Here is a 126,375-nt window from a genome sequence, read left to right as displayed (position 1 = left end):
AAAACCTGGTTCAGTCTGCTTTTCACCAGACACTTGGAGATGAATTCACCTTTCAGCAGGACCATAACCTTAAAGACAAGGCCAAATCTACACTGGAGTTGCTTACCAAGATGACATTGAAGTTACTTGAGTGGCCTAGATACAGTTTAGACTTAAATTGGCTTGAAAATCTACGGAAAGACTTGAAGATGGCTGTCTAACAATGATCAACAACTAACTTGACAGAGCTTGAAGAACTTTTAAATTAATAATGTGCGAATATTGTACAATTCAGGTGTGAACAGCTCTTAGAGACTTACCCAGTGTCACGCCTGCTCCCGCTCTTCCCCCCTGGCTCTCGAGGGCACCAGGCTCCCCAGCATTACGCACTCCTGCCACCATCGTTACACACACCTGCCTTCCCCCCGTCATGCACATCAGCGATTATTGGACTCACCTGGACTCAATCACCTCTGTCATTACCTTCCCTATATCTGTCTGGTTCCCCGCTCTGTTCCCTGCTTCTGCATTAATTGTCATTTGTCGTTGTATACCCGTATGCTGACGCTGTTCCTGTTTTGTTCCATGTCTGTTCTGTATTAAATGTTGAGTCCCCGTACCTGCTTCTCATCTCCGGCGTCAGTCCTTATAGAATGCAAAAGCCATCATACGTTCCATCAGGGAGTGCTGACATTCCGGTTGGTGGTGACGTCGGGACCGGGGCCCGACACCGATGGAACCGGGGGTGCCTGAGCCAGCTCATCGGGCTGTTACGCCCTAGCTTGCTCGAAAGCTTTCTTGCCCTGGTTGGCTCGGAAGGCGCCCATCCCACGTCAGGCCTCAGCTGGATTGCCAGGTTTTTACGCAAAGCCGGCTCGTCAGGCTGCTACGTCTCCGCCGGATTATTGGGCTCCCACGCCTCAGCGAGATCAACATGCCTTCATGCCTCAGCTGGCTCGCCAGGCTCTCACTCCTCTACCGGTTCATCGGGGTTTCACGCCCAGCTGGCTTGTCCAGCACCCATGCCTCTGCCGGCCAGTCAGGCCTGCCCAGGTGGGATGCCGGGTGGCGCCCCTAGAGGGGGGTACTGTCATGCCTGCTCCCGCTCTTCCCCCTGACGCTCGAGGGCGCCAGAATCCCCAGCATTGCGTACTCCTGCCATCATCATTACACACACCTGCCTTCCCCCTGTCACGCGCATCAGCGATTATTGGACTCACCTGGACTCAATCACCTCTGTCATTACCTTCTGTCTGGTTCCCTACTACTGCATGATCAATCAAATCAAATCAAGTTTATTTTATATAGCCCTTCGTACATCAGCTAATATCTCGAAGTGCTGTACAGAAACCCAGCCTAAAACCCCAAACAGCAAGCAATGCAGGTGTAGAAGCACGGTGGCTAGGAAAAACTCCCTAGAAAGGCCAAAACCTAGGAAGAAACCTAGAGAGGAACCAGGCTATGAGAGGTGGCCAGTACTCTTCTGGCTGTGCCGGGTGGAGATTATAACAGAACTATGCCAAGATGTTCAAAATGTTCATAAGTGACAAGCATGGTCAAATAATAATCATGAATAATTTTCAGTTGGCTTTTCATAGCCGATCATTAAGAGTTGAAAACCGCAGGCAGAACAGTTGAAACTGGAATAGCAGCAAGGCCAGGTGGACTGGGGACAGCAATGAGTCATCATGCCCGGTAGTCCTGACGTATGGTCCTAGGGCTCAGGTCCTCCGAGAGAGAGAAAGAAAAAGAGAAGGAGAGAATTAGAGAGAGCCAAGATTTTCAAAATGTTCATAAATGACAAGCATGGTCAAATAATAATCAGGAATAAATGTCAGTTGGCTTTTCATAGCCGATCATTAAGAGTTGAAAACAGCAGGTCTGGGACAGGTAGGGGTTCCATAACCGCAGGCAGAGCAGTTGAAACTGTAACAGCAGCAAGGCTAGGTGGACTGGGGACAGCAAGGAGTCATCATGCCCGGTTTGCCATGACGTATGGTCCTAGGGCTCAGGTTCTCAGAGAGAGAGAAAGAAAGAGAGAGAATTAGAGAGAGCATACTTAAATTCACACAGGACACTGGATAAGACAGGAGAAGTACTCCAGGTATAACCAACTGACCCTAGCCCCCCGACACATAAACTACTGCAGCATAAATACTGGAGGCTGAGACAGGAGGGGTCAGGAGACACTGTGGCCCCATCCGATGATACCCCCGGACAGGGCCAAACAGGAAGGATATAACCCCACCCACTTTGCCAAAGCACAGCCCCCGCACCACTAGAGGGATATCTTCAACCACCAACTTACAATCCTGAGACAAGGCCGAGTATAGCCCACAAAGATCTCCACCACAGCACAAACCAAGAGGCATTAATTGTCGTTTGTCGTTATATACCCGTGAGCTGAAACTGTTCCTGTCTTGTACCATATTAAATGTTGACTCCCCGTACCTGCTTCTCATCCCCAGCGTTGGTCCTTACACCAAGAAAGACTCACAACTGTAATTACTGCCAAAGGGGTGGCAGGTAGCCTAGTGGTTAGAGCGTTGGGCCAGTACCCAAAAGGTTGCTGGATCAAATCCCTGAGCTGACAAGGTAAACATCTGTTGCTTTGCTCTAAACAAGGCAGTTAACCTAATGTTCCCTGGTAGGCTGTCATTGTAACTAAGAATTTATTCTTAACTGACTTAGTTTATTAAATAAAACATGTATTTAACTAAGGGGATTCTAACATGTTCTGAATACTTATGTAAATGATACATTTCTGTGTTTCATTTTCAATAAGTCATCAAACATATCTAAAAACATGTTTTCACTTTGTCATTATGGGGTATTGTGTGTAGATGGGTGAGAATTATATATTTTTTCATTTAAAAAAAAAAAATTCAGGCTGTAAGTCAAGGGGTATGAATACTTTCTGAAGTCACTGTATGTGACATGTAATGGAAGTGGTTCAGAACTTATGAAGGGCAACCAGTGAGCAAAATATGTTTAAAGGCAAATACATTTTTCAACTAAAAAGACGTACAGCTAGCTCAGAAGGAGAAACGTAGACGGTAACCTTGTCTGAAACCTGAAGACTCGCATTGGCTCTCCAAGCTAATGCCGGAGCTTTAACTCGGATAGCTAACACAGTATTGTGGCAAGCAGGAGATTTGAACCCCGGTCAGTCACAAACAGCAGATAAACTCAGCAAAAAAAGAAACGTCACTTTTTCAGGACCCTGTCTTTCAAAGATACTTGTAAAAATCCAAATAACTTCACAGATCTTCATTGTAAAGGGTTTAAACACTGGTTCCCATGCTTGTTCAATGAACCATAACATTTTTTATGAACATTCACCTGTGGAACGGTCGTTAAGACACTAACAGCTTACAGACAGTAGGCAATTAAGCTCACAGTTATTAAAAATTAGGACACTAAAGAGGCCTTTCTACTGACTCTGAAAAACCCCAAAAAAAGATACCCACGGTCCCTGCTCATCTGTGTGAACGTGCCTTAGGCACGCTGCAAGGGGACATGAGGACTGCAGATGTGGCTAGGGCAATAAATTGCAACGTCAGTACTGTGAGATGCCTAAGACAGCGCTACAGGGAGACAGGACGGACAACTGATCGTCTTCGCAGTGGCAGACCACGTGTAACAACACCTGCACAAGATCGGGACATCTGAACATCACACCTGCAGGACAGGTACAGTATGGCAACAACAACTGCCCGAGTTACACCAGGAACGCACAATCCCTCCATCAGTGCTCAGACAGTCCAGCCTCTCAGCCTCTTTCGGACAGAGTTGTAAAGCCTGTTGTAAAGCAGGTCCTCACCAGACATCACCGGCAACAACGTTGCCTATGGGCACAAACCCACCGTCGCTGGACCAGACAGGACTGGCAAAAAGTGCTCTTCACTGACGTGTCACGGTTTTGTCTCACCAGGGGTAATGGTCAGATTCACATTTATTTCATCGAAGGAATGAGCGTTACACCAAGGCCTGTACTTTGGAGCATGATCGATTTGGAGGTGGAGGGTCCATCATGGTCTGGGGCGGTGTGTCACAGCATCATCGGACTGAGTTTGTTATCATTGCAGGCAATCTCAACGCTGTGCGTTACAGGGAAGACAGACTCCCCCTCATGTGGTCTGCCATGGCCAGTGAAGAGCCCGGATCTCAATCCCATTGAGCACATCTGGGACCAGTTAGATCAGAGGGTGAGGGCTAGGGCCAATCACCCCAGAAATATCCGGGAACTTGAAGGTGCCTTGGTGGAAGAGTGGGGTAACATCTCACAGCAAGAACTGGCAAATCTGGTGCAGTCCATGAGGAGTAGATGCAGTGCAGTACTTAATGCAGCTGGTGGCCACACCAGATACTGACTGTTACTTTTGATTTTGACTCCCCCTTTGTTCAGGGACACATTATTCAATTTATGTTAGTCACATGTCTGTGGAACCAGTTCAGTTTATGTCTCAGTTGTTGAATCTTGTTATGTTCATACAAATATTTACACATGTTAAGTTTGCTGAAAATAAACGGAGTTGACAGTGAGAGGACGTTTCTTTTTTTGCTGAGCTTGTGACGTAGTCAGTACATTCTCTTTCTCTATGTCTGTCTTTCAAACCAAAGATAAAAGATAATTCTCCAAACTGACATCATTCCTTCCTTTCACTTACCTTCCCTGTACCGTTTGTGAGTGCGTGCATGCGTGTGACCTCACAAGCAGTACCCATAAACACGGGAGAAGATAAGCTTTCAAAGGAAGTCTTTCACCTGTGTAGTTGTGAAGTTTTGTTTACTATAATACTGTCCCTTTTCTGCTCACCTCCTTCAGCGGGTATGGCGTAAGATTGTAAGTAACCCGAGCGCCCCTCTTACCCTTTTCAACACGCTCAATTCTAACAATGACAAACTTCCCCTCGTCTCAGGAAGAGAGGCAAGCACTAATCCTTTCTTTCTTCTGAGAGAAATGTACGTCTGAAATTAATACTGTGTGCCATAAAAATGACGTGCTGAAAAATAATAGTTGAAGTCAACACAAAACAATACCACTCTAAATTCCTCGTGCCCAGAGTGGTGTAAGATGCTTTCAGCAACATTTAGGTCATATCATTATCCAACATGCCTGTGTATTTCACCTATATCGAATTATTCTCAGTCGGGTATATCTCATTCGCACCAATGAGATCAGGAATCACTCAAATTGAGGCTAAAATGAGACAAACATACACAGATGATGACAACACACTTTACACTTCCTGCAATTTGCACACCAGTCATGGCGGGTCCTTTTCCTTGGGCACTGTAATAAGGACAGTGAAGACAGACACTATTAGTCTGTCCTGAAAAAATAACACCTGAATGGAGGGAAAACGGCAGGAAAGTGTGGTATTTCTTTGGTCTCTTCTGTAAAAGAACCAGCAAGGTTCTGCTTTTCTTTTCTTAGTCAACCTTGTGTTTTCTTTGTGTTCCTGAACGTAGCCCTGTTTCTTTGTGTTCTGGAACGTAGCCCTGTCTTTCGTTTTTGTTCATGGATTTCACCTGTTTCGGTTTCTCACCTGGTCTGATCAGCTCCCTATTTAGTTCAGTTCTTTCTTTTTGCATGGTTGTGAGGTATTGTTTGTTTTTGACTGCCTGTGTTTGACCATTGCCTGCCTGTGATCACGATTCCTGCCTTCTGCGAAGGCTTAATAAACATCTGCCGCACTCTGGGCGTGAATCTGTACCTTTTTCTCCCTGACTATTCATTGCAGCACTGTTGTTATTGTTTGTCAGCTTGAGATCCCTCAAAACAACTACTTTTAGAAGCAGCAGGATGATGACACTGGTTCTGCCATTTAATGGTTCCGCAAGGCGCTACAGAGGGTGGTGCGTACGGCCCAGTACGTCACTGGCACCCAAGCTTCCTGCCATCCAGGACCTATATACCAGGCGGTGTCAGAGGAAAGCCCTACAAATTGTCAAAGACTCCAGAGGCCCTAGTCATAGACTGTTCTCTCTGCTACCGCATGGAAAGCAGTACCAGAGCGCAAAGTCTAGGTTCAAAAGGCTCCTTAACAGCTTCTACCGTGAAGCCATTAGACTGATAAACAATTAATCAAATTGCTACCCAGACTATTTGCAGTGACCCGTTTTTTAACGTTGCTGCTACTCGCTGTTTATTATCTATGCAGTCACTTTACCCCTACCTACATGTACATTTTACCTCGATAACTTGTACCCCCGCACACTGACTCGGTACCGGTACCACCTGTATATAGCATCCTTATTGTTATGTTATTGTGTTTTTTGTCTTACAATAGTTTATTTGATTTTTTATTAATTTTTTAGCAAATATTCTAGTACTTTTTGAAAAATTCTGCATCGTTGGTTATGGGCTTGCAAGTAAGCATTTCTCGGTAAGGTCTAAACCTGTTGTATTCGGTGCGTGTGACAAATACAATGTTATTTTATTTGCTATACAATTATTATTTGAGTTTTACAATGAACTTTTGGTCAACCTACATTATTTTGTGATCCGTTGCCATTAATCTCATAAGAATAATTGTATTGTCCATCCGAGGACGGAAATGTGCCTTTTGCCTCACCAGTATTAGTATACAAGCATGTATGGTATAAGGTCAAGTTTAACTGGTAAGAATCTAAGAGCCATGCACAATATTGTGGTTGCAGCTAAAAGGAAAGAGGACACCAATGAATAAAAAAACACCATTCTGACACAAGTTGGTGACTTAACCTGTTAACTCACCCACCACAATGGACCAGAGATTTATGTTCGAGCTGACCCACTGACCTTCTGCAGGGAAGAAGGCAGGTGGTCATCCCTCATCCAGCCACACAACAGACAGACATGTGCTTCCTGCGAGGGTGTGTACAGGTCACTCTGTTGGTCTGGACAATGGAGAATGTGGCTACTCATTCAGAGTGATAGACACACCCACACACACACACACACACATGCATGCATGTATACACATACACACTCTTTCTCTGACTAGCATACACACACAAATCATATACTCTCTGTTGTGCAAAGACACACACCTACTCACACGGTTTCTTACACAAGCGCACTCTCTCTCTCACACACACACACACACACACGCACACACACATCAGTCTGCTTCGGATACAGACTCAGGGAACAACAATAGCTCTGTGACTGACTATCTAGAGTTGACATAAGCAAACAGGAAAAGATCCCCCTTTTGTGGAGGAGGGTATTCCTGACATGAGGTCATTTAGGGAAAGAGAGATAGGGGGTAGGGTGGAAGAGAGTAGGATATAGGGGTTGTAACATCCCCTAGGGGGTAATAACCAGCAAAACACTGCTTAGTAGGGGAAGAAACTCGCAACGACCCAAAACGACCAAACACAAACAACTCGGACACCTCCTGTCCATCGCTGGCCAATCAGGAAGGACCAGAAAGCCAGCCCCCATAGCAGAGGAACAGAAATGTTGCGACCCGAGACAATAAACAAAAACACCTGTGACACCTAGGCCATTACCTGCAGGTCAAACGTTTCTTGTTTTTTAACAACACCTTGCTTTCACCTCATCTCTCCACTTTCACTGTGCATTTTACCATAAGTGGGTGTCATAAGGTAAGTTGTATATTGTTCTCCTTGTCAACTTTGAAAAGTGCGTCTTGGTCCATCATGACAGTTCTGATATTAGGGAACTCTGTGACAGGATTAAAATGAAGGCTTTCAATTGGAGGTTTAGCATTTGAAGTTTATGCTTCTTTTTCTTTTCTTTTTTTTTTTTTTTTTACTTCTAAATGGCTATTCTGCTAAAAATATATAATTCCTTGAGCAAAACTCCAGTATGCAATTAAATCTGTATCTGTGTCTTATTACCATCTCTGAAGAATGAATCAAAGTCACATTCTTACAGGTGTCGCAGTTAAATAACAAGAAAATCTAAGTTGTATAAAGCAAATCATTTGCATGATACAACTACTATTATTCAAACACAGACACACACGCACACACACGCACACACACAAACACCAACACACCACACCGGTGGATGGGTGAGGAGGAAGGGGAGGAAGAGGAAGGGGAAATAAGGCTGGAGCAGGAAAGAAGGGAGGATGAGGGATGGACAGATATGTATGTGTGTGTGTGTGTGTGTGTGTGTGTGTGTGTGTGTGTGTGTGTGTGTGTGTGTGTGTGTGTGTGTGTGTGTGTGTGTGTGTGTGTGTGTGTGTGTGTGTGTGTGTGTGTGTGTGTGTCAGGGCCATGCACAGACCTTTCAGGGGCAGGTGCTCAAAACGAACAAAAGCTAACCCCCCCCTTTTGTTTTTGCATAGGTCTATTTATTTCTGCAACAACAAACACTCATCACAAAATGTAAGCAAGTTAGTTACAGTGCCTCCTAAAGATGATGTAGATGATTCATGTAAATCCGCTAGTTAGCTAGCTCAATTTTTTTTTTTTATTGATTGTGATTTATCTTCAATGCTCTTAAATAATAGCTCATAATATAGCCTAATATTCATCATCTTTTAACTCTTAATATATGTTTGGCTGGCTAATGGCTTGTGTGGATATTTTAGTATATATATGGTGGTTAGGTAAAGTCTGTGCTGCCTGTGCTTGGTGCTTAATTTGTAAATCGGGAGGGGCAGGGATAAAAAGTGATCGTTAGATGGGGGGGAGACCTTGGGAGCTCTGAGGTACCGGAACGCATGATATATAAAATAAACATTATAATAAAGCATTGCATGCATATCATTGTATTTGCATAGTGGCATAGAGCAGAAGTTACACACAAGAGTACAATTTTCTGTAGCCTAATGTCTAGGAGAAATGTGGCCTTTTATAAACGCCTTTCATGCAATTCTATGTCATTTTACATGACTGGAGACTGCCAGAATCTTTAGTGAATACCACACAAACGATCGAAATGAGAGGCTACTTTGACACCGACAAACTGAGAATCTGAGATCAATAAAAAACGACCTTCTCTTGAACCCATCAATATTATAGGCCTGTACTGTACAATATGAGGAGGAAATTATAGTCCTAAAAAAGCTTTCCAGTTTCATTGACTCACCCGTTGATGCGGTAGCCAATGTGCTTGTGCCAAAAGCCTACCTCTCATAAAACGATGTTTGCTCAAAAGGCCTATTTAGGGTTAGTTCGTTGGCGGCCGTTGGAGCAAACAAAGGCAGGACAAAGAAGCTATGAAGAGCAGGAAAAAACGTGATTGTGGGCTCTGTTCCAAGCGGAATATCGTGCGGATAGACAAACATTTCAAGTCCGCCCATGCTCTTAAGTATGGGACTATCAAATGGAAGCAAGCTATGCAAGCTAGCCAGCATTCTACCGCCAGACAGCAAGCCAAATCAGGGCAGCCTAGGGAACCACGTTTGGAACCGATGGAGCAAGTCTGCGTCGGGGAGACTTCAACAAACAGCGAGAGTGATGAATTCGCCTCTGAATCGTCCAGATTTGACGGTTGAGGAATGCAATTTTGACTGAATATGAACACTTTATTGAAAGGAATTGACAATACTCGCACCAGTCTATCCCGAGTACAGGAACTACTCCGTGTTATGTCAGAGGGCAAGGCCGATGAAGGACTGTGTTCCCTGGATAATTACAGACGTGTTACTGGGTGGTATAGCCAAGTTGAAGACCGTGGTTTGGCCCCATCCACATTAAAAATCTACCGGGCCGATGTTTGAAGTTTCCTGAAATATCTTATTCAGTTTAAGCCGAACAGTCTGCGGGCTAAAGCCAGTGGAATTAGATCGGTGTTACTCTACTTGGCAAAGATGGATCGTGATTCCCGGCAGACCCAGGCAAAGTACAGGGCGAAATTTCGCAGGCGCTGCAGAGACAAGCCTCTGCAGAGTTAAGCCGGTTTGTCGAGCTAAGTGCTCAAACTATTCCTTCGGTTCTCAGCAGACTGGAGGTCCGAGCAACTTGCTCTCACAGACGTAGGTTTGCGGCTCTCATGACCAGCAGGTTGGCCGTATTTAATGGCACTAGACGATACCCCGTGATGTTCAGTGAGAAGGATTTTCTGGAAGTAACCCAGGAAAGTGGGGGTTTTCAGCTCTGTGTTGCAAGTCACAAAACGAACTATAGCTTCGGGGAGTGCAGAATTGTGATATCGGAGGAGGAATACACTTGGCTTAAACGATTCCATCAGATCAGGCCTCATCTGAGTGGAATCTGCTCAGACACAGAAGCATTCTTAATTCACGTCCTGCGGCAAAACGTACAATAATCTCGGTCAGGGTGTGGGCCAGATATTTGCCGAGTTTGGCATTGGAAGTAAAATTACTTTCGGTACACTTCGACGAAGCGTTGCTACAATTAACTTAAATCAAGATTCAGTTACAGACCGTGGATCCGTGGCCAGCCATATGTGCCATTCCCTTGAAACACAGGCAAGGCACTGCTGGTACCATAATTTGCAACATAACGCCAGCCGGGTGCTCCCATAGCGGGCAGGGAGGTCTGGAACCCCCCTAAATGCATTTATAACCATTTTGAAAATATGGGCTTGGTATTCTAAAAATAATACCAGGTGCCCGAAAAACATAGTGCAATGAACAGAGATGTCTGGACTTAGTCGTTTTTTTAAAGATTTTTTAAAAACCTCCCTAAATCAATAGGGGCAGCCCCCATTGATTTGGACCCGTAGTGGGGTGCTCCTATAGCGTGCATGGAGGTCTGGGTCCCCCCTAAATGGATTAAAAAGCATTTTTTAAATATGGTACTAGTAACCCATTCAATCACCAGGCCCACAGCTAGACTTAGTCTCTGGAGCGAAAGGACTTTTTCGATCAATTTCTGAATTTAAAAAAAAATTAATAAAAATACTTCCCGGGGCTCGAGGTCCCAAATGTTGCCTATAACCCTCTCTCGTGATGGGTAACAATTACCCTAGGGTAAAAAAGTTTGCATCCATAGGAAGCTATAGGCCCCGCCACCTACGCATTTTTTCACCAACTTAAAACACGATTTAATTTCATACATTTTTATTGAAAAACGGTTTTGATTCAATGGAAATGCTCATCTATGTGTGCCCTTTCGTGCAAAAAAAACAGAGTTGGAGTTGTACTTTTTGAGTTATTAAAGATGAAAGTTTATTTCGGTGTGCCGGGATTTGACCACTGACGGTGGAACAAAACTGCAACTCTGTTCATATCGATAACGCGGCCTGTCCGGGCTGTACACACTCAGGTCGGGTGGACCAGACATGTACCGGCGCGATATCAGTAACCTGGTTTTCGACAACAAGAGATCCATGTCCTAGAGAGACGGGGGTGGTGGAAAACTGCTCGGCCCATGCAGATATTGAGAAACTGACACTTTTGAGGGTTGTGTGCCCCTCAGAACCATGGTACTTTGGATCATATCCCTTCGGCGACCGATTTGGTGGTTGTACAGCCCCAAGGAGGTCCTGACTTTTGATCCCAGTTTCCCAGCTTGGTGGTGGACGGATATTGAGCTCTGTCCTGGGCAGATGCTCTATCCCAGCTATCACCTTGTGGGTTTTGGGTCCTCTATGACCATGGTTCTAGTGTAACAGTACAGTACGTCCCCTCGCCCGACACGGGCGCGAACCAGGGACCCTTTGCACACATCAACAACAGTCACCCACGAAGCATCGTTAGCCATCGCTCCACAAAAGCCGCGGCCCTTGCAGAGCAAGGGTCAACACTACTAATAGGTTTCAGAGCAAGTGACGTAACTGATTGAAACGCTACTAGCGCGTACCCGCTAACTAGCTAGCCATTTCACATCCGTTACACTCACCCCCCTTTCAACCTCCTCCTTTTCCGCAGCAACCAGTGATCCAGGTCAACAGCATCAATGTAACAGTATAACTTTAAACCGTCCCCTCGCCCCGACACGGGCGCGAACCAGGGACCCTCTGCACGCATCAACAACGGTCGCCCACGAAGCATCGTTACCCATCGCTCCACAAAGGCCACGGCTCTTCCAGAGCAAGGGGCAACACTACTTATAGGTTTCAGAGCAAGTGACGTAACTGATTGAAACGCTACTAGCGCGTACCCGCTAACTAGCTAGCCATTTCACATCCGTTACACTAGTCCTATGAAGTAGGGGCCGATTTCAAGTTTTCATAACAATCGGAAATCGGTATTTTGGGGCGCCGATTTGGCGATTTGGCCTCGTTCAGGGGCAGAACGACAGATTTTTAACCTTGTCAGCTCGGGGAATCCAAACTTGCAACCTTACAGTTAACTAGTCCAATGCTCTAACACCTGATTACATTGCACTCCACGAGGAGCCTGCCTGTTAGCGAATGCAGTAAGCGAAGGTAAATTGCTAGCTTGCATTAAACTTATCTTATAAAAAACAATCAATCAATGACTGTCATTGCTCCTAAGTGTACTTAACCATAAACATTAATGCCTTTCTTAAAATCAATACACAAGTATATATTTTTAAACCTGCATATTTAGCTAAAGGAAATCCAGGTTAGCAGGCAATATTAACCAGGTGAAATTGTGTCATTTCTCTTGCGTTCATTGCACGCAGAGTCAGGGTATATGCAACAGTTTGCGCCGCCTGGCTCTTTGCGAACTAATTTGCCAGAATTTTACGTAATTATGGCAACATTGAAGGTTGTGCAATGTAACAGGAATATTTAGACTCATGGATGCCACCCGTTAGATAAAATACGGAACGGAATAAACGTTTTGTTTTCGAGGTGATAGTTTCCGGATTAGTCAAAGGTATATGGTTTAGAGAGAAATAGTCGACGCGTTATAATTACTGTAATAACTTGCGGCTGAATTTGAAAGGGGTTCCTTCGTTATTTTACCGTTCATGTCTTCCATAGAGAATGTCTTGATCTACTTCAAATAAGGTCTGTGTTTCGTGCAGGCTTAAACCGCCTCAACGTTTTGATACCCGTGTAAATCTCACTAGGATAAGGTAACGTTTGTCAACATATTTTCATAAATCCACTCTACAATTTTTTTTATCTTCGCTTATATTTAGTCAATATTGAGTTACCTTGTCCTATGGATATCTACACAGTTATAAAATTGGCACGGTGATGTAAGCCTACACAAAACACAGACCTTATTTTAAGTGAATCTAAAAATATCCTATGGAATAAATGAAGGAACCGCCTTTCAGATTTTGCTAGAAGGTGTCATGGGAATTATGACTCGCACTTTGGTTGTCAATTCTTACCATGCCCATTATTAAAATAGGATTTCCTGCATATAGAAATTAAAGTTTTTGTTTTCAACATTCATCACAGGTAACTTAAACTCTATTTTTATTCAAACAGTTGAGAGGATTTGTCTCCTAAGCAGACTCTTCAGTATCATTGTCACTTCAGAGCTGTGTGCGTGTGTGTTTATTTATGTATTATATTAAGTTAAAATAAAAGTGTTCATTGTTCATTCAGTATTGTTGCAGTATTGTTTTTTTATTTTTATAAATCGGCCGATTGATTGGTATCGGCTTTTTAGTCCTCCTATAATCGGTATCGGTATCGGCATTGAAAAATCATAATCGGTTGACCTCCACTATGAGGTGACCATCCCTTCAGCGACCGAATAGGGCATAGGTGTCAAACTCATTCCACGGGGGGCCGAGTGTCTGCGGGTTTTCGCTCCTCCCTTGTACTTGATTGATGAATTAACATCACTAATTAGTTAGGAACTCCCCACACCTGGTTGTCTAGGGCTTTATTGAAAGGAAAAACCAAAAACCTGCAGACACTAGGCCCTCCGTGGAATGAGTTTGACACCCCTGGAATAGGGGTTGTTTAGCCCCGGTGAGGGCTGGCTCTCCAGTCCAGTCCCCAGCTTGGTTCATCTTGCGTCTCCATGGTTTCCCTCTGTTGTCCAGCCGGTTGAATATCTTCTGACCGATTTGCATTTGTTTTCCACCTGGGAGCGCCCCTGCCAAAGGCCGGCCGGTGTTCAGACTGACGGTTCCTCCCGCCCCATGTGGAATTGCCTCTATCGGGGGAGGCCCTGTCGGAGATGGTTATCCCCAATTCAATGATAAGCTCTAGCCGCGCCCCGTCCGTGCGAGACCCAGGCGACCCGTCTGACCCAGTGGTCGATTCTGGTATGCACAACCATGAATATCTCGGAAACAGAACCAGATAGAGACAGCCCATCTTTTTCCGTCCGACCCAGTGGCCCTACAGTGGGAGTGGTTCACCCAAGCCGTGACCCAGCGGCCAGTTCTGGTCGGTTCTGGTATACAGATCCTTAAATATCTCGGAAACGGAATTAGATAGAGACATCCCGTCTTTTTCCGTCTGACCCAGTAACCCTACATGGGGAGTAGTGCACCCAGGCAGCGACCCAGTGGTCGGTTCTGGTCGGTTCTGGTGTACAGAACCACAAATATCTCGAAAACAGAATCAGATAGAGACATCCCGTCTTTTTCCGTCTGACCCAGTAACCCTACATGGGGAGTAGTGCACCCAGGCAGCGACCCAGTGGTCGGTTCTGGTCGGTTCTGGTGTACAGAACCACAAATATCTCGAAAACAGAATCAGATAGAGACATCCCGTCTTTTTCCGTCTGACCCAGTAACCCTACATGGGGAGTGGTGCACCCAGGTAGCGACCCAGTGGCCAGTTCTGGCTGGTTCTGGTGTACAGAACCACAAATATCTCAAACGGAATCAGATAGAGACATCCCGTCTTTACGTCCGACCCAGTGGCCCTACATGGGGAGTGGTGCACCCAGGCAGCGACCCAGTGGCCGTTTTTTTGCTGGTTCATGAATATCTCGGAAATTCAACCAGATAGAGACTTCGCTTCTCTTCCCCATGTGGGGGGGGGGGGGGGGGGGGGTTGATGGGGGGCAGCCACCCTAGAGTTAATGTGGTAGGCAACTCCTGGTTCCCATCCCGGTTTGGGCCACAACCCTCCGGTTACCGGTTCTGAGGGTTAGCTTGAAGCTGTGCCTTTAAGAGAAAGAGAAAAAAATCTGTGGTTAATCCCAGGTGGCACTCGAGCCCAATTAGCCCCGCCTTGGCCCACACCCAGGGCTCATTAAGCCCTTATTAGGGCTCCTTTTTTCTCCACTTCCTGTCTGAATGACGTGCCCAAAGTAAACTGCCTGTAGCTCAGGCCCTGAAGCCACGACATGCATATAATTGGTACGATTGGAAAGAAAACACTTAATTTGGAAAAAAATAATAATAATGTAGGAGAATATAACACATTAGATATGGTAGGAGAAAATCTAAAGAAAAAACAACCATTTTTTTTTTGAGAGAGACCATCCTCTTAGAAATGCAAAAGAAAGGTCATATTGAAAATTTGCTCCCGGGATGCAATTCCTATGACTTCCACAGTGTGTCAGCAGTCAATGTTCAAGGCTTCAGGCTTGTAACTTCAAAAACGAATAAGAAATATCAGTTTTAGTAGAAGGACACAGTCTCGAAAATGTGTGTTTGCACGCCATGAATACGTTACGCACCTGCTAAAATCGGTTTCCTATTGAACATACTTCTTTCCAAAATAAATATTATAGTTTGATTACATTTTAGGGTATCTGAGGAGTAAATAGAAACGTATTTTGACTTGTTGAAACAAAGTTTAGGGGTAGATTCCTTTCTCTGCATGTTGAACGAGTGGATTACTCAAATCGATGGCGCCAACTAAACTGACTTTTTGGGATATGAGGAATGGTTTTATCTAACAAAAGGACACTACATGTTATAGCTGGAACCCTTGGGGGGACTACTGTATGTACAAAAAATGTTTTCACTTCTAAACGGGTCACCTGACATGTATTTAATACCCTGAAATTAAAATTAAGTCTGCACTTTAACCTCATAGTCATTTCATCATTTAAAATCCAAAGTGCTGGAACACAGAGCCAAAACACTTTTGAAGCTCACTGTAAGTAATTGCTATGACATTAATGCTTTCAGAGTGAGTTAGGATCTTGTGTTTACTTTCAACTCTTGTGTGTAAATATATCGGCTCAAATCATTATCGATTTGAAATTTAGCCTGCCAAAACCCACTCTTCCATCCAGATATCGACCAATAGACAGTGCTCTCAAGACTCTGGAGGTTGTCTTGGAAGTGATTGTGTCCAGCTAAACAAGGCTGGAGCTTAGACCCATAACACAGAGTTTCTTTGCCCGTACAGTCAGTGGCTTCAAAATTCAAGTTGATGTTTGGGAGGGCATGAGACAAAGTATTGTGTAGTACCCTATCGGTAGAAAGAGGTGTGTGTGTTAACGGTAGCCATGGTGCTGGAGATTAGGAGTGTCTGAGAAAGGCAGGTTGAGGTTGCCAGGATCACAGCAGTACAGAAGGTGTCGTATGCTGAGGCAGTGAAGAGAGTAGTAGAAGAAAATAGGTCCAATGCGAGGGATCCTGAGAAGCTCCCTGTGAGTAGCCCGAGGCCAATAGAGAGTGATAGGAGTAACATGTGTTTCAGTAAAGTTGGTTTATTAGCTATCACAGCCACGGTTATCAACTGTACTGCTGAAATGGAATGTAAATCACAGAAAACAGATGTTCTGGTGACAGCTGCAGAGAAGCACTTGGGTGTACACGATTTTACGGCAAAAGAGTTACAAGGTGTGTTGAATGATATCGTCCCGTCCTCCCAGGACTTCAGCCTGGTGTAGGATCAGATAGGGCCAAGTAGTGGTATAGTAGTGAGGTTTTTTAATTGGTGTACGGTTAGTTGGTAGGGCCTTTTCCCTGTCCTTTTCTATTCCCTTTTCGTGTCACAAAATGTAATGAATTCATACTCCAGTGGAGAATGTGGAAAAACACAGGGCTAAATAAGAGAAATTGATTAGCAGGGAGGCTTCATGCTCCAGTACAGTAGGCGGTGGTGTATGCACCTTTCAGTTGTTTGCGATGGGCCAATAGATATTTTAAGAAGGTGGGCGCTTCAACAATTCGATCGGGAGTGCAATGACGAAAGCAGAGGCAATGCTTGATTCTGTTGGTGCGAGTGAAGGTAGACGAAATGAGTGGAATACTGTAACATCTAAGAATGGAGCTAAGAGGGCTAAAGTTTTAAATCAAGATAAGCCTCGGTACAATAATAACTCCAATCCTTGTTGGAGTGCGATTCATGAGCAAGGATGTTTTGCGGTCACAAAGATGGCGAAACAATGCATTGGGATAAGTGGAGTCAGAGTGACCAGGAGTGCTATGATGTAACTAACAAAACAAATTAAGAAACTGGACATCATTGTGAAAGTGGCTAAAAGGTTCTTGTATCTCCAGGATTTCACAGCTGAAACATTGCAGGCAATACAAAGATGGCGTCGAAGAACATGGCTGACATTTTTCATTCTCCCAACCAATTGTGCAATTTTGTTATTTTTTGGCGTTTTGTTTATCTTATTTTTGTTCTTTTTGTGTACATAATGTTGCTGCTACCGTCTTTTATGACCGAAAATAATTTCTGGACATCAGAAAAGCGATTACTCACCGCGGACTGGAAGAAACTTTTCCTTTAACGAGTCCTACGAGAAGGATATCCTGCGTTCACTGGAATAGGCCCAGATCCACGCCTTTTGCGTGAAGAAAAGACGCCGGAAAAGGGGACGCAGATCGGTGATCCTTCTGAGAATCCGGAGGCGAGCGAGTAAACTCCCAATGCATTCCATTTTCCTTGCTAACGTGCAATCGTTAGAAAATAAAATTGATGACCTACTATTAAGATTATCCAACCAACGAGACATTAAAAACTGTAACATCTTATGTTTCATCGAGACGTGGCTGAACGAAGAAACGGACAATATAGAACTGGCGGGATTTTCTATGCACTGGCAAAACAGAGACGCTACCGCTGGTAAGACGAGGGGTGGGTGTGTGTGTCTTTTTGTCAAATACAGCTGGTGCGTGATGTCTAATATTAAAGAAGTCTCGAGGTATTGCTCGCCTAAGGTAGAGTACCTTATGATAAGCTGTCGGCCAAACTGTCTACTAGAGGTCGACCGATTAATCAGCATGGCCGATTTTCATGACAATCGGTAATTGGCATTTTTGGACGCCGATTACAATGTATTCCACGAGGAAAATGCATGGCAGGCTGACCACCTGTTACGCGAGTGCAGCAAGGAGCCAAGGTAAGTTGCTAGCTAGCATTAAACGTATCTTATAAAAAACAATCAATCTTCACACAATCACTACTTAACTACACATGGTTGATGATATTACTAGGTTAACTAGCTTGTCCTGCATTGCATTTAATCAATGCGGTGTCTGTAAATGTATAATTTCATCACAGCCTACTTCGCCAAACGGGGGATGATTTAATCAATGAATTTCTTATAAATCAATACACAGAAGTATATATTTTTAAACTAGCATAATTAGTTAAAAGAAATTCATGTTAGCAGGCAATATCAACTAGGGAAATTGTGTCACATCTCTTGCGTTCATTGCACGCAGAGTCAGGGTATATGCAACAGTTTGGGCCACCTGGCTCGTTGCGAACTAATTTGCCAGAATTTTACATAATTATGACATAACATTGAAGGTTGTGCAATGTAACAGCAATATTTAGATTTAGGGTTGCCACCCGTTCAATAAAATACGAAACGGTTCCATATTTCACTGAAAGAATAAACGTTTTGTTTTCGAAATGATAGTTTCCAGATTTGGCCATATTAATAACCAAAGGCTCGTATTTCTGTGTTTAATATATTATAATTAAGTCGATTATTTGATATTTGATAGAGCAGTCTGACTGAGCGGTGGTAGGCAGCAGCAGGCTCGTAAGTATTCATTCAAACTTTACTGCGTTTGTCAGCAGCTCTTAGCAATGCTTGATCACAGCGCTGTTTATGACTTCAAGCCTGTCAACTCCTGAGATTAGGCTGGCAATACTAAAGTGCCAATTAGAACATCAGTAGTCAAAGGTATATGAAATACAAATAGTATAGAGAGAAATAGTCGACGCGTCATAATTCCTATAATAACTACAACCTAAAACTTCTTAACTGGGAATATTGAAGAACTGGGAATATTGAACCACCAGCTTTCATATGTTCTGAGCAAGGAACTTAAACATTAGCTTTTTTACATGGCACATATTGCACTTTTACTTTCTTCTCCAACACTGTGTTTTTGCATTATTTAAACCAAATTGAGAATGTTTAATTTTTTATTTGTGACTAAACAGATTTTATATATGTATTATATTAAGTTAAAATAAAAGTGTTCATTGTTCATTCAGTATTGTTGTAATTGTCATTATTATAAATATTCTATATATATATATAAAAATCGGCCGATTAATCGATATCGGCTTTTTTGGTCCTCCAATAATCGGTATCGGCATTGAAAAATCATAACAGGTTGACCTCTACTATCTACCAAGAGAGTTCTCATCTGTATTATTCGTAGCCGTCTATTTACCACCACAAAGCAAAGCTGGCACTAAGACCGCTCTAAACCAACTCTATAAGGCCATAAGCAAAGACGAAAATGCTCACCCAGAAGCGGCGCTCCTAGTGGCTGGGGACTTTAATGCAGGCAAACTTAAATCAGTTTACCTAATTTTTACCAGCATGTCACATGTGCAACCAGGGAAAAAAACATCCTAGACAACCTTTACTCCACACACAGATATGCATACAAAGCTCTCCTCCGCCCTCCATTTGGCAAATCTGACCACAATTCTATCCTCCTGATTCCTGCCTACAAGCAAAAACTAAAGCAGGAAGTACCAGTGACTCGCTCAATACAAAAGTGGTCAGATGAAGCGGATGCTACACTACAGGACTGTTTTGCTAGCACAGACTGGAATATGTTCTGGGATTCATTCAATGGCATTGAGGAATACACCACCTCAATCATCGGCTTCATCAATAAGTGCATCGATGACGTCGTCCCCACAGTGACTGTACATACATATCCCAACCAGAAGCCATGGATTACAGGCAACATCTGCATCGAGCTAAAGGCAAGAGCTGCCACTTTCAAGGAGCGGGAGACTAATCTGGACGCTTATAAGAAATCCCGCTAAGCCCTCAGAGGAACCACCAAACAAGCAAAGCGTCAACACGGGATTAAGATTGAATCCTACTAAACTGGCTCTAACGCTCTTCGGATGTGGCAGAGCTTGAAAACTATTATGGACTACAAATGGAAACCCAAACGCGAGCTGCCCAGTGACGAGAGCCAACCAGACGAGCTAAAAGCCTTTTATGCTCGCTTCGAGGCAAGCAACACTGAAGCATGCACGAGAGCACCAACTGTTCCGGATGACAGTGTGATAACGCTCTCGGTAGCCTATGTGAACAAAACCTTTAAACAGGTCAACATTCACAAAGCTGCTGGGCCAGACAGATTACCATTACCAGGTCTTCACTGACATTTTCAACCTCTCCCTGACCGAGTCTATAATACCTACATGTTTCAAGCAGACTACCATAGTCCCTGTGCCCAAGGAAGCAAAGGTAACCTGCCTAAATGATTACTGCCCCGTGACACTCACATCAGTAGCCATGAAGTGCTTTGAAAGGCTGGTCATGGCTCACATAAACAGCATCCTCCCGGACACCCTAGACCCATTCCAATTCGCATACCGCCCCAACAGATCCACAGATGACGCAATCTCAATCGCACTCCACACTGCCCTTTCTCACCTGGACAAAAGGAACACCTATGTGAGAATGCTGTTCATCGACTACAGCTCAGTGTTCAACACCATAGTGCCCACGAAGCTCATCACTAAACTAAGGACTCTGGGACGAAACACCTCCCTCTGTAACTGGATCCTGGACTTCCTGACGGGCCGCCCCCAGGTGGTAAGATTAGGAAACAACACGTCTGCCAAACTGATCCTTAACACAGGGGCCCCTCAGGGGTGTGTACTTAGTCCCCTCCTGTATTCCCTGTTCACCCACGACTGCATGGCCAAACACGATTCCAACACCATCATTAAGTTTGCTGACGACATACCAGTGGTAGGCCTGATCACCGACAACAATGAGACGGCCTATAGGGAGGTCAGAGACCTGGCACTGTGTTGCCAGGACAACAACCTCTCCCTCAATATGAGCAAGACAAAGGAGCTGATCGCGGACTACAGGAAAAGGCGGGCCGAACAGTCCCCCATTAACATCGATGGAGCTGTAGTGGAGCGAGTCGAGAACTTCAAGTTTCTTGGTGTCCACATCACCAGCGAACTAACATGGTCCAAACATACCAAGACAGTCGTGAAGAGGGCACAACAACCTTTTCCCTCAAAAGAGACTGAAAATATTTGGCATGGGCCCCCAGATCCTAAAAAGGTTCTACAGCTGCACCATCGAGAGCATCCTGACCGATTGCATCACCTCCTGGTATGGCAACTCCTCGCCAGGTAAGGTGCTACAGAGGGTAGTGCAAACGGCCCAGTATATTACTGGGGCCAAGCTTCCTGCCATCTTGGAACTATATAATAGACGGTGTCAGAGGAAAGCCCATAAAATTGTCAGACTCCAGTCACCCAAGTTATAGACAGTTTTCTCTGCTACCGCACGGCAAGCGGTACGGGAGCGCCAAGTCTTGGACCAAAAGGCTCAACAGCTTCTACCCCCAAGCCATCAGACTGCTGAACAATTCATAAAAATTGCCCCCTACCTATGCATAGTCACTTCACCCCCACCTACATGTACAGATTACCTCAACTAGCATGTACCCCTGCACACTGACTCGGTACCGGTGCCCCCTGGATAAAGCCTCGTTATTGTTATTCTTATTGTGTTACTTTTTATTATACATTTTTATTGTAGCCTACTTGGTAAATATTTTCTTCTTCTTGAACTGCTCTGTTGGTTAAGGGCTTGTAAGTAAGCATTTCACGGTAAAGTCTACACTTGTTGTATTCGGCGTATGAGGCAAATAAAGATTGATTTAATTTGATTTGAAGATGCTTCCCCCTCTCAGGCCCCAGAGCCTGTGTAGGGATCTGAGTACATTTGACTAAGTGAAGGAGTACATTGACCTTTGTTTAGTTTTTTGAGGATAATATGTGGAAATTATTATAATTTTTTGTTGTTGTTATATTATTATTATTTTGTATATATTTTTGTTAAAGTAGTTACATTTTTACCCCACCCAATAGGTGGCGGCAATACACATTTTGGGATGTAGTCTGTCAATAAATCCTTGAAGAAGAGTAAGACATTTTAAGAAGAAGTTGATGTTTGGACGGATGCAGAAAGTCATATCCAAACAGTTATTTAAGTCTTTGACACAACTTTTCTTATTACGGAATTCAAGAACAGTCACTTCTAAAATGTCTTTCCAGTACCCAAATGCTTACCGTGACGAGGCAGTTGTAAGTAACAGGCTAGCTTGTCATGTCGCTTCCAAGTGAATGGGGAGGAGCTAGCCACTTGCTAGCTTGCCATGTACCTGTACTTGCTAACTATCTAGCGCTCTTTGTTTATTTGGATAGTTTGAGGCTACTAAAATAAGTTGGCATTTGAACACATGCACATTGCTAGCTATGAACCGAGTTCGCGAGCTAACAAATGAACATTAGCTAGCTAGCTGTTAGCTTGTAGCCTAATGTCACCGGCATGGATAACCAAACCTCGAATGAATGAGTCAGCCAGCCAGCTAGCTAGGCTTCGATCGCCTTTTGTTGGCTTTGTCTCATGTTAGCTAGCTGCTAGCAAAGCTTTTGCATAGGCTGGCTAGCTAGCAAGCTAACCTTAGCGCTGTCATGTTATCGCATAACATCCAGCAGCAAATGATCAAAGTTGTTGGGTGACTGCTGCCCCACATTATGGATTTCACCTGCTTGTTATTTATCACAGATGGATGACTACCATGGCAATAAGATTCCAGACCCGTACAGTTGGCTGGAAGACCCAGACAGCGAAAAGACGCAGGTAAACGCCCATTTGCTATTCATTCAACACTGGTTGAAGGAATGTTATCGCAACGTTACCAGTTGATTTCGGTCAGGGAGTCCTTACGGGGTCAATATTTTCAATTCTGATGAAATTCACATTAATTTGTATGTTATTACTTTTATCAAGGTTTAATAAAGTTAGCTGAGTTGGTCACTGTAGAATGTGCCACTGCCAACTCCTCCCCACAATCAAAGGGGAAAAAAACAAATTAAATTTGAGTCACCAACTTAGCACATCTACCTAAAATGTCCAACCAGTATTGACAAAGGCTACTGACACAGTAGGTACAGTTGCAACCAGCACCACCACCTGTGAATTAGTGGTCGATGCAGTGATGTTTATATGTCTTGTTTCTTCCCAGGCTTTTGTCAATGCTCAGAACCAGCTGACACTGCCCTACTTGGAGCGCTGTGAGGTGCGGGACCTGTTCAAGGAGCGCATGACGGAGCTCTACGACTACCCCAAATACAGCTGCCCCTTCAAGAGGGGGAGCAGGTGAGAGGAGTAGGGCTGGGGTTGGGTCAAGGTTAGCGAGCACATCCGACCCGCTTGCTTACAGCTATACTAGGGTCAGACAGCCATCTTTTGTAAATTAAGAAACTGCGGATATGGCTCGGAAAATGGCCCTCATTCCAGGGATGAGAAAGGTGTCCCATTATCCCAACTGTTACACTGAGAATAATGAATGACTGTTAAGTGTTCTGGAAAAATGTCCACAGCAGTCATTCCGACCCTAGTGCAGCTGTAAGCAAGCAGGTCGGATCTGCTGGCTAGGTCAATTTGTGGGAGTTTTGCTGCACCCAAAAACACAGGGTCATGTTCATTAGGGCATGTAACAGAAAATGTCTTAAATGTTCTGCTACAGAAAAATTAAAATTAGCATTTCTTATTGGACAGCTCCAGAGGTGTATTCACTAGAAACCCAACAAACAAACTATCAAATGGCGGAGGGACCTAGCTGTATTTGTCAAATAGAAAAATGATTCTGCTTCAGAACGTTTTTTCGTTAAGAAAAGTAATGACTACACCCCAAGTAGGCCCTCCCGGTTTGGTTTCTTGTGAACACGATCTAGCTGCTCCTTGAAGGGGGCAAACCAATTTCCATCAAATTGGTTTGGTGCATTTTTTCCCCAGAGCTCTTACCCCCTTATTTTGCTTTGTTTGGACTGGTGTGAACACTGCACTCAGGAACGCACTAAACAATCCACCATGGTTCGCTCAAAAAGGGTAGTAGTGGTCCGATTTCAATTCGAACCCTGGTGCAGTTCGCTGCAGGCGAGAAAGAAAAATAACCAGTCGAGCACCATTATTGGTTGTTTGACTGCGAGCATTTGATCAAATGCACACAGCATCATAACTTGAGATCTCTGAAAGATTCTGTGAGTAGCAGCGCATTTATGAGAGCATCCTATGCAGATTAGGGGAGACGAGGGCTACACCGGGGGTTATAGGCTTTTGAATATAGCTTATTCACGTCGGAGTTCGAGCATCTATTTCCCTGTTTCCTGCTGCATGTTGGAAGATCAAAGTGAAAGTAATATGAAGATTGGGACACACAAGTGATCCTTCATGATAATCATAAATGGATTTAACAAAAGACATGCATGGACACGTGGTTTTGTTTAGACATTTTAGTTTGTTTGACCTTTTTTAGCAATGTGAAACCTACCAGACTAAAATGTAAATAATACAAAATAACAAGTAGGCGATCTCTGATTCGAACTGTAGCTCAAAACTGTGTGAAAGTGCCCTGAGAGGCTCAGGGGGACTTGTCTCTTGGGAATACTGGGTAGTGCGGTTCCGTTGATGTCTGGCTTACATTCCTGGCCCCCTCTGCAGGTATTTCCACTTCTACAACACGGGTCTCCAGAACCAGAGTGTGATGTATGTTCAGGAGAGCCTGGAGGCAAAGCCCACTGTCTTTCTGGACCCAAACACTTTCTCTGAGGACGGGACTGTTGCTTTACAAGGTGGGGGACTGAAATGTGTACAAACAATATTAATATTTAAAACCCATTTGTGTAGAATATTTTCTTTATTGACAATACTACACAGGTGGCCATTGTCTTCATGATACATTCTCTATTAACAATCAATGTGTGTCGCTGACTGTATTAGAGGTTGACCGATTATGATTTTAACGCCGATACCGATTATTGGAGGGCAAAAAAGCCGATACCGATTAATCGGCCGATTTTATATAATAATATAAAAAACAACGTTTTATATATATATATATATATATCATACACACACACACATTTTTCTAATAATGACAACTGCAACAATACTCAATGAACACTTTTATTTTAACTTAATATAATACATAAATACACACACACACACACACACACACACACACACACAGCTCTGAATTGACAATGATACTGAAGAGTCTGCTTCGGAGACAAATACTCTCAACTTTAACTTTAAGTTACCTGTGATGAATGTTTAAAACAAAAACTGTCATTTCTATATGCAGGAAATCCTATTTTAATAATGGGCATGGTTAGAATTGACAACCAAAGTGCGAGTCATAATTCCCATGACACCTTCTAGCAAAATCTGAAAAGCGGTTCCTTCATTTATTCCATAGGATATTTTTAGATTCACTTAAAATAAGGTCTATGTTTCGTGTAGGCTTACACCACCTTGCCAATTTTATAACTGTGTAGATATCCATAGGACAAGGTTACTCTGATCAATATTAGCTAAATACAAGTGAAGATACATTTTTTTGTAGAGTGGATTTATGAAAATATGTTGACAAACATTACCTTATCCTAGTGAGATTTACACAGGTATCAAAACGTCGAGGCAGTTTAAGCCTGCACGAAACACAGACCTTATTTGAAGTAGATCAAGACATTCTCTATAGAAGACATGAATGGTAAAATAACGAAGGAACCCCTTTCAAATTCAGCCGCAAGTTATTACAGTAATTATAACGCGTCGACTATTTCTCTCTAAACCATATACCTTTGACTAATCCGGAAACGATCACCTCGAAAACAAAACGTTTATTCCGTTCCGTATTTTATCTAACGGGTGGCATCCATGAGTCTAAATATTCCTGTTACATTGCACAACCTTCAATGTTGTCATAATTATGTAAAATTCTGGCAAATTAGTTCGCAAAGAGCCAGGCGGCCCAAACTGTTGCATATACCCTGACTCTGCGTGCAATGAACGCAAGAGAAATGACACAATTTCACCTGGTTAATATTGCCTGCTAACCTGGATTTCTTTTAGCTAAATATGCAGGTTTAAAAATATATACTTGTGTATTGATTTTAAGAAAGGCATTGATGTTTATGGTTAAGTACATATTGGAGCAATGACAGTCATTGATTTATTGTTTTTTATAAGATAAGTTTAATGCTAGCTAGCAATTTACCTTCGCTTACTGCATTCGCGGCACAGGCAGGCTCCTCGTGGAGTGCAATGTAATCAGTTTTAGAGCATTGGACTAGTTAACTTTAAGGTTGCAAGATTGGATCCCCCGAGCTGACAAGGTTAGAAATCTGTATAGTCAAAGATCCTCAGCAGTCCAATCCATGTCCCTTTTGCAGAATATCAGTCTGTCCCTGATGTTTTTCCTGGAGAGAAGTGGCTTCTTTGCTGCCCTTCATGACACCAGGCCATCCTCCAAGTCTTCGCCTCACTGTGCGTGCAGATACACTCACACCTGCCTGCTGCCATTCCTGAGCAAGCTCTGTACTGGTGGTGCCCCGATCCCGCAGCTGAATCAACTTTATTAGACGGTCCTGGCGCTTGCTGGACTTTCTTGGGCACCCTAAAGCCTTCTTCACAACAATTGACCTGCTCTCCTTGAAGTTCTTGATGAACCGATAAATGGTTGATTTAGGTGCAATCTTACTGGCAGCAATATCCTTGCCTATGAAGCCCTTTTTGTGCAAAGCAATGATGACGGCACGTCACTTTGCAATTCATCTGATCACTCTTCATAACATTCTGGGTTATATGCAAATTGCCGTCATACAAACTGAGGCAGCAGACTTTGTGAAAATTAATATTTGTGTCTTTCTCAAAACTTTTGGCCACGACAGTACTTTGCTCCGTTCATCTTTCCCTCGATCCTCCCTTGTCTCCCAGTCCCTGCCGCTGAAAAACATCCCCACAGCATGAGGCTGCCACCCATGCTTAATCGCAGGGATGGTGCCAGGTTTCCTCCAGATGTGATGCTTGGCATTCAGGCCAAAGAGTTCAATCTTGGTTTCATCAGACCAGAGAATCTTGTTTCTCATGGTCAGATGCCTTTTGGCAATCCCCAAGCGGGCTGTTGTGGCTTTTACTGAGGAGTGGCTTCCGTCTGGCCACTCTACCATAAAGGCCTGATTTGGTGGAGTGCTGCAGAGATGGTTGTCCTTCTGGAAGGTTCTCCCATCTCCACATCGGGTTCTTGGTCATCTCCCTGACCAAGGCCCTTCTATCCCGATTGCTCAGTTTGGCCGGGCAGCAAGCTCTAGGTAGAGTCTTGGTGGTTCCAAACTTCTTAAATTTAAGAATGATGCTGGCCACTGTGTTCTTGGGGACCTTCAATGCTGCAGAATACTTTTTTTGTACCTTTCCCCAGATCTGTGGTTCAACACAATCCTGTCTCTGAGCTTTACGGACAATTCTGTCGACCTCATGGCTTGGTTTTTGCTCTGAGATGCACTGTCAATTTTGAGACCTTTTTATATAGACAGGTGTATGCCTTTCCAAATCATGTCCTATCAATTGAATTCACCACAGGTGGACTCCAAGTTGTAGTAACATCTCAAGGATGATCAATGGAAACAGGATGCACCTGAGCTCAATTTTGAGGCTCATAGCAAAGGGTTTGAATACTTATGTAAATAAGTTATTTCTGGTTTTTATTTTTAATACATTTGGAATAATATCTAAACCTGTGCACTTTGTCATTATGGGGTATTGTGTCTAGTGTGACGAGAAAAACATTTAATTCATTTTAGAATAAGGCTATAATGTAACAAAATGTAGAAAAAGCCAAAGGTCTAAATACTTTCCGAATGCACTGTGTGTGTGTGATCTAGTACCAGTCAAAAGTTTGGACACGTACTCATTCCAGGTTTTTTATTTTATTTTTTACATTGTAGAATAACAGTGAAGACATCAACTATCAAATAACACACGGAATCATGTAGTAACCAAAAAAACTGTTAAACAAATAAATATTTAACATCTAAGTTTCTTCAATGTAGCCACCCTTTGCCTTGATGACAGCTTAGCACACTCTTGGCATTTTCTCAACCAGCTTCACCTGGAATGCTTTTCCAACTGTTTGCTGCTTTTCCTTCACTCTGCGGTCCAACTCATCCCAAACCATCTCAATTGGGTTGAGTTCGGGTGATTGTGAAGGCCAGGTCATCTGATGCAGCACTTCATCACTCTCCTTCTTGGTCAAATAGCCCTTACACAGCCTGGAGGTGTGTTGGGTCATTGTCCTGTTGAAAAACAAATGATAAGCGCAAACCAGATGGGATGATGTATCGATGCAGAATGCTGTGGTAGCAATGCTGGTTAAGTGTGCCTTGAATTCTAAATAAATAACTGACAGTTCCACCAGCAAAGCATCCACACGCCATCACACCACCACCTCCATGCTTCACGGTGGAACCACACATGCGGAGATCATCCGTTCACCTACTCTGCGTCTCAGAAAGACATGGCGGTTGGAACCTAAAATCAAATTTGGACTCATCAGACCAAAGGACAGATTTCCACCAGTCGAATGTCCATTGCTCGTGTTTCTTGGCCCAAGCAACTCTCTTCTTATTATTGGTGTCCTTTAGTAGTGGTTTCTTTGCAGCAATTCGACCATGAAGGCCTGATTTCATGCAGTCTCCTCTGAACAGTTGTTGTTGTGTCTGTTCGTTGAACTCTGTGACGCAATTATTTGGGCTGCGATTTCTGAGGCTTGCAACTCTAATGAGAGGTAACTGTGTCTTCCTTTCTTGTGGCAGTCCTCATGAGAGCCAGTTTCATCATAGCGCTTGATGGTTTTTGCGACTGCACTTGAAGAAACTTTCAAAGTTCTTAATTTTCCAGATTGATTGACCTTTAATGTCTTAAAGTAATGATTGACTGTCATTTCTCTTTGCTTATTTGAGCTGTTCTTGCCTAAATTTGGACTTGGTCTTTTACCAAATAGGGCTATCTTCTGTATACTACCCTACCTTGTCACAACACAACTGATTTGGCACAAACACAAACCTGTCTAGGATCAGCGTGGCGCTAGCGGCACACCCCCCCCCCCCACTGAAAAACCAGTGCCGCGAAATTCAAAAAAAATATTTTTTTAAAATATTTAACTTTCACACATTAAAGTCCAATACAGCTAATGAAAGACACAGATCTTGTGAATCCAGTCAACATTTCCGATTTTTAAAATGTTTTACAGGGAAGACACAATATGTAAAGATGTACATCTATTACCTAAAAACACATTAGCATAATCCACCATCTTTTATTTGTCCACCAACACCAGTAGCCATCACCAATTCGGCTAAACTAAGATATTTATAGCCCCTAACCAACAAAAAAACTCATTAGATGACAGTCTGATAACATATTTATGGTATGGGATAGGTTTTGTTAGAAAAAAGTGCATATTTCAGGTATATGGCATAGTTTACAATTGCACCCACCGTCACAAATGGACTAGAATAATTACAATGAGCAACGTGTTTACCTAACTACTAATCATCAAACATTTCGTAAAAATACACAGCATACACGAATCGAAAGACACAGATCCTGTGAATACAGACAATATTTCAGATTTTCTAAGTGTCTTACAGCGAAAACACAATAAATCGTTATATTAGCTTAGCACATAGCAATTAGCAGCCCAGCATTGATTCTAGCCAAAGTGAGCGATAGAAGTCAACATCGCCAAAAGATATTAATTTTTTCACTAACCTTCTCAGAATTCTTCCGATGACACTCCTGTAACATCACATTACAACATGCATATACAGTTTGATCGAAAATGTTTATATTTAGCCACCAAAATCATGGTTAGACAATGTGAAATGTAGACAAGCTGGTAAAGAAAAAGTCCTTGCGCCACTTAGACAGTGATCTACTCTTATACATAAATACTCATAAACGTGACTAAAAAATATAGGGTGGACAGGGATTGATAGACAATTTAATTCTTAATACAATTGCGTTATTACATTTTTTAATTTATCCTTACTTTTCAATACAGTTTGCGCCAAGCGAAGCTACGTCAAAAAACATGGCGTCCTAAGCCACTAAAATGTTTCGACAGAAACACGATTTATCATAATAAAAATGTCCTACCTTGAGCTGTTCTTCCATCAGTATCTTGGGCAAAGGATCCTTTCTTGGGAGAAATCGTCTTTTGGTGGAAAGCTGTCCTCTTGCCATGTGGAAATGTCAACTGCGTTCGGGATGAACTGAAAAGCATGCCCAACTTTTCACATCGTTGCAAAAATAAATGTCCCAAAATCGCACTAAACGGATATAAATTGCTATAAAACGCTTTAAATTAACTACCTTATGATGTTTTTAACTCCTATAACGAGTGAAAAGATGACCGGAGAAATATAACAGGCTAAACTAACGCTTGGAACAGGTGCGCGCCGATGTCCTCTAGGCGCATGACGCAGCTCCAAAAGAATGACTAGCTTCAGGGTTTTTTCATTTGTAGGGCCTGTGAACGCGCAATCGACCCCATTGGAATCGTCATCACGTAAAGGCATCCAGGGGAAGACGTAAGAAGTGTCCGTATAGTCATAGCAACGACAGTGCCCTTTTAACTGACTTCAGAAGAGTGGCCAACATTTCTCAAATCTGACTCCATGTCAGGGAAATTGCTGTAGAATGGGCTCTGTTCCACTTAGAGACAAAATTTCAACTCCTATAGAAACTATAGACTGTTTTCTATCCAATAATAATAATAATATGCATATTGTACGATCAAGGATTTTGTGGGAAGCCGTTTCAAAAATTAGCCAAATTAGCATAAATAGTCTAAACAGCGCCCCCATCCCCAACAGGTTAAGAAGGAAAGAAATTCCACAAATGTATTTTTAACAAGGCACACTGTTAATTGAAATGCGTTCCAGGTGACTACCTCGTGAAGCTGGTTGAGAGAGTGCCAAGAGTGTGTAAAGCTGACATCAAGGCGAAGGGTGGCTACTTTGAAGAATCAAAATATATATATATATTTTTTTTTAAACACTCTTTGTTTACTATATGATTCCATATGTTGTTTCATAGTGTTAATATCTTCACTATTATTCTACATTGTAGAAGTAAAGAAACCCTGTAATGAGTAGGTGTGTCCAAACTTCTGACTGGTACTGTATGTCGAGAGAACTTCACCTGTCGGCCAAATTGTCTGTGGACCATAAGTCGGGGAATCTTGGCATAGCTTAACTCATTGTGCGCTCCAGTGTCTCCTGTTATGTCTTCACTATAAAAGTCTTACTTGGTTAAATAAAGGCTTTAAATCAGCTTCTGTCAATCCTCAGGCTATGCGTTCTCAGAGGATGGCGAATACCTGGCGTATGGTACCAGCGCCAGCGGCTCGGACTGGGTGGAGATGCACTTCCTGCAGGTGGAGGGGGCTGTGGCCCTCAAGGACAAATTAGAGAGGGTTAAGTTCAGCTGCATGTCCTGGACCCACGACGGCAAGGGCCTCTTCTACAACTCCTACCCCATGCAGGAGGGCAAGAGCGATGGTGAGCATCCTGGCTACGTAGACACACACTGAACAAAAATATAAACGCAACATGTAAAGTGTGGGTCCCATGTATCTTGACTTGAAATAAAAGATCCCAGAAATGTTCAATACTCACAAAGCTAATTTCTCTCAAATTTTATGCACAAATTATTTTGCATCCCAGTTAGTGAGCATTTATCCTTTTCCAAGGTTATCCATCTACTTGAGAGGCGTGGCATATCAAGAAGCTGATTAAACTGCATAATCATTGCACAGGTGCACCTTGTGTTGGGACAATAAAATGCCACTAAAATGTGGGAGCATGCAATTGGTATGCTGACTGCAGGAATGTCCACCCAAGCTGTTGCCAGAGACTTGAATGTTAATTTCTCTACAATAAGCCGCCTCCCAAGTTTTTTTTTGTTTGGCAGTACATCCAACTGGCCTTACAATCGCAGACCACTTGTATGGCCTCGTGTGTGCGAGCGATTTGCTGATGTCAACGTTGTGAACAGTGCCCCGTGGTGGGGGTATGGGCAGGCATAAGCTACAGACAATGAACACAATTGCATTTTATTGATGACAATTTGAATGCACAGAGATACCGCAACGAAATCCTAAGGCTCATTGTCTTACCATTCGTTTGCAGTCATCACCTCCATGTTTCAGCATGATAATGCACGGCCCCATGTCGCAAGGATCTGTAGACAACTCCTGGAAGCTGAAAATGTCCCATTTCTTCCTTTTGGCTGCATACTCACCAGATTGAGTATGTTTGGGATTCTCTGGATCGACGTGTACGACAGGGTGTTCCAGTTCCCGCCAATATCCAGCAACTTTGCACAGCCATTGAAGAGGATTGTGCTGGCTGCATACTCACCAGATTGAGTATGTTTGGGATTCTCTGGATCGACGTGTACGACAGGGTGTTCCAGTTCCCGCCAATATCCAGCAACTTTGCACAGCCATTGAAGAGGATTGTGCTGGCTGCATACTCACCAGATTGAGTATGTTTGGGATTCTCTGGATCGACGTGTACGACAGGGTGTTCCAGTTCCCGCCAATATCCAGCAACTTTGCACAGCCATTGAAGAGGATTGTGCTGGCTGCATACTCACCAGATTGAGTATGTTTGGGATTCTCTGGATCGACGTGCACGACAGCGTGTTCCATTTCCCGCCAATATCCAGCAACTTTGGACAGCCATTGAAGAGGATTGGGCGACAATCAACAGCCTGATCAACTCTATGGGAAGGAGATGTCACGCTGCATAAAGTAAATGGTCACACTAGATACTGACTGGTTTTCTGATCCAAGCCTCAACTTTAAAAAAAAAAAGAAGGTAATCTGTGAACAACAGATGCTAATTCCCAGTTGTGATTAGGGCCTAATTTATTAATTTCAATTGCCTGATTTGCTTACAAGGACTGTAACTCAGTAAAATTGTTGCGTGTTTATAATATGTTAGGGTCCTCCCATTGCCACAATGCGGCAGACATGGTACATTGACGTCTCTCTCTCCTCTAGGCACGGAGACGTCCACCAACCTACACCAGAAGCTCTACTTTCACGTGCTGGGGACCCCCCAGTCCCAGGACTGCCTATGTGCTGAGTTCTCCGACCACCCCAAGTGGATGAGCGGTGTCGAGGTAGGATGGAGTCACTATTACTTAAACGCTCCTCAACAGACAGGTGAGTGCTTGACTTAGTTCTAAGCTTAAATAGGCACCGAAGCAGAAATGACATTATTTGAGTAATGTTATCTTTAATGTAAGTAATATTTTCTGTTCATTTCGCATCTATGCCAATCCTGTTCCCCTCTACACACAGTTTTGCTGTTAGCAATTTCTCTGGTATTTTATTTGGGTTAGGGTTAGCCGAAGAGTTTTGTGGTCAGAGTGCTTGACCAGTGTCGCTCTCTCCAGGTGTCCGATGACGGGCGCTATGTGCTGCTGTCCATCAGGGAGGGCTGTGACCCGGTCAACCGGTTGTGGTACTGCGACCTCCAAACCACTCCTCAGGGCATCACAGGTACCCCTTGCCTTCATAATATATTATAATAATCACAAGTACCCTCGCCCAAAACTATGGTTCTACTGAAGCTTTCTGTAGCTTCCTGAATTTATGACGACCCCCCCCGCCATATTTGTTTTAGAGAATGGCTTTTCAGTTCAAATATTGTCAAATTGTATTTGTCACATGCGCCGAAAGACAACAGGTGTAGACCTTACCGTGAAATGCTTACTTACAAGCCCTTAACCAACAATGCAGTTCAAGAAATAGTTATGAAAATATTTACTAAATAAACTAAAGTACATTTTTATAAATAAAAAGTAACAATAAAATAACAACGAGGCTATATACAGGGGGTACTGGTACAGAGTCGTGCGGGGGTACAGGTACAAATTACCTCAACTAACATGTAGGTAGGGGTAAAGTGACTGCATAGATAATAAACAGCGAGTAGCAGCAGCGTAAAAAAATGGGTCAATGCAAATAGTCTGGGTAGAAATTTGATTAATTGTTTATCAGTCTGATGGTTTCACGGTAGAAGCTGTTAAGGAGCCTTTTGAACCTAGACTTTGCGATCTGGTACTGCTTTCCATGCGGTAGCAGAGAGAACAGTCTATGACTAGGGCCTCTGGAGTCTTTGACAATTTTTTTGTGCCTTCCGCTGACACGCCTAGTATATAGGTCCTGGATGGCAGGAAGCTTGGCCCCAGTGACGTACTGGGCCAAACGCACTACCCTCTGTAGCACCTTGTAGTCAGATGCCGAGCAGTGTCACCATACCATACTGCTCTCTGGTGCAGCTGTAGAACTTTTTTAGGATCTGGGGACACATGCCAAATCTTTTCAGTCTCCTGAGGGGGAAAATGTGTTGTGCCCTCTTCACAACTGTCTGGGTGTGTTTGGACCATTATAGTTTGTTGGTGATGTGGACACCAAGGAACTTAACTCTCAACCCGCTCCACTACCTCCACGTTGATGTGAATGGGGGTGTGTTCGGCTCTCCTTTTCCTGTAGTCCACCATCAGCTCCTTCGTCTTACTCACGTTGAGGGAGAGGTTGTTGTCCTGACACCAGGTCTCTGACCTCCCTATAGGCTGTCTCATCGTTGTCGGTGATTAGGTCTACCACTTGTCATCAGTAAATGTAATGATGGTGTTGAAGTCGTGCTTGGCCACGCAGTCGTGGGTGAATAGGGAGGACAGGAGAGAACTAAGCACGCACCCCTGAGGGTCTCCAGTGTTGAGGATCAACGTGGCAGATGTGTTCTTGCCTACCCTTACCACCTGGGGGCGGCCCGTCACAGGGAAGTGTTTAGTCCTAGGATCCTTAGCTTAGCGATGAGCTTTGTGGGCACTATGGTGTTGAACACTGAGCTGTAGTCAATGAACCGCACACTTACATAGGTGTTTCTTTTGTCCAGGTGGGAAAGAGCAGTGTGGAGTGCGATTGGCCCTGCGACCTTGTGAATGTTGACCTGTTTTAAAGGTCTTGCTCACATCAGCTACGAAGAACATGATCATGCAGTCATCCAGAACAGCTGGGGCTCTCATGCATGGTTCAGTGTTGTTTACCTCGAAGCTAGCATAAAAGGCATTTAGCTCGTCTGATAGGCTTACGGCACTGGGCAGCTCGCGGCTGTGCTTCTCTTCATAGTCTGTAATATTTTCTAAGCCCAGCCACATCCGACGAGCGTCAGAGCCGATGTAGTAGGAATGATGCTTTGCCTGTTTGATGGTTTGTCTGAGGTCATAGCGGGTTTTCTTAAGTGTCCAGATTAGGGTCCTGCTCCTTGAAAGCAGCAGCTCTAGCCTTTAGCTCGGTGCGGATCTTGCCTGTAATCCATGGCTTCTGGTTGGGATATGTACGTATGATCACTGTGGGGACAACGTCGTTGATCCGCCTAATGATGAAGCCGGTGACTGAGGTGATATACTCCTCAATGTAATTGGATGAATCCTGGAACATACCCCAGTATGTGGTAGCAAAACAGTCCATAGAATTATGGTCAGATTTGCCAAATGGAGGGCGCGGGAGAGCTTTGTACACGTCTCTAATTAGCAGCCTCTCTGTGTTAGTGATGGCTGTTTAATAGTCTGATGGCCTTGAGATAGAAGCTGTTTTTCAGGGTCCCAGGGTCTCCAGCTTAATGATGAGCTTGGAGGGTGCTATGGTGTTGAATGCTGAGCTATAGTCAATCTTACATAGGTATTGCTCTTGTCCAGATGGGATAGGACAGTGCAATGACACAGATGTCACGTTTTGAGGAAGTGTGCAATTGGAATGCTCACTGCAGGAATGTCCACCCAAGCTGTTACCAGAGAATTGAATGTTCATTTCTCTTCAATAAGCTGCCTCCAACACCGTTTTAGAGAATTTGGCGATACGTCCAACCGGCCTCACAACCTCAGACCTCGTGTAATCACGCCAGCCCAGGACCTTCACATCTGGCTTCTTTACCTGCGGGATTGTGTTATACCAGCCACCTGGACATTTGATGAAACTGGGGAGTATTTCTGTCTGTAATAAAGCCCTTTTGTAGTGAAAAATGTATTCTGATTGGAGGGGCCTGGCTCCGCGGTGGGTGGGCCTTGCTCCCAAGTGGGTGGACCTATTCTCTCCCTGGCCCACCCATGGTTGTACCCCTGCCCAGTCATGTGAAAGCTGGGCCCGCAAGCAGATCTGTTTTATATCATGTGCTTTCTCATTTGCTGCATACCGACACAGCTTGGCTAAATTGTAACCATGAAGCGGCCATGGTGTGCTCGCATAGCCTGTGGGGCTCAGCCAGGACTGTTGCTTTTGTAACTGAATGAAAACATTTTAACTATGCGATTTAACCTGTTTGAAGTTTGGAAAATAGATGGCAAAAATTGCTTGTAAACTGCTTACAAGCTACTCATTGACCGCTGGCAAGCTACCCGACATGCAGGTTTCTGCTAAGGTGCAACCTTTGGTAGGTTGATGACAGCGTCGGTCTGCTATACAGCGACGCCTAATCAGACTTGCTCGTGGTTCACGCAGCTCAAATTATACTGTATGTAACAATTCCATTGGACTTGAAACAGCGATACAAATGTAACAGTACAACAAAATAGATTTAAAATGTTCATTTTAAACTTCAGTGGTGCAGCTAGTGCTATGAACCAAAACATTTATCTTGAGGCGACGGGTGGAGGGGGTGTAAAATGCAATCTGTTATTATATCATATATAAAATGCACATGCTGTGTTTATTTTAATACACACTACCGGTACCTCAAAACATTACTTATCATTGAAAGTGACAAATTACCCAATGGATCATGATCATTTTCTGGTTAAAAAGAGCAATAGGCTAAAGCGTAGGCTGCTGATGTGAATAATTGTCAGCAAACATTTTAATTTGAAGTCAATCTACATGGTTGGGAGTTTATTTTGGACTAATTGGTTAATTACGTTAGATTCAGGCCTGGACAATTCTATTCCTCTGGGGCCTGATTTGATATCACACTTTCCCCCCATCACTAGCAAACACACCTGATTTTAAACTAATTGCATTTTTAACTGAATCTGTTTAGTTGATTATTGGAGTCAGGTGTGTTAGCTGGGGCAAAAGTGTGACACCAATCAGGCCCCCAGAGGACTGGAGTTGCCCAGGCCTGCATCATGGTATGCACACGTGACAATTAATTCACAGATGGTGCCATCTTGGCTATAGAAATAAAATAACTTGGCCAAATCTCCCTAGATTTCTTTCTTCATTTGAGCTCAATGGGAAAACCTGGTTAAATGGGCAAAATCCATCCATAAGCAGATCTTTTGATTGGCCCTCTGTGTGCATCGCATTAGAGCACTCATTGTATCCCCTTGTATCTCTTTCTTCTCCAGGCCTGTTGCCGTGGGTGAAGCTGATAGACAACTTTGATGCGGAGTACGAGTACGTGACCAATGAGGGCACGGTGTTCACCTTCAAGACCAACCTGGAGGCCCCGCGATACCGCCTCATCAACATAAACTTTGCCCAGCCTGCCCAGGCCAACTGGAAGGAGCTTATCCCCCAGCACGACAAGGACGTCATCGGTAGGTCACAGACAATGAAAAGAGAGGGTTTTACGCAAATAAAATACTTTATACAGAAGCTAGACAAAAATATATACTAAAGAGGAAAGCATTATTTCCATCCAGTGCTTGCTACTACCAACAAGTGATCTTTAAAAGGCAGCCTAATAAAGATATTTTGATTAGGTCGAAGGAATTGTCCGTAGAGCTCCGAGACAGGATTGTGTCGAGGCACAGATCTGGTGACGGGTACCAAAACATTTCTGCAGCATTGAAGGTCCCCTAGGTCACAGTGGCCTCCATCATTCTTAAAAGGAAGAAGTTTGGAACCACCAAGACTCATCCTAGACCTGGCTACCCGGTCAAACTGAGCAATCGGGGGAGAAGGGACTTGGTCAGGGAGGTGACCAAGAACACTGATGGTCACTCTGACAGAGCTCTAGATTTCCAATGTGGAGATGGGAGAACCTTCCAGAAGAACAATTATCTCTGCAGCGCTCTACCAATCATGTGTTGATGGTAGTTAAAGGCACATGACAGTCCGCTTGGAGTTTGCCAAAAGGCAACTAAAGAGAAACAATATTCTCTGGTCTGATGAAACTAATATTGAACTCTTTGGCCCGAATGCCAAGCATCACGTCTGGAGGAACCTGGCACCATCCCCACAGTGAAGCATGGTGGTGGCAGCATAATGCTGTGGGGATGTTTTTCAACTGCAGGGACTGGGAGACTAGTCAGGGTCGAGGGAATTGTTAACGGAGCAAAGTAAAGAGCCTTAATGAAAACCTGCTACAGAGTGCTCAGGACCTCAGACTAGGGCGAAGGTTCGTCTTCCAACTGGACAACGACCCTAACCACACTGCCAAGACAATGCAGGAGTGGCTTCGGGATACGTCTGAATGTCCTTGAGTGGCCCAGCCAGAGCCTGGAATTGAACCCAATCGAACACCTCTGGAGAGACCTGAAAATAACTGCAGCAACGTTCCCCATACAACCTGACAGCGCTTGAGAGGATCTGAGAAGACGAATGGGAGAAACTCCCCGAATACAGATGTGCCAAGCTTGTAGCGTCATGACCAAGAAGACACTGTAATCGCTGCCAAAGGTGCTTCAACAAAGTACTGAGGAAAGGGTCTGAATACTTTTGTAAATATCCGTTTTTTTTAATTTGTAATACATTTGCAACTTTTTCTGAACCTGTTTTTGCTTTGTCATTATGGGGTATTGTGTATTGATCGATTGGGGTGGGGGGAATTTAATACAATGTAGAATAAAACTTTAACTAAGGGGTCTGAATACTTATCGAATGCACTGTAGGTTTTTATCAAAATGACACTTTTTGGCTGCAGTCAACAGTGATGACAACTTTTTTTTAAATAATAATAAATAATTGTATAGCGCTTTTCAATACAAGTAAAAAAGTGCTTTACATCATAAAATAAAAGTACTAACAAAGACAGGATGAAGGAGAATTTAAAATAATACAATTAAAACATCTTTAAGTGTGTCTTCAGCAGGGTTTTAAGAGGCACTGAATCTACAAGTCTGATCTCCTCTGGCAGATCATTCCAAAGACTAGGGGTCCTAGTGGTAAATGCCCAGTCTCCTTTTAGTTTTCAACCTAGACTTTGGAGTGGTCTACAGAGCCCTGTCAGAGGATCTCAGGCTGCGTTCTGGCTCGTGGATATTCAAGATCAGAGATATAGAATGATTTAATAAAACATTTCAATCTATTCTCAAAGTGTGAAGAGCCAGTGTAGAGAAGCTAAAATAGGTGTGATATGGGTACATTTTTCTTTTGCCTGTTAAAAGCTGAGCTGCAGCATTTTGAACAAACTAGACCAGGGATGTCAAACAAATTTTGCCCCGTGGGCCGCATTCTATCGTTAACGAGGTCCGAGCTGAAAGTTGGTTATATTTCCTTGCTGTCAAAATTTGCAAAAAGTGGTCCTCACAGTTAAAAATATATAATGTTTACTCCAACCAACTACGGGCTGGATTGAACCCCTTTTTGGGCCTAATGTTTGACACCCCTTAACTAAACATTGCAGTGATTTCTGGCAGACATTTATACAGAGTTAATTTTATTCCCTCATGCCTAGATTACTGTATGTATAACTTTCTCCAGATCAGTGACTAAAATAAATACTTGACTTTAGCTGTCTCTTAGATGATAAAAGCAGGACTGGACAAACTTCTTTACATGCAGCTCGAGGTTTAGGTCAGGTTTAAAGAAGACACCAAGGTTTCTGGCCGCAGGCTTTACATTGGTTGACTAATGACCAAGGTTACTTACAATATGGGTCCTAGCAAGGTGTGGGACAAATATCATGGAGCTTGAGAAAAATGGTAAGACATACAACGTTTGATGTCAGCAAGACACTTAAGGGTAGCTACGCTAGATTGGTCAATGGCTCTGATTGACCACAGCTGTATTTACCAATCATAACTAAATGTTATGATTTGCGAATGATAAGGGGAAGCATGTACAGAGAAAAATGGATGGGGCTCAGAATTGACACCTGAGGGATACCGTAGTGATTGGGGACAATACTGAACCACCCATGCTCACTGAGAAACGTCTACCACATAGATATGACCTGAACCACTGGTGGGCAACGTGAGAGATTTCTACCCAGCTGGTCAACAAAGATGTTATGATCAATAGTATTGAACGCGTGACTGAGATCCAAAATAACTACAATAGAGCTGACGTGACTATCATTAATGTGATCACTGCTATTCAAGGATTTAATTACCTACTATGTTTAATTATTACTCGATTGAATTAATCATGTAACAATGAACTCATTAGGAATTTGGGGCACCACGGGAGGAGTTTGTTTAATGAGTCACCATTTCCCGAATTAACTCAAGAATATAGATATACTAGTCATCAATTGATATGAGGAAATTATTAGTCTCATTCTGAACATCGAAGACTCTGCACAAATCTGGGTCTCACTAATCATTCCATACCACACATATTGATTTGATTATTTACTAACAAGATAAATGAATGAATATATATATATATATATATATATATATATATATATAATATCACACACACAAGGTATAGGTTATTGATTATAACTTAATACAATGACAACAGGTCCCTAGCGGACCAACACAACATGACATGTGTTACACAAGATGGAGATTTAGAGAGGGAGAGAGAGGTAGAGAGAGCAAGAGAGAAAGCAACACTTGGATACATTTGGAAACTATACTTATAATAGCCCTAATACCTTGCCCCGATCTGCCGCTCTTATGGGTAAGAAGTGTAATGCGTGTATTTATGTGTTGAAGGTCTTCGTTGGTTATCTTTGTTGGGCCCAGGCCTTCGCGGGCTGAGTTTCGCTTAGTGAGAAAGGTTCGACGGAGGCCTTGTTCTTTGGCTGACCGTCTCCTTCGTTCTCGGGTGTAAGTATCTGATTGTCAAAGTATCTGATTGATCAAAGTATCTGATGTCACAATGTCCTTTCTCTTAGTTGTCTGTTTACTTGTACTCGTTCTGGAAGAGTGGTCTTCTGAGGATGGCTAATCAGCGTAGATGTTCCCAGCGTGGGGATGAAAGCAGTGTAGACAAACAATGACTTGAATAGACAAACGATGACTTGAAGAGAATAACCAGATGGTCCTGCTTGAATTCACCTTCTTAGATACAGTACTCAACCGTAGCATTGATTGTTAAAAGGTTCCTTTGTCTTCAACCTCGTGTTGCGTTTTCAGGGTCGTGACTAATCGTAGACCTCGGCTGCAGCTCGTGGTCATCCTAGTCTGATATATTAATTATTAACTCAAATGCTTTATACCCTCGAGTAAAAAGGGGGCGTTTCCATCTTGCTGACACCTTCTCCAGGTTCCCTGGGGGCGTAGCTAGTTACAAGGCAAGGTATCAGAATTTACTATGATCTCGTTTAGAGAACTAAAATCACAATTTTATCATCACAAAAATATTCTCTTTATCCTGGCTATTTCACGTTGTGTGGAAAATATGTAATTATGATATAGACCGTATGAAAACTCTTCAAGTTACAATGTTTTTGTTATAACATCTTCATTTAATGTTTAATGACATGACAAAATAGACATTAATCTTCCACATTCCATCTCTCATCATTACCAAAATTCGGAGGATGAAATATATTGTCTTCCTGGTGTTGAGGGAGAAGTTTTTACTCCTGCACCACACTGTCAGGTCATTGACCTCCCTGTAGGCTGACTGATCTTCACCGGTGATCAGGGCAACCACCATCGTGTCATCAGCGACCTTGATAATGGTGTTGGAGTCGTGCTTGGTCACACAGTCATGGGTGAACAGGGAGTACAGGAGGGGACTAAGCACACATCACCTCCACCACGCTGACCCTTAACACAGGGATGTTGCCTACCCTCACCACCTGGGGTCAGCCTGTCAAAGTCCAGGATCCAGTTGCATAGGGAGGTGTTCAGACCCAGAGTCCTAAGCTTGGAGGGGATAATGGTGTTGAACGCTGAGCTGTAGTCAATGAACAGCATTCTCACATAGGTATTCCTCTTATCTAGGTGGGTGAGGGCAGTGTGGAGAGCAATTGAGATTGATTGTGGTCATCTTAAAACACCCAGTACTCTGGGTCAGTGACGGCCCTCACACCCGGTTCGATGTTGTTGTCAAAGCGTGCATAAAATGCGTTGAATTCGTCTGGTAGGGAGGCGTCGTTGGGCAGATCATGTTTGGGTCTTCCTTTGTACTCCGTGATAGACTGTAGCCCATGCCACATGCGTCAGAGCCTGTGTAATCTGATTCCACCTTATTCCTGTATTGTCCTTTTGCTCTTTTGATGACTCCTTCGTGTACTTATTGCTGTCTTTGGCTGTAGCATCCTCATTTTCTGCTATAGCTCTGTGTGATGATTTATATATATATATATATATATATATATACATATACATATACATATACATATACATATACATATACACACACACCTACTCATTCCAGGGTTTTTCTTATTTTTTTCTATTTTCTACATTATAGAATAATAGTGAAGACATAAACTATTAAATAACACATGGAATCCTGTAGTAACCAAAAAAGTGTTCAATCAAAGAACTGTTGTAAGAAATAATAGCAGATACATTGCATGTAAGTAGACTAAAAATAAACAAAATATTTTTCACAAAATAGCGAAGTTGGGTCAGAGCTTGCAAAACGGTGGCCATCCAATACGGCGCCATGCTGAAATAGGCTGGTAAGGAGCCAGAGGTCAGGAAGCTATTTACAATAAACAGAATGTTGGTGCCAACAGTAGGCATAACCTCTTTTAGTGGTCTAGTAGGGCTCACGTACATGGAGTTGCCGCAAGTGATTCCTGACCAGAAATGCTGGTATGGTGTCTGCTACTGTCAATCGGGGTTCAAATATTTTCTGTAAAGAATCGTAAAAAGTTTGCAGAGATCAGGTGATGCGAGCATGTCACTGTTAAGGCAGCCGCATGCTTCCCACCCGAAACAGTTCGGTACAGTTGGTTCATATTATTAACGTTTTGGATTTTGGTTCGGGTTTTTTCGGCTGTTCGGGCGCACATTTTTTTTCTCTACGCCTCTTTGTCCGTGATTGAGCAACTGCAGGGGTGCTTCTTGTCGATTCAGCCCAAAACTCGGTGTGGATACAGCATGGCGAACGACAACGTCATGCATCGATTGACTGAGACGATTCTAGCCATGCATTTCTATAAACACCACCATGTAAATACCAATTCATGGAGGGAGATTGCGGAGACGCTGGGGTCCGACCCAACCACTTTTTCAAAAAAGTGTTCGCAACCAGTTCGTCAAGGCAAAGAAAAGAAACAAGGGCCGCATTGGAGATGCTGGTGGAAAGGCTTCTCCAGGAATGTTGCCGCTGGCTTTTACGGCAGGCGAAGAAACACGCCATCTTCACCAAAGGATGGGGTATGTTGTATTTTTCTATTGTACTTAACGAAAAGGGTAGCCATGTTTTGCCAACAATAGCGAGCCAGCTAGTGCTAGCTACTTGGCTGGCTAATGGCTAGCTAGCCTAGCAGAATAGTCGTGCAGGGGAAGCAAGCAAGCCAACCAACTAAACTAAAAGATCTTTTCAACTTTTGATTAAACAATTTTGCCATTGAAGGAAAAGCATAAGCTTCCCAAAGTCAATGTTCGGTAGCAAGGTCCAGCTAGTCAAAATGTTGCAAACGTTTGAGCAGAGTTGAGTAGCTAGGCCAGGCCTGCTCAAACGTTTGCAACATTATATAGTCTATTGTGGTCTCGTTTAGTGATATTTGATGTTCATTAATGTTTTGGAAATGTGTACTAAATAGCCCTTTTTTATTTTCAAGGCACAAACACCAGTGAATGGAGACCGCACCTGGTTTTGTTCTCTACGCCCCAGCACTTCCTGTTCACCAAGCACGACCTCTGTCCCCAGTACTGACTGGTGATCGGCCCCCAGCCCATCTCCCGCACTGAGTTGCAGTGCAGAATTAGGAACAATCTCCATGCGGGACTTGGGCAACTCTATCCTGGGCCCACTGCTCCTCACCGACGCTTGCTCCTCACCGACGCCACAGAGCAGCAGTAGTAGCAGGGGTGTGAGAAGTAGGGAGAAAAGGGCTGCAGAGTTCGTCTGGACATCAAGCCACCAGCTTGTCCCAGAGGTAATAAATACAAATGTCAGACTTTACTCTGATCCCCTTTCCTCTCATCTGTATTATTTTTTCCTCTTCACTGTGCACACTCTCCAGACACTCCTAATTTCCCTGCTCTTCTCATCCTCCCCACAGAGTCCTGGCACCTATGGATGAACTCTCGCCAAAACTCTGGGAGGAATTCGATCACCAGCTGCATGAGTTCGTGCATGACGAATATGGACCACAGTGAAATTAACAACTTGTTCTGTTGTTCAGATATCTCAGAAGTCAGACACTAGACCCTTTCATTTTATTCCATACACACTTGTTATTTACATGTCTGTTTTACTATTGTTCTGAAATGTTTATATTTCTCTTAAATATATATATCTACACTCTTGACACTATATTTGACCCTTTTGTTGTTTACATGTCTGTTCATAGCAGACACTGTTGAACTATTGTTCAGAAATATTTGTAACTACACTTTGACACGTTTTATTCCATAGACACTTGTTTTACATGTCTGTTCTCAGCAGACACTTTAGTATTGTGATATATTTTCAGAAGCAAGAATAAAGGTTTATTTGTGTGCTGAAAAAGCACTGACATTTCTTCATTTCAATACAAGTTGTTTCAATGGTTTATATTTGAACATCAATTGCTGACAATGACTTTACAGGCTTGTGGTGTAGTTCGGTCTAATCTAAATTACTGCACACTGAGGCGTCCCAGAATCAGGTTGAATTTTATTAACAAGATTTAAAACTACTGGTTCACAGTGCACACAAAGAACTAAGTGCACTAACACGAATCTCATCCTGGCAGCGATGATGCCGAATGCATACTCTTAACTCTCCGACAACGAGAAGGGGTAGTTCCAGGTTTATTGAGATGTTACCTGTCATTCAGGAGGTGTCCAAGAGAATGTCATATTAGGTAAACAAAAACAAAATACCATTTTCCAGGAACCAAAAGCCTTGATAAAATTGCACTTGTCATAAAGAGATGTATGCAATAACAAAGGAAATTAGAAACAGAAAAGTGAAATTTATTCCAACATTCTATTATCAACATACCTGGATAAGGGTTCTCGAGTGAAGTTCTCATGTAGGGGAAAAGCTTAATCTCTGAGGAAAATATGAGGACTTGGCGTTGTGGTACCTAGCAGGACAGCTGGCGGTGGTAAATAAAGGGTCTTCTGCAACAGTTTGGACTCAAAATAACTCTTAACACTCCCATAGCTCTCTCGGCTGTATGCACCTACATACACCATTGTCAACCTGTAGCGGGCATCTTCTCTGTCTGTGTTTTGCCTATTATACAGTGCATTCGGGAAAGTATTCAGAACCTTTGACTTTTTCTACATTTTTTGTTACATTGCAGCCTTATTCTAAAATGGATTAAATAAAAAAAAATGTCCCTCATCAATCTTAACACAATATCCCATAATGACAAAGCAAAAACAGTTTTTTTTAGAAACATTGGTAGAGTGGCCAGACGGAAGCCACTCCTCAGTAAAAGGCAGTAAAATTACAGCCCGCTTGGAGTTTGCCAAAAAACACCTAAAGGGGGCATCCCGAGTCAGCGCTCAAGCAGCGCTTGAGGCGTCACTACAGACCCGGGTTGGATCCCAGGCTGTGTTGCAGCCGGCCGCGGAGCACAATTGGCCCAGAGTCGTCGAGGGTTTGGCCGGCCAGGATGTCCTTGTCCCATCGCGCTCTAGCGACTCCTTGTGGCGGGCCGGGTGCATGCATGCTGACTTCGGTCGCCAGTTGTACGGTGTTTCCTCCAACACATTGGTGCTTCTTGGTTAAGCGGGCAGTGTATCAAGAAGCAGTGTGGCTTGGCAGGGTCGTGTTTCGGAGGACGCGTGGCTCTCAAACTTCACCTCTCCCAAGTCCCATCGCTGCAACTCCTGTATGGACAAGACTGTAACTACCTATTTGGTTATCACAACATTGGGGGGAAAAGGGGTACGTGTCTTATTTCATCAAACAGGAAGCTTAAATCATCAGACAAGTTCAATGCATGTAGTTGATTTTATTAAAACACCTTAGGTGTGTATATATGGAAAAATACATGTTTAAACATTTCCACCAACCGACTTTCGGTTGACCAAGATTTCATTTAGTCGGGGACAGCCCTAAAAGGATGTATATTTGGCAACGATTGGGCGCTTGTATCGCTGTCCTCTAGAGTTTGAGTTTAAATTGATAGACCGTGTCGCCTGGGATCTCCTTTAACCATGAATTCTTTCCCCACTCTCTCTGGGTCTTCACCTTCATCCTCTTTATTTCTGTTAAGCACCAGATTTTCGTGCATTGATCTAGTCTGTATATCAAGTAGGGATCTGCTCAACAACTTGTTCTCTCTCTTCAGTTAATTCATGTCAGCTTCGTTAACTTTGACTGTACCCTTCAGCTTTTGAGTTTCTCTTTCCAGTGTTACGTAGTTCTCATCACTCATTTCAAGGCATTCGTCTCATGTACACTACCGTTAAAAAGTTTGGGGTCACTTAGAAATTCCCTTGTTTTCCATGAAAACATACACTGCTCAAAAAAAAAAAGGGAACACTTAAACAACACAATGTAACTCCAAGTCAATCACACTTCTGTGAAATCAAACTGTCCACTTAGGAAGCAACACTGATTGACAATACATTTCACATGCTGTTGTGCAAATGGAATAGACAAAAGGTGGAAATTATAGGCAATTAGCAAGACACCCCCCAAAACAGGAGTGATTCTGCAGGTGGTGACCACAGACCACTTCTCTGTTCCTATGCTTCCTGGCTGATGTTTTGGTCACTTTTGAATGCTGGCGGTGCTCTCACTCTAGTGGTAGCATGAGACGGAGTCTACAACCCACACAAGTGGCTCAGGTAGTGCAGTTCATCCAGGATGGCACATCAATGCGAGCTGTGGCAAAAGGGTTTGCTGTGTCTGTCAGCGTAGTGTCCAGAGCATGGAGGCGCTACCAGGAGACAGGCCAGTACATCAGGAGACGTGGAGGAGGCCGTAGGAGGGCAACAACCCAGCAGCAGGACCGCTACCTCCGCCTTTGTGCAAGGAGGTGCACTGCCAGAGCCCTGCAAAATGACCTCCAGCAGGCCACAAATGTGCATGCGTCAGCACATGGTCTCACAAGGGGTCTGAGGATCTCATCTCGGTACCTATTGGCAGTCAGGCTACCTCTGGCGAGCACATGGAGGGCTGTGCGGCCCCACAAAGAAATGCCACCCCACACCATGACTGACCCATCGCCAAACCGGTCATGCTGGAGGATGTTGCAGGCAGCAGAACGTTCTCCACAGCGTCTCCAGACTCTGTCACGTCTGTCACATGTGCTCATGTGCTCAGTGTGAACCTGCTTTCATCTGTGAAGAGCACAGGGCGCCAGTGGTGAATTTGCCAATCTTGGTGTTCTCCGGCAAATGCCAAACGTCCTGCACGGTGTTGGGCTGTAAGCACAACCCCCACCTGTGGACGTCGGGCCCTCATACCACCCAAATGGAGTCTGTTTCTGACCGTTTGAGCAGACACATGCACATCTGTGGCCTGCTGGAGGTCATTTTGCAGGGCGCTGGCAGTGCACCTCCTTGCACAAAGGCGGAGGTAGCGGTCCTGCTGCTGGGTTGTTGCCCTCCTACGGCCTCCTCCACGTCTCCTGATGTACTGGCCTGTCTCCTGGTAGCGCCTCCATGCTCTGGACACTACGCTGACAGACACAGCAAACCTTTTTGCCACAGCTCGCATTGATGTGCCATCCTGGATGAACTGCACTACCTGAGCCACTTGTGTGGGTTGTAGACTTCGTCTCATGCTACCACTAGAGTGAGAGCACCGCCAGCATTCAAAAGTGACCAAAACATCAGCCAGGAAGCATAGGAACTAAGAAGTGGTCTGTGATCACCACCTGCAGAATCACTCCTTTTTTGGGGGTGTCTTGCTAATTGCCTATAATTTCCACCTTTTGTCTATTCCATTTGCACAACAGCATGCGAAATTTATTGTCAATCAGTGTTGCTTCCTAAGTGGACAGTTTGATTTCACAGAAGTGTGATTGACTTGGAGTTACATTGTGTTGTTTAAGTGTTCCCTTTATTTTTTTGAGCAGTGTACATGAAATGAGTTGCAAAATGAATAGGAAATATAGTTAAGATGTTGACAAGGTTATAAATACGGGTTTTTATTTGAAATAATAAATGTGGCCTTCAAACTTTGCTTTCGTCAAAGAATCCTCAATTTTCAGCAATTACAGCCCTGCAGACCTTTGGCATTCTAGTTGTCAATTTGTTGAAGTAATCTGAAGAGATTTCACCTCATGCTTCCTGAAGCACTTCCCACAAGTTTGGCTTGATGGGCACTTCTTACATACAATACGGTCAAGCTGCTCCCACAACAGCTCAATAGGGTTGAGATCCGGTGACTGTGCTGGCCACTCCATTATAGACAGAATACCAGCTGACTGCTTCTTCCCTAAATAGTTATTGCATAGTTTGGATCTGTGCTTTAGGTCATTGTCCTATTCTAGGAGAAATTGGCTCCAATTAAGGCGCGCCCACAGAGTATGGCATGGCGTTGCAAAATGGATTGAGTCTTCCTTCTTCAAGATCCCTTTTACCCTGTACAAATCCGAGAAGCTGTTTTTCAGTCTCTATCTCAAGGCCATCAGACTGTTAAACAGCCATCACTAACATTGAGTGGCTGCGGCCAACATACTGACTCAAATTTCTAGCCACTTTAATAATTACAAATTGGATGTAATAAATGTATCACTAGTCACTTTAAACAATGCCACTTTATATGTTTACAAACTATACATTACTCATCTCATATGTATATACTGTACTCTATGCCATCTACTGCATCTTGCCTATGCCGCACGGCCTATGTTTCTCAAACTATACACTCTAATGTACTTGTCCTCTTGCTCAGTTGTGCACCAGGGCCTCCTACTCCTCTTTCTATTCTGGTTAAAGCCAGTTTGCGCTGTTCTATAAAGGGAGTATTACACAGTGTTGTACGAGATCTTCAGTTTCTTGGCTATTTCTTGCATGGAATAGCCTTAATTTCTCAGAACAAGAATAGACTGAGTTTCAGAAGAAAGTGCTTTGCTTCTGGCCATTTTGAGGCTGTAATCGAACCCAGAAATGCTGATGCTCCAGATACTCAACTAGCCTATAGAAGGCCGGTTTTATTGCTTCTTTGATCGGAACAGCAGTTTTCAGCTGTACTAACATAATTGCAAAAGGGTTTTCTAATGATCGATTAGCTAACACAATGTGCCATTGGAACACAGGAGTGATGGTTGCTGATAATGGGCCTATGTAGATATTCCATTAAAAATCTGCCGTTTCCAGCTACAATAGTCATTTACAACATTAACAATGTCTACACTGTATTTCTGATCAATTTGATGTTATTTTAATGGACAAAAAACGTGTTTTTCTTTCAAAAACAAGGACATTTCTAAGTGACTCCAAACTTTTGAATGGTAGATTTAGGTGTATCCGAAGATAGCAGGTCAGATAATTCTGCAATGAAAAAACTATTAGGTTTAGGAGGGTAGTACATTAAAATATACAAGGTGGGCTGTTTCTTGTTCAAGCAAAAGATAACGCTTTCAAATGACGAAAGTTCGCCAAGACGCAGAGCTACATCTATACTTGTCCCTATGAATGACTGCTACCCTATCGCCATGGCCAGACGGCCTTGGTTTCTGTAGATAAGAAAAGGCTGGAGTGGTAGTTTCATTTGGAGAATGAAAATCATTGGGTTTAAGCCAGGCTTCAGTTTCATATGAAAATATGAATACAGTGTTTTTCACTTGCGCTGGCTGTCGGTTATACAGCTATTTAGACTCATTTTTAGCTGGATTAACTAGGCTACTTTTCAATTCGCTGGTCAGAAAAGTTTGCCGAGCCCTCCCCTTTAGAATGAACGATATGCATCTTCTAGCGACCTATTGATAGGACAGGCACCTGACTGTCACAAAGTGAGCGATGACAAGGAACACTGCTGGTTTAACAGTCTGCCATATGTCCCGCCTCTTGGTACCTGGGTGTGTGTGTTGTGGTCATGGTCAAATTTCTTTACACGGGGGGAGAGAGCATACATTTGCAAGTCCTATATAATGTGAGTGAATTTGCACGTCCGATATAATATAACTATGATTCGAAATCCACTTTCCTGGCACATTTATTTTCTTTTGCGTGCAGTGTCCTACATTAACGATGGCCCGCTGGCCGAGAAGGGTGCAATTGTGGCCTGCAATTCGGGGCGTTCCTGTATGTGGGCATTCCTGCGGGGGAACCCCCCCGAGCAAAAATAAGCGCATGTCATCTTTATTTTAGGGAAAGTTATTTCCAAAAGTAAACCTTCGATAGTGAATATGCTGGCTACTGTTGATGGCCTGCAGAAAGAAGGCCACAAAAAGACCTAACATTTGTCTTGGCTAGCCTACTTTAGCCATGTAGATATCTCTTGGAACAGTTGTCTTAAAGGAGCAGCGTCCCATTTGAAAATGTTCTCAAAATGACATGGTTTAGAAAGAAAAATGAATGCAATTAATAGAATGCAGTTCTTAAGAATGGAGTAATGACTTGCATTGCTAAATTATATTACACAGCTTTTTAATACATATCATTATAACCAAATGTAGCCTATTAATTGCTGAATATAGAGAGAAGATAGGCAACCCTGTTCCGGGAGTGCAGCAGGGTTTTGTCCCAGCTAGGAACCACATTGAGCTACTTAGTTAATGCGTCAGTTCAGTGATTGCCTAAATTCAACACACCTGGTCTTCCAGGGTTGCCTACCTCTGCTATAGGTCCTGCATTTAAGAACCACACCTTGTCCAGGCCAGTAGAAATTCTGTTCGGGCCAGTCGAGTTTTGACCGACTGGGCCAGTGAGAATAGTTAATGTTGGACTCTGGCGTGTTTCATATGCAGCCAGGTATCGAACTGACTGAATAAAGTTGATCTCATATAGCCTTTCCATTCATAAATCATACAACGTAGTTATATATTCATGGTATCGCATATAAAGCAAAGATCTCGTTTTTATTTTCGATATGAAGTCCATCAGGACTTGCCAGACAGTGGTATTAAAGTGAGTGACTCGTCAGTAGCTTACTGAATTGCATCGGTAACAGCTGTTCATTTGGCTCCCTAATTTGCATCCTGGTAGGCTTTTTGCCAATTAATCTGCAGATAAATTATGAAAACATTAGATGACGATGGTGATTCCTCCTCACTGCAGGAACAATATGTAGGCTGGTGGAGAGAGAGCCTCACTCTGGTCCAAAATATAAAATAAGAAAACAGATTGAATTTTTTTTAAAGCTAATGATACTTATATGATATTTTCAAAGATATTGATCTGGGTCTAGTGATTTAATGAAAAGTTTGACAATACGAGTAGTCCACTGCTGCTTTCTGTGTAGTAAAAGCCATGATTAACACCTGCTTCATGTTTCAATCAGTCCTGTATGGCAGGTAGCTGAGAAAATGCCTCTTAAAAAGGAAGAGTGAAGACCCACCGCAGTCCAAATACAAATGTCCCTGTGTTTTATATCATATTGTACAACAGCTGATGAAACTAACACTGTCAAAGTGAAAATGTGTCATCAGTGTTATTTCCTGATAGTTGCTGGTGGAAAATACAAGCTAGCATTTGAATGTACCAGAGGCCACCAAAATAGTGCCTGTTCTGCAACGACAACAAAATGCCCAGGGGAGCCAGGCTGGCTACTTTTTCTATTTGGCTGGCTACTCCATGTGCTTGTGGAAAACACTGTCAATCATTGCATATGATACTTACTATTTAGATATCTTAAATTCAATAAACCAATCTTGACACGGATAGCTGCCAGATTGACAGAGGTATTCAGGGGAGTTAAAGGAACATGAATTAAGTGATTTACATTAACCACACTACGGGACATAATATGCTTTCCATGTCCTCTGTTGCTAATCATGACAGGGAGGACTGGAGCACTACCAGACTGACAGTCAGTCTCTATTGGTTTTGATCAGGTCCTCAGTAAATAACAAATGCCATAAACTCTCTAGGAGTATTCTGTTAACCACATGATCACGTTTTTTTAAACATTTAGATTTTTTGACGAACCCTTCTTGCACTCTTTCCCATTCACTCTCTCTCCCAGTGTTTGCCACCTGTACCTACTCCAGCCTCCTGTTCGTGTGTTTCCTGCACGATGTAAAGAACGTCCTGAAGATGTACCGTCTGAGCTCGGGGGAGGAGCTCAGGACCTTCCCCCTGGACGTGGGCTCTGTGGTGGGCTTCACCGGACGCAAGAGGGACTCTGAGATCTTCTACTACTTCACCTCCTTCCTCTCGCCAGGTAGGCTATCAAAGACCAGGGCTCAATACTGTGACCCATGCACTCACATTTGTGCAACATCTATTCTTAATTGGTCGCTAGGGTGCCAGTGGGGGGGGTTGATTTTGTTCATGTTAGTTTTTGGTTCAATGTGATTTTCTTACCTACATGTATTAAAACACAATGGATATGCAGAACAGGTAGCCTATTTTAAACGTTTTTTCTGAAGTCTTGGTTGAATCTTTGCGATGCGCTATTGTCGTCATGCACTGTTTGAATATACATTTCTAAAAACATCCCAAAAAACCATCTCAGTTAAATGTTGACTAAAGAGTAGGCCTACCTGGCAGAATGATATCATGATGATTTGTTTCAATGACAGGGCATTTGTTTAGGAAACCCTGCCATCACATGTAGCCTAGCCTACACTGTACAGTACAAAAACACTGCTAGCCAAACACAACGTGTTCTTGGACGCTCCGGCCCAAAAATCTTTTGATTGTTCCCAGACCTCAAATGTGCTTTAACCTGGGCTGCGTCTCAATGGGCTGCGTCTCAATCCACCACATCCGCCGATATCGTCCTTCCGCATCTGTGGTGCACGGTGGCAGAGCTAGAGCAGTGTTTATCAGACCATAAGACATCCTGAAAATCGGTCTTCTCTCAAAAACGTCAGGAGCGTCCGAAAGGTTTGGCCGACAAACTATTATGATCACTATTGAAAGGTGACTCTCACGAACACGATGGTTTTCCATTTTGCCCGCAAGACTTCCCTGGCCAGTTAAAAAAAATGAATGGAATGACAGTGCATTCAGACAGTATTCAGACCCCTTGTCTTTTCCACATTTTGTTACGTTACAGCCTTATTCTAAAATGTATTACATCGTTTTTCCCCCCTCATCAATCTACACACAATACCCCATAATGCAAAGCAAAAACAGGTTTTTAGAATAGTTTTAATTAAAAAAAATTTTTTTTAAATTGAAATCACATTTATACAAGTATTCAGACTCTTTACTCAGTACTTTGTTGAAGGACCTTTGGCAGCGCGACTACAGTCTTGAGTCTTCTTGGGTATGATGCTACAAGCTTGGCACACCTGTATTTGGGGAGTTTCTCCCATTCTTCTCTGCAGATCCTCTCAAGCTCTGTCAGGTTTGATGGGGAGTGTCGCTGCACAGCTATTGTCCGTGCTCTGGCTGGGCCACTCAAAGACATTCAGAGACTTGTCCCGAAGCCACTCCTGCGTTGTGTTGACTGTGTGCTTCGGGTCGTGTTTCTGTTGGAAGGTGAACCGTCGCCCCGGTCTGAGGTCATGAGTGCTCTGGAGCAGGTTTTCATCATCTTTCCCTCGATCCTGACTAGTGTCCCACTCCCTGCCGCTGAAAAACATTCCCACAGCACGATGCTGCCACCACCATGTTTCCCCGTAAGGATGGTGCCAGGTTTATTCCACACGTGACGCTTGGCATTCAGGCCAAATAGTTCAATATTAGTTTCATCAGACCAGAGAATCTTGTTTCTCATGTTCTGATAGTCCTTTAGGTGCCTTTTGGCAAACTCCAAGCAGGCTGTTATGTGCCATAAACTGAGGAGTGGCTTCCGTCTGACCACTCCACCATGAAGGCCTGATTTGGTGGAGTGCTGCAGAGATGGTTGTCCTTCTGGATGGTTCTCCCATCTCTACAGAGGAACTCTGGAGCTCTGTCAGAGGGACTATCCGTTTCTTGGTCACCTCCCTGACCAAGGCTCTTCTACCCTGATTGCTCAGTTTGGACAGGCGGCCAGCTCTAAGAAGAGTCTTGGTGTTTCCAAACTTCTCCCATTTAAGAATGATGGAGGCCACTGTATTCTTTGGAACCTTCAATGCAGCAGAAATGTCGTGGTACCCTTCCCCAGATCTTTTCCTCGACACAATCCCGTCTCGGAGCTCTGCGTACAATTCCTTCAACATCATGGTTTGGTTTTTGCTCTGACGTGCACTGTCAACTGTGGGACCTTATATAGACAGGTGTTTGCCTTTCCAAATCATGTCCAATCAAATGAATTTACCCCATCTCAAGGATGATCAATGGAAACAGGATCCACCTGAGCTTAATTTAGAGTCTCATAGCAAAAGGTCTGAATACTATTTCTGTTTTTTACATTTAATAAATTAGCAAACATTTCTAAAAACCTGTTTTCAGTTTGTCATTATGGCGAATTTCATGTAGATTGATGTGGGGGAAAAGTAGATGGATCCATTTTAAAATAAGGCTGTGACTTAACAAAATGTGGAAAAAGTAAAGGGGTCTGAATGCACTATATATATGGAGATAGTTTAGTAGCTAAAATATGGGGATAAATGCATGTAAAAAATGTAAAATTAAATGTACATTTTTCCTGATCTTTCTTATACTGTATCTCTCAGATATAGGACAGACACTTCAGGACAAACTTCCATTCGATTTTTGGGAGGACTGTATGTTGTTCCATGTAGTGAAACTGTTATTCAATGCATTTCTATTGGCTAATACCAGTAATGCCAAATTCAATATTTCCATTCCATATTTCTTGTATCTATTCTTTTGATCCCTTAAGAGTTCTTAAAAATCAAAATCAAATATCTAAATGATGCTTGGTATGACCATCTTAAAACAATTCCATATGTTAGCTTATACCCCCCCCCCCCCCGGCTAAAAACTCTGAAACCTAGAAAAACAAAACCAGGAAACCGTAATTTAGCAAAAGATAAAACTGCTTTCATAGTGTACTACAACTGTAGAGTCACTTCAAAATCGCCCTTTATATCAAATTTTAAAAAATGGTTTGTCATTTTTAGCCTGGTTCGGAAGGAATCCAGGCACATTATGGGACACAGGTCAGGACATTATCGCTGCGCAACGGCACAAAATTGGTGCGACCAAATCATGTGCTGGTGCCGTCAACTGAAAGAGTTGGTGCCACCAGTGAATCAGACACAGACAGACAAAAAAAACCACACACACACACACACACACACCCTGTGGTGGGCTTCAGCGGATGCAAGAAGGACTCCGAGATCTTCTACTACAGAGTGACGGAGCGGTCTAAGGCACTGCATCTCAGTGCTAGAGGCGTCACTACAGACCCTGGTTCGATACCAGGCTGTATCACAACCGGCTGTGATTGGGAGTCCCATAGGGCGGCGCACAATTGGCCCAGCGTTGTTTGGCCGAGGTAGGCCGCCATTGTAAATAAGAATTTGTTCTTAACTGACTTGCCTAGCTAAATAAAGGTCAAATAAAATGAATAAATAAAATGCTGCTTCACCTCCTTCCTTGCGCCACGTAGGCTATCATATTGCACACATTCTGAGTTAGAGACCGATACACATGCATACACGCGCACAGATGTTCTACTACTTCACCTCTTTCCTCTTGCCAGATACCCCCCCCCCCCCCACCACACACACACACACACACTTTCTACTATTTCACCCCCTTCCTCTCTCTTGTCTCTTGTTATGTACAAATGTCATTCAGATGTGATTTTTTTCTACAAATAAATAGAATCTGAAAAATATAACATGACCTGTCCCTCCACTCTGTTCCGTCCAGCCGTTATCTATCACTGTGACCTGACCAAGGAGCCCCTGCATCCCCACGTGTTCCGGGAAGTCACTGTCAAAGGCTTTGACCCCTCTGACTACCAGACCACTCAGGTGAGATACCTACCGTATTACATGTACATGATGACCCTTCAAAGGATGGTATCCTTTTACACACTGTACCAATGAAAAAGAAAGTGGATTTAATTGACCAACATTTCGGCTAAAGATTAAATGTTGGTCAAATATATCCACCCGAAGGAGAGATGAGTGTGAAGCTTTTTCCTTTGTGTAGTGTATCTTCTGTTAGTCAGCACCTCACCTAAAGGGTGTGTTCTTTATTTTATTTACTTTGTGCTTTTCTTTACTAACACAAATCACCAGAATTGACTGATTGGATGTGTGTGGTTTGTCACTTCAACAAACCTCTGTGTATACACGGAGTGTGCAAAACATTAGGAACACCTAATATTGCATTGCACCCCGTTTTGCCCTCAGAACAGCCTCAATTCGTCGAGGCATGGACTACAAGGTGTTGAAAGCGTTCAAGTTAGCTGGATGTCCTTTGGGTGGTTGACCATTCTTGATACGCACGGGAAACTCTTGAGTGTGAAAAACCCAGCAGCGTTGCAGTTCTTGACACACTCAAACCGGTGCGCCTGGCACCTACTACCATACCCCATTCAAAGGCACTTAAATATTTTGTCTTACCCATTCACCCTCTGAATAGCACACATACACAATCCATGTCTCAATTGTTTCATAGCTTAAAATCCTTCTTTAACCTTTCTCCTACCCTTCTACACTGATTGAAGTGGATTCATGGGATCCAATAAGGGATCATAGCGTTCTCCTGGATTTACCTGGTCAATCTGTCATGGAAAGAGGATGTTTTCTGCACTCAGTGTGTATCTGTCTACAGGTATTCTACCCCAGTAAGGATGGCACAGAGATCCCCATGTTTATTGTCCATAAGAAGGGCCTGAAGCTGGACGGCTCTCACCCAGCCTTCCTCTACGGCTACGGAGGGTTCAACATCTCCATCACTCCCAGCTACAGGTACAACCACAAGTCACACTGCTAGCTACAGGTGAAACCAGAAGTCATACTGTTAGCCACAGGTCAAACCACAAGTCACACTGATATCTACAGGTACAACCACAAGTAATAGCTGTGTTTCCCATAAGCGCCGTTCGTCGGCTAAATTGACGATAACAGACTCATTGCTCTGCTGGCTACTTTTCCCACTTCATTAAGATGGTCATACCGAAATATGTAAAAAATGATTTGATACCTTTTTGAATATGGGCTTTATTACTATAGCACCTAGAAATGCGTTGAATAACACATTCATAAATGTAAAAGGTTTTAAAGTGTCTGTCCTATATCTAGGAGGAATATGTGACCCATTGTAAATTGATGGGTCATGTGAAAGAAATGCTATAAACACCCCTTAGCCACATCTGGCTAAGTAGATGGGTCTCTATTGTTTAGACCTGTTCGCATGTTCATGAAATACAATAGATGGCCGTCATCACCCCCAGACACACCTGGCTAACTTGATGGGTCATGTAGTCATCTGCTGAAGTGGAGTCTTTTGTTTAGACATGTAAGCTAGCAAGCTAGCTAAACAATGAATCATAAATCCCAACCCATACGGTACTAGCAATACAAACTGATTGTCATAGCCAGCCACCATGCATGAAATGCTGTATGAATCTGCAGGTAGCTAACGCTAACCAACTATGTTTCGATGTTAGCTAGCTAATATTAGGCTATAAATAGCAATGCAAAGGGATTTCTGCAATACGAATAATATTACTACACAGGTCATACACATAATATTAGCTAGCTAGCTAACGTTAGCCAGCTAGCTAACAGTGCGCCATAACTTTGCAATGAAAAAGAGTTTCTGACGAAAGTAGGAAATTCCACAGATTTCAAAACAGTCTAATTCTTCCATGAGAACAACACTGTTGATCATTGTTTATTCCCCATTACTGTCATCAGAAGACTACAATGTCTGGTTCAAGTATATCTTTTTTTACCTAAATCGGGGATTTCCTCATTGTCTCATAAATTTTTTCTTTTTAGAGAGTGTCAGCATGGCACGGTCGTCCTCCAGAAAGTAGTCCATCACAACTTTTTCCCACTGATCTTTGTCGATAGCGTCTGCTAAATTCAGGGCAGCAATGTTGTTGAGAGCAGTAGCAAGACTTGCAGTTCTCCATATCTTTCAAAACAGCCACGATAGCAAGGATTATCTACACATATGAGAAGCTCATGTTAAAGACAGAAGATGCTACATGGCAGACCAATCTGAACTCATCTCTCGGCATGTCCAGCCCATCCATTCTCTCAGCCAATCATGGCTAGCGGGAAGGTTCCTGACTTTTTCGTTGGCTAAACCAACTAGGTATGTAATTTAACAATTGTATTAGCACATGTTCCAGAAGGCATTTCTGACCAAAAGCACATTTTGATAAAAAAAATGTTTAAGTTAAAATGCCTCTCCTGTGAGGTAGTAACGTGCGACATACACCTATGTTCTTGAAACGGGTCACGTATAATAAAGCTCAGGAACTATTTTTGTTGGCAGAAAACTACTTCCATTCATTTTTAAAACCAGTACCGGGTTACCTTCAGACGAGTTCTGTGACTGTTGTGAGGGTTGTAAGAGCAAAAGAGAGTACACCATTTTGTTTGTGAGAGTCTCATCTTTCCTTAGTGGCCAAACCGCTCTTCATTACAGACGTTTTTGTGAGAAGACCGATTTTTGGGATTCCTGCTGGTCTGGCAAACAGAGCCACTTTCCACGGCAGATGCGGAAGGCCGATATAGGCGGATGCGGTGGATTGAGTCGCAGCCCATGCAAAAAAAAAAAAACTGACCGATTTTGTTCATTAGATTGTCGCATGGGTGCTTCAATAGACTCTTAATGAAAATATATTGATATAGGCCTACTGATTTGATTAGTATTGACAATGGAGTAGTTAAAAGCTGCTGTATGTGTATCAAAGCACATGATTAGCACCTGCTTCATTCTTCAATCATACCTGTAGGTCTATTCATGGGCCGCCTGACTTTGTATATAATTGGAGGTGCACAATCTGGCAGGGGTCTGGGGGTCCTCCCCTGAAAATGCTAGCATTTTTAAAACCATTTTCCTACAATTCTATATTAGTTCTCAACAGGGAATCTATGTTTACTTGACAGAACACAACCTTTTTTCTTAGGTTTTACCACAACAAACTAAATTGAAAGAGCAGGCTAGAGTTCATATTTGCCATAATAAATGTAGTAAAAGGGTAGACTAGACTACTTTTTCTGACTAGATTAGTAGTCTACCACCTTCCCTCAAAGTCCTACCCACAGTGATTTATTGACAGGTCTGAAACCCTACCAAATCTGTGACTCACAAATGTCCTGCCCCCACCCACAGCAATTGATTGACAGGCCAAACTGTTAAAAGGTTGGTTGACCCAAATTACAAAATTACACAATGGTTTCCTTACCCTAAAAGGCGGCTGCGTGGTCAATCCGACGTCTGCATTGGCCGTGCAGCATTTACGTCGATATGGCCTTCAGAGAGCAGCGCAGAGCTGATTTGAAGGAAATTGTCAAGGAAGTTAGTTTGTGTTTATACTGGACATTCCGCCCCCATCTACCGTCAACCAATCATGTCAATGCGGAGCTATATGGAGCCCTCCGCATTGTTATAACATTTGGGAGGTGTACGGCGATGCGCTACGGAGCTCAATTTGGCCTCTGCATGCCTCTGGAGACTCCGCAATTGCGTCACACCCTCCATACGGAGCCTCCGACCACATTTTCAGATCAAGCATAAACCGGCGAACACATAAATGTTCAGTCATTTGAATTGGAAAGTCACGTTTTTCTGTTCTATACCTCAACTCATTTTACCAATCTGGCAGCTAAAGTTGTGAAAGTATTCCATTTAGCTGTGTATTTTCGGATGGAATCAAGGCATTAGAATGAACCAGAGGCCACCAAATTAGAGCTTGTTCTGCAATCTTTTCCCCCTAGAACTCACTGGTTGGCTACTTTGTCTATTTGGCTGGCATACTGGGAGCTACGGGTACAACCACAAGTCACACTGCTGGGCCACACATTTCATGAAGCTCCCGACGAACAGTTCTTGTGCTGACGTTGCTCCCAGAGGCAGTTTGAAACTCGGTAGTGAGTGCTGCAACTGATGACAGATGATTGTGTCTGCGCTACGCACTTCGTCACTCGGTGGTCCCTTTCTGTGGCCTACCAGAAATAGCTGAATCCACATACAACATTTTGGTTAATCGTTCAGCACTACCTTGACTACTACAGATGTATTGTTGACATTTAAGGCTGTTTAAGGTAGCATTATTTGCAAGCAATGTTTACATTTAGCGTCTTTTTGAAGGAGTATCATATCTTGGCCCTTCTACACAGTGCTTTCTATCTACCTTGACTTGTTTAGACAGAGTCAATTAAGTAACAGGATGTTAAATGTTGTTTTTTCCAGTGTGTCGCGGCTGATCTTCGTCCGACACATGGGAGGAGTCCTGGCGGTAGCCAACATCAGAGGAGGAGGGGAGTATGGAGAGACCTGGCACAAAGGTAACACAGACACAGGTTGCCAGTCACTTGAGAGAAGAGGACTCCGGTTATAAATTCCAAACCTGCCAACATGCACTCATTTTGCCTACCAACTACGCAATTCTCTGTCCGCGTACGCAGGTACGAGTTAAAAGTACGCAGAAATTAATAGGACCTGATTTTTCATTTAATTTTTTAAATTTTAATAAAAAGTAAATCCACTGAGTAAATCTAACATCCCAATTCTCGAGCTGCAACACACAGACATGTACGGAGTTTGTGTCAACGGACATGGAGATTAATACATCATTATTCGACGTAGCTATCCCGTCTGCCCCGCCTCCTGTTTGATGTGATGCTGAGTTTGCCGACTGTCAGCTGTACGTAAACACATGGTCAAATCCCTTTTTGACTTTGTGTGTTGTGGAAAGGTTGTTGTTTAATTGTTTCAAGCTAACGCTAGCGAACATAAGATGGACATTCAGTGGGCTCTAAAGTGCCAGCAGTTCACTCGCATTTGCTAGTGAAAGAAATGAAATGCAAATACGAAAAGTAACTGGTCGCATTTGTGTGAGTGTGATATACATTTAATTCTGCGTCCCGTTAGTTGTATTTTCCACGTAACATTACGAGGATCACGCAACCTGATAGACTGTAACTGTAATTATGAGCCACATCACAAAAAGCATTACAAAAGTATAATACAAAATAAGTTGGGAGTTTAGAAGACTGCGCGATGAAGAATGAATGAGTGTCTGGTATTAGCTATAGAAGCAATGCTTCTAATATGCCTTTGCACTAGATTTGAGATTTTATCAATTAAAAAATCTGAAATGATGTATGTGCTGCAAAGAAATCCAATAGGCACCTTTACCTAGGCTGAAACACCAGACTCTTCCAGCAAACAGTGTTCAGATTCCCTTTGCGGTAGTCTACTGAACAGTGTTCAGATTCTCTTTGTGGTAGTCTACTGAACAGTGGTCAGATTCCCTTTGCGGTAGTCTACTGAACAGTGTTCAGATTCTCTTTGTGGTAGTCTACTGAACAGTGGTCAGATTCCCTTTGCGGTAGTCTACTGAACAGTATTCAGATTCCCTTTGCGGTAGTCTACTGAACAGTGGTCAGATTCCCTTTGTGGTAGTCTACTGAACAGCGTTCAGATTCCCTTTGCGGTAGTCTACTGAACAGTGTTCAGATTCCCTTTGCGGTAGTCTACTGAATAGTGGTCAGATTCCCTTTGTGGTAGTCTACTGAACAGCGTTCAGATTCCCTTTGCGGTAGTCTACTGAACAGCGTTCAGATTCCCTTTGCGGTAGTCTACTGAACAGCGTTCAGATTCCCTTTGCGCTAGCCTACTGATGTAACGGCAGTCTAAGTCGTCGTCCTCCTCAGACGAGGAGAGGCGAGAAGGATCTGAGGACCAATGTGCAGCGTGGTAATTTTCCATGATTTAATTAACACAAAACAAGACACTATACAAAATGACAAAACAAACTAACCGTCACAGTCCTAGCTGGTGCAGACAAAACACAAAGACAGGAAACAACCACCCACAATCCCCAACACAAAACAAGAAACCTATATATGATTCTCAATCAGGGACAACGATTGACAGCTGTCTCTGATTGAGAACCATATTAGGCTGAACACAGAAACAGACGAACTAGACACACAACATATTATTCCCACCCAGCTCACGTCCTGACCAACACTAAACAAGCAAAACACATAAGAACTCTGGTCAGGACGTTACAACTGAACAGCGTTCAGATTCCCTTTGCGTTAGCCTGCTTAAGCTCTGTGTAGCCAGTTTGCTGTCTGTGTCGATGCAATCATTTGTTTTTGTTTTTTCAAAATGATTTTGTTTTTGTGTTGATTAGGAACCGTGTCTAAAAAGACAACACTTGTGAGCTGGCCCTAGTGATTGGCCCTGTTTGAGAGGTGACAAGCTTTCCTCTACTATAGAGACTTGGGGGCATGTGCTAAGAAAAACGTTATAGATAATTATCTCCATTCTACACTGTACACGTAATAGAATAAACATACAGGCAAATCTGTGCTAATTCCACAAAACATATATTTATTTGATATGTTCTGTAGTCTTTTTATTAATGTTTTGTAAATACCTTTGCAGAGAACTGAACCAGGTGTGATTCATAATGTTTGTCTAAGCACATGTGCTGATGAAAAACAAGTAAGCGTAGGTCCCATGCAATAACAAAATGAGCAGCTAATTTAGCAAATCATTGTTACTGCAGCCAGTCAGTAAAACTATGTCAGACGATGAGAGTGAGGGAACTGAGAGAGACAGAGCAGCAGCAGCAGTAACCCCGAACCCAACAAAGTAGATTGCATGTGCCTCAAAGTTCCTTCCTCGATACCAGGAGAAGTGGTCATGATTGATGCGATCCAAGCTACCATATCATGCATTTTGTACTTTGTGCAAGTATGATGTTGACATCAGTCATCAAGGAAGCTCAGGTAAGTGCTTTCATATAAGGATGCTAAATGATTTGATCCTAAGATATACAGTTGAAGTCGGAAGTTTACATACACTTAGGTTGGAGTCATTAAAACTCGTTTTTCAACCACTCCACACATTTCTTGTTGACAAACTATACAGTCGTGGCCAAAAGTTTTGAGAATGACACAAATATTAGTTTTCACAAAGTCTGCTGTCAGTTTGTATGACGGCAATTTGCATATACTCCAGAATGTTATGAAGAGTGATCAGATGAATTGCAATGTCCCTCTTTGCCATGCAAATGAACTGAATCCCCCAAAAACATTTCCACTGCATTTCAGCCCTGCCACAAAAAGGACCAGCTGACATCATGTCAGTGATTCTCTCGTTAACACAGGTGTGAGTGTTGACGAGGACAAGGCTGGAGATCACTCTGTCATGCTGATTGAGTTCGAATAACAGACTGCAAGCTTCAAAAGAAGGGTGGTGCTTGGAATCATTGTTCTTCCTCTGTCAACCATGGTAAACACTTGCTGTCAATATTGCTTTGCACAAAAAGGGCTTCACAGGCAAGGATATTGGTGCCAGTAAGATTGCACCTAAATCAACCATTTAACAGATCATCAAGAACCTCAAAGAGAGCAGTTCAATTGTTGTGAAGAAGGCTTCAGGACGCCCAAGAAAGTCCAGCAAGCGCCAGGACCATCTCCTAAAGTTGATTCAGCTGCAGGATCGGGGCACCACCAGTACAGAGCTTGCTCAGGAATGGCAGCAGGCAGGTGTGAGTGCATCTGCACACAAAGTGAGGCAAAGACTTTTGGAGGATGGCCTGGTGTCAAGAAGGGCAGCAAAGAAGCCACTTCTCTCCAGGAAAAACATCAGGGACAGACTGATATTCTGCAAAAGGTACAGGGATTGGACTGCTGAGGACTGGGGTAAAGTCATTTTCTCTGATGAATCCCCTTTCCGATTGTTTGGGGCATCCGGAAAAAAGCTTGTCCGGAGAAGACAAGGTGAGTGCTACCATCAGTCCTGTATCATGCCAACAGTAATGCATCCTGAGACCATTCATGTGTGGAGTTGCTTCTCAGCCAAGGGAGTGGGCTCACTCACAATTTTGCCTAAAAACACAGCCATGAATAAAGAATGGTACCAACACATTCTCCGAGAGTAACTTCTCCCAACCATCCAGGAACAGTTTGGTGACAAACAATGCCTTTTCCAGCATGATGGAGCACCTTGCCATAAAGAAAAAGTGATAACTAAGTGGCTCGGGAACAAAACATCGATATTTTGGGTCCATGGCCAGAACTCCCCAGACCTTAATCCCATTGACAACTTGTGGTCAATCCTCAAGAGGCGGGCGGACAAACAAAAACCCACAAATTCTGACAAACTCCAAGCATTGATTATGCAGGAATGGGCTGTCATCAGTCAGGATGTGGCCCAGAAGTTAATTAACAGCATGCCAGGGCGGATTGCAGAGGTCTTGAAAAAGAAGGGTCAACACTGCAAATATTGACTCTTTGCATCAACTTCATGTAATTGTCAATAAAAACCTTTGACACATGAAATGCTTGTAATTATACTTCAGTATTCCATAGTAACATCTGACCAAAATATCTAAAGACACTGAAGCAGCAAACTTTGTGGAAATTAATATTTGTGTCATTCTCAAAACTTTTGGCCACGACTGTAGTTTTGGAAAGTCTGTTAGGACATCTACTTTGTGCATGACACAAGTAATTTTTCCAACAACTGTTTACAGACAGATTATTTCACTTATAATTCACTGTATCACAATTCCAGTGGGTCAGAAGTTAACGTACACTAAGTTGACTGTGCCTTTAAACAGCTTGAACAATTCCTGAAAATTATATCATGGCTTTAGAAGCTTCTGATAGGCTAAATGACATCATTTGAGTCAATTGGAGGTGTACCTGTGGATGTATTTCAAGGCCTACCTTCAAACTCAGTGCATCTTTGCTTGACATCATGGGGAAATCAGCCAAGACCTCAGAAAAAAATGGTAGACCTCCACAAGTCTGGTTCTTCCTTGAGAGCAATTTCCAAACGCCTGAAGGTACCACGTTCATCTGTACAAACAAAGGTACGCAAGTATAAACACCATGGGACCACACAGCTGTCATACCGCTCAGGAAGGAGACGCGTTCTGTCTCCTAGAGATGAATGTACTTTGGAGCGAAAAGTGCAAATCAATCCCAGAACAACAGAAAATGACCTTGTGAAGATGCTGGAGGAAACGGGTACAAAAGTATCTATATCCACAGTCAAACGAGTCCTATATCGACATAACCTGAAAGGCCGCTCAGCAAGGAAGAAGCCACTGCTCCAAAACCGCCATAAAAAAGCCAGACTACGGTTTGCAACTGCACATGGGGACAAAGATCGTACTTTTTGGAGAAATGTCCTCTGGTCTGATGAAACACAAATAGAGCTGTTTGGCCATAATGACCATCGTTGTGTTTGGAGGAAAAAGGGGGTCGCTTGCAAGCCGAAGAACACCATCCCAATCATGAAGTATGGGGGGTGGCAGCATCATGTTGTGGGGGTGCATTGCTGCAGGAGAATCTGGTGCACTTCACAAAATAGATGGCATCATGAGGAAAGAAAATTATGTGGATATATTGAAGCAACATCTCAGGACATCAGTCAGGAAGTTAAAGCTTGGTTGCAAATGGGTCCAAATGGACAATGACCCCAAGCATACTTCCGAAGTTGTGTCAAAATGGCTTAAGGACAACAAAGTCAAGGTATTGGAGTGGCCATTACAAAGCCCTGACCTCAATCCCATAGATAATTTGTAGGAAGAACTGGAAAAGTGTGCGAGAGCAAGGAGGCCTACAAACCTGACTCAGTTACAACAGCTCTGTCAGTAGGAATGGGCCACAATTCACTCAACTTAGTGTGGGAAGCTTGTGGAAGGCTACCTGAAACGTTAGGAACAATTTGAAGGCAACGCTACCAAATACTAATTGAGTGTATGTAAACTTATGACCCACTGGGAATGTGATGAAAGAAATAAAAGCTGAAATCAATCATTCGGAAATGTCACATTCTTAAAATAAAGCGGTGATCATAATTGACCTAAAATAGGAAATATTTACGAGGATTAAATGTCAGGAATTGTGAAAAACTGAGTTGAAATGTATTTTGCTAAGGTGTATGTAAACTTCCGACTTCAACTGTACATAGTCTCTGGGAATGATACCACTCTTTCCCCACGACCTTCATTTATGAGCCCTCACCGGTCTCCATCCCAGTCACGTTCCTTCCCACTTAACAGCCTTATGTAAACCTTCTGTCTCAACCACAGGCTCCATGTGTACCTCGCCTCCTGCTACAGATACATTTGCCCATATATCATTCCATCTAACCCATAACACATTAGTCACTACTCCTAATGCACTTCTACAGTTATAAACATACTACAACATTCTCCAATCAATTAGTCAATATACATCAGTCCCTCCTCTGGAACAATGATATGTTCCACGACACCCACAAACATATTGACTTAAAAAGGAAAGAGAAAAAGTACACGTTGAATAATTTCACACCACCCTTGATGGGAGTAAGACTGGAAACAGAACCGTCCATCCGTTACGTTCCATGCCCATGTGATGCTGGTCTCCATGCCCGTCTCCTTCATTTTCATCCTTGAGTGTTAACGCAAAACGCAGACTATTAGCCTTGTATGCAACTAATTGTACCGTATCATCCAGCAATCTCTATGTATTGATGCGATTTAACATAAAAATTCTGATGACATGGTAAAACAAAAGAAAAAGAAAACACCTTCATGGTTGACCCAAGCTATCATCCAGTGAGTTCTCCCACAACACCCCTAGAGCCTCCCTAGGCCAACTGAATTCGACCAGTGCCCCCACCCCCCACAGTTTGAGAGCAACTCTCTCTTGCTGTATCCGAATCATAACTAAATCATTTTATAAATTACCCAACCCAAATTCAGAATGACAGTGTTTACTTTGAGTCTATGACTTAATTCAAGCTTCTCAACCTAGCACACATCATCACTGTTAGAATATACATTTATAAACGGGACCTTTTATTGTCGGTATTAACTCTTCTCATTACAACCCCCTTTTGTCCCTGTTTTCCTGTCTCGAGTGGCATGGTAATGAAAGATCTGTATCGCAATGCATTCTCAGTCTAAATTGTTTGCAGTGTGTAGACATCCCCCCCTTCTCCCGACACTTATCATTCTAGCGTGTCTTCTTCAGATAGCGTTACATTTCATCTTCCCAACGGCACATGTAACTCTTACCTGTCAGATTTGATGGCCCTTGATAATGTCCCGATTTCAATATCAAATAGATACATCCATTTTTTCCACGTACACCAATCTGTCTGGTCCATTTTCGCACACCAGGAGCACGAGAGAGGTTTGCATGTAGATAACAGCTCTCCAAGCTCACTCCACATGTGCGGTCTCAGGACTCTGGTGCACTCCTGCTGCCGGTACCCAGGTTAACCTGTTTGGGCTGCAGGGGCAGTATTGAGTAGCCAGATAAAAGGTGCCCATTTCAAACGGCCCATTTTTTGCTCGTACAATATGCATATTATTATTACTATTGGATAGAAAACACTCTCTAGTTTCTAAAACCGTTTGAATTATATCTGTGAGTAAAACAGAACTCATTTGGCACAAACTTCCTGACCAGGAAGTGGAAAATCTGAAATCGATGCTCTCTTCTAGGTCCTGCCTATAAATGGGCATGATACGTATTAGTATACATGCACGTCATACACCTTCCCCTGGATGTCAAGAGGCTGTGAGAGAAGAAATGAGGTGTTTATCTTGGTCTGAAGTGGAATGAATCCTCTTGGAATGACGTGTCACCCATTTCCTGTTTTCAGGAAGGCGCGAGAAGGAACCTGGGATTGCCCTTTGAAAAGCTGTCGTTATAGGCGACTACTATCTCCGGCTTTGATTTTATTTGATACATGTGACCATATCATCGTAAAGTATGTTTTTTCAATATAGTTTAATCAGATTATTGAAATTTTTTCGGGAGTTTTGCCGTGTTCCGTTCTCTTCCGTTTGTTGACATGGAGAGCTTCGTGCCACTTGGCTAGTGTGCTTGCTAAATCGAGAGGGAAAAAGGACGTTCTAAATCCAAACAACGATTGTTCCCGACAAAGGACCCCTTGTCCAACATTCTGATGAAAGATCAGCAAAAGTAGGAAACATTTTATGATGCTATTTCATATATCTGTCGTACATGTGAACTAGTCGTCGGCGCCCAGCTTTTGGGTACTCTAGCTATACCGAAGCTGTATGTCGAAATTAAGTTATTTTTAGAATTCTAACACGGCAATTTCATTAAGAACTAGGGGATCTATCATTTCCTATACAACATGTATTTTTTAGTTATGTTTATGAATAGCTATTTGGTCAGAATATGTGTGTCAGAAAAAGTGTCTGAAAAAAATCCGGACGTTGTGGGAAAAAGTAGCTACGTTAACACAATGTATAACCACTGATTTCAGCTCTAAATATGCACATTTTCGAACAAAACATTAGTGTATGTATAACCTGATGTTATAGGACTGTCATCTGATGAAGAATATCAAGGTTAGTCAAAAATTATATATCTTTTACTGGTTTGTTACGATCGCTAACTTTTGCTGCTGGGAAAGGGCTTGTGTTTCTGGCTATTGTGGTAAGCTAATATAACGCTATATTGTGTTTTCGCTGTAAAACACTTAATAAATCGGAAATATTGGCTGGAATCACAAGATGCCTGTCTTTCATTTGCTGTACACTATGTATTTTTCAGAAATGTTTTATGATGAGTATTTAGGTATTTGGCGTTGGTGTCTGTAATTATTCTGTCTGCTTTCGGTGCAATTTCTGATTGTAGCTGCAATGTAAACTGATTTATACCGGAAATATGCACATTTTTCGAACAAAACATAGATTTATTGAATAACATGTTATAAGACTGTCATCTGATGAAGTTGTTTGTTGGTTAGTTTGGTTGGTTCTTGGTTAGTTAGGTTGGTTTTGTGCATGCTACCTGTGCTGTGAAAAATGTCTGTCCTTTTTTGTATTTGGTGGTGAGCTAACATAAATATACGTGCTGTTTTCGCTGTAAAACATTTTAAAAATCGGACATGTTGGCTGGATTCACAAGATGTGTACCTTTCATTTGCTGTATTGGACTTGTTAACCTCTAACACCTCCCAAACCCGGATCCGGGAGCACCCCCATCAGTAGAAAAGCTACTAGCATAGCCTAGCATAGTAAAGTAAATACTAGCATCTAAATATCATTAAATCACAAGTCCAAGACACCAGATGAAAGATACACATCTTGTGAATCCAGCCATCATTTCTGATTTTTAAAATGTTTTACAGGGAAGACACAATATGTAAATCTATTAGCTAACCACGTTAGCAAAAGACACCATTTTTTTTACTCCACCAGTTTTTTACTCCATCAGTAGCTATCACAAATTCGACCAAATAAAGCTATAAATAGCCACTAACCAAGAAACAAATTCATCAGATGACAGTGATAACATATTTATTGTATAGCATATGTTTTGTTAGAAAAATGTGCATATTTCAGGTATAAATCATAGTTTACCATTGCAGCCAACATCACAACTCGACTAGAATAACTACAGAGAGCAACGTGTATTACCTAATTACTCATCATAAAACATTTCTTAAAAATACACAGCGTACAGCAATTGAAAGACACAGATCTTGTGAATCCAGCCAATATTTCAGATTTTCTAAGTGTTTTACAGCGAAAACACAATATAGCGTTATATTAGCTTACCACAATAGCAAACCACACCAACAGCATTGATTCCAGCCAAACATAGCGATAACGTATTCACCACCAAAATATATTAATTTTTTCACTAACCTTCTCAGAATTCTTCAGATGACAGTCCTGTAACATCATATTACACAATGCATATAGAGTTTGTTCGAAAATGTGCATATTTAGCGGCACCAATCGTGGTTATACAATGAGAAAAGTAGCAAAGCTGCCCAGAAAATGGCAGGAGAAATCTTTGAAGAGGCACCTATTCTAATCAGTAACTATTCCAAAACTTGACTAAAAAATACAGGTTGGACAGCAATTGAAAGACAAATTAGTTCTTAATGCAATCGCTGGGTTACATTTTTAAAATTAACGTTACTTCAAGCATACAGCGTGCGCTAAAGCGAGACCACACCATAATTCATGGCGGAATTATTATCTGACATTTGTCAACATAAGTACGAATTAACAGCATAAAGACTGCTTACTATTAGCTGAGCTTCCATCAGAATCTTGGGCAAGGTGTCCTTTCTCCAGAACAATCGTCTTTGGGTTGAAAGATGTCCTCTTGTCCGGTCGAAATAGCCGCTAATGTTAGCCGCCAACTGGAGTGGTGTCCAACTCGTGAAAGCGCATGGCAAAGAAATCCCAGAAAATCGCAATAAACTGCTATAAACTGCTAAGTCGGTTTAAATTAACTACCTTATGATGTCTTTAACACCTATAACGAATAAAAACATGACTGGAGATATAGAACTACTAAAACAAAAGCGTTTGCAGGACGCCATTGTGATGTCTTCATGCGTCAAACGCACCGCTGAAAAGGACGGTACTTCCGTTCCACGGTCTATATATAGGGCCCAGATTGCGCAATCCACTCCATTCAAATTCTCCCCGCTTACTGACATCTAGAGGAAGACGTATGCAGTGCATGTAGCCCCATAGCTTACATTGGGACTTATAAACTGACCCCAGAACAGGGACCTCGATTTCTGAAATCTCACTCCCTGACAGGAAATGTGCTGCAGAATGAGTTCTGTTTCACTCAGAGAAATAATTTAAACGGTTTTAGAAACTAGAGAGTGTTTTCTATCCAATAGTAATAATAATATGCATATTGTACGAGCAAGAATTGAGTACGAGGCAGTTTAATTTGGGAACTCATTTTAACAAAGTCGAAATGGCGCCCCCATAGGCTCAAGAAGTTAATGTGTGAATGTTAAATATTTCTAAAAAATATATTTTGAATTTCGCGCCCTGCACTTGAAGTGGCTGTTGTCATATTGTGGGCGGCCTCGGGCTTGCAGCCAGAAGAAGTTAATGGCTTGGATTCAGATAGGAGTGTTAAGTCACTGTCGCATTGAACGCCTTTGTCGCTCTTTCTTCAGCCGGTTAGGGAGGGATTTGCAGTTCACACACACTGTTTGTGGCCAAATTATTCCTAATTGCATTAAGATACCATCTGACGTCACCTTCCATGATAACCTCAAGAGAAGACAGATTAGAACAACAGTTTAGTTCAGTTAATTTCTGTTTCAGGAAATCCAGACAAGCATCGACTATGACAAATTATTGCATTCCCAAATTTCTTAATAACATTATCTCTATGACAAATGTCAAAATGCAGAACAACATACGGTTAGTTCATACGCTCTTATTTTACTGGCGACCTATCGGAAGAGTTATCAGATCAGGGAGTTAACACTAACTCTTCGGGGATCCCAACAATCCAGCAGACCCAATCTGGTGAAATTTGTATCGAAACAAAAACCCAAAATTGTATCAGCAATACACATATCACAATCCATTTGGAGTAACTGTCAATGTTCATTAACATATATTTTTCCTTCTATATGCAGACTGAACAAAGTACATTTGTATATTTACCCAAAGACCAGGACCCCAGGGAACTGATTAAATCCCATCTGTTCCGATCATCTCTAGTGAGCTTGATCAGGTCTCACCAGAAAGTCAGGATACAGGGCAAATATTTTCTCTCCCTTTTCTCTCCCTGTCCTTCAGAAACAATTTTAAAACATTTCAAACTTTTCCATCCTGCATACCAAATGTAAAGCTGAATTGAAAAGACCCTAAAAAATACATCCCACCGTATCAACACCACTAACGCATATTCATAACCGGTAAATTGCGTGTGCGTGCTGGTGTGTGTGTGGTAAACCGTAGGTCAAAAACACATGCCGTACTTATCTGGGAACTCCGTTTATGGCCTAATCCAGATACCTTTATACTTAAAACTTCCGAATATCACTAGCTGCTCTCCCCAAGACCACAGTCTCAGGGACATTCCAAAGCGAAATAATGAAACCCCCTCTTCTGGAAAAGAAAGTGTACATTTCGTTAGCATTCACTATTCTACATCTTAATCAGCAATCCAAAAGCTTTAATTATAAACCAAACATGATAATGGTAAATCCCCTGTCCTTACTCCAATCAAACGTTTGTTTTAATCCACCCCATCGTTTATGTATCTTTTATTTAGCCTGTACTACCCTTAGACACGGCGACTTTATCTCGCCACCGAGTCCAATGATTCACTGGTCTCTTTTCCCCATGATTCTCCATAACCACCATGTTCATGAACCAAAAAAAATGTAAAGTTAATTTTAGGTTTGGTAACCCCTATGCTAATTCCTCGCGACCCCTCCACCCTTTCGTCCATTCTAGAAATCTATTTCTAGATAAAAAACCTCCCGAGGTGTTCTGAGTTTGCAAGGAGTGTTTGGCCACATCATTTAAATTTGTTACCTCTGTAGAATCCATCCCCCTGGCATTTCACCTAGATTCTTCAACCCAAAATACTTTTGTGGCAAATTTAGCCAATATCTCATTATAAAAAATCTGCAATATTTGTTCCCTGGCATCTATTAAAAAGTTGGGAGGATTTGTTGCTGCTCTTTTGTAAAAAATAAATCAAATGCTTGCATGGCAACATTTCCTCCGAATGCAGCAGGCTCCATTCCTACTTTACACTCCCTTTTCCAATGACCAACGACCCTACACCTAAAGTAGGACTCCGTCTCCCTACGCTTTGGTGTTTTTCCACTACTTTTCTTTGTCTTACCTTGGCCATTGAAACCACTGTTAGTGCCTTTCACTGTGGCCGTATTAACTCCTCGCACGTCTGCGATTTTGTGCCTAAACAAATAACTTGTGTGTTTAATAAAATATAAAAACTCCAAGTATAAAGGCCCTTTGTGTGTTGTTTCTAACTAGATCTTGTTAGTGACTTTTACCATATGTGTAAATGGAATCCTGTCAAGAAAGTATTCCAACCTTTTATAGACTTGATTTGGTACAATTCTAGAATTGCGATCAGACTCACAAACAGCGAGGGGGAAGAAAACCCAAATTCGGCGTGTGCTAAATCTCTAATTTGCCGCGCGCGTCTGATACTCTAAAAAGTTGGACAGGGTTGGCAGGTCTGAAATTCTGATTCCTGAACTTTACACACACACACACACTCACCCGTTCTGTTTCTGTGTGTGTGTGTGTGTCTTTCTTTCTTTAGCGGGCATGCTGGCCAACAAGCAGAACTGCTTCACAGACTTCCAGTGTGCAGCAGAGTACCTCATCAAGGAGGGCTACTCATCCCCCTCCAAACTCACCATCAACGGAGGGTCCAACGGGGGCCTGCTTGTAGGTAGGGCCCGCAATGATAACATTACTATTGTTTGTTGTTGATGCTTTTAGACAGTGAGCTCACGCCCAGTCTGAAAACTAACCCTGGCACTATCCTAACCTGTTGAGATCCTCCTCACCTGTGTGTGTGTGTCTCTTGCTGCCTGCTAACCTTTTTGGTGCATGTCAAACTTCTCACCTGTGTGTGTCTGTCAATCCCTTTGTGTCCCCCAGCGGCGTGTGTGAACCAGAGGCCGGAGCTGTTTGGCTGTGCCGTGGCCCAGGTGGGCGTCATGGACATGCTCAAGTTCCACAAGTTCACTATCGGCCACGCCTGGACCACCGACTTCGGCTGCTGCGATGTCAAGGAACAGTTTGACTGGCTCATCAAGTGAGTGCTCCTCCTTGTTCAAAACCATTCATCTTGGGGCGACAGGGGAAGTAGGTTTGCAAAATGCTATCATGTCATGCAATTATACCGTTCATAAATTGGTCAGATACATTAGGAACACCTTCATAATATTGAGTTGCTCTGAGATATGTACTTTTAATTCGCGCTTTGTTTTACCCACATCATTTTTACCACAAGGACAAGTTATAAGATAAATAACTGCCTTAGTGGAGCACGTGATAACACCTTTGATTGGGATCTGTTTCCCTGTTTGTGGGTGTTTGAAGGATCTACATTTATAAGTTCCATTGCATTGAGCACAGCCATTACACTTGTAATTTCCATCCAGTAGGGGTGCAAATAGACGTTGTTCAGGAATATCTTGGGGTGGTAAATCAGAGTGTACCCATTGGTCTCTGAGATTTCTGCTCTGCGAAAATACGAACAAGGGAAGGTCCGAAAACACATTACCGAGGCTATCATGGGATTTTAGAATGTGCCAATGTTTGTGAACGATTCCCTTCATTTGTTCAGAGCGCTTTGAATAGCGGGTAGTTAGAATGCAAGAATGCGTCTTTTTGCGAGACTGCCCTTGAAAAAGGTCATGTTTTGTTTTGAATTTTCTCAATGGCATTATTAATCTGATCATTTTTGTACCCCCTCTCCTTGAACTTTCTTTGCGTCTCAGCCATATTTCTGTCGAAATCTGATTGTTTTTTGCAAATTCTTTTGATTCGACAGAATTGGCTGAAGGGCAAACTATTTTTCAAGGGAAGCGGGTGAAAACTGTCAGCCCTCAACAAACTGTTACGATCAGTAGGTTTCCTGTAAAGATCAGTGTATAGAACATTATTTTCACACAAGATCAGAAGATCAAGAAAACTGATTTGACGTGTATCAGATTGCATAGTAAATCTCAAATGTTCAGAACAGGAGTTAAGAAAAGCATGGAATGCCTGGATCTGTTTTGCATCACCCCTCCATAGCACAAAAATATCATCAATATACCGTTTCCAAATAATGATGTTAGGCAAGAAAACATTTTTGAGAGGATTGAAAATAGACTGTTTCTCCATGTAACCCACATACAAATTAGCATAGTTAGGAGCAGTACCCTTCGTCTGAATAAAGAAATATGAAATAGCTGTGTGAGTACTATTTCAGCCAATGTTATAATGCATGCACTGGAAGGTAGTTAGTTCATTAGGGTCACGTTGCAGAAGAAAATGTTCCATAGCTTCAATACCGCCCTCGTGTGGAATATTTGTGTATAACGACTCAACATCAAAAGTAACTAACAAGGTATTCTCAGGGAGAGGATCAAGAGATTCAATGATAGAGATCATACTGCTGGTGTCCTTTACAAAGGAGGTGAGCTGTTCTGCGAGTGGTCTAATAAAAAAGTCAACAAAAGTAGATAGGGGGGCCGTTACTGCATCAATGCCCGCTACAATAGGGGCTGTTACTGCATCAATGCCCACTACAATAGGGGCTGTTACTGCATCAATGCCCACTACAATAGGGGCTGTTACTGCATCAATGCCCGCTACAATAGGGGCTGTTACTGCATCAATGCTCGCTACAATAGGGGCTGTTACTGCATCAATGCCCGCTGCAATAGGGGCTGTTACTGCATCAATGCCCGCTACAATAGGGCGCCCTGGAGGTTTTGTAACATTCTTGTGTAATTTCGGCAAAGTATAGAAAGTGGCAATTTTAGGGTGTTGAATAGCCAAAAAGTCATGTTCTTTTTTGGTTATCTGACCAGAACTTAAATACCCTTCTAGGACAGTAAAGATAGTATTCTGAAATTGGGAAGTAGGGTCACTTCTGAGTTTCTTGTAAAAGGTGTTGTCAAGCAGCTGTCTATGACACTCATTTACTTACATAAGCTGTCCTATCCATGAGTACAACCGACCCACCCTTATCAGCAGGACGAATAAGGACTGAGGTATCGGAATGTAAATCAAGCAAAGCTTGTTTTTCCTCCTTAGGTAAATTATGGAAAGATTTGGACTCCTGTTTGTTCTTAAGGAGATGAGCAACATCTTTTTCAACAAGTCTGCAATATGTCTCGATAGAGTGAGTGCGATTGGCTGGAGGTATAAAATAACTCTTGCTTCTAAAAGGAGTCGGAGTATGTGCAGGTGAGCAACCTACTGGTTCAATAGAAATGTCAGGATTAGGGGAGCTGAAGTATTCCCTTAAACGGATGTTTCTAAAAAACTTAAACATGTCTACCTTAACATCAAAATCGTTGCACTGGGTTGTAGGCACAAAATATAACCCTTTATTAAGCAAAGAGACATGGGCAGGGCTCAATATCTTGCTTGATAAATTAAAGACACTCAGTCCCGTGGGTTCTGGGACCGTGTGAACGGTCTCCTCTGCCTCTGGTAGTCGTTTCTCCTTACCCCGTCGGGTGCGGCATCTCGTCGATGCGCGTGCCTGTGGCCACCTCCGCCCTTCCAGTCTCTCGTTGAATAAAAAACTACCACTGGAAGCCGATGAGGCGCTGGTTGTAGAGCGTTGATCAGACGGGGGTGGATGGAAGTAAGCGGCATCCCTCCTGCGTCTGCCATGGAGAGGAGGAGCAGGACCTCCCTTGTCAGGGTTTCTCCAGAAGTAGACTTTATCCTCGACCTGGTCTTTTTTGTCTTGGTTGAATTTCTTTTATTTCTGTAGACAACTTGTCCTGGAGCGCTTGGTTAGTTTTCATCAGTTCATTGAATATGCCATCATCATTAACAGCTATTTGTAGAGCTGTGCGTTTGTCTTTAATCGTGTTATCCATTTCAATAAGATCATTTTTCAACTGGTCAACAATTAATGTCATTAAATCAATAGGGCATTTGTTCAGGACGGCACACCAGCGCTCACAGAAATCATCTGTGCGCTGTCCCAATGATGGTTCTTTTTGCCACCTGAGTCCCCGTGGAATAATGCCGTGACGCACATAATCACTAAGAGGGACGATATGTAGATGCGTTCTCGTCTGGCGCTTAGATAAATGTAACAGCTCTTTAGAGAGGTCAGAAGGACCTTCCGGCATGTCAAAAAGGACTCCGAAACAATGATCTTATCACGCTGCAGATATTGACACAAACCGGCTGCCATACTCCGTTCCAAGGCACTTAAATCTTTTGTCTTGCCCATTCACCCTCTGAATTGCACACACACACAATCCATGTCTCAATTGTCTAACGGCTTAAAAATCCTTCTTTAACCTGTCTCCTCCTCTTCATCTACACTGATTTGAAGTGGATTTAACAAGTTTTAATAGCTTTCAACTGGTTTGACCTGTTTTCACTAGTCTTGTCAGGGAAAGAGCAGGTGTTCTTAATGTTTTGTATACTCAGTGTATAGTCTCACAATAGGGGTTGTCGTGTGTTAGTGTGAAAATGTTTGTGCAGGTCTCAGTTACGTTGTCTTTGATTTTAGTTCCAAAATAGAATCAAGCACACTGTAATTTTATGGGTATGATTGTTCCTCATTGATCAGGAACCCCTGCTTTTCTGACATAGCCTTCTCATCATACATGATGCATCATTGAAATGTACCTTTGGCCAAACCAATCGAATTTTTGTTCAGATTTGTTGTTCTGTTCACATCCCTATTTTGTGCCTGTTAATGATGGTGACTCACCCACACGTAGATGTGCATTGACTTTGACCAATGCCCTAATCCTCTTTTCTGTCTTCTGATGTCCCCCTCCTCTCTCTGCTCCCGCCAGATACTCCCCGCTGCACAACATCCACGTTCCCGAGGGCGAGGGTGTCCAGTACCCCTCGGTCCTCCTCCTCACAGGTGACCACGATGACCGCGTTGTTCCCCTGCACTCCCTCAAGTATATCGCCACACTGCAGCACGTGGTGGGCCGCTGGGCGGGCCAGAGTAACCCGCTGTTCATCCACGTGGACACCAAGTCGGGCCACGGTGCCGGCAAGCCCACCAGCAAGGTCATCCAGGAGGTGGCCGACACATATGCATTCATCGCCCGCTGCCTCAACATCTCCTGGGTCAAATGAGGTGGCGGAAGACCTCCGACACATACGCCTTCATCGCCCGCTGCCTCAACATCTCCTGGGTCAAATGAGGTGGTGGAAGACCTAAGTCCATGGAGCGCTGTGGTTCTAGTTCCCCCTTCTCTCTTTCTTTGTGGAACTCTTCCTGAAAGTATCTTATTTCACTGGTTGTCTTTTTGTCTTTATCACAAAGTTTATATTCAGCTGTTCCCCTCCTCTCATCTTCTTTCTTTGTATATCTCTGACTTGAGCAGTAATCAATGTCAACACACTTTAACCTGTGTTTCTGGTCTGTTTCTCTCCCGCTCTGTTTCCCAAATATGTATTAACCACCCCTCAAAACGTGTGCTTGTTTTGGGCATGCACACCAAAAGTATAGAGTTACCGCCCTGTCTCCATCCTTCTATCCCCAGTACCCTACCCCGCAGGCGCCAGCCCCGGCACATAACCCCCCCCCCCCCCCCCCCCTCATAGCTCTTCTTATTTGTCACCCTCCTCTGTATTATACTCCATGTGTATTTTGGTTCTGATCGGATAACCCTTGTTTGTTCAATGTCGAGAGATAGGTGATACAGGGTAGGACTTAAAACACTTAGTTATCAGCCTAAAGGTCAAAGGTTAAGGCTGCAAATGTCATCAGTAGGGGGTCATAAAATGAAACAGCCCCCAATTGGTGCAACCCCCTACACACTACAGACAATTATATGTATTTATCATTCGGAGTGCATTTGGAAGGCTGTTGCTCAGTAAAATCACTAGGTAAATTATTTTAGCATTTAGGATTTTAACTCTTCACAGTGTTGGCGTGAATGGGTTTAGATTTAGGTTCTTTTGTTGTGTGGCCAGGAGGCGGGTAATGCAGAAAGAAAGTGTGTGTCTGTGTGTGTCCACATATCCTCTCAGACTGATGTTAATTTCTACCTCTTGACATGTGCTGATTGTTTATCAATTAAAGGGATATAAACAACTAATTGCAATGCCACAACTTCAATAAAAAACATTTTGAACAGTGCTTTTTTGTCCATTCTGTATCTCTCGTTACCTATTACGTAGCCGATAAACTCTTAAAGGGCAGTGCAGGTAAAAACGTATTCGTCCTGTTTTTTTTTATTTATTTCCACACTGAGGTAGAAATAACAATCAGAAATTGTGAAAATTATGGGAATTTCGGCCTTTTCTGGTGGGATGTAATTTTGTGCCACCGCATAACATCACCTGCGATCTGATTTATAATAGACCAATTAATGTTTGTTTATTTGAATATTCCCTCCTAGTTTTGGTGCTGGTCCCGCCCAAAAGCAAGAGAGACTGTGCAGTATGGCTACCTTTGCAGTGTTTTCCAAACAATCACTTTGTCTGATTTGGCTGCGATTTCAAAACAAAACAAAATCATAATCAACTGTCAGAGAAGTCCAGTCGAACCTCATGTAACCCTCATTGCAAATCAGGCACACGTGGATTTCCCAGCAGCTCCATCAAGCATCGCATGGATCTTGAAATCGGCAGCAGCAGCAACCATTCATGAAGTGTTAATGTAGCGTGGTTCGTTCTGCGTTGTGTGATTTAATGACACTGCCACAACTGGAGGTGTGCTTGTTGGATTTTTATTTGCCCTGCACATAAAGAGACAACACACAATATGTTAGCCCTTGACGCAGTCACAGCTCTCAGGCACCTCGCTAGCTGAAGGTCGGGCAAAAGAGCGAACCAAAAAGAAATAACAGGTGTTGCGTGCACACATTCAGTGCACACCATACAATACAAGTAAAATGATATACAACATAATTCGGACAAAATAAAAGACACACCTGCACACAAAGAGACAACACACAATACGTTAGCCCTTGGCTCTCAGGCATCTGCGCGAGCACATGGAAACTCACTCAAACGCTGTCCCAAGTGCACACAAGTTACAATAGATACCCTAGTTAGCGAGCTCGGTGAAACTTGTTAACATAAATCTTTATATTGTCCACATCGTAACAAAACTTCTGGTTGCAAGACAGTAGAATTGTGTAACATTACCACGGTTTTATATTGAAAAATTGTGGCGCCAAGGACAACATACCTCGCTAGCTGAAGGTCAGGCAAAGAGAACAATAAAGGGGTACAGAAATAGAGATAACCCGCGATGGATGTAAGAATTTGTAATAGATACTGGAAACTTGTTATAACAAAATTCTCAACACAAGCTATATTTGGCACAACATGCACCCATCCCCACACTTTGTACCCTTATAAATAAACACAGACCCACACACACTCCCCTCCCCCATGAATAGGCACCTGTGAAAACAAACGCACATGCGTTCTGCTCAAGGATGAGACTAAGACAAAGAACTGTGTAAAGAGCCAATGGAACGCGACATCAGGCCCGGACAGGACTACCCACGACCCAGATCGACCAATCGGAAGGCCAGACTACCAGATCAACCTACTTTGCTTGTTGCCTATATAACCTGTACACACTGCTTAGAGCCTTCTCTTCTCCGACGATTCCATAAGAATCAGACAGAAAGGGGCCGTGCTGCACGATTTGCCAAATATCTTTACTCTTAAATAAACTGTTACTTGTCATACAATTTACCTTGACCGGCTCACCCTTCTCCATATCCCATTATCAACATGGACCAAACCAAAATATACAAAACTTTTACAATCAAGTGTATTTACAATATAGATATGAAAAAGTGTTTGTACACCAAAAAAATAACATTAGCTATGCAGCTGTAATTATTTTATTTTTTTAAACACTGAATTATTATTATTATCAAATTATTAACATCCCCTCTTGACCTGGCCTATTCGAACTGGTCCTTGGTGCATAATCTAGGGGAACAACATCACACTGCTACATGAATATAGTAATTTTTCTATTATAAGTAAAGGACATGCTATGGGTTGCATGCTTTGTCACAAAATAGTTTTGAAAGTTCTCTTGAGGACTGATGCCCGAATGAACGTTCTACTAGTTACTTAATGGCATTCTCTGAGCTGCCGTGTGCTGATGGTGCAAATCATTAGTAGGTCAACCTTTTGCCATCGCTGTGATGTCGCAAGATTGACTTTAGATGAAATATAACTTTAGCTAGCTAGTTAAGATTGAGGGACAGGACCGGATTTTAGCTAGCTAACGTTAGCATTGCGAGCTAGCAATAGTTGACTAACTTTTCTAGCTATGGCAATTGCCATTTCGCTAAAGTAAATTTGACAATATGATAAAAAATGGCAAAGTTGTTTTCTACTAATTAACGTAAACTCACCCCATTCCGTACAAATATGCACAACCGCGACATTCAAACGAGGCTACAAAGAAAACTAATGGGACTGTAGCGACTGTGTTGACTTCAAAATCTGGGGTGTGAACTACGTTCCTATTCAAGCGTTGATCGACATGGTAATGGCTCTATAGTATTGGAGAATAGTTGAAAAAACAGACCCTTCATTACATCGTGACGTGTCATGCCGTAACATACAGCACGCATAAAACTACTATTTCTGTCTTACAATCTCTCTCCACCAGGTGTAGCACTTCTCTCATCGTTTAAAAACAAGAAATGGACAGTGACGGGGGTAAGGGGGGGATACCGAGTCATATTTTTAATCGTCACTGCAAGCGATCATGACTCTCAAAAAAACTGTTTACTTCTGAAGATCACTTTAGCACCGTCCTAAAAACCTGATTCAAATTCGACACAAACCTTAAAATAGGTATGTCATCAAACATTATATAAACTCTTTATAGTGTTTTACTTACATTTTAGAGGCGATAAGGTGATAAGTTGGACAGATCGAGTGGAAAAAAAGCAATTTTCCCACACAACATCTCTCCTCACTATCACGCGTTAGTTTCGCTTCCCCACCCTCCATTTTTAAAAAGACCCGACGGTGCTCATTGCCTTCTTGAATTATGCAGAAACGTGCAGTGTTAAGGTCATGTAATTGATTATGTTGGAAAGGGGAGAAATTGTGCTTTACAATGGTATTGACATTAAAGTTGATCTGGAAGTATTACGTTTTTGGGGCGCTAAAATAAGGTCAATTGTACGGACCAAGGCGATGTACAAAAGTGAGTGAGTTTACTTTACTTGCCTGCTTCAGCAATGTCATCGTATTTCCAGTCCACTATAGTGTCCCCTCAGATGTTAACTAGATTGCCTGCTACCAGTCTGTGAGCTAATTAATGGTAGCTAGCCTGTTGACGGTTGCTCAAGCTGCAGTCATTCACCCAAAACGGACCAAGGTAGCCTACTTAGGGTTCTCCCCAAAGAATGTACGAGAGGCGCTGGGAATCTAGATTGCAGGAAATGGCAGTTACATGTGTTTTAAAAAATCCCATCCCCCCTCCCACCTTGTTAAAAAATCCTGGGGAGAACCCTGCTACTTGATTTAACTTGTCATCTTTTTTATGTTTGTGTTTTCTTTGATGACTGTACAAAATCAATTGCTCAAATATACAATTTGAAGAGTATTTGTCATTAGGTATTAGTGCTAAAATAAACTGGCTTGTAGCTACAAGCCTACCAGCCAGAAGAGAGAGGGTAGCTATTATGAATATTACCTACCTAGCTAGCTAGATATCTCATTAGTTGTATGTTTATCTGTGTAATGACTCCTAACAAATAGTAAGCCTTCTGGCTGAGAACGCAATGAATTCATGTATAACCCTTATCTATGAGAAATGAAATGATGTTTCTCAAATGTCAGAGTGAAAACTTTAGAATGATAAAATGTAACTTTGTCACCTTGCCAACAGGTTGATATCTTGTAGCTACACAGTCCTTCCATTCATGATCCCATTATCATCATCGCTAAAGGATGAGGAGGACCATGAGGCCATGGACTTCTTGGAGGAAGATGCTTTTGATGAGGAGCTACTTGGTGAAGAGTATGAGACACACAGACAGATGAACTGGTTTTCCCCCTAAACTTCCTAGGTTGATGCTGGTGGTGGCTGCTGTACATACCGAGCTGGTGTTGCAGGTCGCAGAAATTCTATAGCCTGGTCCTAGATCTGTTTACACGGTCTAGCGAACTCCTAATGTATGATAGTTGTCATGCCATGTTACCATAGTAGCAGTTGGCTTGGCTATACATATGAGTTGGTTGTATACAGTGGTGTAAAGTACTTAATTAAAAAATACTTTGAAGCACTACTTAAGTAGTTTTTGGGGGTATCTGTACTTTACTATTTCTATTTTTGACAACTTTTAATTCATTGCATTCGTAAAGAAAATATTGTACTTTATACTGATAACAAGTTCAAACAGGTGCCATTAATACAGGTAACGAGTGGAGGACAGAGGAGCCTCTTAAAGAAGAAGTTACAGGTCTGTGAGAGCCAGAAATCTTGCATGTTTGTAGGCGACCAAATACTTATTTTCCACCATCATTTGCAAATAAATTCATTAAAAATCCTACAATGTGATTTTCTGGATTTTTTTTCTCATTTTGTCTGTCATAGTTGAAGTGTACCTATGATGAAAATTACAGGCCTCTCTCATCTTTTTAAGTGGGAGAACTTGCACAATTGGTGGCTGACTAAATACTTTTTTGCCCCACTGTATATCCACAGTTAAACGAGTCCTATATCGACATAACCTGAAAGGCCGCACAGCAAGGAATAAGCCACTGCTCCAAAACCGCAATTAAAAAAAGCAAGACTACGGTTTGCAACTGCACATGGGGACAAAGATCGTACTTTTTGGAGAAATGTCCTCTGGTGTGATGAAACAAAAATAGATCTGTTTGGCAATAATGACCAGCGTTATGTTTGGAGGAAAAAGGGGGAGGCTTGCAAGCCAAAGAACACCATCCAAACCGTGAAGCACGGGGGTGGCAGCATCATGTTGTGGGGGTGCTTTGCTGCAGGTGGGACTGGTACACTTCACAAAATAGATGGCTTCATGAGGAAAGAAAATTATTTGGATATATTGAAGCAACTTCTCAAGACATCAGTCAGGAAGTTAAAGCTTGGTCGCAAATGGGTCTTCTAAATGGACAATGACCCCAAGCATACTTCCAAAGTCAACAAAGTCAAGGTATTGGAGTGGCCATCACAAAGCCCTGACCTCAATCCCATAGAACATTTGTGGGCAGAACTGAAAAAGTGTGTGCGAGCAAGGAGGCCTACAAACCTGACTCAGTTACTCAAGCTCTGTCAGGAGGAATGGGCCAAAATTCAACCAACTTATTGTGGGAAGCTTGTGGAAGGCTACCTGAAACGTTTGACCCAAGTTAAACAATTGAAAGGCAATGCTACCAAATACTAATTGAGTGTATGTAAACTTCTGACCCACTGGGAATGTGATGAAAGAAATAAAAGCTGAAATCATTCTCTCTACTATTATTCTGACATTTCACATTCTTAAAATAAAGTGGTGATCCTAACTGACCTAAGACAGGGAGTTTTTGGTTGGATTAAATGTCAGGAATTGTGAAAAACTGAGTTTAAATGTATTTGGCTAAGGCGTATGTAAACTTCCGACTTCAACTGTACATATAAATATATGGTGCTCTCGATTGTGCATCTGTAAAAGTTTGTGAGTGTTTTTGGTGACAAGCCGAATATCTTCAGCCTCCTGAGGTTGAAGAGGCGCTACTGCGCCTTCTTCACCACGCTGTCTGTGTGGGTGGACCATTTCAGTTTGTCCGTGATGTGTACGCCGAGGAACTTAAAACTTTCCAACCTCTCCACTACTGTCCCGTCAATGTAGATAGGGGGCTGCTCCCTCTGCTGTTTCCTGAAGTCCACGATCATCTCCTTTGTTTTTTTGATGTTGAGTGTGAGGTTATTTTCCTGACACCATACTCCGAGGGCCCTCACCTCCTCCCTGTAGGCCGTCTCGTTGTTGTTGGTAATCAAGCCTACCACTGTAGTGTCGTCTGCAAACTTGATGATTGAGTTTGAGGCGTGCATGGCCACACAATTTTTCACCCACACGTGGGTGAACAGGGAGTGCAGGAGAGGGCTGAGAACGCACCCTTGTGGGGACCCAGCGTTGAGGATCAGCGGGGTGGAGATGTTACCTACCCTCGCCACCTGGGGGCGGCCCGTCAGGAAGTCCAGGACCCAGTTGCACAAGGCGGGGTCGAGACCCAGGGTCTCGAGCTTAAAGACGAGTTTGGAGGGTACTATGGTGTTAAATGCTGAGCTGTAATTGGTGAACAGTAACGATCTTCGTTGCTGCGGACTGAGGTGCAGCTCCGGACTGAGGTGCAGCTCCGGACTGAAGGGCAGCTCCGGACTGAAAGGCAGCTCCAGACAGAAGGGCAGCTCCGGACTGAAAGGCAGCTCCAGACAGAAGGGCAGCTCCGGACTGGCGGGCGGCTCTGGCAGCTCCTGACTGGCGGGCGGCTCTGGCAGCTCCTGACTGGCGGGCGGCTCTGGCAGCTCCTGACTGGCGGGCGGCTCTGGCAGCTCCTGACTGGCGGGCGGCTCTGGCAGCTCCTGACTGGCGGGCGGCTCTGGCAGCTCCTGACTGGCGGGCGGCTCTGGCAGCTCCTGACTGGCGGGCGGCTCTGGCAGCTCCTGACTGGCGGGCGGCTCTGGCAGCTCCTGACTGGCGGGAGGCTCTGGCAGCTCCTGACTGGCGGGAGGCTCTGGCAGCTCCTGACTGGCGGGCGGCTCTGGCAGCTCCTGACTGGCGGGCGGCTCTGGCAGCTCCTGACTGGCGGGCGGCGCTGGCAGCTCCTGACTGACGGGCGGCGCTGGCAGCTCAGGACAGACGGACGGCTCAGGCGGCGCTGGACAGACGGACGGCTCAGGCGGCGCTGGACAGAAGGACGGCTCAGGCGACGCTGGACAGACGGACGGCTCAGGCGACGCTGGACAGGAGGGAGACTCAGGCGGCGCTGGACAGACAGGAGACTCAGGCGGCGCTGGACAGACGGGAGACTCAGGTGGCACTGGACAGACGGGAGACTCTGGCGGCGCTGTGCATGCGGGAGCACCTGTAGTGAGGAGACAGAGAGACAGCCTGGTGCGGGGGGCTGCCACCGGAGGGCTGGTGCGTGGAGGTGGCACCGGATAGACCGGACCATGGAGGCGCACTGCAGGTCTTGAGCACGGAACTTGCCCAAACCTACCTGGCTGATCACTCCCCGTAGCCAAGCCAGTGCGGCGAGGTGGAATAGGCCGCACTGGGCTGTGCTGGCGAACCGGGGACACCATGCGTAGGGCTGGTGCCATCTACCCTGGCCCGAGGAGACGCACTGAAGACCAGATGCGTTGAGCCGACTTCATGGCACCTGGCTCGATGCCCACTCTAGCCCGGCCGATACGAGGCGCTGCTATGTACCGCACCGGGCTATGCCTGCTCACCGGGGACACCGTGCGCCTCACGGCATAACACGGTGCCTGCCCGGTCCCTCTCTCTCCAAGGTAAGCATGGGGAGTTGGCTCAGGTCTCCTACCTGACTTAGCTACAGTCCCTGTGTGCCCCCCAAAGAAATTTTTGGGGCTGCCTCTCGAGCTTCCTAGCCAGCCGTGTTCCTTCAAAACGCCGGTTCCCTTTTCCTATTGCCTCCGTTCTCCTGGCTGCCTCCACCTGTTCCCATGGAAGGCGATCCCTTCCAGCCAGAATCTCCTACCATGTGTAACATCCCTTGCCGTCTAGAATATCCTCCCATGTCCATTCCTCTCCAGATTTCGGCCGCTGCTGCTGCTGCTGCTGCCCGTTACCACGCTGCTTGGTCCGGTTGTGGTGGGGGGTTCTGTAACGATCTTCGTTGGGAGAAAGAGAGGAGGACCAATGCGCAGCATGGTAAGTGTTCATGATGAATATTTAATGGATCAAACTGAACACTGAAATACAAAACAATAAAGTGAACGAACGAAAACCGAAACAGACACCTGCCTCTGATTGAGAATCATACCAGGCCAAACAAAAACAAAAAACATAGAAAAACGAACATAGATAACCCACCCAACTCACGCCCTGACCATACTAAAACAAAGAAATAACAAAAGAACTAAGGTCAGAACGTGACATGAACAGCATTCTTACAAAGGTATTCCTCTTGTCCAGATGGGTTAAGGCAGTGTGCAGTGTGATGGCGATTGCGTCGTCTGTGGACCTATTGGGGCGGTAAGCAAATTGGAGTGTGTCTAGGGTGTCAGGTAGGGTGGATGTGATATGGTCCTTGACTAGTCTCTCAAAGCACTTCATGATGACGGAAGTGAGTGCTACAGGGCGGTAGTCATTTAGCTCTGTTACCTTTGCTGTCTTGGGAATAGGAACAATGGTGGCCCTCTTGAAGCATGTGGGAACAGCAGACTGGGATAAGGATTGATTGAATATGTCTGTAAACACACCAGCCAGCTGGTCTGCGCATGCTCTGAGGACACGGCTAGGGATGCCGTCTGGGCCTGCAGCCTTGCAAGGGTTAACACGTGTAAATGTTTTACTCACGTTGGCTACAGTGAAGGAGAGCCCGCAGGTTTTGGTAGCAGGCCGTGTCAGAGGCACTGTATTGTCCTCAAAGCGAGCAAAAAAGTTGTTTAGTCTGTCTGGGAGCAAGGCATCGTGGTCCGCGACGGGGTTGGTTTTATTTTATAGTCCATGATTGACTGTAGACCCTGCCACATACCTCTCGTGTCTGAGCCATTGAATTGCGACTCCACTTTGTCTCTATACTGACGCTTAGCTTGTTTGATTGCCTTGCGGAGGTAATAGCTACACTGTTTGTATTCGGTCATGTTTCCGGTCACCTTGCCCTGATTAAAAGCAGTGGTTCGCGCTTTCAGTTTTGCGCGAATGCTGCCATCAATCCACGGTTTCTGTTTGGGGAATGTTTTAATAGACGCTGTGGGTACAACATCACCGATGCACTTGCTAATAAACTCGCTCACCGAATCAGCGTATTCATCAATGTTGTTGTTCGCAGCAAAGCGGAACATATCCCAGTACCCGTGATCGAAGCAATCTTGAAGCGTGGAATCAGATTGGTTGGACCAGCGTTGAACAGACCTGAGGTGCTTCCTGTTTTAGTTTCTGTCTATAGGCTGGGAGCAACAAAATGGAGTCGTGGTCAGCTTTTCCGAAGGGAGGGCGGGGGAGGGCCTTATATGAGTCGCGGAAGTTAGAATAACAGTGATCTAGGGTTTTGCCAGCCCTGGTAGCACATTCGATATGCTGATAGATTTTGGGGAGCCTTGTTTTCAGATTAGCCTTGTTAAAATCCCCAGCTACAATAAATGCAGCCTCAGGATATGTGGTTTCCATTTTATATAGAGTCGAATGAAGTTCTTTCAGGGCCGTCGATGTGTCTGCTTGGGGGGGAATATACACGACTGTGATCGAAGAGAATTCTCTTGGTAGATAATCCGGTCGGCATTTGATTGTGAGGAATTCTAAGTCAGGTGAACAAAAGGACTTGAGTTCCTGTATGTTGTTATGAGCACACCACATCTCGTTAATCATAAGGCATACACCCCCGCCCCTCTTACCAGAGAGATGCTTGTTTCTGTCGGCGCGATGCGTGAAGAAACCAGGTGGCTGTACTGACTCAGATAGCGTGTCTCGAGTGAGCCATGTTTCCGTGAAACAAAGAACGTTACAGTCTCTGATGTCTCTCTGGAATGCTACCCTTGCTCGGATTTTGTCTACCTTGTTGTCAACAGACTGGACATTGGCGAGTAGTATGCCTAGGAACGCAAAGCGAGGCGGCCATCTCTGTCGGCGCCGAACAGCAAGGTTCTACTGTTGGTTCATCTGAAACTTGATGATTGAGTTGGAGGCGTGCTTGGCCACGCAGTCATGGGTGAACAGGAGGGGGCTGAGCACTCACCCTTGTTGGGCCCCAATGTTGAGGATCAGCGGAGTGGAGGTGATGTTTCCTACCTTCACCACCAGGGGGCGGCCCGTCAGGAAGTCCAGGACTCAGATGCACAGGGCGGGGTTCAGACCCAGGGCTTCAAGCTTAATGATGAGCTTGGAGGGTACTATGGTGTTGAATGCTGAGCTATAGTCAATAAACAGCATTCTTGCATAGGTATTCCTCTTGTCCAGATGGGATAGGGCAGTGTGCAGAGTGAAGTGGATCAATTGGGGTGGTAAGCAAATTGAAGTGTGTCTAGGGTGGCAGTTAAGGTAGAGGTGATATGATCCTTGACCAGCACTTCATGATGACAGAGGTGAGTGCTACGAGGCGATAGTCATTAAGTTCAGATACCTTAATCTTCTTGGGTACAAGAACAATGGTGGCCATCTTGAAACATGTGGGGACAGCAGACTGTGATAGGGAGAGATTGAATATGCCTGTAATCACACCAGCCTGCTGGTCTGCGCATGCTCTGAGGACGCGGCTTGGGATGCCGTCTGGGCCGGCAGCCTTGTGAGGGTTAACACGTTTAAAAGTTTTACTCACGTCAGCCACGTGGGCGAAGGAGAGCCCAGAGTCCTTGGTAGCGGGCCGCGTCGGTGGCACTGTGTTATCCTCAAAGCGTGAGAAGAATGTGTTTAGCCTGTCCGGAAGCAAGACATTGGTTTCGGCGACGTCACTGGTTTTCCTTTTGTAGTCTGTGATTGTCTGTAGTCCCTGCCACATACGTCTTGTGTCTGAGCCGTTGAATTGCGACTCCAATTCATCTATATACTGACGTTTAGCTTGTTTAAATGCCTTGATGAGTGAATAACTATACTGTATATATTCTGCCATATTACCAGTCGCCTTGCCCTGGTTAAATGCAGTGGTTCGCACTTTCAGTTTTGCGCGAATGCTACCAGCTATCCACAGTTTCTGCTTAGGGTAGGTTTTAGTAGTCACCGTGGGTACTACATCTCCTATACACTTACTTATGAACTCAGTCACCGTATCCGTGAATGTGTCTAGATAATCTCCGCAAACTACCCGGAACATATCCCAGTTCACATGATCAAAACAATCCTGAAGCGTGGATTCCGATTGGTCATACCAGCGTTGAAAAGTACAAAGCACGTGCACTTCCTGTTTGAGTTTCTGCCTATAGGACGGGAGGAGCAAGATGGAGTCGTGGTCAGATTTGCCAAAATGGCCTGGCCCACCACAGGAGTCGCTAAAATGCAATGACATCCCTGCCTGGCAAACCCTCCACTAGGCCAAACAACGCTGGGCCAATTGTGCACTGCCACAGAAACTGAACTCGAACCAGGATCTCTAGTGGCACAGCTAGCATTGCGAGGTAGTGCCTTAGACCACTGCGCCACTCGGGAGTCAGACAAACCATTTCTGTATGGACCTCGCTTTGTGCATGGGGGAAAGGGCCTTCCCCAAACTGTTGCCACAAAGTTGGAAGCACAGTATCCTCTGGAATATCATTGTATGCTGTAGCGTTAAGATTTCCCTTCACAGGAACTAAGGGGCCTAGCCCGGAACATGAAAATCAGCCCCAAACCATTATTCCTCCTCCACCAAACGTTACAGTTGGCACTATGCATTTGGGCAGGTAGGGTTCTCCTGGCATCCGTCAAAACCAGATTCATCCATCGGACTATGTGAAGTGTGATTCTAGAAACCTATTTCATGAAGCTCCCGACAAACAGTTCTTGTGCTGACGTTGCTTCCGGAGGCAGTTTGGAACTCAGTAGTGAGTGTTGCAACCGAGGACAGACAATTTTTACGCGCTACATGCTTCAGCACTCGGTGTTCCCGTTCTGTAAGCTTGTGTGGACTACCACTTCGCGGCTGAGCCATTGTTGCTCCTAGATGATTCTACTTCACAAAAACAGCACTTACAGTTGACTGGGAAAGCTCTAGCAGGGCAGACATTTGACAAACTGACATGTTAGAAAGGTGGCATCCTATGACGGTGCCACGTTGAAAGTCACTGAGCTCTTCACTAAGGCCATTCTTCTGCCAATGTTTGTCTATGGAGATTGAATGTCTATGTGCTTGATTTCATACAACTGTCAACAACAGCTGTGGCTGAAATTGCCAAATCCTTCTAATTTGAAGGGGTGTACACATTCTTTTGTATATATAGTGTATACACTACCGGTCAAAAGTAGCACCTACTCATTCAAGGGTTTTCTACATTGTAGAATAATAGTGAAGACATAAAAACTATGATATAACACATATGGAATCATGTAGTAATCAAAAATCTGTTAAACAAATAACAATATATTTTGTATTTGTCACGATCGTCAAAGGTAGAGAGTGAGGACCAAGGCGCAGCATGTGGAAAATAAGCCATCTTCTTTTATTTAGAAGAGAACCAACACAAAACGAAACCACTTTAACAAACTAACAAAATAACAAAACTGACGAACGTGAAGCTACGAATGAACTAGTGCATACATGCAACATAGAACATCGACATAGACACAGCGACAATCACCCACAAACAAACAGTGAGAAACAACCTCCCTATGTATGTCTCTCAATCAGAGGAAAACGAAAGCACCTGTCTCTGATTGAGAGCCATACAAGGTCAATTAACCCTTTAACCCAACATAGAAACACAACACATAGAAATGCCCATCCAGCTCACGCCCTGACCAATAAACACATACAAAACAAGAGAAAACAGGTCAGGAACGTGACAGTATTTGAGATTCTTCAAAGTAGCCTTGGCATTCTCTCAACCAGCTTCACCTGGAATGCTTTTACAACAGTCTTGAAGGAGTTCCCACATATGCTGTGCACTTGTTGGCTGCTTTTCCTTCACTCTGCGGTCCAACTAATCCCAAACCATCTCAATTTGGTTGAGGTCGAGTGATTGTGGAGGCCAGGTCATCTGATGCAGCACTCCATCACTCTCCTTGGTCAAATAGCCCTTACATAGTAGTCCCACTAAGTGCGAACCAGATAGGATGGCGTATCACTTTTTTGGTTACTACATGATTCCAAATGTGTTATTTCACAGTCTCAACGTCAACAGTGAAGAGGCGACTCCGGGATGCTAGCCTTGTTGCAAAGAAAAAGTCATATCTCAGGCTGGCCAATAAAAATAAAAGATTAAGATGGTCAAAAGAATGCAGACGTTGGACAGAGGAACTCTGCCTAGAAGGCCAGCATCCCGGAGTCTCCTCTTCACTGTTGACGTTGAGACTGGTGTTTTGCGGGTACTATTTAATGAAGCTGCCAGTTGAGGACTTCTGAGGCGTCTGTTTCTTAAACTAGACACTCTAATGTACTTGTCCTCTTGCTCAGTTGTGTACCGGGGCCTCCCACTCCTCTTTCTATTCTGGTTAGGGCCAGTTTGCGCTGTTCTGTGAAAGGAGTAATACACAGCGTTGTACAAGATCTTCAGTTTCTTGGCAATTTCTCGCATGGAATAGCCTTCATTTCTCAGAACAAGAATAGACTGACGAGTTTCAGAAGAAAGTGCTTTGTTTCTGGCCATTTTGAGCCTGTAATCGAACCCACAAATGCTGATGCTCCAGATACTCAACTAGTCTAAAGAAGGCCAGTTTTATTGCTTCTTTATTGATCAGAATAAGTTTTCAGCTGTGCAAACATAATTGCAAAACGGTTTTCTAATGATCAATTAGCCTTTTAAAACAATAAACTTGGATTAGCTAACACAACGTGCCATTGGAACACAGGAGTGATGGTTGCTGATAATGGGCCTCTGTACGCCTATGTAGATATTCCATAACAAATCTGCCGTTTCCAGCTACAATGGTCATGTACAACATTAACAATGTCTACACTGTATTTCTGATCAAGTTGATGTTATTTTAATGGACAAAAACAAGGACATTTCTAAGTGACTCCAAACTTTTGAACGGTAGTGTATATATATAGAAAAAATACAATTATTTGATGAAACATTTGCCTGCTATTAGCCTATAGAAATGCATTGAATAACATATTCATACATGGAAAAGCAAGGAAGTAGTTTTGAAGTGTCTGTCCTATATCTGAGAGGTATTGTCAAAGACTCTAGTCACCCAAGTCATAGATTGTTCTTCCTGCTATCGCACGCAAGCGGTACCGGAGCGCCAAGTCTAGGTCCAAAAGGCTCCTTAACAGCTTCTATCCCCCCAAGCCATAAGACTGCTGAACAATTAATCAAAAGGCCACCCGGACTATTTACATTGACACCACCCGATTTGATAGGAAAGCTACATTTTTGTATTACATTTTTTACCATGAAATGACCCGTATACCTTTGACGTGGAAATGCCCTATATTGCTTTTTCGGCCAGGTACCGGGTAACCGTGACACTTGGGTCTTAGAGCAAAACGGAGAACATCATAGCGTTCGTGAGTCTCTCATCTTTCCATTAGTGTGTACCGAAACCGTTCGGGCGCTACAGACATTTTCCTGAGAAGACCGATTTTCGAGGTTGTCTCCTGTTCTGACAAACACAGCTGTACCTCTGCCTGTAACGATCGTCGTCATATTCCTCCTCCTCGGATGAGGAGGAGCATGGATCAGACCAACACGCAGCGAGGTATGTGGACATAATGATTTATTAGACAAAAACGACGAAACACGAAATAACACTTTAGAAATACAAAATAACAAAATGAACTAAACAGACCTAAACTTACGAACTTACATGAAACAAAGAACACACGAACAGGAACAGACAAGCCGAAACAGTCCCGTGTGGTAACATGTACTGACACGGAAGACAACCACCCACACCAAACAATGTGAAACAACCTACCTTAATATGACTCTCAATCAGAGGAAACGCCAAACACCTGCCTCTAATTGAGAGCCATACCAGGCAACCTATTAACCCAACATAGAAAACACATAACATAGACTACCCACCCAAAACTCACGCCCTGACCAATTAAACACATACCAAACAACAGAAAACAGGTCAGGAACGTGACACTGCCACCTTCCACCGCATATGCGGAAGGTCGACATCGGCGAATGCGGAGGATTGAGACTTGACGAGACGCAGCCCTTGCAAAAACAACAGATATATCTAACTTAAACAGACATTTTGATGGGAACTTTTGTATTTATGTTAATTAGATTTCCACATGGGTGCGAACATCAACTCTGTTATTTATTTTTTTTGAAAAATTATTATAGTAGATCAAAATATATTCACTGTTACAGAGACATTAGCAATGCAGGGATCAAGGAGGCTGTCAAACTTGGCCCTTTTATCAAGGTAAGGGGAAAAGAAGACATGAATGAAGATAAACTGACACTCAAGCCAGCCTGGTTCTCATATACACAATATATAGTTGTGGGGATTTAATAGCATGAAACAATAGTACAAAACGTTTATCCTATTACCGCCATTATCCCTGACTGTAGACTATAAGATATTCTGTGCCTTTGGAAATTATTCAGACTTTTTACACATTTTGTTACATTGCAGCCCTATTCAAACATTTTATGAAATCGTTTTTTTCCCTCGTTAATCTACGCTCAATACCCCATAATGCCAAAGCAAAAACAGTTTTTTTGAAATGTTTGCTAATTTAAATAAATACATAAAATATTACATTTACATAAGTATTCATAGCCTTTACTTTGTTGAAGCACCTTTGGCAGTGATTACAGCATTGCGTCTTCTTGGGTATGACGCTACAAGCTTGGCACACCTATATTTGGGGAGTTTCTCCCATTCTTCTCTGCAGATCCTCTCAAGCTCTGTCAGGTTGGATGGGGAGCATTGCTGCACAGCTATTTTCAGGTCTCTTCAGAGATGTTCGATCAGGTTCTAGTCCGGGCTCTGGCTGGGCCACTCAAGGACATTCAGAGATTTGTCCCGAAGCCCTGTTGGAAGGTGAACCTACGCCCCAGTCTGGGGTTTTCATCAAGAATCTCTCTGTACTTTGCTACGTTCATCTTTGCTTCGATCCTGGCTTGTCTCTTAGTCCCTGCCGCTAAAAAACATCCCTGTAGCATGATGCTGTAGCCAACATGCTTCACCGTAGGGATGTTGCTAGGTTTCCTCCAGACATGACGCTTGGCATTCAGGTCAAAGAGTTCAATCTTGGTTTCATCATACCAGAGAATCTTGTTTCTCATGGTCTGCGAGTCTTTAGGTGCCTTTTGGCAAACTCCAAGCGGGCTGTCATGTGGCTTTTATTGAGGAGTGACTTCTGTCTGGACACTCTACCATAAAGGCCTGATTGGTGGAGAGCTGCAGAGATTGTTGTCCTTCTGGAAGATTCTCCAATCTACACAGAGGAACTCTTGAGCTCTGTCAGAGTGACCGTCAGGTTCTTGGTCACCTCCCTGACCAAGGCCCTGCTCCCCCGATTGCTCAGTTTGGTCGGGCATCCAGCTCTAGGGAGAGTCTGGTGATTTCAAATTCTTCCATTTAATAATGATGGAGGCCACTGTGTTCTTGGGGACCTTCAATGCTGCAGAAATGTTTTGGTACCCTTCCCCAGATCTGTGCCTCAACACAATCCTGTCTCTGAGCTCTATGGACAATTCCTTCCACCTCATGGCTTGGTTTTTGCTTTGACATGCACTGTCAACTGTGGGACCTTATATAGAGAGGTGTGTGCCTTTCCAAATCATGTCCAATCAATTTAATTTTCCACAGGTGGACTCCAATCAAGTTGTAGAAACATCTCAAGGATGATCAATGGAAACAGGATGCACCTGAGCAAAGGGTCTGAATACTTATGTAAATAAGGTATTTCTGTTTTTCATATTTCATAAATTTGCTAAAATATGTTTGTCATTATGGGGTATTGTGTGTAGATTGCTGAATATTTGTTTTTTATTTCATCAATTTTAGAATAAGGCTGTAACGTAACAAAATATGGAAAAATTCAAGGGATCTGAATACTTTCCGAAGGCACTGCATGAAATTATACTTATGATTAGATGTATGCAGATCACAATTGAGAAGGGTTTTCGCTATAAAGTTGCTCATTTGTGGGAAAAACTGGAAGGAAGAAAAGCAGGTGTAGGCCGGGACGTAGTTTTTACCATCAACTTGTTGTGTTGTTCTAGTAGAATCTTAAAGTAGATGGAAGGGAATCTGAACATGAATCATTTATAACGTAATGCTTTTCTTGAGTTAGCTGGTGAGGAGTTAGGTTACTGATGCCATAGCTTCTTTCCGTGTTTTCCTCTTCGATTGTGGCACCCGCTGTGGGTTGCTGGCACGGACTACATGAGAATCAGGGCCTTGTCACGCTGACTTCAAGTTTACTCCAGAGGGCAGTAGACACACACTGATCACAGGGACATAGCAGACATAGCTGACATAGCTGTGGTGCTGTATGGAGAAAAGTGCATCGTCATGTTAGTGAAAATACAAAATAGGACGCTGCGTGATTTTGACCATTTAGGAGACATTATGTCTTACTGACTCTTATCATGTGACACTTTCTACTTGTTGCTTTGCTCGAATACTTCAACACTTTTGTCAACTTGCTCATGCACAATGGTATTCCAGGATGTTTGGTGTTACGGTACGTGTTTTGGGCAAAAGTAGTGCACTATAGTGTAGGGTGTGGGGTATTAAGAGAGATATTTCCTGAACCTCGTGGTCTGAGTCTGACAGAGATCGAGTAGGTATTGGTGAGAATAAGGGCGAGCAAACAATATCATCGATTCTTTTAAAGTGTTGCTCCCTTTGTGTTTGCTGTAGGTCTTGATCTGATCTTTTCTCCCCCCTTTCTTATTTTTCCTGTACTTTCCCCTTTTTCCTCCCCTGTTCCTCTGTCTCCTTTTCCTCTCTCGCCTCTCTTGTCACTCCAGCAGGTCTGCATGGAGAGCAGAGGGTGATCCATGTGCATGTATCCCAACCTGAGGTTCCTCTCCTGCACCGCTGCCTTACTCGGATTCTGGACCACTTCAACCATCTCTACCGTCACAGGTTTCTCCAGGTGCGGAGGCTTGCTGCTCGCCACGCCCTCCCACCGCCATTCCATCCCAGCGGCTCACGTGGAGAACATCTCGCCACCCGCTAATAGGGCTCCAGCCCAGGTGAGGCCCTCGACTCCTCCAACCGCAACAGCAATGGCTCTGGTTGCAGCTGAGTAACGCAGGGCGAGTACTTTTCCCCTCCTAATTAATTTCATTGTAATTATTTCGCCGGGATAGTCCACTCAGGAAAACACTTGACACTGTTTACAAGGGAGTCCTCCTCCCTCTCCTCTGGTATCTCCAGACCACTATGATCAAGCTGGCATAGCTCAGGGACTGGGAGCAACTCAGTACTGTACGCTCTTACCATGATGCCTAATGAGGATAGAAGTTGAGGACTTTTAATACGCTACATACTATTGAGAAATATAAAATCTAAAGTAGATGATAAGATAGTTGATATCATTTGAATAGAAAGTCGTCCATTTGCAACTATCAAACTGTCAACTGGTTATTCATTACAGTATGAACTGTAAAATGATTGGGACAAACGCAACACAGCTCGCCTCATGGTAGTTTTTACAAACAGTACAGCACCACCCTCACCCAAGAGGTCTGTGATACATGAGTCTACAACCTTGTCATATTATCAATAATATTGGAATATTTACTGATCATTGTAAAAAAAAAATGTGGATTTGTTATTTGGGGAATACCAAAATAAACCGAAGGCCGTCCCAGGTAAAACCAGGGTCATATTCATTAGGGTCGACCATAGACAAATATTTTGCTCAGGAAAACAAGAGTTTCTTATTGGAGAAGTTCGCATTCCCTCCCTGTTTCAGTATGTTTTCTTATGTTCGGTGCATAATGAACACTACCCAGGGTTATTAGTCTGGGCCAGATGTATCAAGGGTCCTAGAGCACCACTCCTACTCTGAGACCCTTGATACATACAGCCTCTGGTGTATTTGGAGTTAAAAATGTCACTGTTCCTGATCATTCACAAGGGGGCAGCCTCCACTACGAATAGAAAGTGACTGTCTGTACGTGAGACATGGGCTGCATTGCCATAGTCTAAAGTGGCTTCATCTGTTAAATCTCATGTACACTGAATCTGATGTGAAAAAAACTGGACAAGTGGAAGCAAATGCCTAGTAGAACTCTACCCTAATGATTTTAGCTAGTCTGTTTTCACATCAGGGCAGATGAGGAGAGAGGAAGGGAGACATTTTGGAAAATGTCCGATAGGGAGCGATCTATTATGACTTCTGTCTGTTCTCATATATTTGGCTTCAAATCTTTCCAGTTTCAATTAGTTTATGCTCTTCCAGTATTATCTGTACATCTACACTTGTTACATTTTGTGTTTGCAAATTAAGAAATTCCAATCAACATTTTGGTCAATAGACCCTTCATTCATTTAAAGCCTGAAGAAGATCTGCGGTGTATTCATTACGCCGATTCAGTTGCAAAATGTTTCTTAAATGGAAGCAAAACGGAACAAAACGGGGAGGGACCAACCTGAATTTGTCCTATAGAAACTGTCGTTTTCATTTGCAAACGCAACTTTTTGGACGAATGATTACACCCCTGTTGACTGAAATGTTGCTCAAAATGTGCAAAGCATTATGTAAATGATGAAAAAGCTACCGTGATTGAAACGGTAGACTTTTGAGAGCAAATACATCAGAACTACCCTTTTTGTGTTCTTCTGAGATTGCTTGAGTTTTTTTTGGAGGACTTATGGCAGATTACCAGTGTGCTTCTTTCTTTTCAAACAGGTGTTTTTCTCCATTTACCTGAAAATGCACTAGCAGTGCCCACTACAGTTTTTTAAAGTAAAAAACATAATTTTTTTTCTTTTCTTCTATTAGTAGTGGATGATGGTCACTGCATCTATATCAACAACGTCTTAGTCAAAACTCCATCAACGTCACAACCCTGGATGGTCATGAAATTGTGGACTGACCAAAGAGATGGGATATAACGTTTCACTCACCGTCCTATATTTTACACCCATATATTTTCTCTGTCATGAATATTTTACTCCCATTACAGAATAGTGAGAACATAATAGAGTGGATTGTTGTGGGAGATTCATGCCAGATCAGAAGATCTAAAAGATCGATTTCCAATGTACAGTACCAGTCAAAAGTTTGGACACACCACATTCAAGGGTTTTTCTTTATTTTTTTTTACTATGTTCTACATTGTAGGATAATAGTGAAGAATGAAAACACATATGGAATTTTGTTGTCACCAAAAAAAGTGTTAAACAAATACAGGTATATTGTATATTTGAGATTCTTCAAAGTAGCCACCCTTTGCCTTTATGACAGCTTTGCAATCTCTTGGCATTCTCTCAACATGCTTCATGAGGTAGTCACCTGGAATGCATTTCAATTAAAGGGTGTGCCTTGTTAAAAGTTCATTTGTGGAATTTATTTTCTTCTTAATGCGTTTGAGCCAATCAGTTGTGTTGTGAGCCAATCAGTTGTGCTGTAACATACAGAAAATAGCCCTATTTGGCAAAAGACCAAGTTCATATTATGGCAAGAACAGCTCAAATAAGCAAAGAGAAATGACAGTCCATTATTACTTTAAGACATGAAGGTCAGTCAATGTGGAAAATTTCAATAACTTTGCAGTCGCAAAGACCATCAAGCGTTATGATGACACTGGCTCTCATGAGGATCGCCACAGGAAAGGAAGACCCAGAGTTACTTCTGCTGCAGAGGATAAGTTCGTTAGAGTTAACTGCATCTCAGACTGCAGCCCAAATAAATGCTTCACAGAGTTCAAGTAACAGACACACTTAGCACACTTAACTGGCATGGCTATCTTAGAATTCTACAGCGATATGCCATCCAATCTGGTTTGCGCTTAGTGGGACTATCATTTGTTTTTCAACAGGACAATGACCCAAAACACACCTCCAGGCTGTGTAAGGGCATTGAATTATTAGATATTACTGCACTGTTGGAGCTAGAAGCACAATAATTTCACTACACCCACAATAACATCTGCTAAATATGTGTATGTGACAAATACAATTTGATTTGATTTGGCTATTTGACCAAGGAGAGTAATGGAGTGCTGCATCAGATGACCTGGCCTCCACAGTCCCCCGACCTCAATCAAATTGAGATAGTTTGGGATGAGTTGGACCACAGAGTGAAGGAAAAGCAGCCAAAAAGTGCTCAGCATATGTGAAAACTCCTTCAAGACTGCTGGAAAAGCATTCCAGGTGAAGCTGTTTGAGAGAATGCCAAGAGTGTGCAAAGCTGTCATCAAGGCAAAGGGTGTCCACTTTAAAGAATCTAAAATATAAAACTTCTTCATATAAAAATAAAAATTGGTAACAAAAACTATTAGATAAATGACAAAGTTATACACATGAACAAACATAAAAACATGGTTCAATTAACTTTTTCATGAAACATATGCTTCATGTTTTCAGTAGGCTACTGGAAAGCGACAAACAAGTTTGAAATAATTTATGAACGTAATACGATTTGAAACCGATTCTGATTGTAAATTGTCACAGGAATACATTTTCTGAACCCATTTTCCTTTGAAAAAAATGGGACTACTTTCTCTCAGATTGTAACGGTTCTCATCCTCTTCGTCTGAGGAGTAGCAAGGATCGGACCAATACGCAGCGTGGCAAGTGTCCATTTTAATTTATTAAAACTGAACACTGAAAAATACAAAATAACAAAGTGAATAATACCGAAAACCGAAACAGTCCTGACATGTGAAACAAACACTACAACAGGAAACAATCACCCACAACACACAATGAAAAACAGGCTACCTAAATATGGTTCCCAATCAGAGACAACGACTGACACCTGCCTCTGATTGAGAACCATACTAGGCCCAACACATAGAAATCTAACAACAGAACAAAACATAGAAAAACAACATAGAATGCCCACCCCAACTCACGCCCTGACCAAACTAAAATAAAGACATAACAAAGGAACAAAGGAACGTGACACAAATAGAGGACCATGGTAACAGTTCAACACCACAAGATGACCCATGTGAGCTCATTAGAAAATAGCCCACACACGTTAGAAACATAATTGATTGTGATTTCCTTCTTGATTCGTAAACGGTTAAAGAAATACACAAAGTTTCACAACTAACTCGAAAGATATAATAATAAAATGCAAGAATGTCCCAAAATGAGGTTAACTATTCTACTCTTATGTATCAGTGCTGCGCGCATGTCTTGAAACCGTTGGCACAGCCGTGTGTCTGCTGCCAAGCCAGCAGCTTCTCTTACTGGAGTCCTGCAAAATTACGGCAGTTATACCATTTTTAAGAAACATTACAACAGAATTCACAACACACTGTGTGCCCTCAGGCCCATACTCCACTACCACAAATCTACAATGCAAAATCCATGTGTATGTTATCATGTGTTTGTATAAATGTGTCTGTGTCTGTGCCTGTGTTTGTATTACTTCACAGTCCCCCGCTGTTCCATAAGGTGTATTTTTACCTGCTTTTGAAATCTGATTCTACTGCTTGCATTAGTTACCATTCTCTGTTTCAAGGAAACATGGCTCACTCAGGATATGTTATCAGAGTCGGTACAGCCACCCGGTTCTTCACGCATCGCGCAGACAGAAACAAACATCTCTCTGGGAAGAAGAAGGGTGGGGGGTATGCCTTATGATTAACAAGTTGTGGTGTGATCACAACAACATACAGGAACTCAAGTCCTCTTGTTCACCTGACCTAGAATTCCTTACAATCAAAGGCCGACCGCATTATCTACCAAGATAATTCTCTTCGATTATAATCACAGTCGTGTATATCCCCCCCCCCCCAGACACCTCGACGGCCCTGAAATAACTTCATTGGATTCTATGTCAACTGGCAACTGTAACGCTCCTCCTCCTCCTCGTCTGAAGAAGAGCATGGATCGGACCAAAACGCAGCGTGGGTTGAATACATTTTTGTTTATTAAAGAAAGACGAAGACGGAAAAACACTTGATAAACTACAAAACAATAAATGACGTGAACAGACCTGTACTTGAGAACATAAAACAAAAACGGACGAACAGGAAAGAACACACGAATGAATGAACGAAACGAACGAAAACAGTCCCGTGTGGCACAAACACTGACACAGGAACAATCACCCACAACCAAACAGTGGGAACAGCCTACCTTAATATGGTTCTCAATCAGAGGAAACGTAAAACACCTGCCCCTGATTGAGGACCATATCAGGCTAGTTGACAACCCAACATAGAAACACATAACATAGAATGCCCACCCAGCTCACGTTCTGACCAACTAAACAAGACTAAACAAAGGAAATAAGGTCAGGAACGTGACAGTACCCCCCCCCCAAGGTGCGGACTCCGGCCGCAAAACCTGACCTATAGGGGAAGGTCTGGGTGGGCATCTGTCCACGGTGGCGGCTCTGGCTCTGGACGTGGTCCCCACCCCACCATAGTTAATCCCCGCTTCCGTGGCCTCCTCCTAATGGCTACCCTCCCTATTAACCCCACTGGATTAAGGGGCAGCACCGGACTAAGGGGCAACACCGGACTGAGGGGCAGCTCCGGACTGAGGGGGAATTCCGGCATCGCCGGCGTGACAGGTCGCTCTGGCAGGTCCTGGCTGACTGACGGCTCTGGCAGATCATGGCTGACTGACGGCTCTGGCAGATCATGGCTGACTGACGGCTCTGGCAGATCATGGCTGACTGACGGCTCTGGCAGATCCTGGCTGACTGACGGCTCTGGCAGATCCTGGCTGACTGACGGTTCTGGCAGCTCCTGGCTGGCGGGCGGCTCTGGCAGATCCTGTCTGGCGGGCGGCTCTGGCGGCTCCTGTCTGGCGGACGGCTCTGGCGGCTCCTGTCTGGCGGACGGCTCTAGCGGCTCCCGACTGACGGACGGCCCTGAAGGCTCCTGACAGACGGGTGGCTTTGAAGGCTCAGGACCGACGGGCGGCTTTGAAGGATCGGGACAGACGGGCAGCTCAGACGGCGCTGGACAGACGGACAGCTCAGACGGCGTTGGGCAGACGGGCAGTGCAGACGGTGCTGGGCAGACGGGCAGTGCAGGCGGTGCTGGGCAGACGGACAGTGCAGGCGACGCTGGGCAGACGGGCACACCTGTAGGGAGGAGACGGAGAGACAGCCTGGTGCGTGGGGCTGCAACAGGACCCACCAGGCTGGAGAGACCTACAGGAGGCTTGGTGTTAAGAGGAGGCATCTGAAGGACCGGGCTGTGGGGGAGCACTGGAGCTCTGGTGCGCAGCCTTGGCACCACTCCCCCAGGCTGGAATACTACTCCAGCCCGAACCCTCCAGTGCAGGCACAGGTTGAACCGGGCTGTGGGTGAGCACTGGAGATCTAGTGCCTACTACGTGCACCTCTCCCTTAGGCTCCACTCCCACATTTGCCCGGTATGAGCGGAGCGTAGGCCTAGGACGCACTGCACCCTCCCAGCGCACCGGAGACACAGCACGCAGAGCCGGCTGCCTCTCGTACCTGTCGCGCTGCCGTGCTGCCTCCTCATATCGCCGCCGCTCAGCTTTCGCTCCCTCCAGCTCAGCTTTGGGGCGACGATATTCCCCAGCCTGTGCCCAGGGTCCTTCTCCGTTTAAAATCTCCTCCCATGTCCAGGAGTCCTGAGATTTTGGCCGCTGCTGCTGCTGCTGTTGCTGTTGCTGCCCGTTACCACGCTGCTTGGTCCTTTTGGGGTGGGTGATTCTGTAACGCTCGTCCTCCTCCTCGTCTGAAGAGAAGCATGGATCGGACCAAAACGCAGCGTGGGTTGAATACATATTTGTTTATTAAAGAAAGTTGAAGACGGAAAAACACTTGATAAACTACAAAACAATAAACGACGTGAACAGACCTGTACTTGAGAACATAAAACAAAAACGCATGAACAGGAAAGAACACACAAATGAATGAACGAAACGAACGAAAACAGTCCCGTGTGGCACAAACACTGACACAGGAACACTCACCCACAACCAAAGTGAGAACAGCCTACCTTAATATGGTTCTCAATCAGAGGAAACGTAAAACACCTGCCCCTGATTGAGAACCATATCAGGCTAGTTGACAACCCAACATAGAAACACATAACATAGAATGCCCACCCAGCTCACGTCCTGACCAACTAAACAAGACTAAACAAAGGAAATAAGGTTAGGAACGTGACAGAAACCACATATCCTGAGGCTGCATTTATTGTAGCTGGTGATTTTAACAAGGCTGAAAACAATGCTCCCTCAATTTTATCAGCATATCGAATGCGCGACCCAAAATTGTGGATCCTTACTACTCTAACTTCCGTGCACACAAAGCCCTCCCTCGCCCTCCTTTAGGGAAATCTGACCACGACTCCATTTTGTTGCTCCCAGGCTATAGACAGAAGCTAAAACAGGAAACGCCCGTGCTCAGGTCTGTTCAACGCTGGTCCGACCAATCTGATTCCACGCTTCAAGGTTGCTTCGATCATGTGGACTGGGATATGTTCTGGATAGCCTCAGACAACAACATTGATCTATACTCTGATTCGATGAGCGAGTTTATTAGCAAGTGCTTTGGTGATGTTGTACCCACGGTGACTATTAAAACCTTCCCCAACCAGAACCCTTGGATTGATGGCAGCATTCGCGCAAAACTGAAAGCGCGAACCGCTGCTTTTAATCATGGCAAGGCAACCGGAAACATGACCGAATACAAACAGTGTAGCTATTCCCTCCGCAAAGCAATCAAACAAGCTAAGCGTCAGTATAGAGACAAAGTAGAGTTGCAATTCAATGCTCAGACACGAGACGTATGTGGCAGGGTCTACAGTCAATCACGGATTACAAAAAGAAAACCAGCCCCGTCACGGACACCGATGTCTTGCTCCCAGACAAACTAGACAACTTCTTTGCTTGCTTTGAGGACAATACAGTGCCACTGACACGGCCCGCTACCAAAACCTGCGGGCTCTCCTTCACCGTAGCCAACATGAGTAAAACTTTTAAACGTGTTAACCCTCGCAGGGCTGCAGGCCCAGACGGCATCCCTAGCCGCGTCCTCAGAGCCTGTGCAGACCAGCTGGCTGGTGTGTTTACGGACATGTTCAATCAATCCCTATCCCAGTCTACTGTTCCCACATGCTTCAAGAGGGCCACCATTGTTCCTGTTTCCAAGAAAGCTAAGGTAACTGAGCTAAATGACTACCGCCATGTAGCACTCACTTCTGTCATCATGAAGTGCTTTGAGAGACTAGTCAAGGATCATATCAGCTCCACCCTACCTGACACCCTAGACCCACTCCAATTTGCTTACTGCCCCAATAGGTCCACAGATGACACAATCGCACACTCTTCAACCTCAGGAAACTGAAGAAATTTGGCTTGTCCCCAAAAACACTCACAAACTTTTACAGATGCACAATCGAGAGCATCCTGTCGGGCTGTATCACCGCCTGCTACGGCAACTCCTCCGCTCATAACCGCAAGGCTCTCCAGAGGGTAGTGAGGTCTGAACAACGCATCACCGGGGGCAAATTACCTGCCCTCCAGGACACCTACACCACCCGATGTCACAGGAAGGCCAAAAAGATCATCAAGGACAACAACCACCCGAGCCACTGCCTGTTCACCCCGCTAACATCCAGAAGGTAAGGTCAGTACAGGTGCATCAAAGCTGGGACCGAGAGACTGAAAAACAGCTTCCATCTCAAGGCCATCACTAACATTGAGTTGCTGCTGCCAACATGCTGACTAAAATCTCTAGCCACTTTAATAATACAAAATTTGATGTAATAAATGTATCACTAGTCAGCATCTGCTAACCATGTGTATGTGACCAATAAAATTTGATTTGATTTGATGTGGAATAGAGTTCCATGTAGTCATGGCTCTATGTAGTACTGTGTGCCTCCCATACTCTGTTCTGGACTTGGACTGTGAAGAGACCTCTGGTGGCATGTCTTGTGGGGTGTGCATGGGTGTTCGAGCTGTGTGCTAGTATTTTAAACAGACAGCTCGGTACCTAAAGCTTGTCAACACCTCTTACAAAAACAAGTAACGAGGCAGTCAATCTCTCTTCCACTTTGAGCCATGAGAGATTGACATGCATGTCATTAATGTTAGCTCTCTGTGTACTTTTAAGGGCCAGCCGTGCTGCCCTGTTTTGAGCCAACTGCAATTTTCCCAAGTCCCTCTTCGTGGCACCCGACCACACGACTGAACAGTAGTCCAGGTGTGACAAAACCAGGGCCTGTAGGACCTGCCTTGTTGATAGTGTTGTTAAGAAGGCAGATCAGTGCGTTATTATGGATAGATTTCTCCCCATATTACTACAACTGTATCATCAAAGATATTATCTAAGTGAGTTTCAGAGATAGTCAGAATATGAATGTTTCTCAGGCTGCATATGTTAATATGGGCTATGTTTAGCACTTTTCTGGGTTGCTTGATTGTTTTTAATGCTTTACTGGGAAGCTTATCAGAAGTAGACTTGATAGTGCAGGGTCAGCTGCACAAATTGGTCTTCCTACTAGGGCACACCGCCTCAGTGCTAACAGTGTGACTCTGATTCATGATTACTGCATTCAATAGCTGTAGGATTAACAAAGGTATTCAGGGCAATTAGAGGGACATAAATTAAGTTACTATGTGTCTGCCAACGCCCCTAGGATAATGTACATTAGCTGCATCATTATGATGACTCATTGTCACAATGGTAGGGATTAGCTGAGGCGGTCTTGGGTCCTTGATAAGTCATTGTTTCAACGCTGCGTGGACAGGAGCCAAGAGTATCTCCTGTTTCCAGAAGGTGCCAAAGTTATCTATAAAAGTGACTCCAGCAGAGATACAATAATATTTTAGCCAGATGTGTACAGACGTGCCAGATGTGTACCAACGATGGTACGATGGTAATACAAAAATCAGTCTTTAAAATCAATTTTCAGATGTTCCGAGCTAGCCCTCCTGATGTCGTTTGACCCCACATGGACTACGACAGTGCCAGCTCCCGGAATCTGTCGTAGAAAAGTCGGAAGCTGCTTTGTGATGTCTTGTACTCGTGCTCCTAGGTAACACAGAGTTTTTGCCTCGGGAACTGAGATGTTTCTCGCCATAGAGCTGCCTATGATGACAGCTGGCGATGTTAAATGGGCCGGTATCTCAGGCAGCCTCATGGTCTGATGAGGGTGGGTGCTCCGAGGATCTGAACCCGAGGTAGAAGCCACCGGAGAGGGAGACAGAACAGAGGACGAAGACGCAGGTACCCCCCGGATCCGATCTTGAATGGAAAGCCCGCAAGGAAGGCGGCGCTGGAACCTCTGGATCCAGGGTGGCAAAGCTGTTTCTGGTCTCTGTCAGGTCCGGGCTCAACATCTCCAAGGAGACTCCCGTTGCCAGAGGACGTTGTCTTCGACTTCCACAGCGAGTGACGTACCTCCATGGCTGGTTGGTTGGGTCGAGAACAGCTCCGTTCTCCAGGGAAGGGGGAGACCCCTTTGGGGATGGAACCCTGCTGAGCACCGGCAAGTCGGCTGTGGAGACCCGACACAGTGGCGACACTTCCACCAGACCAGAGCGGCATCCGGCTACTGGGGTTGAAGAAAAAGAAAAGTAGGCGGTGTGGATTCCCCAGTAGTTTATGTAGGTTTGCTACGTGCTTGCTAAGAGTAGCCACTTCGCCCCTGTAGTCCTCCGCAAGCAAGCAGCTGCTACATTGAAAGACAGCACGGTCCACATTGTCCCGGAACAAAGCAAAATTAAACACAGCTCCTGCAGCGCTGGAAATGTTCAATGGCGGTCTCAAATGGAGGACGCTGAGCCAGCTAGGCTAGCTGGGCTTCGGTGTCTCTCTGCGGAATCTGGAGGGATCCCGGGACAGACAGCAATGCTCACAGCAACTAAGCGCAAAAGAGCCATCAGAATCCAAAATAACATAAAAGTATATGGAAACAATGTTAGCTTTACAAAAACAATAAACCGAAATCTCTCGTTCAGCTTTCGGCGTTCAACAGCGTTCAACCTGGGCGGAGAGAGGTGGTGATGGTAAAGCATAGTGCAATTTGAGATGTGTGAGAGGTTCGCGTGAAGCAATTAAAAAAATTAAATATGAAATTCTCCCGGTCCTTTGTTGCATCTAAAACAAAGGAGGGTTCTGAAATCAAGACGTGTTCAAGAAATGGAACAATGTATCAATCTATCGAGTACAAAAGGTAAGACAGGGCACGCCACCCAAGAACCTATGACAAACATGTAAACAATTTATTTATTTATTTTACCGTTATTTTACCAGGTAAGTTGACTGAGAACACGTTCTCATTTGCAGCAACGACCTGGGGAATAGTTACAGGGGAGAGGGATGAATGAGCCAATTGTAAACTGGGGATTATTAGGTGACCATGATGGTTTGAGGGCCAGATTGGGAATTTAGCCAGGACACCGGGGTTAACACCGCTACTCTTACGATAAGTGCCATGGGATCTTTAATGACCTCAGAGAGTCAGGACACCCGTTTAACGTCCCAACCGAAAGACGGCACCCTACACGGGGCACTGGGATATTTTTTTTTTTTAGACCAGATGAAAGAGTGCCTCCTACTGGCCCTCCAACACCACTTCCAGCAGCATCTGGTCTCCCATCCAGGGACTGACCAGGACCAACCCTGCTTAGCTTCAGAAGCAAACCAGCAGTGGTATGCAGGGTGGTATGCTGCTGGCTTGCATTGTGCTTGTCACCGACAAGTGAACATTGAAATTGTCAGCTACGGGAGAGGCTGCAATGTTTCGGGACTTAATTGAACAGGGGAAATAATCTTAAATACAAACTTAGAAAAGCATGTCGCCATATGGACTAGATGGAAAACGGTCTTTATAGGACTGAAAACAGCTTGCAAAGAAGATTACGCTAGGCCTTCCTTATGAAAAAATATTGCAGTCAGAGTGCAGTATCACTGCAGTACACTGTAGTACAACTATAGTTAGAATGCAGTATAACTGCGGTATTCTGCAAATACTGCGTCCAAAATAACACTTTTTAATTCAAATAATTTTGCAGCCTAACTCCAACTTGGGCGGCAGGCAGCCTAGTGGTTAGAGCGTTGGGCCCATAACCGAAAGGTTGCTAGATCGAATGCCCGAACTGATAAGGTAAATATCTGTCATTCTGCCCCTGAACAAGGCAGTTAACTCACTGTTCCTAGGCCATCATTGTAAATAAGAATTTGTTCCTAACTGACTTGCCTAGTTGAATAAAAAAAATCTGCAATCACTGCAGTTTAAAAACTGTTATCTTTTTTTGTAAGTGATTTACAATACAGCCTACGCTACACCACAACTTTCTTAGCTTCTGCAGCAGTGTGTGGGTAGAATCACTGGATAAGCCAAGAAAATGTATTGTGATTATTGCATTGTTTTCTCTATAACCTGTTAGTTCATATGCCTTGCGACCTTGATATATAGGTCTAAGGCAGAGACAAGAAGACACAGTGGCGGAATAAATTCAACCACGCCTTTGTTTCATCACAATGAGCAAAGTCTGTCCAGTGAAGTGCACAAAGTATATTGCATGTAAAAAACAGTTACATGACCAACAGCATGGTCAAGCAAGTTAATGTTTCTGACATTTTTGGACTACTAAACAACTGTTGATTTAGAACCACAGAGAGTTACCACAAGTCACTATGAAAGCAGGAGCTGCCTCCACTATTCCAGCACCATTTCATCATAATCAAATGACTCGGTCAATAAAGAAGTGGTCAAATGACACAGATGCTAAGCTACGGGACTGTTTTGCTAGCACAGACTGGAATATGTTCCGGGATTCTTCCGATGGCACTGAGGAGTACATCACATCAGTCACTGACCATATGTACATACCCCAATCAAAAGCCATGAATTATAGGCAACATCCGCACTGAGCTAAAGGCTAGAACTAACGGAAGCTTATAAGACATCCCGCTATGCCCTCCGACGAACCATCAAACAGGCAAAGCATTAATACAGGACTAAGATCGAATCAAACTACACTGGCTCTGAAGATTGTCAGATGTGACAGGGCTTGCGAACCATTACAGACTACAAAGGGAAGCACAGCCGAGAGATGCCCAGTGACACGAGCCTACCAGACGAGCTAAACTACTTCTATGCTCGCTTCAAGGCAAATAACACTGAAAACTTCTATGCATGAGAGCACCAGCTGTTCCGGAAGACTGTGTGATCATGCTCTCCGCAGCCGATGTGAGTAAGACCTTTAAACAGGTTAACATTCACAAGGCCGCAGGGCCAGATGGATTACCAGGACGTGTACTGCGAGCATGCACTGACCAACTGGCAAGTGTCTTCACTGACATTTTCAACCTCTCTGTAATACCAACATGTTTTAAACAGACCACCATAGTTCCTGTGCCCAAGAACACTAAGGTAACCTGCCTAAATGACTACCGACCCGTAGCACTCACGTCTGTAGACATGAAGTGCTTAAAGCTGACAAAATAAAAACAGTTGAAAATATCCTTATGAAAATTCTGTTTAATTCAAACACATCCATATCTCTTCTACACTTGTCTGCCTCCCTTTCTATCTGTCTTCACTTGAGCTATTGCTAGTGAAGTTGTACATTGTATCAAAGTATCACAGAGTCCGGCCAAAGCAGTCACTAACGAACTTGCAACATTGTATCAACTAGTCTATTCCGGGCCTTCAAAGTTTCTTGCGCCATTGAGCTCGAGACAGAAAGCTGTTTTGTATGACGTTTCTCCTCGATACAGTATAAGGGCTTATCAGATCATGATATTTTGCTCTTTCACACCCAGGCTTGGTGATTATCGAGGCAGGGAGTGTTGGAAAGACTTTTCAAATTGTATCATTCACAATGAATAGCCTTCATTACTCAGAACAAGAATAGACTGACGAATTTCAGAAGAAAGTGCTTTGTTTCTGGTCATTTTGAGCCTGTAATCGAACCCACAAATGCTGATGCTCCAGATACTCAACTAGTCTAAAGAAGGCCAGTTTTATTGCTTCTTTATTAATCAGAATAACAGTTTTCAGCTGCAAAAACATAATTGCAAAAGGGTTTTCTAATGATCAATTAGCCTTTTAAAATTATAAACTTGGATTAGCTAACACAACATGCCATTGGAACACAGGAGTGATGGTTGCTGATAATAGGCCTATGTAGATATTCCATAAAGAAACTGCCGTTTCCAGCTACAATAGTCATTTACAACATTAACAATGTCTACACTGTATTTCTGATCAATTTGATGTTATTTTAATGGACAAAAAATGTGCTTTTCTTTCAAAAACAAGGACATTCCTAAGTGACCCCAAACATTTGAACAGTAGTGTACTGTAACTAACTGAGATTAAACCGTCTTTCAGTCTCGATCAAATAAATTATCAATATTTCAATATTTTATTTGGACGGGCAAGGAGGTACAGTAGGGGGGGTCACGGGCCTCCCGTAACGCCAGACATGGTTTATGTACGTATGTAATGCAAAAACACAATATGCTACTGAAAAAACTGTTGGTCACTAAATCTGGCGAGAACTAGGACCATGGAAAAAACAGCTAGCTGGAGCTTGTCTGAGCGGTTGGCTGGATATGCCCTCACCGCTACATACTTAATGCTGATTGGTTTTGGTTCTGCCCGCTACAGTGCTGTCCAGTCAGAACATGATGTTGCAATGGATAACAATACTCCAGAGCTAGCAATTAGTTAAGAGCTAGCAAACATCCCCGCAAACTGCTTACTTATAAAGATACATTACATGGTAAAATAACCAACACTCACTTAGATTACACCCATTATGTAGCATTTCCAACACTCACTTGTCAATGGACGCACAACACTTCAGTTAGGAAACAGCATGTCAAAAGTCTGTCAGCAACACAACACTTCAGTTAGGAAACAGCATGTCAAAAGTCTGTCAGCAACACAACACTTCAGTTAGGAAACAGCATGTCAAAAGTCTGTCAGCAACACAACACTTCAGTTAGGAAACAGCATGTCAGAAGTCTGTCAGCAACACAACACTTCAGTTAGGAAACAGCATGTCAAAAGTCTGTCAGCAACACAACACTTCAGTTAGGAAACAGCATGTCAGAAGTCTGTCAGCAACACAACACTTGCTTCTTCTCAAGATAGCAGATGCTATGCACTGATGTGAAATGGAAGGAGGCTGAGCCCTTGAGTGTGTCCAAGTGCGCTGATTGGTTGTAATGAGTGGAAGCTTGAAGGGTGATTGACAGGGCTGCAGGCCAATCAGGTTGAAAGGGATGGCTTTTTTTTACTGCAGCCCCTGGATTTCTGGTGTAAATCCACCCATCTTTAAGGCCTCAGTGGGGGGTTTAGTCCTGAAAGGGCCTAGTCCTACCTGGCAGGTAAGAGAGGCAGAGCAGTGAAGGGACCAGACCAGGTGGGGTCCAGTCCTACTGTGAATCTGGCCGAACTAGAGGGGCAGCTGATTACTAAGGTCTCTTTAGAGGACCATGGGGGTCAGGAGAATGCCGGCTCAAGGGCATGCAATGGGCATAGGGGCCGCCCCAAGCAGTCCTTGGCCGCCCCATGGAATGCCACAAGGATGGGGGAGGATCCTCTAACTCAGCTGGTACAGGGCCGCTGAAAGCTGGCCACAGATGGAGGTGGCTTGCCTAATGCGGCGTAGAAATGTGGCAGGCCGGCCACAACTGTTGTTGGCAGCTCACTGGCTGCTGTTGGGGTTGGTGACTCTCTCACCACTGCTGAATGCGATGGTTCCCATGGTGGACAGGTTGGGACTGCTGTACGAGGCTCATCAGGGATCTGAGAGCGGGGCCGGCTGGGCCCCAGAGACGTGCAAGTGCCGGAGGGTCTTCCATTGCAGGAGGCAGGCGGCCCCCCAGAACTGGAGACAGCAGGCCCCCCGGGTCAGAGAACGGGGTCTGAGAGCCTAGCAGGGCAGGAAACTAGGGCCCCGACAGGGCAGGGGACTTGGAACCTACTACTAAGATTGAGGAGTGCAAGCCAGGTATGGCGGGAGGCTGAAAACCTAGCTGAGCAGGGAACTTGTAGCCTAACACTAGGACAGGCGACTTGGTGCTAGCAGAGGCTGGAGACTGCAAACTGGCTAGGGGCAGGGACTGCAGACCTAGACGAGCAGCTCGCTCTGAGCCTAGCTGAACAGGGGATCCAGGGCCTGGAACTAGTGCAGGAGGTTTGGAGTGTAACACTAAAGGAGCTGACTGCTTACCAACTGAGGCTGTGGGCTGCTGACCAACTGAGGGCAGAGGCTGCAGATCTAGTAATGTTCTCAAGAGGGGATATGCATCTTGCAAATGATTTGCCATGGATATTTGCCAAATTAAGGACTGCAACAGGTCTTTCTCGTCGATATCACCGTTTACTCCTGTTTCAACAGGGTGTTATTCCCTTTATAATGGGAGTTGAGACATACAGTTAACAGCATTAGAAATGCACACTATAGCAGTAAGCAACAAAAACAACTAAATAGACGAGACGCATCTGTTATTCCAAAACTGCAGCTCGAGATTGGAACACATTTCCCTACTTTAATCAACCAGCCCATTTTGAATTTGTGATAAAGCTGTCGTGATTTGGCAAGGAATTTAACTGTCTACAGTTTTGTTTGTGTGCCCCATCAGTTAGATACGTTTCTATAGGCAGTCATTTCTGTAGGCCTAATGGGAGCTTGGGTGCGCAGCACGCATGTGTGTATAGGGAGCGGTTTGAATGAAATTCAATGAGAGACATGTAATGGCGGGAAAAGAGAACGCAGGGAGAAGAACTGTGATCACTTGGCTAGGTTACTTTTTGTTGTAAGACGCTAATGCATATAACAAGTGGAAAGGAAAACTAGAGTCAACGTGAATTAACTGTTGTCTTTGGGACAAAATTTCACCTGCCTGTTTGGGCAGATTCCAGATTCCTACGCTTACTGTGTGACTGTGGTAGAACTTCATTGCCCCCTAGTGGTCAAAGCACGCTATATGATTTCACGTGGAATTTGATGAAATTCTCAAATAGTTTTAATGGAAAACCGATAAAAATAAGGCTGTTTAAACATGAAAGAAAATGTTAATTTGTCACATCCCTACAGGACAGTCATTTTGCTCAGACTATTGTGTTCTAGAATTGCATTCTTATATGGACTTTAAATTAGCCCGGACCCGACCTAGACCTCAAAAGAGTCGTAAGTGAAAAAAATCTGTAAGGAAACCTCAAGAATGTGTGTTTCAATGACTGTGTTTTTGTATGTTGATTGTTTTTAGTCTGCATTCTGCACTAACGATCTATTTGTATTGGAGCACGCAGGATGAAGTACCCTCACTTACATGTTAATTAGACTTTGGAGCAGTGACTTTGAGTTGGAAGTCTCTTTAAACAATTACTCCAGTAAATCTTGAATCCTTATCTCCGACCTGCTAGCACACTAAGATTTTGTGTGACACGGGAGTCATTTATTGTATGGGTATCAATTGCTCGTTGGCCTGCATGGCGACAATTCTGAGGTGTCAGGAGCTGGGACTTCAGTTCTGACAAGGATTTGTTTCAATGTTGCTTGACAATTCCCTATAGAGATACCGCACCGCAGATATTGAAGCAGGACTTTCCTCTCACACAGTCACGCAGAGTATCTGCACATGTGCACGGGTGCGTGTCACGCTGTTTAGTTTAGTCTCATGCTTCAACGCTTTTACGTTCTGAACACAAGGCTCATGTTACGTGTGCGAGCGTTGCAAAATAAATGTACACATACATGTTATTCAGTCATTGCATCCAAACTGCTTGCGAGCGTCTGCGTAGCCAGGCGCTAAAATAGAACTTGGTTCTATTTGTGATGCATGACACTCTGCAGGTCCTGCCTCTCCCATCTCCTCACTGTTTTTTAGGAGCATATACCCATGTGGGTGATTGAAAGGGTGATTGAAAGGTCCACACTCCAGTCCAGTTGGTGATGGTAATGCACCTTAAAGTTGGTTGCCAACCACCATATAAAGTCCAAAGAAGAAGCCCGAAGGAGGAGAGATTACTAGAAACAAACTCGGGTTTAACCTTTTATCTGTGGATTAAATGTCGGAGTAGAGGACCTTGTGCATTTCAGGTAAAATAACAACCCAATGTTTATATCCCAGGACAAATGAGCTAGCAACAGCAAGCTAGCTAGCTAAATTGCCATGAATGTTTAATGCTTTTCGCGCCTGTCCCCAAGTCGGTTCAAAGTTCGTTTTTTATATTTCAACCTGTGTGTCCTGGTCGTGTCTGGTGTGGATGGACAAAATCAACATGTGCATGATGGTGCAAGCAGACTCAAGCAGCATCTGGTCGAGCCAGCATGTAAATGGTTGTGGAAATTGACGCATCACTGTGTTCACTTTGTGCATGTAACGTCTACCTGTAAACAAAAAAACATATTTGATGACTGGACCGTTCATAAAGCCTCCATAAGTACTACATAGATGTTTCTTACATCTTTCAAGCAAATTCATACATAAAGGGTGATATAAAGGTCCTCACATCTAGTGCTTTGACAAATGCTTTGCCATTGATATAATGTGACATTTGTTCAGGGATAGATTTTGGACACTGGCCAGCCGGGCTAGACCACCATTTTTACTAGTCCGGGTGCAAAACCTGTGCCACCCCATATTTGTAAAGGCAACGTTTATCTAGAAGGCGATATCATAATTGAGCAATATAGGCTATAGTCTAATTATGATTACTGATTATAACAATATAAACAATATGGAACATGTCAGTTAATTAAATGAAATGGGTATCAATTTGCGTAAACCGTTCTTCATGTCCCTCCATTCCAAGCTCTACATTACCCTCTCTTTTTTCGTAACAAAATAGTAGAAGTCTATGTGTTATCTAAAACCAACCACAGTAGCATATTGCAAATGTTTTGAGAAATCAACATTAATTAGGCTACTGTTTTTCTTTCGTCCTCATAAATATGAGGTAGTGCAAAATAATAGAAAACATAACGCTCATTTATTTATTAGGCCCACTACAAAAATATTTGTAAGACTATGGACCACTCTTACACTGTCTGTCAGCAATCCGTTTTTCCTTGGTGACAAATCCGGACAAACGTATGGCTCGCTTATGGTCCGCTTATGTTACACTGTCAGTATAAAATATTCAGCCGTGGAAAATCTGCGTATATCCGCGCGGTGAATAATCTACCACCAACTGGCTGATAAACATAATGACTTTGTAAATATGCCGGTAATGGTAGTCGATTTGCATGCTTGAACTTCTCGGCTGTATCCAGTGCGCGTGTGACTTTGGCAGTTTCATTAGGTCACACTTACAATAAAATCAAGTGGACATGACATTCGATCAGAACGACGGGTTCATTTGTTGGTTATCTCCACCCACAGCAGCAGGTCTGAGAACAGAGAAGGACGAGGATAACAATGGCTCTACCGTGGCTCACAGGTTAGTGAAGGATCTTTCGGACTATACGTTTGTAGAACCATGCTTGGCTAGATGTCTCCGCAGCATAAGGAAGGATTGCATGGTGACAACAACACCTGTTCACCGCAGCAACAGTTGGGTGTAGTCTATTCTCAGACTCTCAATGCTGTCGATATTGCCACCATTCGGAAATTGCATTCCACTCCATCGTCCTCTTTTACAATAAGTTCGCATATAGGTTACTTCACATTGTATTTATTGTTTAAGGGAACTAGAATACAGGATACATTATTGGGTAGGCCTATATTAGATTTTGTTTATGTATTAGGCCTATATTTTCAAATCAAACTATGTTCCGGTTCAACCCAGTTTAAAAACCAATATATATGTATTCATTCGGCGTATTTGTTAGGTTCCTGAGTGAATGAACAAATATTAAGATTAAACAAGACAACATAATTTAGCCCATTTCTAAGCAAACGCGACCATAGAAAAAAAACATCTTAATAAATGACATTTTCCCAGTAAAATGACGAGAATTCGTGAAGAAACAAGGCGCTATTCTTAGTTGTCCTATGCTGGTTGTTGGTGTATTGTTTGGCTTTGTGAGCAACTTGCGTGTTTATTGCCGGAGCAGAGAGAAGCGCCTCTCGCTCACGCTACCCTCTGACGTCACTGATGTGTCATTCGATATTTGTAGGCTTTGTGTTCACAATGTGTTCAAATGTTTCTATTTTTAAAACCAAAAAGCAGCATATGTCGTTGAATAAAAAACATTAAATCAACAAATCAGATCAACGGAAAATGTATCGTTTTAGTTCATACCACTTTCTAGAATGGATTTGTCAATGTGGTTTTTCAGATATCTCTTGAAAACATTTTGGGCGTTAGCCATATTTATCTGTTAAATCCTTTGAATAAGTATCCTTTTTTGTTTATTATGTAGGCCTACGTTGATTTGAATGGTTGATGCCTACAATTTAATCATTTATTCAAAGATCATTTGCTTAATTTATAGTCTTAAACCCCATTACAGGAAATAGTTAGGCTACATTTGATTGCATTTCAAATAAATGACTCTTATCAGAACGAAAAGTGCTTTTAAAACCATTTTATTTCGTCTAAATAGCCAGGGTTGCCTTGTTGGTATGCTCAAACAAAGACACCCACATGTCCATCTATGGGCATTAAACAATCCTTATCCTTAAAATGTTCGTTAATTATAAATGTCTCTTAACGAAGTAAATAATAAAGTAACTTTCTTTCGCGAAATCAAGTAAAAATGTGCATACAATTGATTTCAATGTTTCCCTAGTAGACACAAGTAAAGTACAACGTGGTTGAAATAAACTCCGGGTTAAGCTGGTTTGTTCTAAACACGTTAAATTAATAAATAAGCATAAAACATGTACCTGTTTGCTTGTAAAATGCTGTTAGACTCCCCAACACACATGTCCTTTCCAACAGCATGGCCTGGCCTGACCCATGGCTATGTCAACAATGTTTCGTTTTTCCTAGCAGTGGATATTTAAAAAATGAGGGATTGCTGGCTGGAATGCACGAGTTAAAACGTCGAAATAACCCCCCCCGCACTAAAAGAAATGAGAGACGAACTGAATTAGCCCTTTGAACTCTATTGACAGAAATGCAGGGTAGAGAGGAGGCAAACTTCCTTTCGGGAGCTTGGTTCGTGAGATGTGGGGGGTTGGGTGACGTTAGGGTGAAGGAGTCCACCAAATCTGTGGTTGGGGATGTTGCTATTGAAAAAGCTCTGGAATCTCGATTTGGAATTGTTTAACGTCTGTGAAAGTGGCATTAAGCTGTATTATTGTGAGGATCTGATCACGTTGGATCAGTTGGTTTGGTTTTAGGCTAATCAATAATTGAGATGACATTCTTATTTTCCAATTGACTTAATTAGTTTAGTCACTTATTAATCACTGCATGTGTTTATGTTCATAGGCCTTTATTATGAGGTTGGAATCAGAATCAACTTTATTCGCCAATAACATTTACACGTAGCCTACTAGGTATTTGATCTCGCGAAATTGTGCTGACAACAATACGAATATACAGACAGAATATAGACAAAATCTACAGATTACGTTTCGACTTTTCTTTATACAGCATCAACGCTTTTATTAATTTTGGCCTTAACAGAGAATGTGAACCATACAGAATCAGAATGTTATTATTTTAGCCTTCAAAGAATAGCCTAAAATACATTGCCAGTAGTCCTAATAGCCTACGCTTGTGGATGATTACTGATGCATTTCAAATGCGGATTTACCCCAGTGTTTTACCCAAAAGGCTCAGACGTTTCTGTTTCCATCTACATGGGCCGGCACCCGTGGCTCAGCGTGCCACGGCTCCGGCGGACCTCCTCTAACTTGGAACCAATGCAAGGCCCTGGGTACTTTTCAGCCACCATTTACATCACAATGGCCAACTGTGAACTTTAACACCTCACAAATCAACAGTCTTGAATGATGCAGGGCTGTTGATTCTGATCGCCACATGTCTTTCGTGTCACACTCCTGATGGAAACACGATTACACTATAGCTTACTTAATATAAAACACTGGCGGCCCACTGGTGTGGGGTTAAGTCTCGTTGGAAAAGCACCAAACATAGCTCTGTTCGGTCAGAAAAAAAGCCCTTCCCAGGATATGAGTGAGTCGATAACATCTGACACCGTTGACCGGCCCTGTGACCCAAACCATCATTTTTGTGGCCACTGTGGAGCCCTCCTCACCGCATCTTCAAAACAGAGAATTTGCGTGGGGGTTGGGTAGGGCCGGCCTTTGTTGGAGGTATGAGGTAAACTCATGAATTCCGGAGGGTGGGCTCTTTGGTGTTGCTTTGCTGCTGGGTGGGTGGGTGGGGGTGGGTTGTTGTTGATTCATTCCTTCCCAACGTGTTTTTCCCCTTTGACAGTTTTGCGACTGGATGTTGACAAAGAGCTGATACATTGATAGTTCGCATGCGATACATCAGACTCATGTTTCCAGCCATAGTCTCGTAAGCATAACCTACTGCGCATAGCCGCGGGAACTCGTTTTGGGGGTAGGGGTGCTGCGATTTTCTTTTGTTTTGCTAAAGAGGTCTATATTGGTCAGCTAATACAGGACTAGTAAAGGCCCAGCGCACCCCTCCCAGTACCCCTCTTTTTAAAACTAAATGTATTGGAGTGTTTACCAGTATTTGTAACTTGAGTCTGATAATTATCTGTACAAAACAGTTATTATGATAATACTTGTGGAATATACAAAACTTGCTTGATATATGTTTTCTAGTTTCTTGAAATACTTTGCAAATTGAACTTATTTCTATGTGGAAACTGAAATGGTCTTTTCATTCCTTTCCATTTCAGTTGACATTCTTATCCCGAGCAATTTACAGTAATGAGTACATGCATTTTCATACTTTTTCATACTGGTCCCATTGGGAATTGAAACCACATGGGAATCACCACATCACATCAGCACAACTCACTTGATGTCTCAATGTACTCAATTACTGTATGGCGTGCATTGTTTTTCTTCAGGGTGGTAGAACGTCTACAGGTACAAACCTAGATGAGCCTCGAATACAGTAATGCACATTTACACGTAAGGATGGTAAATTAATACTGCACAAAAAGTGGTTGCTATCCATGTCATTTGATAAAGGAAAACATTTCATTTGGTGTGGATGTTTTGTCTTTGCCCGTAACTTCCACTGTTCCCGGTAGGCCATCGTTGTAAATAGGAATGTGTTGTTAACTGACTTGCCTAGCTAAAATGAAGGTTAAATTAAAATGACAATCAAAGAGAAAGGGACAGGGCAACAACTCTTACAATTCCAACTATTGATTTCTGAAAGATACTGTTCTTAATTAAACTACCTTTTTTGGTAAAGCAGAGATGTTTTGCCTGCCCTACAGATGTACAGAAGTCTACATCGGTCCACTAATACTAGTAAAGGCCCAGTGCACTACTTTTGTGATTAAAAAAAATCTTAAATTATATATATATTTTTCCCGATTTTCAGCACCCTCAACACCCCTGGTTCCTGCAGCTATGTTTATGCGGATGTTGTCCATTGTTTGATTTGTCCCGAAGGACCACCCATGCTACCCACCCTTCAGTTTTATCAATGGAAATCTTGGCAGCGCATCAGGCCTTTATAACCATACGTGTACCACTTAAAGTTAACCAAATAAATCTACTAGATTTGTAATTGAAGTCATAGCCTAAACCTAATAGTTTGTGCAAGAGAAGGAGGAATATGGGGCTGGTCATGTGAACGTGAACTCAATGTAAGGCGTAAATACGTTTTCATGAAATGCATATGGAAAATTCTATTTACTCAAAGGTTAATGAATACAATCTTTAGGTTATTATTTGGCGATATGTTTAACGAATGAATTGACCATTTTAGTAAATGCAGCAATGAATTATGTTCAACAAACAATTGTAATCTATCAATTCAAATAAACCCCTCAATTCCCAATCTCATCATGATTAGGGCTATTTTACCACACGTGACCCACCGAATCGAGCTCAGAAACGTAGGAAAAAGAAAGTAATATAGTCCTATAAAAGAAGCAGAATAACAGATTTAATATTTACTGCACCAGATGTTTGTTTGCGTAAAGCTTTTTTCCCCAGTCTTTATATTTCCAATGTAGTACATTTAGCTGCTGTTAAACAAATATGACATTTTAGAAATGGTCGATTTGGCTATTCAAATTGTCATTGACGAGTTGAAAACAAGGCTGACCATTGCCATTCACACGACTCTCAACCGAAGTTGTAAAAATGTTTTTGTAAGATAATGGGTATGTGACCGTGTCCATCCTTTTATAAAAGTGTGTTATTGTGAGGACACAACTGACCACTGGGACCTTATAATCGGTTCCGAGTCCATTTCCCTCGCTGCACTCTCCTCCCCTCCCCGCACTCCCTTCCCTGGATCCGTACTGAAATTAGCAGCAAGAAAGCATGTCATTGACAAAGTCACGTGTCCAGAGGCACAGCCAGCAATGCGAGCGGATGAGAAAAGGAACGAGCGAGTGCAAGCGCTCGAAGTGGATTGAGTGTGGACGGGATTGAAGGAGAGACATGACAAAATATCAAGAGGGAAAGCGCGCACTACCATGCGAGCTAAATTTGTGACCGCTGGAATAGAGGATGTCGGATTAATGGTGACTATTATAACCCGTTTTCGCAGAGGAAGCTTTTCGATTGGGACTTTGGAAGAGAGGGTCCGCGGGGAAACATGGCCGAAGGTTATTCTGCAATTATTTTCTATTTTTTTTTGCGCTTACTTTTTCTTCTGATGGTATTGAGGGAATCTGCGAAGGACTATTGTTATAGATCCTATATGTTATGTACCGCCCACGATTATTTCCATGTGAAAATATGCCTTGGGATCTTGTTGGAGCAGTTTGTCAACGGTAAAGAGCGTATTCTGCCCAACCGGGGCTTGCATGGTGAACCATGTGTGTAGCCTACACCTGCCCTTTGAGTTTCATACAATGCTGGTTAAACATGGTAGATGCACGCAAATATGCTCCAGAATATATATCTATTTTTTTAAACGTTGAGCATGCATTTGCAAAGGCAAAGCGATCAATTGCAAATCGCTGACCGTTATGTAGTTAGAAACCCCCACAAGTAGCCTATTTTACACAGCTTTGCGTTTATGTTCGAAACATTCTACCATGCGGGGAGAATTCGAGCAAAGACGAACCTCACACATCGTCCAGTGATGGTGATTTTCAACAAACCGGGCTCCAAAAAAGTTGTTTATAGGCTACTACTAGGCCTACTATACGCGCGCACGGCTATAGGGAAAATAGCCTACTTGGGCGCCTTCTACACCTGTTTATCAATACATACTGTATTTAGCTAACTCCTTTCATTTGACTTTTAGGAGGGGCGGTTAAAGGTGGCGCAGAATACACCGCCAAATCGGCGGAGCAGGAAGAGCGGATTCTGCCCCAGCCTCTGTCGGGAGCAGGCCACTGCAAGTGGTTCAATGTTCGAATGGGGTTCGGATTTATATCAATGACCAGCAGCGAGGGGAGCCCCCTAGACCTCCCTCTGGACGTATTTGTCCACCAAGTAAGTTCCGCCGAACGAGAGAAATCTTCCACGTTGATGTTGTGCTGCTATGAGCTTGGGTTGTGGGCATTGGGCATCTCCCTCTTTGGCGCAATCCTCCATCCCGTAGACTACGTTATAGCCTAATGATAAGTAATGTTTCAATAGGCTAGGTCAAGCAGCACAGGCCCATCCTTTCTAAAAGAGTAATTACTGGATTTTAATTCTACAAATTCGTTTTATTAACCTGTGTCCATGCGTGGCAATAACGACACGTGTTAATGCGAAATAGTGACACATTCTTTGGCCAGTGTTGGCTGCAACATTTGTATCCCTTAATGATTGGTAGTTCAAGTGTGTTACTTTGAATCATCATGACGTTTCCCTAGCATGTATATGGCAAAACATGCTGCGGGTTTCCTTAAAGTGACACGTTCCCCTCGTTCACTTCCCCTTGAACTTCGTGGAGGGAGAACACCACTAGTATGACAGTTTGTCGTTTTTCTATTGCCTCGTGGACAGGGAGATTATGGTTGATGGCCCACCATATCGGAAAACGTGCTCAAAGACACTTTGAGTAAGTAGCCTACGAGAAAATATACATAAACAGAATGGAACAGAAGGAAACATCACACTCAGTCTAGAAACAACGTGTTTGTTTTTTTGTTGACGGTAAGTGCAAAACGCTGTCATTTGAGTACTCGTACAATCGCTTCGTCGAAAGTTATAACATAGATCATTTGGGTGTGTAGAGTTCATATTCTAATAACCTAGCCATGTTTTCAGCTGATTCTGTTGCCGTTAAATAGCTTCTTTTTTTTTACGGTCCAATAAAGTCGCTTTTAAAGACTCGAGGAGAACCCAGAAGGGAGTAGTCATTTTCACCATCTTATTTTCCCACGCGGTTTGGCGGTGAAAGGTGCTGCTATTGTGGTCTCACGGGAAGTTCTTTTATGGAACTGGGAGAGAACATTCTGCTTCAAAGATGTAGGCGCCTAGCACGGCCCCGACCCGAAGTCTTGGAAACATCTGTCAAACACGAGTGAGTAACAAGAGAGTTTACAGTGATGAATTGCGCAGCTTTCAGCTGCTACGCTGCAGCTGCAGCTGTAGCTGCCACCATCGAGGTCTCGTGGTGAATTTGGGTGAACACGTTTCTTTGTTGTTGTTGTTGTTGTTGTTGTTGTTGTTGTTGTTGTTGTTGGCTACTTCCATCATCACTAGCTTTTTTACACGTGGCAGCAAAATATGCTATGCAAAAGGAACTCCCAAGTCTTAAGATGTATTTCACTATTTGCATACGGGTTAAGTTATTGGTTCAACGATCAATTATTTCTATTGTCTCCCTAATAATATTCAAATGATTAGAGCGCCATGCTGGCATATAGTATTTTCTTTTCGTGTGTACTGTGTGTTCGTGTGTCCTGTTGACATTTCAGCAGAGAACATGTATGTTAAGAAACAACCGAAAGACATAACTTGCAGCGCGGTAGAAGACAACACACCCCGTTGTTCATGCAGTGTACTATATTATTCCGTTGCAGAGGAAATCCAAATGAGCAGAATAGGTCGAGAATTTCGAATCAATCCTATTCATTAGTGGATACGTCAGATGTACCTACTTTAGCCTTGCGAGCTTCCTCCTTGCCAAAGATGTGTGCTTAGAGAGAGAGAGAGCCCTGCTGAAGTCAAATAAACATTGTCTGGCGTGCAGTTTCTTAGCCTGGGCCTGAGCACAGAAGTAAATAGAACATTGGGCTATTAATAGGCCTATGCATTATAGGCTCTTGTATCTTTATGGTACAGATTTAGATGTAGATATTTCTTTAAAACTTTCATGATCTAAATGTAGAGGAATACACACGTTCATGACATAATAATAACGATTGTTATAATGTTGATTAAACCCCATACAGAATTCTATTGAGCCATTTCTTATAAACGTTCACGATTTTTGAAGAAAAGGCTACTTATATTCATAAGATAGCAATACCAATCGTTGTGTTTATACGGATGCTCCATCCTGCAGAATTCTATTGTCTTTTGTTAGAAATGTGCATGGTCTCATAGTAATAGCAATCGTTGTAACGCTGATAATGAGAATGATAATGCGTGCTTTTCTTATAAATGTGTCTGATTTTCAATTTAGAGGAATACACGTGCTCATTCATAATGTGGGAATAACTGCTGTAATGATGTTGGTGATGATGACAGTGTAGTCTTTCAAATGTAAATCATCAGCGACCAATGAAATAGCCAATTCAGTAGGGATGTGCATCTTCCCTTTCAAGACGATTCAACACAACACACATCTAGATACATGGGCTCTGATACTATACACAGGAACGATCCGCTTTTAGCTCGAAATGATTCGCTTCGATGCTCTAACATTTATTGCATAAACGCATACATTTTCCATTCAAAAATCATATCTGATGATGATGGAGCTCATGAGCTGGGCCTCTCTGAGCTGGATCGGTCCGAGCTGACTTCTGTCAGTAGATGTGTGTGTGTGTTTGTGTGTAAATTATGTGTATGTACAATGTAGGCGCCTGAGCCGAGCCATAAGAGAGGCATCTCCCACTATCAGATTAGGGGGTGCAATGTAGCCTGTTTTTTGTCTCCCCAATTTGTCTCTGAAATAACCATCACCCACAAATGAACTTGTCATTTTTGCAGATTAAGCGTTTGACTAGTCAATATATCAATATTTATATTTGTACAAATGTAGCTATGACATAGCCAATGAATCTATAGCACAACTTTGGATTTCACCCTATCATTTGATTTTGACCATTTGGACATTTTTACGTAGAGATCTTCCTTACTCCTCTTGCTTCGGCCACACAGTGCGCCTCACAAAAGGGATGGCTCATTATGAAATGATCAACTTTACCCTGTATATCTAAAAATGACCATATACACGGATTTGTTTAAAGCAAAACTACCAAAACTGTTGGTGATGGTGAACCTGAACAATCAAAGTAAAATATATTATAAGCCCTGTTTAGCAGGTATTGTCAGATAAGTTGGGTCTCCGGTAGCTTACTTTTCTTCCACTAAAACACAATGTACAACACAGGTTATCACTCAACGATTAAAGCACAATTTCATGCAAGCCATTCATGCAAGCTGAAGGTGCCTCGCAGATGTGCACGGTCCAGAACTGGCCCCCTACCTCACTGTGATCAGTGCACAAAACAACTATATTACTGAAAAGTTTATTGATGGGACAATTTTTCGTTTGCATGCATAAAAACCTATCTAAGTTTGGAATGTAACCTTGTGGTTGGGTTAATTGGGGGGCCATGTATGCTTGCTTTTCAGTTGCAGACATGCCTGAAATGATATGATATGATATGATATGACGTAGCCTCAAAGGTTGGAGAGCTGACACACACACACACATACTAACTTTCCTGTTATGGGGTATTTCTGTTGCTCGCTGCTTGGGAAGATTGTACCATTTGTAAATATTTCCTCCAAAGATAAAGACACTTTTTGTCCCAGAGAAAAATGAGCATTTGAGTGCAAGATTCAGATTGGGCTCCAGTTTGTGACAATGTGTGATAATTTTCTATGCATGCAGGAATTCTTGAGATAATGGGAGAGGGAGGGGGGAGGGGAGGAGAAAGAGAGAGAGAGAAAATAAATGAGAGCTAGAGACTAAAGAGGGAGGTTAGGAAAGAAGAGAGAGGACAGGGAAAGAGAGAATGGCGGAAGAGAGGCGATTGGGAGGACGGGAGTAAGAAAGGTAGTGAGAGGGAGAGAGAGGAGAGGTTATGCAGAAGAGGGAAACGGGAGGGGTTTTGAGAAGCAAATGAGGGAGAGGGCAAGGGAAGGAAGAGTGGGGAGAGGGACGGAGGGGTGGGGAAAAAGAAAACAGGAGAGTGGTAGGAAATACATTTGTGATGGGGAAGTAGATTAGAAGAGGGATAAATTAGTGATGGGGAATTCGATTAGAAGAGGGAGGTAGGGAGGGAGATTAGA

The 126,375-nt window shown here is 43.4% G+C and overlaps 2 protein-coding genes across 2 annotated transcripts in view; both read left to right on the top strand.

Annotated features, from left to right (window-relative positions):
- Positions 1–22,071: 22,071 nt before the first annotated feature.
- LOC129824877 (prolyl endopeptidase-like) lies at positions 22,072–78,578 on the top strand. Its single transcript, XM_055884415.1, has 15 exons — positions 22,072–22,261; positions 22,746–22,820; positions 23,206–23,339; positions 24,684–24,814; positions 31,376–31,585; positions 33,094–33,215; positions 33,492–33,597; positions 37,446–37,637; positions 52,429–52,626; positions 56,184–56,287; positions 57,096–57,232; positions 60,696–60,790; positions 73,589–73,720; positions 73,933–74,089; positions 77,823–78,578. The coding sequence occupies exons 1-15, from the start codon at positions 22,124–22,126 to the stop codon at positions 78,115–78,117; spliced, it is 2,226 nt and encodes a 741-aa protein (XP_055740390.1). The 5' UTR covers positions 22,072–22,123; the 3' UTR covers positions 78,118–78,578.
- Positions 78,579–112,623: 34,045 nt separating this feature from the next.
- LOC129825623 (protein lin-28 homolog A-like) overlaps positions 112,624–126,375 on the top strand; it is a 47,031-nt gene continuing 33,279 nt past the window's right edge. The window contains exons 1-2 of the mRNA XM_055885833.1: positions 112,624–112,792; positions 122,216–122,406. Of these exons, the coding sequence (XP_055741808.1) occupies positions 112,624–112,792; positions 122,216–122,406 (360 nt within the window). The remainder of the gene's footprint in view (positions 112,793–122,215; positions 122,407–126,375) is intronic.

This window comes from Salvelinus fontinalis, chromosome 27, assembly GCF_029448725.1.
Source record: "Salvelinus fontinalis isolate EN_2023a chromosome 27, ASM2944872v1, whole genome shotgun sequence".
Classification (NCBI taxonomy): Eukaryota; Metazoa; Chordata; class Actinopteri; order Salmoniformes; family Salmonidae; genus Salvelinus; species Salvelinus fontinalis.
Note: the sequence above shows the minus strand (reverse complement) of the source record. Positions and strands in the feature narration are given on the sequence as shown.

Excerpts from the sequence above, each read along its gene's own strand:
- LOC129824877 (XM_055884415.1), top strand. The coding sequence starts at position 22,124 with ATGTTTGGACGGATGCAGAAAGTCATATCCAAACAGTTATTTAAGTCT. Across the intron at positions 52,627-56,183 it reads CACCTCCTTCCTCTCGCCAG|CCGTTATCTATCACTGTGAC; the intron begins GTAGGCTATCAA and ends TGTTCCGTCCAG. Across the intron at positions 73,721-73,932 it reads CAACGGGGGCCTGCTTGTAG|CGGCGTGTGTGAACCAGAGG; the intron begins GTAGGGCCCGCA and ends TGTGTCCCCCAG.